The sequence below is a fragment of the Fundulus heteroclitus genome, chromosome 7 (assembly GCF_011125445.2).
Source record: "Fundulus heteroclitus isolate FHET01 chromosome 7, MU-UCD_Fhet_4.1, whole genome shotgun sequence".
NCBI classification, from domain to species: Eukaryota; Metazoa; Chordata; class Actinopteri; order Cyprinodontiformes; family Fundulidae; genus Fundulus; species Fundulus heteroclitus.
This window is the reverse complement of record NC_046367.1, coordinates 22,050,180-22,194,358: the sequence shown is the minus strand read 5'-3', so window position 1 is coordinate 22,194,358 and position 144,179 is coordinate 22,050,180. Positions and strand designations below refer to the sequence as shown.

General features: G+C 39.5%; 5 protein-coding genes and 1 long non-coding RNA gene across 12 annotated transcripts; 3 read left to right on the top strand and 3 right to left on the bottom strand.

The window, feature by feature from the left end:
- Window positions 1–6,068: 6,068 nt before the first annotated feature.
- LOC118563716 lies at window positions 6,069–6,557 on the bottom strand. The gene is made up of 2 exons (XR_004931377.1): window positions 6,233–6,557; window positions 6,069–6,160 (listed from the first exon to the last, which is right to left on the bottom strand). It is a non-coding gene; the product is annotated as an uncharacterized LOC118563716 (long non-coding RNA).
- Window positions 6,558–26,335: 19,778 nt separating this feature from the next.
- On the top strand, window positions 26,336–31,059 carry si:ch211-214p13.8. The gene is made up of 6 exons (XM_036139750.1): window positions 26,336–26,569; window positions 26,679–26,717; window positions 26,791–26,916; window positions 27,004–27,035; window positions 29,022–29,267; window positions 30,973–31,059. Exons 1-6 carry the CDS (start codon window positions 26,413–26,415, stop codon window positions 31,057–31,059), a joined length of 687 nt encoding a protein of 228 aa, XP_035995643.1. The 5' UTR covers window positions 26,336–26,412.
- A 4,249-nt stretch (window positions 31,060–35,308) lies between these two features.
- On the bottom strand, window positions 35,309–52,663 carry zgc:113337 (Ig1_MRC-OX-2_like and Ig domain-containing protein). Of its 4 annotated transcripts, XM_036139189.1 has the most exons (8): window positions 52,494–52,663; window positions 50,027–50,154; window positions 49,369–49,449; window positions 48,965–49,285; window positions 47,195–47,524; window positions 40,640–40,924; window positions 39,386–39,487; window positions 35,309–37,417 (listed from the first exon to the last, which is right to left on the bottom strand). In XM_036139189.1, the coding sequence occupies exons 2-8, from the start codon at window positions 50,076–50,078 to the stop codon at window positions 37,410–37,412; spliced, it is 1,179 nt and encodes a 392-aa protein (XP_035995082.1). In that variant the 5' UTR covers window positions 50,079–50,154; window positions 52,494–52,663; the 3' UTR covers window positions 35,309–37,409. The 4 variants fall into 4 exon arrangements, with proteins under 4 accessions (XP_035995082.1, XP_012730538.2, XP_021178502.2 ...); XM_012875084.3 differs by lacking the exon at window positions 50,027–50,154; XM_021322827.2 differs by lacking the exon at window positions 50,027–50,154 and having other exon boundaries at window positions 52,534–52,663.
- A 2,044-nt stretch (window positions 52,664–54,707) lies between these two features.
- On the top strand, window positions 54,708–60,386 carry si:ch73-390b10.2 (Golgi pH regulator). The gene is made up of 14 exons (XM_012875081.3): window positions 54,708–54,956; window positions 55,455–55,514; window positions 55,702–55,805; window positions 55,904–56,010; window positions 56,107–56,208; window positions 57,211–57,331; window positions 57,412–57,492; window positions 57,602–57,711; window positions 57,808–57,896; window positions 58,523–58,615; window positions 58,741–58,836; window positions 59,266–59,355; window positions 59,631–59,696; window positions 59,780–60,386. Exons 1-14 carry the CDS (start codon window positions 54,915–54,917, stop codon window positions 59,984–59,986), a joined length of 1,368 nt encoding a protein of 455 aa, XP_012730535.2. The 5' UTR covers window positions 54,708–54,914; the 3' UTR covers window positions 59,987–60,386.
- On the bottom strand, window positions 60,304–67,418 carry pdzk1 (PDZ domain containing 1). Of its 3 annotated transcripts, XM_021322826.2 has the most exons (9): window positions 66,609–66,697; window positions 66,372–66,519; window positions 65,585–65,793; window positions 65,269–65,482; window positions 63,274–63,606; window positions 62,983–63,179; window positions 62,673–62,897; window positions 62,261–62,596; window positions 60,304–61,401 (listed from the first exon to the last, which is right to left on the bottom strand). In XM_021322826.2, exons 2-9 carry the CDS (start codon window positions 66,388–66,390, stop codon window positions 61,348–61,350), a joined length of 1,587 nt encoding a protein of 528 aa, XP_021178501.2. In that variant the 5' UTR covers window positions 66,391–66,519; window positions 66,609–66,697; the 3' UTR covers window positions 60,304–61,347. The 3 variants fall into 3 exon arrangements, with proteins under 3 accessions (XP_021178501.2, XP_012730534.2, XP_035995080.1); XM_012875080.3 differs by lacking the exons at window positions 66,372–66,519; window positions 66,609–66,697 and adding an exon at window positions 67,331–67,418; XM_036139187.1 differs by having other exon boundaries at window positions 66,372–66,697.
- Window positions 67,419–78,095: 10,677 nt separating this feature from the next.
- LOC105934904 (cholecystokinin receptor) lies at window positions 78,096–124,203 on the top strand. Of its 2 annotated transcripts, none has more exons than XM_012875083.3 (5): window positions 78,096–78,584; window positions 100,849–101,100; window positions 109,527–109,788; window positions 114,161–114,288; window positions 119,488–124,203. In XM_012875083.3, the coding sequence occupies exons 1-5, from the start codon at window positions 78,425–78,427 to the stop codon at window positions 120,030–120,032; spliced, it is 1,347 nt and encodes a 448-aa protein (XP_012730537.2). In that variant the 5' UTR covers window positions 78,096–78,424; the 3' UTR covers window positions 120,033–124,203. The 2 variants fall into 2 exon arrangements, with proteins under 2 accessions (XP_012730537.2, XP_035995079.1); XM_036139186.1 differs by having other exon boundaries at window positions 100,846–101,100.
- The last annotated feature ends 19,976 nt before the right edge of the window (window positions 124,204–144,179 follow it).

Below are 144,179 nucleotides of genomic sequence, written 5' to 3'. Positions count from 1 at the left end.
TTGTGGTTGCTTCTATATCGTATCTACATTTAAAGATCACCTTGTCTCTCATTTTTTTTTAAATACAGGTACATTTTTTATAGGGGCTGCATAGTAGCGCAGTGGGTAGCGCTGTTTCCTTGCAGCAAGAAGGTCCTGGGTTCAACTCCAAATTCCCAGTGTATACATGTTTGTAATGAATCATTCCTGATATCAGACTAAGAAAAGGAAACGGCCCTCTCGACTATTTTATGGTGAGATGACACAACAATTTGGTTACAAAGGCAACAAACATAATTAAGCTCACAATAATATGTTTTCTAATGATTTAGACCATTTTATTATTCAAACAAAAATTTAGTTTATTATAGGAAATAAGACAGCATCCTTTAAAATATTTGTCTGTTTCCTTTTACATTTTATTAATTGACATGTCTAAAATTGTTTACCCCCATCTAAATAACATATGGGAAATATTTAACCATTATGGCATGTAAGTCAGTTTCTTACCATTTAAGGAACATTATGTGAAAAATGAGATGAGGTTGTTTAACCATGAGGAGATAAATTGAATATTGCTGCAACACTCCCTCTGCAGGTAGCTGGGTGACTGTGGCTTGATGGGTTGAGTAGTTGTTTCGCAATTGGAAGGTTGTGAGTTTGATTCCAGCTTCCCCTTGTCACATGTTGATGTGCCCCTGGGCAAGGCACTTAACCCCGAGTTGCCTACCGAGCTGCGTCTCGGTGTATAAATGTGTGTGTGTTAGTGAGTACGATTGGGTGAATGTGGCTCTAGTGTACAGTGCTTTGACTGGTCAGTATGACTGGAAAAGCCCTATATGGTAAAGTTCAGTCCATTTAAATATTTGTATTTACAGTTATGCACAGTGACTTCCCAAGATTTAGTCTATTCCTCTAAACCACATGTGTCAAACTCAAAAAGGCGTTTTAACCGGCCCTCGAGAGCCATAAAAATGTAGAGGTATATATCTTTTTAAATTGTACAAAGTGGCTAAAGCTGTGCCTCCTGTAGCGAATGATTTTTTTAAAACTGCGTAGTAACATCATCCTGCCACTAGCTGTCAGCTTTTCCCACAACACATTAAAACAACCCAGAAATGTCCAAAAAGAGAAAAACTGATGCAGGATGATGAGAGTTTAAAGTGTAATTCACCCCAATATCAAAATGTTTATTTACTTATTTTGGCAGAAAAACTGTTTAAATTGGACCTAAGGGTGCTAATTTTATGCTACTGTGATTTTTTTTTATGTGAACTGTTCAGAGCCCCTAAAGGGAAATTGAAGGGGGATTTTTTAGTACTTTCTCGTGCGCACTAGAAGATAATCATTAGTTACAAAATTATAATAAAATCATGAAATCAAAAGTATCAAAATCTATACAGGTTCTACCGGCCCTTTGAATGACTTAATGATGCCAAAGTGGCCCAAAACAAATATGAGTTTGACACGCCTGCTCTAAACAGAACAGCTCCAGTTTTGGATAGTAGATGATTTCATCTTACCAAAAGGGTCTTTTTTGGATAAATAATATAATGAACTTATATTTCCAACCTGCTCTTTCACAATCCTATGAAGAATTTTTGACTGGTTAGAATTATATAGACTTTTCCATTTACCCCTTGTTTGCAGTGAAGTTACTCAAGACAAGAAACAAACCTTCTATGATCCTTCTTTTGCTTGCCAAAAGAAAAGTGAATTGGCTGTTAGTCTTTCTTGGCCAAATGACCATCAAATATTGTACATTTCTTATAAAAGCCATATGTTAGAACATGCGTGTTACATAATTTTTCTATGGCTACTAAAATCTTTAGACACAATATTTGCACAGATTTAAATGCAAAGGAATTAAAACATTTTCTGTCATTCTTGCACACATTAATGAATTCTCACAATGTATATTTCACATGCTCCCCATGCACTTTAGCCAACCTGTTACTGAAAAAATAAAAAAACAATAAACTGTCAAACTGTTGGTGTGTGCAAAACTATCATTAGTTTAGATTTTGATCTCTTGTCTGCTCTTTTGCTGCTGGCTGGTTTCACTAACAGCCTCATTTGACCTAATTTGTGCTCTGATCACAGTTGCAGTTTCTAAGACCTTTCAAAAACATCCATCTTGGCCTTCCTTTAGTTAGGTCAGAATGAAGGTCCTAAATGTATAGAATTTGAAAAACAAAATGAATAAATGTACCTAAGCATCTCTAAGTTCAGCTTCACTGATAAATAGCTGACAAGTGGCATACATCGTTCTCTATTTGTTTCTGTGAAAAAACAGGACTGGAATGTGGAATTCCACTGGAGATAAAGGTTGATAATGTATAATCAGGGCATTGCTGCCATTGTCTCTTCTGGAAGAAAGATACCTCAGTTCAAAAAAGCATCATAAAGACATAACCATAAAGAAACTGTTTGTGGATTGGTAAACTTAGTGCCACGGTTGTCATAGTTCTTGGTTTTGTTTTTTAGTTTGATTCCAGGTATCCTGTTTTCCTCAGTTACATTTAGATTGTCTTTCTGGTTCCTTTGTTGCTCTCCGTCACCCCCTGTTGCCACTAGCTCTCACTCTCCTCAATATCAATGCACTGGTTGACTTAATATCAAGTCAGCTATAAATATATATGTAGGTATATTACACAAAGGTAAGATCACATTATTGTTTTTATGCCATGTGGAAATTTAATTTTACCAACTGAAAAATGTTTTGTGGCTGTGTGAGAAAGCTAAATGTTAGTTTGATCTACACTGTTGTCTGTAGGTGTGTGTGTGAGAGAGAGAGAGGAATATGTCTTTTTTTTTTTTTTGCCAAAGGTAGACTTAAAACTTTAATTTTTTATTAACTGGTGTTTTAGTCCAGTTGCTGAAAAGAAATTCTGATCTGGTAACCCTGAGTGATTGTAGTCGTAGCAGTTAGCTTCCAGTAATTTCTCTGTGTAGTGGTTTAGCATTTGTGAAGCTTATATTTTTGTCTATAGAAAAATAGGTTATACGGATGGGTTGACTTATCAGCAGTATGATCTCCTCACCACATACAGCAAGTATGGTATGCTGACATCTAATGCCTTTCCTGAGGGATAGGCTTTGACATTTGGTGGGTTTGACCTTCATCCTTGTCCACCTTACAAGCTCATCATTCCTCTTTAAGTCTTGTTGTACATGCTGCTCTCTGGAGAACGGTGGTAATGTCATCCATAGAGCCTCTCTCTGGTGGTTAGCTTCACTCCTACCACATTTCATGCTCCTATCATAACAATGTCAAATGCAATCACAAACAGAATGGGGAAGACAGAAAAACCCATGGTAATACCTACTCTCAGCTTTTGCCAGCCAGTTTTGCAAGCATGAGTACTGCACATTTGATGCTGTTTGACGTTTTTGCTTTTTCTGCGCTTATTTTGTCTCATTTCTCTTATTGTACGTCATGCTGGTATCAGGAAAAAAAACATAAAATATCTTGAATCTTTGTAAAATCAAGCTTTTTTCCCCCCTTCCTGCTTCTATATGTCCAACGTGACCACAGCCAACCAATCACATAAGAGCTGATATCCAGTTACTGAAAGAGATGTTGCTTCTCTTTTTATGTTGTTTGCACTTATCGGTCCATTGCTCTCTCAGGAGAGCAAGTTGTCACCAGGCGCTGGTTTGGTGAAAAGAAATTATGAGAGGGAAAAAAAGTCACTTTTACATTTTACACACCCACTGGCACATCAGAACAAAATCTAACATTCATCCACATATACACCTTTTGAAAGAATGTTTATTTATCATCGGCCACTTCATTCACCGTTAAAGCTTTTACAGTCCATGATCTTTTAGGAGATAGTGGACTTTAACAAACATCAGAGCCTTTATAAACCAATTCTTCCTAATGAGTCATCTTGGCTTTAATTTTCATACTAACCAAAGAAATTATTTCAATAACTGAACAGAACTGTGTTAGTAGTGAACAGTAATCATCAGCAAAAGCTATTTATGGCATAGAGCTTTTTTCATGCTGTTTTGTAGTTCTTACTGTCTATATATAACCCTAAGGTATCTGTGTGCCCACTTGCACTAGTGGGCTTCTGGTAAAAGCAAGCATGAAAGTTTGCAGTGATGACTTTGCAACGTTGCTAAGAAGGGGCTATCTGAAGTTTATTATAGCAAAAAGCAAAGACCAAAATGCAGGTGTGTATCTGGGCGGATCTTGGGAAATTACTTTTGCATGTTTAAAAAAAATATTTCTCCTCATTCTGACTTTGCAAGCAGTGATTTTGTAACCTGTGCATACTGAAATTCACATACTGGATGGTCGAAGAAAACATGTGAGTCAGGAAGTGGTTAACTTGTCACAACTAAGATGAGCCTGCAGGCGTTTATTTGAAAGTTGAGCCGATGAGCATACAATGCACGATGGACGGAATGCAGCTGCTGACAATTTGGTGGGCTGCATTTATTTGCATCTCTGGAAATGATGAAGGTAAAACATTATTATTCTATTTGACTTCTTTAGCTGTACTTTACTATAGAGGTGTTTGTCAATTTGAGCATGGCTGTGACTGATGATAATGACTGAGTATTTCTTCTGAGAACTAGGCAGTAAGACAGTAGGTTTAGGAGAGAAATTTGCCATTAATACATAATTAGTATATTAAATACTTTTTTTCCAATTTGAGAGGCACAAATCAGTTTTCAGAAAGCAGAAAGTTAAAAGGACAAACACATTTCAGAAAAATTCTTCATTAATAGAAGTTTTTAGTTTTCACATACAAAAAGCTCTAAACATTTTAAAGCTATTTATCTGCTGTATTCTAATGACTAAACTCCAATCATATAAATAACCGTTTAATGGCTCTAAACAGGAACAAAAGTAATATAAATATTGTAATTTAATATTATTAGATAAACATCTCTAAAAAACGCAGTAACACTTTTATTTTGTGTGATTTATAGTACAAAAAAAATGTCAGGGTTGTTTTTGTTTTTGTTGTGACACATTATGTGGTAGTTGAAATGTTGTCTCACAGCAAATAGTTCACCAATTTTCCTTTTGTCTAATTGGGCAAGCTGTGATATTATTTATCATTGCTAATTTAGACTTTTTGTCTTGTGTGTTTTGGTGCTTTCTATGACCCATTAATGATTGTGAACACAACAATGTCACAAAATCAAAGAAAATATTGTAGAAAAAGTTAATGCAGAATGTTATATTTAGTATTTCATCCCTAAATTATTGGAGAATTTTTTTCCAGAGGCATCCAAATCACACATTGTAAAAATTTGCTTGTGTGAAATTGAAAAACTTTCTTTGTAAAACATGTTTTCAGTACTTACGCTCCCTAACCAAAAAACAAAAAAACAAAAAACAACTAAAGCAAAAGCAATTTGAAGAAAAGGAGACATCAAAATGAGTAGTCAGTCGAGAAATGTTTGTTTCTTGTTTATTTGAATATTTCACCATCTCTTGAGGTGTTTATCACCTTTTGTCAAAAAAGCATGATAACAAATATTGAGCATGACGATACTTAGGACATTGTGTCATTAAAATCGGATTCATCTTTTAAAATTACAGTTTCTTCATGTGAAGTGATGATCACGGTGCAAGTGGCACATATTGTGTTTTATGTGTTTTATGTGTTTTCCGTTTCTGCTTTCTTTTCTTACTCAAAGACCTAAACAAAGGGGTAGAAAATTCTGATGATGATGCTGGTAAGAAGCTATAGTTATTTGTTACATTTTATATATTTAATCTTACAGATATTAACATTATTATTTAATGCAGTTGGTTCAAACACTGTTGATGTTGATGATGATGACCACTGGCTGCCATACATCATAATCTGCTTCAGCGTTGTGCTTCTGGTCTCTGCATTGATAATTTTGACCCTTTTGTGCTTATATGGTTGGAAACGTAAGAATATTCTTTTGACTCTAGTTTTCTTATTATTGTTACATTTTCATCTTTGATCTACTTAAATGTCATTTTTTTTTCGCTAAAGGAACATGGATCTTCAACAACAAAAAGCAAGAGGTAATGTGTCATGGTTTTCAGATGACGAGCCCACATGCAGATACGAACGGGAGGCAAAACACAGTTTTAAGTTCTTTTATTAAAGGAAAAATAAGCAGGTTTATGGACGGACTACTGGTACACGGCTGGGTCAGAACGTCAAGGCTGGAGAGACTGTAAGAGAGAGAGCACGTGAGTTCTTCATAATGAAAGCCAGAAAAACCAACTAAGAGTTGCGCTGCTTACCATTAGGCAGGGCGGACCTAACCGGGAAGAAGTAGCGTCAGGAGATCTCTATGTGACTACTCTGATGGAGATAGGTGGCTAGTGGCTGAGGGCGGCAGATGTAGCTGGTGAGGAATCCGAGATGACCTTATCGGCAGCGGTTGACAGATGGATTGACCAGAGTGAGCACAGAACCAACAGAACCCGGGAAAGGGGGATCTCAGCCCTCGCTGGGTAATTTCCAGGAAGTATGAGGGGAGCGCCAGAGCAAAATCTGAGCCGACAGGTCTGCTGGTCTGTTTCTTCGGACGAGGCGTCAAGACAGGTGAGTGCATCCAAGCACCAAAATCTGGAGCACAGAGAGGTACAAAAATTACTCAAAAAGATGAGCAACAAAAAAACTCACAAGCTGGTTTCCGAGAGTTGGGACAGAGGCCACGTCGTACCACGACTGGTTAAGGCTCCGGCGTCTTCCATCTGCCAGTGCTCTGCTTAAGAAGCCAGAGGAAGCCGCCTGCAACGAGCTGCAGGTGTGGACCACGCCTCCTCAGCCAACTAGGCACACCTGCGGAGTAGAGTTAGCAGCCAACACAGAGAATCCTGACACTACCCCCCCCTCAACGGCCGCCTCCTGGCGGCCCAGACGAAGATGTGCTGGGTTGAGTAGACCAAAAGTCTCGGATCAATTCCTCATTGGCGATGGTGGCTGCAGATACCCATGAGCGATCCTCCGAGCTGCGACCCACCCAATCCACGAGGTATTGGTAACCCCTTCCACGTCGACGGACATCTACAATCCTGGAGACGCGAGAACTCTGACTGTCCTGGGAGGGTGGAGGGGGTCCGGAAGGAGGGTAAGAATCATTGTCCAAAACAGGCTTAATCTGGGATACGTGAAAAGTGGGATGAACACGAGAGTGAGGAGGAAGACGTAAGCGGACAGTGGTGGGGTTGATGACTGTTTCTATTTCATAGGGACCTGTAAACCGGGGAGCAAGTTTCTTGGCGGATGGATTAGTCAAAACATCTCTGGATGATAACCAAACCCTCTGACCGGGGCGATAATGGGGAGCTGGTCTGCGGTGCTGGTCGGCAAACCTCTTGCTCCGCTCTGCGGTGCGAGTGAGGGCTGTAACTGTCTCTTTCCATATTTTCTGGCAGCGAGCAATATAATCGTTAACGGAGGTGAAGGGAATCCTGAGTTCGTCTGAAGGTAGGAGTGGTGGTTGATATCCTAATGCAACTTCAAAAGGTGAACGTCCCGTGGCTGAGGTGATATGAGAGTTCAGAGCATACTCTACCCAAGGCAAAAACTTGTTCCAGTCGGAAGGAGTAGATGACGTGAGGCAACGGAGGGTGGTTTCTAATTGTTGATTCATTCGTTCAGTCTGACCGTTGGTTTGAGGATGGTATCCGGAGGTGAGCGTGTAACGGGCACCCAGAGCAGAGCAAAAGTGCCGCCAGACCTGAGAAACAAACTGGGGACCCCGGTCAGAGAGAATGTCAACAGGAATTCCATGGAGCTTGAAAACATGTTTAATGAGGAGTTGGGCAGTCTGGAGAGCGTTAGGTAGCTTACGGATGGGTATGAGATGACAGGACTTGGAAAAACGGTCAACCACAGTTAAGATAGTTGACATGCCTTGGGAAACAGGGAGTCCAGTAACGAAATCAACAGCTATGTGAGACCATGGACGTTTGGGAATCGGAAGCGGATTCAATAACCCAGAAGGCGGCTGGTTAGACGACTTGTTTTGGGCGCAGACAGGACAGGCTAAAACGTAGTCTCTGACGTCCTTGGTCCACGATGGCCACCAGAATCGCCGAGACACCTGAGACTGGGTTCTATAAATGCCCGGATGGGCGGAAAACTTGGCATCGTGAACCCACCGTAAAACCTCAGGACGAACAGATCGGGGAACATACTTTAATCCCGGTGGGCCCGTACCAGGATCCGGATCTAATAACAGGGCCTGATTAATCCTGTCCTCTAGGTCCCAATGCAAAGCTCCAACTGTGCATGATGGAGGAAGAATTAAATCCGGTTGTTTCTCTTGTTCCACTTGAGCAAACTGACGAGAAAGCGCATCGGGTTTAATGTTTCGAGAGCCTGGTCTGTAGGTTATGGTGAGGTTGAATCGTGAGAAGAATAATGACCAACGGGCTTGCCTAGAGTTGAGTCTGCGGGCTGTCTGCAGATAGGAGAGGTTTTTGTGATCTGTCCAAATTATGATGGGCTGCTCGGATCCCTCTAGCCAGTGCCGCCACTCCTCCAAGGCTAACTTAATAGCTAATAATTCCCGATCGCCTACATCATAATTCTGTTCAGCAGGGGACAAACGACGGGAGAAAAATGCACAAGGGTGAAGTTTATTATCTGTCTCAGACTGTTGGGAGAGGACCGCTCCTACACCGGTGTTGGAAGCATCTATTTCAAGTGTGAATTGTCTGGAAGGATCAGGGTGAACTAGTATAGGAGCCTGGGAAAAACGGGATTTAAGGGTCTTAAACGCCTCATCGGCTTCAGGACTCCAGAAAAAAGGAACCTTGGTGGAGGTAAGAGCATGTAACGGGGAAGCTACTTGACTATAGTTCCTGATAAATCGCCTATAGAAATTAGCGAACCCTAGGAACCGTTGAAGCTGTTTACGTGACTCAGGAACTGGCCACTCTGTTACCGCTCTAATCTTTTCTGGGTCTGATCTTACTTGCCCCCCCTCCAAAATAAGACCGAGAAAAGAAACTGAAGTCTGGTGAAAATCGCATTTTTCGGCTTTTACAAACAGGCGATTCTCTAGCAACCGCTGGAGAACAAGCCTAACATGTTGTTTGTGTTGATCTAGGTCACGAGAGTAAATCAGGATATCGTCTAAATAGACGAACACAAAAACATTCAAAAAATCCCGCAGGACATCGTTCACTAATGCCTGAAACACTGCTGGGGCATTACACAAGCCAAAAGGCATTACTAGGTACTCAAAGTGACCTAACGGAGTCTTAAAAGCTGTCTTCCACTCATCCCCCTGTCTCACCCGAACCAAATGATAAGCGTTGCGCAAATCGAGCTTAGTGAAAACTTTGGCATTCTGGACTGGCTCAAGGGCTGATGATAATAGAGGAAGTGGGTATTTATTCTTGACCGTTATCTGGTTAAGCCCTCGATAATCAATACAGGGTCGAAGGGTTCCGTCCTTCTTTCCCACAAAAAAGAACCCAGCCCCTAATGGGGAAGAAGAAGGACGAATTAACCCCGTAGCCAAAGACTCACCAATGTACTTCTCCAACGATTGACGTTCTGACCTGGAGATGTTATAGAGTCGACTCGCCGGTAAAGGGGCCCCAGGTAACAGGTCAATCGCACAATCGTATGGGCGATGTGGGGGCAGAGAACACGCCTGAGTCTTACTAAAGACCTGCTGCAAGTCGTGGTAATCCTCAGGAACGCGAGACAGATCAATAACGTCTCCGGAATTAGTTAGGGAAGAGGAGACCACTACGGGTCGAGCAGACTGCAAGCAACGGGAATGACAAGAAGGTGACCATGACTCTAATCGGGACTCAGCCCAATTGAACTGCGGATTATGGACCCTTAACCAAGCTATACCCAAAACCACAGGTGAACGCTTAACCGGGAAGACAAAAAAAGAAAGTTGTTCTCGATGGTTGCCGGAAACTATCACCTCCAAAGGTCGTGTGCGATGAGTAATAAGGGTCAAATTTTGCCCATCCAATGATGAGACCTGGAGTGGTTCGGGTAAATGATCCACAGGTACACGAAGCTGGTCCACAACCGCTTGATCAATAAGATTAAAATCAGAACCTGAATCTACTAGAGCCGAAACATCAAAACTCTCCTGGTCAAATATTAAAGTAAGAGGTAGACAACAACGAGAACCAGATGAAACTTTAACAGTCTCCCGGGGAATAGATCCCAACTTGTCCACCGATCCCCCCGTTAAGAGCGGCGGACTCGATCTTTTGGCCGAACAGGACAATCTCTGAGGAAATGACCATCACCTCCACAATAAAGACATAAGTTCTCTGAGAATCGCTGCTGACGTTCCTTCTTGGAGAGACCCACCTGCCCCAACTGCATGGGTTCGGGAGGAGGTGTAAAGGAACGGGGTTCCCTCCTGATAGGAAAAGAAGCTGTGGAGGTGGATGGTTGCAAGGCAAGGTTGGACTTAACCCGATTTCGGCTGCGTAACCGAGAGTCCAAGCGAATAGCTAGCGCGACCAACTCCTCAAAGTCCTCTGGTTCCTCTACCCGAGCTAATTCGTCCTTTAATGACTCGTCTAGAGCCTGAAAGAAAGCTGCCTTTAACGGTCTCGGCTGCCAACCTGCAACCGCAGCAAATGTACGAAACTCCACAGAAAAATCCGAAACTCGACGACCGCGCTGTTTCAAGGTGAGGAGATGTCGAGACTGTTGTGCCGAATCCAACTCCGGTGCAAAAATTGTCTTAAATTCAGTAATGAAATCCTGAAAAGTTGTCCCAAATGACTGACAATCAGGGAATCTAGCCTCAGCCCACCTAAGAGCCCTACCCGTTAACAGGCGTAAAACGTAAGATATCCTTACCTCATCAGAGGCGAAAGTCTGGGGTGAACGGTTGAACACCAGGTTGCACTGGAAAAGAAAACCTCCGCAACTTCCGTCGTCACCGGAGAATTTCTCCGGAGAAGGTGACGCGCCCTCAAGTGGTGGAGTCCAAGCCTGATTCTCCATGCTCGGAGCGTCAGAAGGCGGGGTTGCGAGACCTTGAGTGACAAGTGACGTCTTCGCGGAAGTAACTGTGTCCACTAGTAGGCTAACCTGCGCGGCTAACCTCTGAAGTTGTTCCTGAGTGGAATTCACAGCAAAACCTAACGTCTGCATCTGTTCTTGATGTGCGGCTAACTGCCGCCCGAACGTATCCGCTGGACTTTGGTGGCCGGAGCCTTCTTCTGTCATGGTTTTCAGATGACGAGCCCACATGCAGATACGAACGGGAGGCAAAACACAGTTTTAAGTTCTTTTATTAAAGGAAAAATAAGCAGGTTTATGGACGGACTACTGGTACACGGCTGGGTCAGAACGTCAAGGCTGGAGAGACTGTAAGAGAGAGAGCACGTGAGTTCTTCATAATGAAAGCCAGAAAAACCAACTAAGAGTTGCGCTGCTTACCATTAGGCAGGGCGGACCTAACCGGGAAGAAGTAGCGTCAGGAGATCTCTATGTGACTACTCTGATGGAGATAGGTGGCTAGTGGCTGAGGGCGGCAGATGTAGCTGGTGAGGAATCCGAGATGACCTTATCGGCAGCGGTTGACAGATGGATTGACCAGAGTGAGCACAGAACCAACAGAACCCGGGAAAGGGGGATCTCAGCCCTCGCTGGGTAATTTCCAGGAAGTATGAGGGGAGCGCCAGAGCAAAATCTGAGCCGACAGGTCTGCTGGTCTGTTTCTTCGGACGAGGCGTCAAGACAGGTGAGTGCATCCAAGCACCAAAATCTGGAGCACAGAGAGGTACAAAAATTACTCAAAAAGATGAGCAACAAAAAAACTCACAAGCTGGTTTCCGAGAGTTGTGACAGAGGCCACGTCGTACCACGACTGGTTAAGGCTCCGGCGTCTTCCATCTGCCAGTGCTCTGCTTAAGAAGCCAGAGGAAGCCGCCTGCAACGAGCTGCAGGTGTGGACCACGCCTCCTCAGCCAACTAGGCACACCTGCGGAGTAGAGTTAGCAGCCAACACAGAGAATCCTGACATAATGTAAAGCCATTTCACATGATGGATTTTTTTATTTAATCATTTTGAAAAGGTTCACCCTCTTTAGAACAATAACAAGAACCAAACGATGGTATCAGTTTCAGAAAAATTGGCAAGCATAGTTTATAGTGCTGGGATCCCATCAAACAAGATGCAGTCTTAAATTCCTGTTACGCCAGACTAAAATCAGATTACGACATTTACAGTCAGCCAGACCATGGATTGTCTTTGCAGGTCCATGTCTTTTGCAGGTAGCATTGTGATTATTTGAAAGAAGCAGAGAAAAATATTTTCTGGGGAGAATGCAGGGATATCTTGACTTCCTTCACATTGAATTAATTAAATTTAATTAAGATTTTACAATTCTGCAAAGTTTGAAGAGTTGAAATGACACTAAAGACCATTGGACAATCTTAATCTGACATGGATGGGTGTTTAGCTCTTTGAGTTTGCTTCATGTTCTAAAAATAATTACATTCATTTAAAGAAAAGTATTTCTAAATTGCTTTTTGCTGTAGCAGGAAATATCTACTCATATGGTACCTGAACTTCCCAAGACGAGCGTCCCTTCTTCTCCCATCCTGCGAGATCAATTGCCAGGTCTGAAGGACATCAACTCTTCAAGCAAAGCAGAAAGAACAACATCGACATGGCCTGGTCTCGCTCACATTGGGTCAAAAAGTGCAATTTATTCTGTCATCATCTACCGACAATGTTGGACACCAGCCAGAAAGTACATGTGTAAACAGAGTGAAAAACACACAGTAGCTTATGCTGTCAACAAAGTGCCTTGAAAGTTTAGGATTTTTCACATAGTTGATATAACTGAGAAACATCCAGACTTGTGCAGAGGTGTTGTGGAACAGGTGTGACAATGCAGAAAGAGGGTTGTGGTCATAAGGCTTTTACATTTGAAGTAGACATGAGAAGCAAAGGTCTGTTTGCCCCATTTTCTTCCCATGTCATGTATTATTTTGTTATACAATTTTGTGATTTGAAACTTTCCAACTGTTGTTTTATTTAAACATTTGTATGTTTTGCAATGCCTCTGCTTGAGAGCATTCGATTTAGGCAATGTTATGTGAGTTCAAAGAGCAACATCAAGAGAAAAGACCATAAGTCCATTCTATCACACATTTCCTGTACCATATACTGTATGCAGAATGTCAGTGTGGCTGGAGGGAAACAAGTTACCTGACTAGTAAACCACAGACGAGTGGTTTTGCTCAGAATTACAGGAAATTAATAGTCACATGACTTTTTTGTGTGTGGTGAAAAAAAGCTCAACTGCTCAACCATTTTTTCTTAACCTAGTGACTGCTAAGACAACTACTTGATTCCTAAGGTGCTACAAAATGCAAAAGGAGTTGGTCAAATTAATATTTAATGATATAAAAAATCCAAGGACAGTGGGTATTATATTTGTATAATACCCACCGAATAAAAATGTTGCAGTTAAAGTAAAAGTCATAGTTGAGGAGTTTTTGTTTGATAAAAGTGCACAGAAGTTTACAACCAAATTGATCTAAATGTAGCACTGATCACTTTGACTGGTTAAATGTCACCACATTATTACGGTCACATCCCCTGACAGTTTTAGGTTTGAAGTAATTTTGAATTTCACCACCATGTCTCTTTTGAATAGAAGTAACATTCACATCTTGAAGTGGCCCAGATAGAGTCCTGACTTAAATTTGATAGAGAATCTGTGGTGGGAGCTAAAAATTAAGTTGATGGGATGGAGGCCTTCCAACATAAAAGACTCAGAGCTCATCACCAGTTGTAGTGCCAATAATAGATTTTCCATTGGTTATTGAAAAGGGTGTAAATATTATTTTTACTGACATTTTCTATTAATATGTAGATAAAACAAATATGTCTTTTCTCCAAAGTGTCACAGTTGATGCTGATTTGATGGCTCTCTTTTGACTGTCTCGTTTTTTTAAGTTAAATAAAAATAATTTAAAACCCAAATTTGCCTAGATTATTTGATATTTTGGACTCATTTGTAGAATTTTGATTCTAAGGCACTGGAATATAAATAGCATGTTACTGGGATATCCGTGAAGAGACTTAGTTTAACCTGCAATTTGATGAGAAGGGATATAGAAAAATCGATCATGTCAAAAGAATAAAGGAAAAACATTTCCATTGTAGAAGTTAGTTTTTGTATTTCTTACCTTATTTTGATAACAAAAAATAAACATTCTGAGATGAATTTCTGTGTAAAATGTTTAGAAGTGAAAAAAAAAAAAACACCAATAGTTTCCTCATAATGTTTTAGAGATGATCTATTGTTGTAAGGACACCTGTGGAACAGCAAAGATACACATCTGCTTCTTCAAGAAGTGTCTGTACAATTTACACCACATCCTTGATCAGTATTTGGTATAACTTGATTTACACTACACATTTGGATTTAATACACATATTGTCTAATTACTAATTAGACATTGTGGCTGTGCATGATGAATCTAGTGGGAGTGAATCTGAAGATTGATTCCATTTCTATAAAAACTGTATAGATAGTAAATTATTAAAATGTGTTTGTCATGGTTTTTAAGTGTTTGGCCCACATGCAGATACAGACGGAAGCAGAAACAATTTTAAGATGTTTACTAAAGGCTCAGACAACGAAGAAACTGAGGACTGAACCAGGGAAAAATACCAGAAGCTGCGCCACTTACCATTCAGTCGTGAAGACCTATCCAGGAGGAGTAAGTGACGCGGGGACTCTGTGACCGTAACTCGCTGATGGTGGCAGGTGGCTGAGTGACTGGAGGGCTGACTGATGTAAACTGGCGAGGGATCCAGAGCGCACCACAGTTGACGGCAGACAGGAGGAGCAGATGGAAGAACCGGAGAGTTGTGAGTGAACCAGCTGAATCCAGGAAGGGGAAATCTCATGCCCGGCTTGGTACCACCAAGTGAGTATTAGGGGAGATGCCAGAGCAAAATCTAAGCGGCGGGGATTCTTAGGAGCTGGTTTCTTGAGCACGACGCCAAGACAGGTGAGTAAATCCAAACACGACAAACTGGAGAACAACAGAAGACAAGGTTAGTCCACAAACAAGGTTTCCAGGAACTCACAGATATGAGGCTCAAAGGACAGGTCGGAGGTCTAGGCATACCACAACTGGGTTAACACTCTGGTGTCTTCCATCTGTCTGAGCACTCCTTAAGAAGCCCATGCTGATGACTCCAGACGCGCCGCAGGTGTGGGCCACGCCCCCCAGTCAACTAGAGCCACCTGTGAAGCAGAGTTAGAGCACAGAACACACAGAGAACCCTGACAATGTTGTTTATACGTTGGGTAGCTCACAAGCCCATTGGGCTGCATTCAACAGCCCTGGGCTACCAGGGGAGAAAAGCTAGCTCCGAGTCAAACTGCAGCTGCTTCTGCTCTTCAAATGCTTTCCACCTTGGAAACAAGAGGCAAATGCTAATCTTCGTTTTGTCTCCTTTCCTATCAAACAACATATTTGCCAAATACTTGTTTTTTGTGATAATAACGGGTCCTGATCCACACAGCGGTGGCATTTTAAGGAGAGAGATGGGCTAAGCCCTGAGTGGCAGCTGTTCACATGTACGTACATGTATGCGGGGCTGGCCCGACTATGTAAACAAGAGACTGGAAAACAACACAGAGAGAGGGTGTGTGATGTCATACTATAGTCCAGGGGCCCGTTCTTCATAAGTTGCTAACTCAGTTAGCTGGATTTGATTGTTGACGATTTGGCATGATCTTGGATCGTTTGGTTCTTCGAAATTCATCCTGGACTTGCTGTCATAGCAACATGTGTGCAAACTAAAACCTGCTTGTGAGTCTGTCCAGCCAGTGCACTTGGACCACCTAGTGGCAGAGGACGGGAGAGAATTGTCGAACACCGTTTTTTAATGTTTAATAAAAGACGAAACAAATAATGCTTAGTTCCTGTCGTTTTATTTAAACAATTCTTTATAAAGTAAAAACAGCAAGTCATCTTTTGCCTGCAATAAGAGATAGTTATATAAGATAAGAGATAGTCAGCAATACTACTGTCAAATTGTGTATTAGAACTTACTCTGAACGTCCTTTTGAATCAACTCGATCTCTAGTGCAATTTTTCTCTCTTTCAAGTTGTAGAGTTCAGTTTCTCCTCTTAATTTGTGTTTTTTCAGGTCAAAAAACTATTTTTATTTGTTGAAGATACCGTTTATATAGGGAACGGATGGCACCCTGTGTCATTTTGTGAAAGAAAAAGAAAGGGTGAAACATGCCTCATGCAACAAAAGTAAAAAGAACCTGTTTTTTTTCCAGCCTTTTTCTTGGTGGCTGTTATAAACAGACAAACACATCATTCAACAGTGGCTTTTAAAAAAGAGCAACGTACAAAGAACGGACCCCAGGGGTCACAAATATGATGCCTGCAGGCACCAACTGGCACCTGAGGACCACATGTGGTGCACAAAAAGCACAATCCACCAGTGAGCTGCATCTAAAACCTTATTTTATTGTGTGTTACTCTTCCTGTTTATTTACACTTGCATTTATATAGATTTAAAAAACTACAATATCTATAAGAACGCATGAAAAATGTTTTTATTTTACATAAAGTTAAGGTGAACTCTAAATCCTTTTAGTTCAAAGGTCAGTACCGGCAGCCTTTCATATGACTCTGTACCAAATGAAGTAGCTCTCCGTTTCCCCTGCTATAGTCAATTTCAAAAGATAACTTTAGTTCTTCCCAAAACAATTTTTTCTTCTTTCTTTCTAAAATAATGACATTTTTCCTATTGCTCCTTTAAATACTTTGGCATTTGACATTGCAACATGTTGTCTCAGCATGCCATTTCAATTCTGATTTATGTTGGCTACTCTTGTTTCAACTATTGGCATTCAGGAGATATTCTATAACATGGCAAGCCTGATTGATAATGTGAAACACTCTCCATTCTTCACATCATCAATCTGGGACTACTTCTATCACATTAGTTTGGGTAAAGGATGGACATTCAGCAGAACTTTCCGAGCTTACGAAGCAACACATAGTGCCCACCTTCCAAAGTGTGGTTTTAGCCAATCACAGTATCAAATGAAAATTATGGAAGCAAGTGTCATGAGAAACCATAACAAGGTAAGCTAGTCAAGACACTTCTTGCTGTTCCTCTTTCAGCGATGTCATCATGGATTCTGACTAAACAAATGTTATAGCAGCAGCTACGCGTGCGTCCTCCCTCGCCACCATGTTTATGTTGGTTCAGCTGTGGGCTCTGCAGCTATTCCTTTCATCACAGGTGTATGTTCCATCCTAAAGCACAATACTGCAACTTGATTGGCACGATGGGTTCAGTCACAGACGATTGTAGCTGGAACGGTACAAGATGGATTCTCCTGTGTTTGTGAATGCACAAATAACTCCATAATTCAACTATTCACGGTGAAACTGGCCTAAAAACAGCTGCATGTCTAGCATTTGATATCACTCCATTAGTTCAAGAACTACTCTGGTCCTGTGACGATCATGATGTGTGTTTTGGGAGTCTGGGTGTGAGTGCTACTTACCTCCTGGTAGAGAATATTCTGGTCATGGGGCGTGGTTCCAGACACTTGATGGCACACCTGCTGGGAGTTCCTTCATCAGGATGTGGGAGATATAAGTGGCAGTAAGACGATCCATCTTTGCCTGGTTCTTAACCTACCTAGTAGAGAAAGGCAAGCCTCTGGAAGATGCTCATTTGGGCCACTTGTATTCGGAATTTTGTTCTTTCAGCCAGAACAATCTATTATGTGATTAAATCTTCTTAAGATGCATTTTTACTTGGATAAATGTTTATGTATGTTATGATTGAACTAGTGTGCATGTTTTGTAATATTGGAATAGATAACATTGTATTATATCCATATAGCCTTAATTTAACTTTTACCTTATTCCCATATTAACAATTTATCTCTCTTGATTTTCCTTTTCCTTCTTACCTGCCACCAAGACTGCAAATGGAAATTAGCCGAGAAAGTAGAATCAGTGCATTCTGTATCAGAGTTTAATGTATTTCTGTACATTGTCCATGATTAAATAAATGCATTTCGAATTTCAAGAGAAAATGTCAAAAGGTAAGGTGGTAAGAAATTGAAAAAGAATAGATGTTAGATCTGTTCTATACCTACCATTTCAATGCTAAAAAAATAACAAAATAAGGGTATTTTGCTGACTATCATGTTCTTGACAAAACAAAAATAAGCATCAACACACATACTGTATCACCTGATCTTCTACACAAGATGGCACAGTTGAGAAACATTTGGGTTTGACTCGCATACCACTGAGGACAGACTATATGAAGTCTGCTCACACCAGAAGCTGCTTTCATCAGAGTGAAACAGTAAAGGGAAGAAAAATCATGTCTGCTTTCTTCTACATTTCTGACAAGATTACAAACAAAGGGATTAACCCTTTTTCTTTTCAAAGGAGACATGCTTTTCAGTTCTTTTTCACATTTAAATTGTTCAATTGTGGTCCATATAAAGTTCAACAGCAATGCTTTGGTCTGAATTCCTCGTTTTCCCCACAGTCCCTCTTTTGCCCCTGTTTTGAGGTGTGTCTGTGAACAACTCATTTTAATGTGGCCTCTTTAAATCTAAAGGAGAAACTTCACACCCCACCACCTCCAGGTCACAGAGCGTTCCACTCCGCACCTTCAGGCCATTTTTGTAGTATGCTGGTGGACAATGTAAAGAACAACCAATGACTTATCCACTTATATCTTTGGCATCCTTCAGCTTTGGCTACAAAATCGCTCCGAGAAATAAAAGGGGAGGATATGTTAGCCAGAAGTCCATGACCTTGTTTAGCAGTGTAATAAAACACAGAGAAGACTAAAGGGATTGGAAAATATGACCCGAAAATAACCTAAATATATCTACCCAGAATCTGGACAGATTATATTCAAAATTTCTGCTTTCCTAGAGACTCCAAGTACAAAACAAAATTAATGTAAGGGCCAAAAAAAAGTGGATTTTACATGAAATTTCCCCTTTAAATTTGTTTTAACATGCTTTTAAAAAAAAGGGTGTCTTTGTCCTAAATTATTTATATAATTGTGTTACAAGTACTTCCACTACAATTGGTGGGCCTCTGGGAAAAATGTCAGATCAGGGAAGGAGTGCCCAGCAGTCATTGGGAAAGATGACAGTCCATCACAGGGCGGCACAGAGAGTTACAGACCCACAGTCATGGCCAGGTCAAATTAGCGCTACCCCCAGGAACGCCACTTCGCAGGTCTGCCGCACCTTTGCGGCTGATCGCTGCAACTTAAATCAGTCAGAGTGGTTCCACCAAGTGTGCCACTGCGCATTTCTGAAGTGTCCCGGAAGCGCAGCTGTCGTGCCAAACGAGTTATCCCAGCCAGATTTTTTATTCCCTGTGTTGGGAGCGCACACTCAACAGGAAGAACGAATCCAGTCAACTCTGCCTTGTTTCCAACCAACTAGACGTGGAACTAGAGATGTTTTAGTTTTGTTAGCGAAGTAACATAAGTGTTGTTACATTATCGTTCAGTTAGTGGGTTAGCACTTCTTATAATGAAGAAATACTCCAAAAAATGTAGTTCTATAAATGTAAAAGTTACAGGGGGTACAAGAAATATCAGGTTCAGCCTGCCAGAATATGTATCCCGTTTTGACAGGTCAGACTATTGGAAATTCAAGGATGGTTGTTTTGATGTAGTACAGTTGTACAGATGGCACAGCTGCTTTTACATGATGTATTATCACTCAGGCAATTATCCTGCTGTAACCCTTTGCAGCAGAAAGGGCCAAGGACCTACGTCACCAGTGAAAGGTAATAACAGGTCCTGAGGATTTCATCCTGACTCTTAATGGCAGACTGGGTGCCATTGTTTATCTTGGACAGATCTGAGCGTCCCTAAATGGACAGACCACCACCAGAGAAGGCCTTTGTTTGTCCGGCTTGTGTTTCAAATTGGCAGCCCCTCCCTGGGCTGCCACCGTACCGTGGTGGAGGGGTTTGAGTGTCCCAATGATCCTAGGAGCTATGCTGTCAGGGGCTTTAAGCCTCTAGTAGGGTCACCCAAGACAGACAGGTCCTAGGTGAGGGACCAGACAAAGCGCAGCCCAAAATGCCCCTTAGGATGAGTACAATTATTGGATCTCGTATTCCCTCGCCCGGACGCGGGTCACCGGGGCCCCACTCTGGAGCCAGGCCCGGAGGTGGGACACGTTGGCGAGCGTCTGGTGGCCAGGCTTTTGCCCATGGAGCCCGGCCGGGCTCAGCCCAAAGAGGCAACATGGGTCCCCCTTCCCATGGGCTCACCACCTGTCGGAGGGGCCAAAGGGGTCTGGTGCATTGTGCAACGGGTAGCAGTAGAGGGCGGGGACCTTGGCGTTCCGATCCTCGGCTGCAGAAGCTGGCTCTTGGGATGTGGAATGTCACCTCTCTGTTGGGGAAGGAGCCTGAGCTAGTGTGCGAGGTTGAGAGGGTCCGACTAGAGATAGTTGGACTCACCTCGACGCACCGCTCTGGCTCTGGAACCAGTCTCCTTGAGAGGGGCTGGACATTCTTCCACTCTGGAGTTGCCCATGGTGAGAGGCGCCGAGCCTGGGTGGGCATACTTGTTGCCCCCCATCTCGGTGCCTGCACGTTGGGGTTTTCCCCGGTGAACGAGAGGGTGGCCTCCCTCCGCATTCGTGTGGGGGGGACGGGTTCTGACTGTTGTTTGCGCTTTTGCGCCAAACAGCAGTTCAGATTACCCACCCTTTTTGGAGTCCTTGGAAGGGGTACTGGAGAGTGCCCCTCCTGGGGACTCGTTTGCTGGGGGACTTCAACGCTCACGTGGGCAATGACAGTGGGACCTGGAGGGGCGTAGTTGGGAGGAATTGCCCACCTGATCTGAATTCGATTGGTGTTTTGTTGTTGGACTTCTGTGCTCATCATGGATTGTCCATCACAAACACCATGTTCAAGCATAAGGGGGTCCATATGTGCTCTTGGCACGGGGACACCCTAGGTCGCAGTTCAATGGTCGACTTTGTTGTCGTTTCATCTGATCTGTGGCCGTATGTCTTGGACACTCGGGTGAAGAGAGGGGTGGAGCTCTCCACCGAGCACTACCTGGTGGTGAGTTGGCTCCGATGGCGGGGGAGGAAGCCGGTCCGACCGGGCAGGCCCAAACGTACTGTGAGGGTTTGCTGGGAACGTCTGGCAGAGTCCCCTGTGAGACGGAGCTTTAATTCCCACCTCTGGGAGAACTTTAAACATGTCCCGAGGGAGGCAGGGGACATTGAGTCTGAATGGACCATGTTCCGCGCCTCTATCGTTGAGGCGGCTAGTCGGAGCTGTGGCCACAAAGTTGTCAGTGCATGCCGAGAGACATAGTCCCTCCAGCGTGTCCTGGGTCTTCCTCTGGGTCTCCTCCCGGTGGGACGTGTCCAGAACACCTCACCAGGGAGGCGTCCAGGAGGCATCCTGACCAGATGCCTCCTGCCAACTGGCTCCTCGTGACGTGGAGCAGTGGAGCAGAGCTCTACTCTGAGTCCTCCCCGGATGACTGAGCTCCTCACCCTATCTCTAAGGGAGAGCCCAGACACACTACGGAGAAAACTCTTTTTGGGAAAATAAAATATTTCTATTGTGGTGACTTTTGTTAGGAATGTGTAATGTGATGTCAAACTTTACCATTTAGTAGAAAAGTTAATAGATAGTGGTTCAGCTCTCCCAACAACTGTTCCATTTCCTGGTTGCCCATGTTCAGCCACTTTTCTATTTAACTTAAAGTCTGTATAAAGGGAAACACTCCTTGGGGAAAAATTTTGACTTTTGAGGTTATAAAATCCACATTGTTTAATTGCTGAACCCAAACAGATTTACATAAATACGTTAAGAATTGTGGACTGATGCATACTCTTTGTGAAATATTGTTTTTTAATGCATTTGTAGCTAGCTCTGTGTGTCCTTACTGAATAGAAGTAGGACATGTAAAGACTTTTTTCAATATGCTTTTATTTCTTATACTTTTGATGATTATGGCTTACAGGTAAAGAAAACCCAAAATTTAGTGTCTCGGAAAATTAGGATGTCACATTAGACCAAAGGATGTTTTCAACACATGTCAGGTTTCTGAAACATTTGTCCAATTCTATGCACTCAATACTTGGTTGGGCCTCCTCTTACATGAATTATTAGATCAATGAGCCATATCGGGGCATGTCAGAAGGTAAGATTAGGGCAAAAATTGGGATAATTATCCTGCCACGTAAACCCCTTAGCCCGGTTAAGACGCTTTTGATATGTTCTCTGGTTCAAGAGTGGCTTGACATGAGGATTGTGACATTTAGCCCATGTGTAGGATTTGTCTGTGTGTTGTGACTCCTCAGAGCCACTCCTTGTGAAGCACCTCCAAATTCTTGAATGGATTTCCCATGACAATCCTCTCAAGGCTGTGGTTCTCCCTGTTGCTGGTGCGTCTTTTCCTACTACATGTCGTCCTTCAACTCAATTTTCTCTAAATATGTTTGGAGACTTGTTTGTCCTGTTTGTCTCTGTGTTGCCCTGCTATCGACTGGCGACCTGTCCAGGGTGTACCCAGCCTCTCGCACGATGACAGCCGGAGATAGGCACCAGCATCCCTCGTGACCCCACAAGGGATTGGCATGTTAGAAAATGGATGGCTGGATATTTGGATACAGAACTCTGAGTCACACTCTCAGGTCTGGGTGCAGGTTTGGGTTTCTCTCTCTCCTCCTCTGCAGGGCGTGACGGGCAGGTGCTCCACATCACCACTAATTGGAGCCCTTCATAAGGAGCTGATGTCATGATTCAGCCTGTCTGCTGCACCATGCACAGACTCAGACACTTTCCACCTTTCATACAGCTTCAGTCTCCGGTTCAGTAATCCTCCACACCTGTCAGCTACTAATTAGTCAGTATTCAGCACACCTGTCAGCCTCACTATTTAAGTTCACTGCATTCTGTCATTCCTCGACAGTTCATTCTGTTTCCCTGTTTACCTTTGTTTCTGCAGCTCACCTCCTCCAGTCTCGTCCAGTCCAAGTTCCTCCATTCTCTGCCAGCCTGCTGTAGCCTGATTCTAAGTCTCCATTCTGCTGTGCTTCTGGTTCTGCTGCCTCTGTGCCCTGGCTCCGTCCCGCTTGCCAGTTCCTGCCTTCACCATCCTCCTGCTTCAGCTCAGCACAGACTCTTGGTTCCTTCCTCCACTATCCACAAACTTCAATAAACTGTTAAATTATACTCTGCTGTGGTTGTGTTCGGGTTCAGTCTACAAAACGTGACAGCTGAATCCAGCAGGAGGGCGTCAGTTCCCGCTTCCAGCATGGTACTTGACCAACCCAGATATCTTGTTCTTGTTAACTTCTTCTAGCCTGGACCTAACTCCATGTTCCTGCCCCCCCCCCCTCCCCCCTCCCCCCTCCCCCCTAGAAACCTGGACTCCAGCCTTAGAAACACCAAGCTGGATTCCAAGAATCAGAGAAAACCTTCATATCTCTGTAACGTTTCTGGCACTGGAGCTGCTGATTGCAATCAGCACACCTGTGTCTGTCTCCGCCCTGGCTGCTTAAAAGCTCTGCTCCTCGCAGCCTCCAGTGCCAGAACGTCTCTAGCCATACGGTGAGCGCTTCCAGCCTTTTTTGAATTCCTGTCTGCCTGTCTGCCTCTCGACCTGTTTTGCCTCTGTTTTTGGAAACCAGTCTGCCCCTTTTGGATTTGTCTGCCTGCCTGGGTCCTGCCTGTCAGCCTCAGAGAACTGGACTGCCTCTCCGTGTTTCTGACCCCAGCCTGTCCGTGAGTAATAACGAGTTCGCCTGCCCCCTGTCTGTCTGTGCTTTCTGGATTGTGACCTGGACCTGGACCTGGACGCCCTGTTGGATTCTCCCTTGGAAACCGCTGCCTGAGATAAACGGATTTCCCCCCCCCTGACAAAGACCCGGACCGGACCTGGACAAAGAGCCCTGGATAACCCCCTCTCGGACGCCTTCGACATAAGGAGTCAGAGTTCTGCCCTCAGCACGTCCAGGTTAGTGACCCTACTTCTCTCTCATCAACCTGTCAATATCTGCTGGTCACTAACCTGCGACTCTGCCTTCAGGAGCGGCCAGTCGCAGAGTGCGAGTCGAGCCATGGGACCGCGCCGCCAGCGTCAAAATAAAGACTGTTAAAGTTTTGTACTCACTTGTTTTCGTGTATTTCTTGGGTCCTCCTAAATTCATCACAATCTCTTTTCTGATTTAGTCCTCCTGCCTCTGCTCACCTGCCTGTCCACCCTCCTACACCACCATACTCGAGAGAACTCACCGGACCTACACCTACAGCCTTAACTTTTTATGGTATTATAATTTTCTGAGACACAAAACTTTGGGTTTTCATTATCTGTAAGCCATAATCATCAAAATTACAAGACACAAAGGTTTAAAATATATCACTCTATGCGTAATGATTCTACAATATATATATGAGTTTTACTTTTTGAGATAACTGGCAAAAATAGTGCACTTTTATGCAATATTCTAATGTTTCAAGATGTAACTGTAATCATCTGCATCTACACCTTTATAAATAGTTTACTAATAGTCTGTCTTTTTACTGACCATTAAAGCTTTTACCTGACCATTTAAGGAGATAATGAACTTTAATCAACATCAGAGCCACAACCATCCCATTCTTCCCAATGAGCTATCTTTGCTTTAAATCTGATAATAACCAAATTACTTATTTAAATAACTGAACAGAGCCGTGTCAGTAGTGAACAGTAACCATCAGCAAAAGCTATTTATAGCATGGAGCTTTTTTCTTACTGTTCTTACTTTCATTATATAACTCTCAGGTATCAGTGTGCCCACTTGCACTAGTGGGCTTCTGGTAAACGCAAGCATGAAAGGTTTGCAGTGATGACTTTGCATATTGCTCGGAAGGGGCTATTTGAAGTTTATTATAGCAGAAAGTAACGACTAAATGTGGGTGTGTATCTGGGCGGATCGTGGGAAATTACTTTTGCATGTTTAAAAAAAATATTTCTCATTCTGACTATTTACGCAGTGATTTTGTAACCTGCACATACTGAAATTCACATACAGGATGGTCGAAGAAAACATGTGGGCCAGGAAGTGGTTAACTTGTCACTACTAAGATGAGCCTGCAGACGTTTATTTGAAGGTTTGCCGATGAGCATACAATGCACGATGGCCGGAATGCAGCTGCTGACAATTTGGTGGGCTGCATTTATTTGCATCTCTGGAAATGATGAAGGTAAAACATTTTGATTCTATTTAATTACTTTAGCTTTATTTTCCTATAGAGGTGTTTGTCAATTGGAGCATGGCTGTGACTGATGATGATAATGACTGAGTATTTCTTCTGAGAACTAGGCAGCATGACAGTAGGTTTAGGAGATACATTTGTCATTAATAAATAAATTAATCTGGGAATGAAAAAAATTAATAAGAGTAAAAAGAATAAACACATTTGAGATATATTCTTCCCTAATGGAAATTTATAGATTTTGCATGCAAGACGCTCTAACAAATTTTAAACTATTTATCTGCTGTAATCTAATAAGTATACTCCAGTCATATAAATAACTATTTAATGATTCTAAAGAGGAACAAAATTAAAATATAGATTGTAATTTCATATCATTCAAAAGAGATCTTTTGAATAATAGCATTACTTTTATTTTGTTTGATTTGTATTAAAAAAAAAGATGTCAGGGTTGATTTGTGTTTTGGTCGTGACATATTATGTGGTAATTGGTAATTTTCAACCAATTTTGATTTTGTCTAATTGGCCAAGAGAAAAGTTGTGATATTAATTATCATCGCTAAATTAGACTTTAGGAGTACTTAACTCCTTGTTTGTCCTGTGTGCTTTGTTGCTTTCTATGACCCATTAATGATTGTGAACACAAACAATGTCACAAATTCAAAGAAAATATTGTAGAAAAAGTCAACGCACAATCTTATATTTAGTATTTCATCCCTAACTCAAAAGAAAAAATATGTCTTCAAAGGGTCATCCAATGCACTGTTTGTAAAAATGTCTTTGGGTGATTTTTTTCTCGTTGCTGAACAAAAAAAAACCCAAAAACTAAATCAAAAGGAAGAAAATGAGACAGTTAACAGTCGAGAAATGTCTGTTGCTTGTTTATTTGAATATTTCACCATCTCTTGAGGTGTTTAACACATTTTGTCAAAAAAGCATGATAACAAATATTGAGCTTGACGATACTTTGGACATTGTGTCATTAAAATCAGATTAATCTTTTGAAATTACAGTTTCTTCATGTGAAGTGACGATCACAGTGCGAAGAGGTACAACAATGCGTGTTATCCCTGGACAAAGTCTGACAGTCAAGTGTCCCGTCAAACTCTGTGGAAAGTCATTCAATATCACATGGTGTAAATTCTCCAATACAACCATCTGTGAGATCATTCCAAATATGAAAAACAAAAGCATCAGACAAGAATATCACGGAGATGATCTGATCTCATATTTGAAATTTAACTGGGTTTCCATTAATGATGACGGGCTTTATCGATGTGATTTAGGAAACAGTCATGAAAGTGTCAGCCATACCATCAACATCTCAGTTTCAGGTATTGTTATTTTCTTTAGTACTACTTCTTTCCTGTCATATGCATACATATTATTGTGTTTTATGTGTCTTATAAATTTTCCCTATCTGCTTTCTTTTCTTACTTAAAGACCTAAACAAAGGGGTAGAAAATTCTGATGATGATGCTGGTAAGAAGCTTTAGTTATTTGTTATATTTTACATATTTAATCTCACAGATAGTAACTTTATTCTTTCATGCAGTTGGTTCAAACATTGTTGATGATGATGATGACCCCTGGCTGCCATACTTCATGATCTGCATCAGCGTTGTGTTTCTCGTCATCACAGTGATAATATTGACCCTTGTGTGCTTTCATGGCTGGAAACGTAAGAATATTCATTTGACTCTAGTTTTTCTATTACTGTTACAATATTTCTTTTTTTATCTACTTAAACATGTCTTTTTGGATAAAGGAACATGGATCTTCAACACGAAAAGGCAAGAGGTAATGTAAAGCCATTTCTTTTTTTTTTTTTTTTTTTTTTTTTTTTTTTTTTCACATTTCCATAATGTGAAATGTAAAGCCATTTCACATTATGGAATGTATTTTTATCGTTTTGAAAATGCTCACTTTCATTAGAACAACAACAGGAACTGTGCGATAAATTTTCATAAACGGTTAAAAAACGCTGCCACAAAAAACGTGCAAAAAACAGTAGAAAACTCATGTGAAGTAAACACAACATGACGAGGAACAGACACAAACATCTACGCATGTTCAAAACGGTCTTCATTTGGGTTGGCAGGGGTGACGCCGTGTAGAATGGGCTTGTTGGAAAGGAAGAGTCAGATTACGCTACTAACAGCCATAACAAAGTCAATATTTGCCTGGACGGCACTATCTTTTTTGTTATTTGTAAGAGTAAGGCACATGCAGGTTAGGCAGAGAGGCGAAGTTACCGCATCATCATTTTAGAATAGATGCAGCTTGCATGTAACCAGCACTTTCAAATGTATCCACTCTGGGACCAGTTTCCAAAAATGATCATTTATGGTCTCTAAAAACGTCGGATCGATGTGAATACACAGCCACACGGATCCACAGGGGTATGAATAATTTGTGGATTAACTGTGTCCGCTTCCTAAGTGTGGCATGTAGGAGCTTGCTAGAAGCAATTGAAATTCATCCATGCTGTCTTGCCCATGGGAAATGCCCAGGTAACAATCTCATCATGGCTATGCTGGGCTTGTATAGATCAAAATTATTTATTATAACACTATTCTCAGCATAGCTTATATATACAATGAATCCTACCAAGAAAGATTGTGTTATTCAATAATGGGTGACAGTCGTGCAGGAGTTAGGGAGTTTGTCCTGCTAGTGGTGGGTTGCCGTTTCAATTCCCCGCTCCAACCATCTCAGTCGTTGTGTCTATTGTGTCCACCCAAATTTCCTGCTGGTGGTGGTCAGAGTGCACTGATGTATGGTAGCCTCACTTTTGTCAGTCTGCTCCAGGGTAGCTTTGGGTACTAACATAGCTCACCACCATCAGGGTGTGAATGCATGAATGACTGACTGTGTAAGGCGCTTTGGGGTCGTTGGACATGAAGTACAAGCCATTTCACCATATTATTGCAAAGTTCTTCCGGATATTACATTACTATGGATTAATTACTCAGTAATGTTTTCAAGCCTTCAGTTTTGCTGATTATGATCGCTTACAGCTAATGAGATCACAACATTTAAGGTTTAGCACCAAATTAGTCCGATAGAAACATTACGGTCATGTGGGCTTGGTGAAAGGTATCTATACTACCTGCTTAACGATTACGTTATCAAAAGCTGTTGTGGTCTGAAAAATTAGCCTCATCGCATACTCTAATTTATTGAACTTGACCGTAGATCATTGTGCACTGGTGCACTGGGGTATGTGTCTGAAGTTACAAGGTCAAAATAAGTTGTGAATTTCTCAAGCTGCAATTGAAATCCGTAATGTTTTTGTTAAGCTGCCGCCTCAGCATGTAAAGGACAAAGATGAGTAGTGCAAAGTGGAATTAAGGGTTTTGGATAAAAATCTGCAGGTTGCAGCAAGATATGATAAAGAAAACAACTTCAGGCTTTAGAGTCTGAGTCTAATTAGTGGTAATGTAAAAAACACAGATTTTTAAATTTTGTGTGCATAACTCTTTTTGACTCCACACTGCTTGACAACTCTTTACTTATTCACATGCTTCAGCTAACAAAAATATGGATGTTTCCTTTTCAACCCCTAGGCTGCAACTATGAACAGAGACACAGCAATCATCCATATCTAAACACATTTCTAGTAGAAAGACTTTTTCCAGCAACGTTTGAACAGTTTGAAGGTGCTAAAGACCATTGGGCAATCTTAATCAGGTGTTGACGGGTGCCTAGCACACTGAGTTTGCTTCGTGCTCTAAAGGAATTCACATAAAGAAAATTATTTGAAAATGTTTTTTGCTGTAGCAGGAAATATCTACACATATGATACCTGAACTTCCCAAGACGAGCGCCCCTTCTTCTCCCATCCTACGAACTCAAATCCCAGTTCTGAACGGCATCGAGTCTTCAAGAAAAGCAGAAAGAACGACATCAACATCACCTGCTCTCGCTCACATTGGGAACAGGCCAGCTGTTACAAACAGAGCAGCTAAAATTCAGGCATCAAACAGTGAAATGTATGCTGTCATCAACTACCAACAAGGAGGGACACCAGTCAGAAAGTTCATATGTACACAAGATGAAGAAACACAGTATGCTGTTATCAAAGTCACTTAAAAGTTTAGTATTTTTCACATAGTTGAAATAACTGAGAAACATCCAGACGTGTGTGGAGGCGTCGTGGAACAGGTGTGGTTAAGTGACAAAGCAGAAAGAGGGTTGTGGTCTTAAGGCTGTTACATCTGAAGTAGACATGAGAAGCAAAGGTTAGTTTGCCCCATTTAACTTCCTATATATTTTATTATTTTGTTATATTTTAAATAATTGTGCAATTAAAGGTTTTTAAAATGTTGTTTTATTTAAACATCTACATGTTTTGCAATACTTTCAGATCGTTAAATTTTTGGAAATGCTATGTGAGCTCAAAGAGCAACATCACGAAAAAACATATAAGACCATTCTATCACACATTTCCTGTACATATGCAGTTTGTCCGTGTCACTGCAGGGAAACAACTTTCCTGGCTTGTAAACCACAGTTGAGTGCTTTGGCTTAAATACACAGGAAGTTAAAGGTCGAATGATTTTTTTTTTCTTTATGTGTGGTGAGAAAAACATTACTGCTCAACCATTTCTTAACCCAGTGTCTGTTAAGTTGCTACAGGGCTAACAAAATCCAAAAGGAGTTGGTCAAATTTATATTTAATGATATAACATCCAAGACGAATATTTTATGACAGAAACATAAGCGTGCATACATACAGTATATTATATTTAAGTATAATACCCACAGAATAAAAATGTTTTAGTTAAAGCAAATGTCCTACTTGAGTAGTTCTTCTTTGGTAAAAGTGCTCAAAAGCTCCCAACAAAATGGACCTGAGAGTACCATGGGAGCCTTTCACCGGTTTAATATCACCCCATTAATGCTGTTACCCCAGGCAGTTTTAGGTTTGAAATAATCTTTGAATTTGACCAACATGTCTCCTCTGACTGGAAGTAACATTAACATCTTGAAGTCTGTGCTGGGAGCTAAAGATTAAGTTGATGGGATGGAGGCCTTCCAACATAAAACAGTTGCAGCTCATAAACAGAGGTAAATCTTTAAAATACTATTGGAAGAACAGATGTAGCACCAATAAAGGTTTTTCCAATGATTATTGAGAAGGGTATAAATAATGTTTATCCAGACATTTCCTATTAAAATGTAAATTAAATAGATGATTTTCTCCAATGTTGCCACAATTGATGCTCATTTGACAGCTATATTTTTGATAGACTGTCTCTTTTTTATGTTAGAAACAAACTTCTAAGTTGGATAAAAATAATTGAAAACCTAAATCGGCCAAGGATATTTGCAATTTTGGCCTTAACTGTAGCTTTATGGTGCTAAGGCACTGTTATATAAAGTGTCTGTTTTTTGGATATCTGTATGCATGCTCACTTTAACCTACTTTATTTGCAGTTTGATGAAATGGGACATATAAAACTATGTCAAGGTTATTGTTGAAATAATAAGGAAAGACATTTCCAGTGTAGAAAAAAACAAGCATTCTGAGATGAACTGTTTGTGTAAGATGTTAAAGGTTGAAAATAAAAATGAATACATAAAAAACAAGCACAGACGTAGAGTCTTCATAATGTTTTAGATTTTTAAACTTGTTGTATTAGCTATTGTTGTAAGAAAACCTGTGGAACTGCTTCTTTAAGGGGTACCTCCTGGCTATGCCCTGCATGGGACCCCTGTCTTTCTAATTTAGACCACATCCTTGATCAGCCCCGGCGGCATGGTGGGTATTGGGGGGCCTTGCCCACCCATGCAGTCACCCGAGCCCACCCTAGACTAGGAGCTGTTTTTTTGGGGTTTTTTGCACTAAACTTTTTATACTCCATCATGATACACTGAAATTGGGGATATTTCCGGGGACAGGTCAGCCAAAGCGGGGACTGTCTCCGTAAGTCAGAGACGTCTGGTCACCCTGCGAAAAACCTGCCCAACTTAAAAAAAATAGCCTGGATCTCAACCTCTTTTGAGCTCATGTGAAATGCATCACAGTATTACACACATAATAAAGAACACACCATTAGTGCATAACTGCACTAAAGTAGAGAGAAAATGTCAGATATACAGGCTCTCCACAACATGTGCAATCAGGCAACCAAATAACCTACACACAGGATCGCGTTCCCATTGATGGAGTAGCAGCCGGAAAAGGTTTTACCAATAGCCTCCCAACATGAGTTGTAACTTACAGTAAAACAAACTTAATATAAAATTTATTTCTCACAGAGTAAAGATCAATCTAACTCTCTCACATACAGCCATTAAAAAAATTAAGTTGATCATTAACTCAACCCCATTTGGGGCATTTACAGTTGTTATGGACCATTTCTATTAATTCTTTCTAAAAACTCACCTTGTGAAACGGTAAACGGACTGAATTGATATAGCACTTTACTTGTGATACTGACCACTGAAAGCACTTTACACTATAGCCACATTCATCCAATTGCTGTCACTAACATACACCGATATGCAGATCAGTAGGCAACTTGGGTTAAGTGACAGAGGGAAGCTGGAACGGAACCCACAACTGTCCAGTTAGAAGAAGTGCCTCAGTGGTTCCACTCACTGAGCATTAGTTGCCCCAATTAGCCCCAATTTCAACACTGCAGCATTAATCGCAAATAAAATGTCTGCTGAAAAAAGTGACCCCCCCAGAAAAAATGCAATGCCCTATTTAATTTGCATCTGCAGCCAGGTCTGTCCTTGATCAAAGTAATTTATCAAGGATGTGGTGTAAATTGATCCTTGATTAAAACTTCATGTTTTCTTGGGTATTTGATATACAGATGATACTTACATGTACTCGACTAGCTCGATTAGTTTAACACATCTCGGTTTCTTTCTCTGACATATCCACATAAATATAGGAACATTGCCTTCTGCTTCCTCTCTGCCAGCTAACTTTCTCCCCAGTGCTATGTTTAAAAAGAATACTGGCTCATTATCCATCTCCACAGCCGAGACAGAGCAGAAAAACATTCAGTAGCAACGTCTGAGTCCCTCAAGGGTCACACTTAAAACAAAGTCAATGCCAGCGTATGTTATGCTAACATGAGGTATTCAAAACTCACCATGAAACTTCAGTGGAATGAGAAATATGAAACGCTGACAAGGTCAGCCCCTCCTGCATTACCCCACTGACCTCATTTGGATTTAATGCACATATTTTCATTAGAAATGGTGGCTGTGGAGGGTGACTGTAACGGGATAGTGAATCTGAAAATGGATTAAATTCCTGTAAAAAATTATAGCTATTAAAATTATGAAAAAGGTCTTGTTTGTAACTATTTGTCATCGGTAAAGATTCCTGAATTGATATTGCTTCGTGTTGTCGCAGCAGCCATTTTAATTCTCGTTTTGGTTGGGTACTCTTGTTTTGACTCTTGCCATGCAGAAGCTCTTCTACTGTTCAAAGTGAAACTGACCTAAAAAACAGCAGCTAGTCTGGTGTTTCACATCAGTCCTTTAGTTCCAGAACTTCTCTGGCCCCTCAATTCATTTAAGAGATTACTGTGTTTAAATCCATAGTAAATGTTGCTTTAACAGTTTGTCTTTAACCCACCTGTGTGGTAGACACATAAACAGATGATTGGTGTTGCAAAGCTCCTGCCCTGACCATCTTAATGCATCACATTTGTACATAGTGTGGTGTTTTTAATTTTGGGTTTCGTCTACTAACACATATGTTGTCCTAGACATGCATCCCGTACGCGTGAAGGAGAGGGGAATGGTGCATCATTAAGATTGTATGTTGGAAAGAAGATGAATGAGTTTAAGTACCTGGGGTCAGTGAAACGGGCAATGCCCAAGAGATGGAAGAAGGAAGAGACAATTCAGGCAAGTCAGCAAAGATATAGTAGAGTAATTTGTAATAGAGAGCTGTAGTAATGAAAGTGAAGGTTTGCAGCAATATAGTCATAAGACTTGCTTTAATCTATGGTTTAAATGCAGAGACACTATGTAAAATTGGATGAGGAGTTGAGGTGGTACAACTAAAGGTGTAAGGTTGTTATCCAGAGTGTGCAAAACTTTGCACATTACAGGGATGAGTCTGTATATCAGAGACAAAGTCACAGAGGCAACAAAGAGGTGGTTTAAACATATGCAGAGGGATAAAATTAAGGTAAATTATCCGGTGTAAATGCCACTTAAGGAAGAAACTAAACTAGAGAAAGATAAACAATTATTTGACAGGCTCGAAAGAAATTTATTTTTTTTGCTAATTTAATGCCATTTTTACTACAGTAAGCAAACAAAAAAATAAATAAACTGCAGTTGTTTCATATCAAATAAATTGTTCAAGTAAGGCTGTGACCAGACTGCAGATATTATAAAGATTGCTGCTCACATGAGGGATGTGCAAACCTTATACAACCTTTAGACCATAAATCATTGCTTGTGAGATTGCAGACATGATTTTTATTTGATCATATATTACAAGATGTTCCTTGATAACTCTGTCCCAAAGGTTCTTCTGAATGTGGTGCTCCCAACAAATCTTGGTGATGAAAATAATGTTTAACTTGGCCTTACATTATGCCCAGTGGAAACTGATGTAGGTAAAAGTTTTAAATACAGCTGCATGTAAATACCCTGATGGCTGGATACATTTTCGTCTTGCTTTGTAGAAATCTTTTCTTTCAGCAATGATGTATGCAGTTGTGGTCCACACAACAACCTCTGCAATATTAAGCCCAGTTCAACTGGCTTGGTTTGGAGTGTTTCTGGAGTGTTTTTTTTTCAGGGCCTGCCCAGGTTTCTGCAGCCCTCCTGAAGAGCAGGGTCAAAACAACTGGACTGAAGTTTCAGCGTTTTGAGTGAACACGCTGCTTTTCAGTGATTAGCTGAGGTTTTTCTCAGAAGTCCAGAAAAACTGAAGAGTGACATGATTAATATTAAGGACCACTATGAATGGAGTGGGTCAAACCAAATTATAATTGTACCATTTACAAACCATGAACCACACCTGAAGGAAGACACTTCAGCTTTCTACAAGCAGATGTACTGTATCAGATCTTTGGATTTAATGAGGCTTTCTCTTATTTTCTATCACTGAAAGTTGTTAAGTTTTGTCAGTGAAGTGTCAGAGAACAGAGAACAGCTGGGAACAGCTGGGGGGAGGGTGGGGTTAGTGGTCTGCTTTTGCAGAGGTGCCCACTGAAAGCAGCTCGTACTCAGGGAACGCCTGGAAGCTCTCCCCGCTGACACAGCAGCCTGCAGCTGGGGAATCAAACCTATAAAAATAATTTCACTGCAGTTAAATTTTTTTGCACTATTAATGTGTTCTCATCACTCCCGCCACTGTTGTGGAAAAAAAACAAAACCCTTTGAAATCTGTAAATTTCAACACCATGAGGCAAACTTTGGAGCAAGTTTAGAGTTCTTGTTTTCCTTCTCTGCTTCTCTCTCTCTCTCACACACACACACATACACACTGTTTTACCATTGCAGATAGAAACAGAGGTGTTGGTTTTATTAGTGTAAGCTAAAGTGTGATCCAGTTATTTATCCCGGTGGGTTACTTAAATCCACACTGTCACTGTATATATGTATATATATTGTGTGTGTGTGTGTTTCCTGACTGGTTTGACAATGTACATCCTTTCTGAAAGGGTTGGAAAAATGTTGAAGACATGGTGGCGTAGCACAAATTGGTAAGTAGCCTGGCTTATGTCATCAAAAACCTACTTTATTTTCAATGCTGATTGTTTCCACATTTCCACGCAGACTGTTTCCAGGTGTTGAATTAAACACCTCACCCACATTTTCTGTAGGAAAACAAACATCATTATTGATTAAATATATTACTTGTGAATGTCATGATGTAAGTTCTCTGAATGCATATTGGGTGCACCTTTTTTGTTATTTACCAAGAACCCCCCTTACGTCTCTTGCTTGGAGGAAAAAAAGTGTCTCCAAAAAATGAGCATCTGGCAGGCAGCTTTGGTACAACGGGGTGGAGTTTGCTCTTCCCCTGATTTAAGACATAGAGCAAGAGCCGAAGACTCAGTGACAAAGACATTCCAAGGTAACTTTTTTAAGTCCTTTAATTATTCAATTAAATTTTCTTTACCTGTGTTGGTTTTCATAAGGTGTCGTCAATGAAATACAGCTGCAACATTGTATTTCTGTGTGATCAGGAGCCTTCAGTGGTCAGGAATAGAATACTCCTAACAGAACTTTCATGAATTTTATGTCTTACACATGTCAACAAAGTAGGAAAAATGCTAATTATATGTTTCAATAAACATTGTGTTTCAAGTTGTAGCTTGAATGAAAAGGTCAGAGTATAAATGCAAAAAAAAAAAAATTCAACTAGAAGCTTTATTACGTTTTTTTCTGCTTTGATGTTTGTGTCTCTTTGATCCAGAGTGAGACAAATCTTAAAGAACAGAGTAGCCCTTTGAGGCATTTAACCTGTAGTCCTCAAGTAATCTTTTTACGGCGATGAGACAGAAGGTGCCCGTCTGCACAGTGAGCGGCAAGACACACATTCCTTTCAGGGGCAACTGAAAGGTTCTAGGAATTGATTCAAGCCATCTGACAGTGGAATTTCACCTTGAACAAAAACATATGTGCGAACAGAAAAGAAAAGGAAAACAAGTTTTGCAAAAACATTTGGAGTACAGTGCCTTGCTAGAGTATCCATGGCCCTTGTACGTTTTCTCATTTTGTCATGTTGCAATCACTGAAATGGGTGAAACTGAAATGTTTGTTCATTTATCTTGGCAAAAACAGCACAAGGACAGTCGATTGCGTGAAGAGCGTCTGTGGAAAAAAATGTCGAGCCTTTCCACAGATTCTCAGTGGGATTTAGGTCTGGACTTTGGATGGATTCTGAATCTTCTCCCCAGTTAAAGTCTGAACAGCTGTCCCGTCCCTGCTGAAGAAAAGCCTTCTCAAAACATGCTGCTACCAACAGGTTTCATTGTGGGGAAGGTGTTTTGTGGACAATGTGCAGTGTTACGTTTCTGTCACACTTGCTTTACAAGCTAAGAAGTCATTTTGGTTTTCATCTAAACCGTGTTGCCCATCTAACCAAAAGCACATCCTCCACATGTTTGTTATGATAACAACTTTGAGACAAATATGTTTCAAGAGGTGATTTCTTTTTGCAACTCTTCCAATCTGGCCAGATTTGTAGAGTACAACTGTCCTGTCAGGTCGATATTATCCTACCTGAGTTGTGGCTCACTGCAGCTCATCCAGCGTAACATGGAGCTCTTGGTTGTTACTCGAATTACTTTCCGTCAGTTTAAGTTGATGGCCATGTCCTGGTAAGTTTGCAGTTTAATTAATTACCCCCTAGATTGGCTCAGTTTGCTAATTATAGACAGGTTATGAAGGCAATTTGTTGTACTGGTTTTTATTTCAGGGTATCAGGGTAAAGGGAGTAGAATGTAAATCCACTAAGGTTTTCATCTGTAAAAGAAAAAGAAGAAATGTTGCAACCCCTTTCACCTTTCACTTCACCAATATGCATTACTTTGTGTTGGTCGGTCACATTACATCCCAAGAAAACGCATTGAAGTTAATTGTTCAAATAGCACAAATACTTTTGGGAGGCACTTAATGTTTTATCTGAATAATTTAAAGACAAATAATTACCAGTCTATCAAACAGACCTTATAACTCCATCCAGATCTCCCCAAACATCCATGTGCACATTCAGTGGTCCTCTATTTTTTCTTCAGGAGTTTTTAATACATTTTAGCAAGTAAGAACTATATAAAACATTAGGACACATCTTTAAGGTTCATTGAAAGACAGAGGCATCCGGAGAAAGGTTTTCTGAGGACATGTAATGTTCTGCAAAAATCACTCCACTCAGCTGCACACAGAGACCCTGCTGTTGTGGAATCCGTAGCAATCGACTCAATCAATTACAGATCTGAGATTAAAAGAAGAACAGAAAACTGAAACCAAATGGAAGAGTCAAGCGCAGCTGAATGTCATCCAGTTGTTGATGATAAACAGGATTGTGCTGGACAGCCCGTAAAGATTTTGACGGCATCTTCTCTTTCCACCCACAGAAGATGGAGATGGTGATAATGATACGGCATGGAGGACGGTCTCATTGGGACGGTCCTGCAAAACATGGCCTCTTCATCTCAGCTCTAGTGTGTAAGATTAATCATCTGGAAAGAAATGAGTGCACAGAGAGTTCACAAAAAAAAATGGATTTTCAAAAATGTACATTTTTCTTGAGAAACCTGCAACTTTGGATCAGATGTACTGGAACTGTCTCACTTATTCAGACTCTTAGTTCAGCTCTGAATCTCCTTAACTTTGGAGAACAACGTTTTAACACGGTCTCACAGGACAACTTTGCGAAACTGGGTGAGCCATTTTCACACATGAATTCTTGGAATGTTTATTATCTGTGCTTGATCACATATTTTCTCCAAAAGCAGAAGGATTATCTATGGGAGAGGCACTTTAACAGCAGCAAAACGTACGGGAAAGTAATATCTAGAAAAGGAGTAAAACACAAAGAAGAGCCCTGATTAGAACTAGCATACTTTAGCAAAAGAAATGCTCTGGAGCTTATGCTGCCACCTCTGAACATTGTTTTATTTCCTAATCATTCCAGCATCTTCATAGAATTTTGTTATCTTAAAGATTTGTTCTTAGTTTACTTCTTTCAACCTGCCAGCTCAGATCTTCTCCACAACATTTCAGGCTTGTTGTGAATGTTTAAACGTAGCATTAAACAGCGCTATTTTAGGAGGCCACTGATGAGACTCTTTTTGGCACACAGGCCAAAATCGGCAAGTTGAAAGTACTCACTATCCACAACAAATTTATTTTAAAAAAAGAAACTACACAAACTATTTTTTTGTCAAAAAGGGATCAGTAACTCACTGCAGAAACTTAAAAAGAGGGTCATGATCATTTGCATTGTTAAATTAGAGGAACATGTTCCTCCACATGTTCAGCTGCTACAAGAAAGAGTCAAAGGAAATATGTAATGATTTATTTCCGCATATACCTGCCTGTCCATCCTTTGACTTCAGCCCTCCACTAACTGTAACCCTAACTTCAACCACTCACCTCAAACCACAATAAACCAAGTAAGACAAAAAAACCAAAAAAACCAAAACCAGATACATTAAAAATCCACATTATCTACTGTTTTCCTCTTGCCCAAGCTCCTTTAAAATTTTCTCTCTCTTCCAGACTAGCGCCCTCCATTACAACTTGAATAAATACCAAGAAATTGTGTCTGCTTTTAAAACCATTAAACCTTTTTTTTATTGCTCTTTATTTTTCCATGTGTTAGAATCCCTTTCTGAACAAATGACACATTTAAGGGCTTTGACATCTTTACTGGGAGCATCAGTACTTGTCAAGGATGTTATTTAACATTCAATATAATAAAATTTACAAATATATCTTTAGTCATTTAGGACCTACAAGGTAAAAGAAAAAAAGTGAACATTTGTGATTTCTGTAGAGCAAAGTCAACACTACATTTTAAACCTATGATGTAATGCTCTCCTGAAAGTCATACCATCACAGTGTACAAGTCCTGGTTTGAGTAAATCTGTGACTTTACATAGTACCTTGTCACAATGAAAAGTTAACTAATATCGACACATCAGTTTAGACAAAAAATTTCTTTGTTGGAAATAACCGCGGGACATTACAGAGACTTGCCTTTCTGCTCAATAGTAATATATTATACAGTTACTGAAGTGAATCTGAATGGGGATTTGCTTTGTTTTGGTTTCTGAGGTAGTTTGCCAAAAAAAACACACCAGCGTGTGAGCTCAGACATTAAAATTCTGTTGATTTTAAAACAAGAGCTCAAGCTTGAGGGAATATTTGCAGAGTGAGCCAGCTGGAAGCATTGAGATAATTTATTAGCTTTCTTTTCTCTCACTGAAAATTATTAGAATATTATAGAGCTATAAGTTATGCTATCAGTTTTTAGGCAACTTGCTTCACAATTCTCCCATTACATCTGAGGATTACCTACATGATCAAAAATAGCAAAGATACAGTCTGTATAAAGATACATATTTGATACAAGCTAAATGCTAGAGAAATGTAAACTCGGTGCTAAATCATGCAACAGAAATCAAGTAAAAATATGTGCTTACCTTCTTTACGCAAAAAACACTTCCAAAGGCAGAAGCACAAGGACATGACCAGCAGAGCCGCGACCGTGGTGACTGAGATCAGGATGGTGAGAGCTGTGCCAACTAAAAAGGAAACAGACCGAGATCTGACCAGAAGTTTCATCACTTGTCACGAACTGCAAAACATAATTCTTTAATGTAATTTTGTACTGATTTGTGTGCAGCCTGTTTTGTACTAATCTGAACCCTGCTTCTTGGTTTCGGGCCATCCGTAATTCAGTTACAGGTTTAATTTACAGTGTTACTGTTTAATTTATCTCCTTTTGCACTCTTGAACCAGTGAACTGAGGTAAATCTAAGGGTGTAACAAACTAAAGGCTCAACAGCGATGCATAAGCTAGCCCTGAAAACCAGTTTTGACTCTCCTATTAACAGTGTGGTGAAAAGGATTGTGTTCCCTGCAGGGTAGATATTGGCTGTACATAATTGTAAGTTACCAAGTGGTACAGTTTAGTTTGGCAAAACACCTAAATAAGTAAGTTAGCTGGAATATCTAAATCTCTTTTAATGGGTAGCTAAAATATTTAAACTAACACCTTTTATGTTGTTTTATTTTTATTGCCTGATTGTTAGATTATTAATCATGTAACAACAATGGTGCAATTTAGCTCTGTTTATTCATTTGACATTTGAAGTGTGGTTTATGTTTTTGACAGGATAGGCAACGTTTAATGCTTCTTTTCCCCCCCTTTTTTTTGACACATTATGTAACAAAATACAATAAAACAATTGATATTATCAGACATGAATCTGCTTTGATACCGTTAGTTTTAAAGAGTACTTGACTACTGCCATGTTCAATTCGCAAAGATTCCTCGGAGTTCACCAGCTCGTAGTAGAAAAGTCCAACTTCAAAGCCTTTTTAACTTAGATCCCAAGTTAGTTTTTGGACTGATGGGATATTTGCTGTTTATGTGATTTAAAATGTCTTACTACAACACTTGATGTTGTTTGTTCAACCCAAATATAATGAACCAACCCCTGATGCTATTCTAGCCTCTAATGTATAAACTTAACAAATCCTTATCTTAGGCAGCATTGGTGACAAAGGAAGTAGAAAGGCAGCCAAGAAGTGACAACTGCTAATTTTCTAGAGTTGTGAGCCCAAAACCAAGATGATGCAATCGTATGTATTCATGGCCGGTGTAACAAAAAAATAAATAAATAAATAAATAGAAAGGGCATCAACGATATCTATGTCAGCTGATAACTCACTCTTAGTGTTCATGGATACAGCAATGGGTGACTCGAGCCCCTTGTGATGCACCAAGCATTTGACGGACACATCTTTCAGGAGCCCTGATTGGACGGTCAGCGTGCTGATGACAAGAGTGGTCCCGTCTTCCTGATGGAGCTGCACGGTCACAGGGGGGGCCATGGTGCGGTTGTCTGTCTCCACGTTCCACACGATCTCGGCAGGGGGCCGTGATACACAAGAGCAGTTGGCTTCGATCACACCTGGAGAAGAGGTCTTGTAGCTCACCTGAGGTTTTGGTAGAACTGAGAAAAAGACATAAGAGGCAAAGTAGGCAGAGTTACAAGACAACAACAAAAAATACGAGGTTTTTACTGCATTTTAACATCTTTGTCTTCACAGCAGGATAAATACTTTTCTCAATTTTAAGAAATATATTATCAAACAAAATAAATAGAGAGCAAGTTGTTGCAGTAAGTTCTTCTGACAATATATTATTTTACTAAATTAACTGTTCAAACCCATAGGTTAAAATGGTTTCTGAGCATATATCAAGCAGATGATACCTGGGATAAAACCTCGGATCAACAGAGACATGCAAGTTCCCGTGTTCATAAGATCCATAAATAATTCTCAGACTGTTTTCCATTCCATGGTTTCGGGGATGAGTGAGGAATGTGGTCCAATGGAATGGAGAGCATTTTGACATATTTGTTGGCAAAAACACATTCAGCCACAGATATTTGGCTCTCATGGTTTTAGATTCCTTTCAGTGTTGTGACTGAAGATCCTCACCCACCTTTGGGCTGGATAACACTAGATTATTAAGGGTGGGTTGGAGCACAATAGGAACAAAAATTCAGAACATAAAACAAACCATAAGAACATCCTATGGATAAGTAAAAAAAAAGGCTTTTAGGTTTGTAGCAGTAGGTTGTCAACACATCTGTTATTAATGCTACATTTGACATATTTCACATCTTATGGGTTTTCTTGTATGAAATTTGTCTTCCAATTTAAATAAAAATAAATAAATAAATTACCCTAATACTCACATGCAACCATGAATACTATTGAAATATAGTTTCACGTTACAATGTTGCAGGTTAATAGTTTATTTAAATATGCTCACATACAGTACATATGGTTTAGTTCACAACATTTCACTTTTTAAACAAATGTTTAAGTGTTAATCCCAAATGGATTAAATTCCCTTTTCCCACAAAATTCAACACAGACTACGCCATCGTGGCAAAATAAAACAATAATCTTAGAATATTTTTGTAAATTTATATTAAAAAACATAATTCCACGTGTATTCAAAGCCTTTACCATGTTACTCAGAAATGAGCTCAGGTTCATTCTGTTGTCGCTGATGATCTTTCTGATATTTCTACAAAATGACTGACTTCCACCTGTGGTAAATTTAGTTTATCAGACATGAGTTGGAATGAAACAGACATCTTTATATAATATGTCTGTTAAGGTCTTACAGTTGCCAGCGTATTTCGGAGCAGACGGCAAGTAATGAGTTCAAAGGAATCAACTGAAGACCTCCGTGACTGGATTGTGTAAAACAATAAATAAAAATCAAAAACTGGGGAAGGATACTAATTGATTTGGTAACATTAAACAACCTGAAAAGCATTCTGGTCTCCATTGTTCAGAGATGGAAGAAGGCTGGAAGCAACTGAACCTTTCCTAGATTTTTCCATATAGGCAAACTGAGAAATCAGGGTAGAGGGGCCTTGGTCAGAGATGTGATCATAGTGAGTCAGAGTTCCAGTTTTTTGCTTGTGGAGGTAGAGGAGCCATGCAGAAGTTCACAGTTCAGATAATGTACTCCACTGGCCTTCATACATCAAACAGATGATCATGGCAGCCTGCTTGAACTTTGGATAAACACATCTTAGAGATTGTCAGACCACAAGAAGGAGAGAAAAAAAATATTGTTATGAAATAAAAACCAAAAAAAAAAAAAAATTGGGTCTGAACTTCAAAAATCCTGATTATTACTTGGCTTACCCCATCTCTACTGTGAAACTTGGACATCAGACTAGGGTGTCGATTCATCTTCCAACATGACAACTACCCAAAGCACACAGCCAAGAAAAAAAAAGGAGCGATTTCAGGAGCAGTAAGTGAATATCCTTAAGTCAACAAACCAGAACCCAAATTTACATACCTGGAAAGATCCCAAAATGTAGCAACACTGACCACACAACCCAGACACGTTCTTACTGTTTTAAATTATTCCCTGATTTGGTCAGGACCTGAAGTTGTTTGTGACAGAGCTTTAATCTTATTTTTAGAAGCGAGGACAGCTGTGACTGTGCAGAAATGGGTGAAAATTACTCCCCCATCCTAAACTTCATGTTAGTTTTGGGAATCACAGCTTTATTTTTCTGAGTTCTGTATTATTTAGCAAAATTCACCCTAAAAACAGTGTCCCTTTAAAGGGAATACATATTGCAAAATCCACTTTTTTACCACTTAAATGCATTTTGTTGTGTTCTTGGAGTCTCTAGTTATGCAGAAAATTTTATTGAAGCTATCCAGGTGCAACGTATGTAACCTTATATTATTTTTGGATCATATTTTTAAGCCATTCAGTTTTTTCTGTTTTCCATTACGTTCTTTGAACAATTATGTCACAGTATTTACTGTCATGTAACTGCTAAACAAGGCAATGGACTTTAGGCTGACACATTTTGCAAATCAGCTATTTTTATTTCTCGGAGCGATTTTATAGTCCAAGGTTAAGGATGCCGAAGCTATAGATATGTCAAAATGTTTGTTCATTGCGCTGTCCCCCAGCATACTACACTACTATACTACTACCTCTTTTAGATTTAAAGAAACAGCATCAAAAAGAGTTGCTCTCAGATGCGAAACTGGCCTAATAAACTGTGAGTAAAACCCAGGGTGAATTTGTGCTTTCATATTGTTTACACCAATTTAATATGTTGATTGATACGGTTTAAAAAGTCAAACCAAACTTTGGTTTATACCAATGGTCTTATCATATTTACTGACCTGGGCAAGACCAACAAAACATAAAAGTGAAGACAAACAAGTAATGGATGATTGTTCAGAAAGTTAAACAAATTTAACTGCAAAGTTTTAAGTGAAAGATTTAAAATTATACTATTTATTGATTCTACTGTTCAACAGTACAACTCAGAGTTTAGAAACTTTTTTATAGGCTGTCCATGAAAAATATTTGCACTTTGGGTCCAAAAAATCCCGCTGTGTCCGTAACAGTATTTTGAAATCTGGTTGTAATTTCCACGCGTTGTGGGTTCAGGTTCATGCTGTCACCTCAGGATGATTAATGTCAGACTTGTGTTTGTACTGGTGATCTCCGCTCATAGACTGTCAGAAAAAAGCAGCTGGCATTACGTGATCTAAAGTGTAGTGAATCCAAGAAGAATATTGGCAGAAATGGGCAGCAGGAAAAAAAATAATGTTAATCATGTCTCAGCAGAAGTATAAAAAAAAAAAAAACAGTGTACAGCTTAATTTCAAACAAAAGCTCATCTGTTCCTTGAAACAACTGGAAGAGAAAGGGAACGGGAGTGAAGTGGAAAAGCAAATGAGCACAAAGGGGAGGCAGACAAAGCACAGAGGGAATCACTGTGTGCCGTGAACACTGACACAGTCATGCATCAGGACGTCACTCCCTGCCTCCATCATTCTTTCGAATGCTCCATTCTGCACATGGACATTATTGTTCAGTGTTTGTATGGAAGCGGGTCGGGCGGACTCTGACCAATTAAAGAATTCAGCATCGAAGAGGAAGAAAAGATTAATATTAATAATGCCCAAATCCCAGCAGTACCTTCTTTTCCAGCCAGCAAGATTTAAATCTGACACTCAGTCCTCCTGGCTATGGTTCACTCAAAGCTTCTCCATTTAAAAAATGTCTCTTTTCCACATTACATGACAGTTTAATGGAGCTGGAAACAACAATTAAGCAGGGGTGTTTGCACCGGGCCTCATGGTGTAGATGTGTGAGCTGAACTGAGTCATTTTATGAAGAAAATGACCTTACCGGTGCCATGAAGGTCATATTCGACTCAATCAACAAAACCTCCAAATTTCCCTTTATCTAGCAACTAATTAAAAAAGTGAACAAAAGAAAACTCAGTATAAAGAGTAAGTCAAGTTACCCAATGTATTTGACTCGGTTTGGCTGAGCTTTCTAAAGTCTTAAGCTCCAGGAAATCCGAGGATAAAATAATTATTTTTCATTTTGTGCTATTCAATACTGTGAAAGAATTTAAAGTATGTGAGATTGGTATGAAGTGTGTGATCAGGGGAAGCGTCTCCACTTAAGCAGCTCTGAGTGAAAGGTCTCACTGTGAAGTCTGAAGATGAGCTCGTTCAGTTACTGTGTCAAAGGTAATTATGACTGAGACTGAAGGAGCTGCCAGTAGCTGGATATAATAACACACGTTTTTCAAACAATACTATCAGAAACTGTGACATATTAAAGATGTCCTGCTTTAATGCAGGGATGTAACAGCAATAAACTATTTGACTCCAATGACCCAAACGTATGACTTATGCTTAAGACGTTTTCAATTTTTCCTCATATTTTTTCTTGAGAACAAATGGGATTTCTAAAGCTATAATCTGCTTCATACAATTAGGGATGCCCGTCAAAATTTTATTTATGTAAGCAATTAGATGACAATCTAATAAACACTAGCGTTAGCTTTTGCAACAACATTTGACAGTAAATGATAAATCTCCAACTGCTCCCTATAAATTGAATTACTTAGCTTGTTGGCTTACAAGTGCATCTCAATGGATTTGGAGACATTTTCTTTCTTTATTTTAGTCCCTTCAAAAAAATAAAACTTGTGTATTATACATGGTTCACAAAATAGGTTTTTACACTTGTGGTAGATTTAGATTAAAGCTTTTTTTTCACAATGAGGCTTGTTTCTAAAAGGAGAGACAAGCTACTCTCAAAAGCTAACATAGTAAATATTGTGAAAAAAAATATTTATTTTCATTTACTTATTATTTTTTCAAATGGCATGTTAAAAATGTATTCTTTTTTCAAAAATAGATAGAAAAATCTTTAATGGCATAACAGCAATTTATGCAATTGCTGACCATATTTGTCTATACTTCTGCTGGTATTTTGACAAAATACCTTTGCTGATGAGCTCCAAATTCGAGTTTGGAAGGCCTCGTTTGCATTGACCTAATTTTTAGCTCCCTTCACTAATTCTACATCAGATTCAAGTTGAGACTCTGGTTGGCCTAATCCAAAGCGCTATTATTTCTTCCACTATTATTCCTTCCACTTTAAAGACAAAATACAAAAACATGTTTCAATTAAAAGATTACTCTAAACCTAAAACTAATAGTAGTATGAAATATTTTAGGCTTAACTGTAGATTCTTTACGTACAGAAGGATTTATTTCAAGTGTCGGATAATTTCAATGATAGGGGCTTACAACTAATGGCATCGCAAAAGTCGGTTTCTCAAAAAATGTGGGCATTATATAATCCCTTAAAATGATTTTCTGGGCCAAAATGTTGGCATTCTAAAACGTATGTCCAATTGTCCATGCAGCTTAGTATTGAGTCTATCAGCCTACAGCACTGCTGAGGTGTTAAGGAAGCAAATATTGCTTTAATGGCGAATAGCAATGGAGGAGCATCTTCTCCCACACAAAAATCCCCACTGGCACCACCTAAGGGTCTGTTTTCTCCCTACTCATCTTCTCTTTGAAAACAAATGACTGCACCTCTGCTGATCCATCTGTAAAACTCCTGTAGTTTGCAGATGACGCCACTGTGATTGGTCAGATCTAGGACAATGATGAGTCTGCTTACAGACAGGAGGTGGGTCGGCTGGTCCACTGGAGCAGTCAGAACCACCTGGACCTTAACAAACTTAAGGCAACTGCTGATCACCTGCTACACTGCCATTATTCAGGCCTCTTTGTGCACATCCATCCCTGTTGGTTTATCACATCCATAAAACAGGACCAAACCATAACGAATAAATAGGTCTGCAAAGAAGAACACCAAAGCTGACCATCCCTCCATCAGGGAGCTGTACAGTTCTAGGATCCGTAAAAAGGAGCTAATATCTCTGCAGACCCCACACACCCTGGACACAAACTGTTCAGACTTTTACATTCAACTCACTATTTGCAAAATCCAGTCCCCACAGAGACAGTTTCTTCCCCCAGGCTGTCACTCTGATGAACACTCAATAGTAGGAGCGGCCATATTGTTACCATATGTCGTATGTTTTGCGCTGCTGTCTTGGCCGGATCACACTTAGAAAAGAGGTTTGAATCTCAATTATTATTTTTCTGTCTGGTTAAATGAAGGATACTACTTCTGCGGTGAAATTTGCATCAATCCAACCATGTCTTCCTCTTTTGTAAAAACACTGTAAATATGAATATCTTTGTTTTCCTTTTCATTTATTTACGCCTAAAATATATTTGTCTTCACTGACAGCATAGTGGAACCAAAGTCAAATTCCTTGTTTGCGTGCACAATCTTGGCGATTAAAACTGATTCTGAATCAGGTATTTACCATAAGTGGAGAGACAGACCACAGAGCTCTTTGTTCCCTCAGAATATGTCTCGTAGGCGCAGGTGTAGCAACCCTCATCCTGAATGGCAACAGGCTGGATCGTGAGCTGACTGTCCGACAGGGATGCAGAGAGCCAGACTCTCCCCTGATAAGCTGGCTCGATCATGGGGTCGCTCCGTTTTGCAAAAGAGGCCACCTCTGTGGATCCAGCTCGAGCGGAAGTGTGTTTCCACAGTACCTGTTGCACCTTTTCAGGCAGACCGAAGGAGCATGACAGTGAGGCTTTCTTGCCGCTCACAGCTGTTTTGTTCTTCTCAGATTTGACTTCAGCTGGGAATGAAAAAAAACAAAGGATGAATTATGAGCAAAAAACCCAAAAAACATAACTGAGTGACTGTGTGCATAAAGGAGAAAGTTAATATTGAGAATATGAGGTACCCAAACAGAAACCGCTCAGTGGAATCTGCCCCAGCTGTTTTTGCTTAGGAGGATAAGCCCTCCTTCTCCCACTGCTGCACAGCTCTTTATTAACATGACTGGCTGAGTCTCAGCACACTCATCAGGTTCTGGTCAGAGGTGAACAGTGGTTAGGAACACATGTATGCGCATATTTTCAGTATCAAGCCTTGAGTGCAAAAGGGAAAGAATCCAAAATTCATCAAGCCATGTAACACTGACAGGAGCGGCAACCATGGAGCCTGAATACAGACCGCTGCATTTTATGATACTCTTGTGACATCTCTGTCATAAGCCAAGTTATCCTTCATTTCTATTGGCTACAATGTTAAAAGAAAAGCTTCCCTAACAAATCTATCACTTTAAAACCCATGTGAATTCTTTCTTTGCCAAACAGAGGACAACTTGTCTCATAAAACAATAGCTTGCAATTTCAGAAATATGAGCTTGTCATCTTTTCTCCAAGGTATCTCTATTCCTAGTATCACTGAGATTGTTACTCTTTCAGGTCTCAAGCTTTACACACCCAGTTCATAACTCTATCTGCAGAATCTTATTTTTTTTAACAAAATTACAAAAGCACACACGTTTTTAAAATGCATCGCTGCATAACCCATAATCGCTTATCAGCTGTGACTGATAAATCAGATACAAGTCCTAATTTAGTATGGAGCTCCATAAGGTTAAATTCTTGGATATTTCCCATTAATTTATATCTGCTTCCAGTTGACTCTAAAATCCAACAACAGAGCACATCTTACCACTCCTACCCCAATAATACTTAGTTAAAAATACACATTTCTGACATTTACCTTGACTTGGTGAATATTTTGTCATGTGCAACACGGTAGAAAAGTAATATTTTCTTTTCATTAAGGGCATTGAAAATGTGGCAGCAGAAATAACATTGGACAGTTATGAGACACGGGCTACAATATTGACACAAATTTATACAAGACTTCTCTTTCATACTAAATATATGTTCAGATTTTGTCGACTATAAGTAAACTGATACGTCCCCAGCCACATCAGCCTCTGGTTTGTGAAATATATTTTTACACTCCTCAGTTAAGCTTCCAGATGGCATGCACTTGTTAACATGCACTATGTTTATATCAGCTACATCAACCAGTACTCCTCCACTAAGTCAAACTTACTTTGTCCATCTCCCCCCATGTCATCTCCTCCTAGCATCTGACACATGTTAATAATATGCCTATTCAAATGTAGACCTGAATATATTTTACTCTAACTGGACACTTTTTGACAGTGCAACTTTGTTAGGATCAAAATAATCATGAATATTTCACCTACCGTCAACAGTGAGACACGTCTGTCCCTGCTTTGAACCTGAGGGGTTTAGTTCAAAGATGCAGGTGTAGCAGCCTTCGTCGCGGAAACCCACCCTGCGGATGATGATCGCAGAGGTATCCTTGGGCGAGACCGCGAGCTCCACGTGCTGTTGTCCGCTCACGCTGTCTCTGTTTCCTGGCTGGTAGCTCAGCAGGGTCTGGTTCTGGACGTCCAGCCAATGGACCTGCCTCAATGTGTCGCCACGTTCCCTCAAAACAGTACAGGTAAGTGTAAAGGGCTTGTCAAGCGCTGCTTTTAAACGTGCTGGTGCCGTCACTCTGCCTGAAACATATATTTCACAAAACAGTGAGCTAGAGTCATTTTTTGTGTATCTTATTAGTTTGCCTTATGATGCTCCTACTCACCATGTGTTTGTCCCACTAACAGCAGGAGAAAACACACCTGCAGACCTGATCTACATGTGACAGGGACCATCATCGTCTCCACTGAGAAAAAGAAAGAGGAGTTGTTTTTTTCTTGATATTCCAAATAAATTACCCCCATCCCAGTTGTGATTGCAACTTTAAAGACACCCATCATGAATTGAATAGATTTTGCCAAAATTGAGGCAGAATATTTGACTGCTTTTGTTACCAAATGTATTCTACCAACTGGTAGAATACATTTAAATGGGCCCCTGGACCCAGATTTTAAGCATAGCCCACACATGTTTCACAGGGTTCCTATTAAGACTTTTGAAAGACAATTCCAGATACTTAACCCTAGCCTGCTTTATCCCTCCACACAACCAGTTATGATGTTTTTGTTGGGGACCAGGGTTGCACTGGAGCACCTACTGTCCAAGTTTAATCCATCTAGCTGTTGATTTGTTTTGAGTTGAAGTTGATGATTTTGAAGGTAGTCTTTCTTATCCATTAAATTCACTTAATGCCATGCACCAATACCACAGTTCTACAGGAAGATGCTACCACCATCTTGCTTGATAGTTAGTAAACAGGTATTAAAGCCTTACCCTAGTCTCTCAAAAGTATCTTCTTGGTCACTGTGACAAAACAGCTCTACCTTTGACAGTAAATCTGTTCTTCCAAAAAAAACCATCTGGCTTATTGTCCATGTGAAGAGATGTCAGTCAAGCTTCTCAGTTTCTCATTTGGTCGAGGGGTTTCTGTCTTGGTTGGCTCCCTTATTGTCTGTGGTGATGAAAAATGTACATTACTCTAGTGACACTGATGCTCCTGCAGTTCATGGCAGGCTTGAGTCGTTAGTTTCATGGGCATCATATATCAGTTGTGCCCAGCTCAAATTGCTAAGAGCTTCTATCCTTCAGCTTTTAGATGCAGCTCGCTTAAAACACATCTGATTCAAATGGCCGAATTCCCTCACCAGCACAGCAATCAGCCCGGCAGAGACCTGGTCATGAGCCATTCATTTGATTCTGGTGTGTTGGAGCATCTAAAATAGATGCATCTAAATGTAAGGAGGGATGTGGCTGTCAAGGCCTTGGTTTGGGCAACTCTGACTTACACCATTTCCATCCATCCGTCTACAGTTTTAAAGAAAGGGTTGAAACTTGAACACAACAGGGTGTTCCGACAGGACATTGACCCAAAACATGCAACCTCACTGATGTTTGTGCTTAAAAGCTGGTTCTGTGTCTTGAGTTTCCTTCCATTCATATATATTATATTATATAATATCATTAAACTTCACTTTCATGTTCATCAAACCAATCTTTCACCAGTCTTGCTGTGTGTATTGGTGCATTGTCATCCTGATACACAACACCTTCTTCAGGATACAATGTTTGAACCACTGGATGCACATGGTCCTCCAGAATGGTTCGGTAGTCCTTGGCAGTGACGCAACCATCTAGCACAAGTATGGGAGCAAGGGAATGCCATGATATGGCAGCCCAAACCATCACTGATCCACCCCCATGCTTCACTCTGGGCATGCAACAGTCTGAGTGGTACGCTTCTTTGGGGCTTCTCCACACCGTAACTCTCCCGGATGTGGGGAAAACAGTAAAGGTGGACTAATGAGAGAACAATACACGTTTCACATTGTCCACAGTCCAAGATTTGCGCTCCTTGCACCATTGAAACCGACGTTTGGCATTGGCACGAGTGACCAAAGGTTTGGCTATAGCAGCCCGGCCGTGGATATTGACCCTGTGGAGCTCCCGACGGACAGTTTTGGTGGAAACAGGAGAGTTGAGGCGCACATTTAATTCTGCCGTGATTTGGGGAGCCGTGGTTTTATGTTTTTTAGATACAATCCGGGTTAGCACCTGAACATCCCTTTCAGACAGCTTCCTCTTGCGTCCACAGTTAATCCTGTTGGATGTGGTTTGTCCTTCTTGGTGGTATGCTGACATTACCCTGGATACCGTGGCTCTTGATACATTGCAAAGACTTGCTGTCTTGGTCACAGATGCGCCAGCAAGACGTGCACCAACAATTTGTCCTCTTTTGAACTCTGGTATGTCACCCATAATGTTGTGTGCATTGCAATATTTTGAGCAAAACTGTGCTCTTACCCTGCTAATTGGACCTTCACATTCTGCTCTTATTGGTTCAATGTGCAATTAATGAAGATTGGCCACCAGGCTGGTCCAATTTAGCCATGAAACCTCCCACACTAAAATGAGAGGTGTTTCAGTTTCATTGTCCAACCCCTATAAGTGGACAATACATGTAGAAACAACCATGAAACCACCCAGACTTATTGAAAATTTAGTAAGGGCCAATAACCATATCATGCATGTTTGAGGACAGGTAACATCTCAAGGGAACCCACACATTCACAGGGAGAACATGCAAACTCCATGCAGATAAGCACCTGGCTGGGATTCAAACCCTGCACCTTCTTGCTGGAAGGCAACAATGCTGACAACAGCACTGCTGTATACAGCTCTTGACAATAATTTATTTCATTCAAATGAACCCAAGCAGTTTTGTTAAGAAAAGTGTGTTCAATTAAAACATTAAAAGCCCCAGATTTCTGAGACATGTACGTCATACAATGAATGTTTTACTCCTCTTAGTAGACCTGCATTACAACTGCAAATAAAATGCATCTGTAACTTTTGCATGCAAAGATTCATCAATATTACCATCAACCGTATTTTGCCCCACTTCGAGGATGAATTAAATTCTTGCAATTAGCAGTGGCCATCATCATTTCACACATTCAAAAGGCCAGAATACTGGTTTCTCAAATGTTGCATTTGTCAAGTTAAAGCATTCAAATGTTCATCAGCTCAGTCGATTAAAATATTTGACATTCTTTATGATTACTTCTGCTTTATTTAATATGCATGTCCAAACTGTAGAGACATGTTAGTGTCACATTTCTAAATATATTTAAAAAAGTTATACCATGTTATAGACAAGACTTATACAACTTACTAAACTAAAAAGTCATAGTCCTTAATTTATCTATTAAGGGGGGGGGGGGGCAAAATCAGAGCTCAGTCTGAGATATTTTTTCTACATGTTACATCATGTGAGCTAAAAGAAACACTCACCTTCATAAATGTAAAAGGCCAAAATTTTAAGATGGTCTACCTCTGCAACGTCTCCTGCATCCTTATTATCCAGCAGTCTTTGGGCGCATCGAAATGCAACAAACTACTTTCTGCTCCTCCAAATGTCTTTCTGTTGCGCTCCCCTCGGACTCTCAACACCAACTGGTGGCAGCACTGAACTCTAGAGGCAGCCTAAGTGCACAAATTAGATGCAGTCTATGGTGAAGGCTGAAGCAAAACATGTATTTTGTGGTTCCACGGCGCCCTCTAGTTTCATGGTACATACTTCACACAAATTCGGAAAATATTATCATTACCATATGTCCAAACATATAGGCTTATTCTATATACAAAATATACATAGGGGGCGAGAAAAGAAAATATTAAACATTATCAAAACAGTGCATTACCTATTCGTTTTGTTTTAGCCTTGAAATGTGTAGGGTGATTAAAAGAAAATTTAAATGAGGGAGACTATTTTTTTATTTTTTATTTTGGCGAGTAAAAGTTAGAAAAAGAAAACAACACAAATCTTTGCTGTCATAGCTGCTTCTTTTGTTGATTTATATTTGAGATAAACTTTCGAAGACATAGGTGCGACTGCCATATAGTGAGTGGCAACTTTAAAAAAAACAATGAATTTGGCTTTTCCGAATAATGCAAAGGTAGAATTTTCCTTTAAATTAATTGTGATTAATGATTTTAAATATGTAGTTTGCAGTGGCGGCTGGTGAAAAAAAATCTTGGTGGGGCTGGCCAATAGATTTCCCTGCCTAACCCAGTACATGCATTTAAATTAAAAGTTGGAAAATTACTACGATTCCACAATAAGCATTTAATTAATAAAAAAAACATTGTTCACAAAGGATTATTTTGGTGTTTTTGTCTTACTAATCCTTTTCACAGACTCATGCCAGAGGGTTTGCATACATTGTACATGTACGTATATTATTACAAAATGAACGTTTATGTCTTGACTTAAATATGTATCCTATTTTTTTATTTATATAATTATTTAAGTAGAACAATGACTAGTGCAAAATTAAGTTGTATTTACCGGAGATGAAGTGTAGACTGCAAATTCTGTCATGGTATAGGGCTGCCACAGTCGATTGGCATCCTGCATCCTGTTCATTGAAATTATCCATGTCTTTCTTCATCCTTCGGTAAACGAAAGAAACGTACATCCGACGATTTGGAATGCCTCTGTGTGCAACCGGGAGCACAACAAGTCGTAGGCATTGTTTAGATTCCAAAAATAAACTAAAAGTCCGCTCTAATTCACCCGTTTTGTCACGCTGGTAAGCGAAAACAGTGCTGTGTTTGCCGACCACCGTAACCCGGATGTAGCGCGGATGTAGCTCGTGACGTCACGCGTGAAGTGCACCTATCACTGTGCAGCTAGGGCTACTTCTCCAGGAGCCCCAAACCCATTCATTTTGGCGGTGCTGATTGGCCAAATATTTATAAATCTTCCCTAGCAACAGTATACGATTGGTTATTTCGCTATACTTGTAGGGCTCCTTGAGTCACAGCCCCAAAAGTGTAGAAGAAGAGAAATGATACGTCTGTTGGTGGAAATACACTGTTAAATGATAGAGTCAATCAGTAGAAGTGTTTTAATAATTCTTATTACATGTAGCCACGTACTATTAAGTAAAAACCGACATTAATAATACTTTTAAAATCTATATACATTTTGACTTTTCCCCTCCACATCTAGGGAGGGCAGCGCCCGAGCGCCCCCTATGGGCCAGCCGCCACTGGTAGTTTGTCTCTGTACTGATTATGTTGATACTGAGGGCAAAAATGAGTCTGCAAACTAAAATAAGGACAAAATGTGCTTAAATTGGCACTAAACTAAACAAAGAAAACTAAATCAAAACTATTAATTTGAAGAAAAAAATCAATAGGGGTGTCAAACCGGTGTATGCACTACGTCTTTTTTTCCCTTCTCCAGTATATCAAAATACGCGCAAAAAGTCACTCACAATATGGCGACAACTTTTACGTACGGTCGATGACGATATGGCGTCTTTTCTTCTATGACCCTGCTATTATCGCATTAGTTACAAATAATTACAAGTGATTATTATTATTATATGTTTTATTGATGTGTATTTTACTACTTTGCTTTTACATTTTAACGTATTTCAAGCCTTCGTTTTATACCCCTTTTTTACACTGTTCGTGACGTCATATCGCTGCGACGGAAGTTTGTCGGTGACGCATTGCCTGTTGTAGCTTGACAGCTAAACAAGTCCTGCCAAAATGTTAGGGACGTAACTAACAGTTCACTTTAAAGAAAGATTGTGCTTTTTTGTTTTCTTTGGAGGGCTAAAATGAACTAAAGCAATTTGCGGCACACTCAGAGTCAATCTTCAGAGAGTTTCAGGTGGTTTAACAGACATCATCATCATCATGTCGTTTCTTGTGGACTCAGTCATCATGTTCACCTCTCAGGTAATCGGTTAGATAAAAAGTCTACTTCTCTGTAGTTCATTTTAGATGTTTTGGACACGGACCACTGCGTCTCAGATAGTGTGAAAATAAAATATTGTAAATATTACCCACAATAACCGTATGGTTCACATAAGCATTATTGTTCCTGACCAGTTTGTCAACGTTTTATAACATCTTATCTGTGTTAAATGGATGATTTAACAGCTCACGTACAAACATATTGTAGAATTGTGTTTATAAATGACTTCTTTATATAGTGGTTATAGATGTGTGCAAGCTGACAAACAAGTTAGTTACACCTTATTATTTGCGAAATTAGACCTTGAACCTAAAAGTTCAAACCAAATCTAGTGGGTTATTCTGCTCGACTTTAAACCCATACAGTGATCTGTCAATAAGAATGTAAGATTAAAAAAACAACAACAACTATTTTATATATTAGGTCACTCTGCGTCTTGCTGCTTTTTCACCAAGTAATTTCTGCATATTTCAACACAGGTGCTGTTTTTTGGGTTTGGCTGGTTGTTCTTTATGCGGCAGCTGTTCAAAGATTATGAGGTATGACGGTATTGTGACTTTTATTAGAATTAGGCACAACTTAATAATTGTCAAAGTGAGGCACACATGCCTCTGGTATTTCCTAAATACATAATACATAGATTCTAATAAAAACCCACAACATTTGACCTTGTCTTAGTTGACAGATCCGAAAAGTTTCACTGTAAGTCTGTATTTTTGTTTTCAGGTTCGACAGTATGTTGTCCAGGTGGTTTTCTCTGTCACCTTTGCATTTTCTTGCACAATGTTTGAACTCATCATTTTTGAGATTCTTGGGGCCTTAAGCAGCACGTAAGTGGTGTTTTTTTTTATAAATTTTTTTGTGTGGGGGTAACTTATTCCATTGGGAAAAACTATTCAAAGTTGTTAACCATAATATATTCTCCTAGTTCCAGGTATTTCCACTGGAAGCTGAATCTGTATGTGATTCTGCTGGTTCTAATCTTTGTGGTGCCTTTCTATATCGGTTACTTTGTTGTCAGCAACATACGACTATGTAAGTTCAAACAATTACAAAAAGAGCAAGCCCTCTTTAAACGTACTGATCATCAGATGATCTCATGGTTGAACGTTTTGCTTGTTGTCTAAACAGTACACAGGCAAAGACTCCTTTTTGCCTGTATGGTTTGGTTCACCTTTATGTATTTCTTCTGGAAGTTGGGAGACCCATTCCCTATCTTGAGTCCAAAACACGGTGAGTGTATGAGGCTTTTATCAATGTCTTGTGTCTAATACCACAGTATTGTAATACTAAAAATTTTAATATCCTTTGAACATTTTCACATCTTTCCAGAAGGTTCAGTGTAGTTTATGTAATAGATAAGCACAAAGTAGTGCATACATTTGAAGTGGGAGGAAAAGGAAACACTGCTTTACTTTTTATTTTCAAAAACAAAAAGCTAAGTCTAATATTTATTTAACCATCTTTATTCTTATTCTCCTAAATACAATCCAACCAACTGTCTTTAGAGGTCAGCTAATTAGTAAATAGGGCAAACCTTATATCATGTAATGTAATATAAGTATATATACAACAGTTCTATAAATGCCTTGGGGATTTGTAGGAGAACATTACTGAATGAACAGCATCTCTATAGAAAAGTGACACGAAGAAAGCCATGGGAAGTCCTGTTTGCAGCCTGCCACCAGTAATGTAAGGGACATTGCATGCATGTGAAAGAAGGTGCTCTGCTCTGCTCTGCTCTGACCTAAATGTAACTTTTTGGCCTAGATACAGAATTCTTTATCTGGTGGGAAGCTAACACGGCACAGGTTGACCTTCCAACAGGACGACTGCTCTATTCATACAACCAGAGCAACAGCAGATCTGGTTTACATAAAAGCATTTGTTAGAATGACCCAGTCAAAGTACAGACCTAAATCCTATTTAGAATCTATTGCAATACTTGAAATGTTATGTTCACAGACATTCTTCATTCCTTCTGACTCAAGCTGAGCTATCTTTTAAAGATGAATTAGAAGAAAATTCAATCATATCTGGTAGAGATGTACCCAAAAGACTTGTTTTAGTAGGGGACATAAATATGTGCTACTTATGTCAGTTTAACAGTTTGCAGTTGTAATGTGGCAAATTGTTAAATTGTGGACCTTTGCAAAGCTACTGTGCAAGCATTCACCTCTCAAGTTTAAGAGCTGGTTGTTGTTTAATATCTGCTGCTGATGGATCTTTGTCCAGGGATTCTGTCCATTGAGCAGCTGATCAGTCGTGTCGGTGTGATCGGAGTCACTCTCATGGCACTGCTCTCAGGGTTTGGTGCTGTCAACTGTCCATACACTTATATGTCCTATTTTCTCAGGTGAGACTCCTCAGCTGTATTTTGCAACACTCATGTAGAAGGTGGTGCCACTGTGTCTTCACAGCTTGTTGTTTTCACAGAAATGTAACAGAAAGTGACATTCTTGCTCTGGAGAGGCGGCTACTCCAAACCATGGATATGATTGTCAGCAAAAAGAAAAGGTGCGATTAATTAGTTTTTACCTTTCTAAAAGTTTTTTATCCCTCTTAATCTTTAAACAATAAATTTATTTTTGCAAAATGTAAAAATGATTTATTTTTGTCTGTGAAGAATCGCCATGACAAGGAGGCAGATGTACCAACGAGGGGAGGACCAAAACAAACAGACTGGTTTCTGGGGCATGATCAAGAGCGTCACTTCGACACAAACGGGCAGTGAAAGTATCCTTCTTGCTTGGATGCTTGTCTACTTTTTAGACGCCTATTAGCTGTCCAGAAAAATCTTAGCTGGTTTAATCCCTGACTTCCTCGCTACAGATCTGTCTTTGATCCAGCAGGAAGTTGATGCTTTGGAGGAGTTGAGTCGACAGCTCTTCCTGGAGACTGTAGATCTTCAAGCCACCAAGGTAACAAGTTTGCAGGGTGTAGCACACAAGGGTTGTCTGAAGCATTTTACACTGGAGACAAAAGTAACCAAACAAAGCTGAGACTGAAAGATTCTAAAAGAATTTGGGAATATTTTATTGACTGACTGGAAAGCTGGGATTTAGTAAATATGCAGATTTCCTATTTTTTTTTATGCCGTCCTGCTGTCCGGTTCTTAAATCATTTCCCCCTGTTTTGTTTAGCTGGCCTCAGATTATAGAAGCTTGCCCGTTACTCAAATGTTTTTTTCACCTGCCACTTGTGATGCTTAATTATACATCTCCAAATTAAGACATATCACAATGTATGAGACATGTTTTTACTTTATTTTAATGTAAATAGAGGCATTTCTTGCTATTGCCTACACTATTAAGTTACAAGTAATTCAGTGCTGTGATAGTTCGTCCTTAAGAAATAGTTTAGAGTTCATTTCAAACAGGTTAAAACTAAATAGATCAATGTTTTTAAAACATTGTGAATAGACTCAAAGCTTGAAACTTATTTCTCATTCATTAATTTGATGCACCAGTTCTAAAAATATGTACATATTATATGTGGTAAGTTATTTGCCAGTGTTGTTTTTCATGCCATTCTTCCTGATCTTCAGGAGCGAATTGAGTACTCAAAGACATTCCAGGGAAAATACTTCAACTTTCTGGGGTACTTCTTTTCCATCTACTGTGTTTGGAAAATCTTCATGGTAGGAATACGCCATTGATATTTTCTATCTCGCATAAACATTCTCTGCACATTCTGCTGATTACATAGTCATATATGTTTCCTCTGAAAGATACGGTGCAATTTAAACCTTTCTTTTAATAACAGGCCACGATAAACATAGTTTTTGATCGAGTTGGAAAGACGGACCCAGTGACGAGGGGCATCGAAATAACAGTGAACTACTTGGGCATCCAGTTTGATGTAAGAGACACACTCGCTTGCACAACTAAGGGATTATGAAAGCTTTTCCATAATGGTCAATGCCATTACATGGATTTATATGAATCCTCTCTGCAGCCACTGCTTCTTCAATCTTAATACCAACCCTGAAATTAAGTTTTCAAATTAATTTAATTACTTTACAGGGAATAGCTTTATGTCTCCAAAAAGGCACAACCTGGAGTGACCCTTTGTAAAGATATTTTGCTGACCATCACTGACCATCACTTGTCCTTTCTGTAGTTAACCTTGTGCTGCTTATGTTAAATGTGTTCACATAAAGAAACAGTTGTTAAACTTAATCATAAAGATTGACCCTGTAAAAATCTAAAATCTTCTCTTTACTTCCTCAAACCGTATTGGCTTTCATTTTATGATTTCTGTTTTTTTTTTTTTTTCTTCATCTTCCAGGTAAAATTTTGGTCCCAGCATATTTCTTTCATCCTGGTTGGAATAATAATTGTCACTTCCATACGAGGTTTGCTCATCACTCTTACAAAGGTAAGGTTGGCCCGGAGGGAGGGGGGGAGGGGGGGGCACTCTTAAATTCAGATTAGCAACATTAATCTGCAGTCCATCTGGCTTTCACGCCAGATTTGAGGCATTTGTAACAAAAACGTATTAGGTTGGGCCTATGAACAGATGTTTTTCATCTTAACTGTGTGTTGCAGGTAGTTGACTAAATTAAAACATTTAGCACAATCTCTTCTTGAAAATTATGATCTCTGTTTCCATAATCTGCATGTTGTCTTCTTCTATTTTTTTTTTTTTTGTAGTTCTTCTACGCAATATCGAGCAGCAAATCTTCTAACGTCATCGTGCTTGTCCTCGCTCAGATCATGGTGAGTGTGTGCTCCTTCGTAACCGTTCTTTGCATCCCTGAGTTAAATGTGAATATACTTTTATTTGTATTCCAATCTTTCAGGGGATGTATTTTGTTTCATCTGTGCTGCTGATGCGCATGAGCATGCCCCTAGAGTATCGCTCCATCGTGACAGAGGTTCTGGGGGAGCTCCAGTTCAACTTCTACCACCGCTGGTTCGACGTCATCTTTCTCGTCAGTGCCCTGTCCAGCATCCTCTTCCTTTATCTCGCCCACAAGCAGGCACCAGAAAAACACATGACCCTCTGAGCACCTGCTGTTTTGCCTGCAACAACGCTTTTACCCCTGAATCAGGAACAGTTTCTGGGGTGCCTATTGGAGCATAAGTTGAAGGAACTTGGCAACTGGACTTTATTGAACAGACAATTGTTCAAACTAAACATTAAAACATTCTCTATTTGGTTTAATTTTACATTCTTTTAGTTGTTGCTTTTTGTTTCAACACACTGGCTTGAGCAAAACACATTTCTTGCTTCACTGCAGGTTGTTTCACTGTGATTGATTTTTCAAAATGTTCAGATACGGAATTGAAATGGGAAAGAAAACAGGCAACCTCAACTCGGATGGAAGCGTGTTGACTTGAATTTTTATTTTCTGTAAGAAATGTGAACTTTTTTCAACATTAAATAAAGACAACAGAATGTGTAAAGGAAGGAAAATGCTTGAAAGTCAACTATTTACTCCATAAGTAGAAGATTTAACATTATCTCAGGTTTGTAAAAGAGGCTACTCATTAATACACGAGTTGATAAAATAAATTTACAGAGCCCTCCACATTTATTGGCACCTCTGGTAAAAAGTGTTAAGATAAGGTGCTCTTTTACCTCAGTAGTTGGCCTCCCTTATGCTCCTACTTATTGTGTGCAGTAGCGAGATAATGTTTGGTTTTATCCAGCTTTGTTTTTTTCACGGCCCTTTTTGTTTGGAACTTATTAAATATTGTTTTGACTATATGTGGACTTATTTAGGTGAGTAACTGTCTTGTAGCCGTTGTCTGTGTTGTGAAGATGGAAATACAGTTAATCTGTGTTAAATTTCCTGTTTTCTTACCTTTTCATATTGAAGAGTGGCTAAGAAAGACAGGTCTCGTTGCTGCATTGTTGTTTTATATGTTAAACAAACAGGAAGTCATGGATTACTAATTTAAAATTCCCATCTGATCATATAAAACAGTAAAGCCTTTATAAATATGCAACAGATGCCTGTTTTTTTTGGGGGATTTGTTCCGCTGGCAAATTTATCTGAAGCACTCCATCACCCGCCTGAAGGAATACATGTATGCAAATTAAAGGTTGATATTATGCTACTGAAAGAAAAGTAAAAGTTTACAATCCTTTTCAGCTGCTCTTAGGCGTTCCAGTAAATGTTGAGGGCACTGCAGATGTTTCTTAAAGGAACAACACGTTTTTTTCTATCAGTTCGATAAACAGCTGTTCTGCTATGGATCAGATTTTTGGGGGGAACGTTTTAACTCCCCGTGCTGTGATTTTTTTTCATTTCCATCTCTTACGGTGTTTCCTTCTGAATCAATGAAGCTCATGGAGTGCATTGTCAAAAAAGAAAATCATCAGATTTGGCCACATCAGGGATGTTTTCCTTCGGGAGCCTTCTCAGAATTTCTCATCGACGCTGTCTTCAGATGAAGAGGATGATGTAGAGGGTGTCTAAAAGTAAAAAGGGAAAAATAATTAAAACATATGTTATCTGAAGCAGGATGACTGCCCTCTGTAAGTCATTGGACCAAATGAAACTTGAAATGGTTTTATCATACTCAATGTCAACCTAATTAAGCATTTCTTGGTTTTATCTTCCCCAGATACACTTGGAGAACAGAGATTTTGTTTGTTGCTGATGTTTAAATATCCAACACAATTTACCCACAGCTGTCTTGTGCTTACACCAGCCAACTAAGAGCTGATCAGAGGTTTGCATTTTGCTAGTGCTATTTGATGACAACAACAAGTTGCATTCATGACAGTGAAGGATAATAGACTTAGACTTAGACAACTTTATTTGTCATTTTGTATGCACAAAGTGCGTACAGAATGAAATTTCATTTGTATACAGCTTGTAAAATCACAGTAAATTGCAGTAAACTTCAGGATAAAGATGCAGCAGCGATTTATGTAAACAATTGAATGTAAACAATGCAAGGGGGCATTATCACCATTTATTTCAATGGCCCAATTCTGTGCCTGGCAAAAGTATTCATAAACCTTTTGCCACATTAGAATCACAAACCTCAATGTGTACTATTTTAAGTGATAAACCCAACACAACGTAGCATAAATTTATAACTCTATCCTTTAAAAGATTTCTTTAAAATTTTGTATATTGTTTGAAATGACTCTAATGGTGCTGTATTTGTAGTTAAGCGTTAACCGACTTGGTACATTAAAGATTCGCACAAAATACACCAGAATGTTCTGTTCCACTCATGAGCTTAATAATTGATCAGAGCTGTCATTTTTAAAACCGTGCTGGTTAGAAATATTACTGGTGATAGCAAAGGGCAACACTCACCCTCTGTCTCTCCCGCTGAGGTGGCGTCTCAGGCCGGACCTCCTCCTCCTTCTTTGTCTCCTGTCCCCCCTTTCTGTTGGGTTCAGGGGTCTCCGCTATGCGAGCCTCATCCCTGGACGTTTCCCCAAGGAGAGCGGGTGTGATTGTCACACCTTTGGCTTTGAGCTGCTTGTAGACATTCCTGCTAGCCACCAACATCTCCAGAGAGTTGCCACTTTTGCGGATCATTTCCACCGCCTCAGCATGGGTGCTCTGCTCCACGTTCTCCCCGTTCACCTCTATCACAATGTCTTCATTCTCCAGACCGGCCACATCTGCTGCGCCGCCCTTCACCACCTGAAATGACGCGGGTCTCAGCAGTTTCACGTGGAGTAGTCGTTCTCACGCATGGGGTCATTCCTGCTGGTCTTACCTCTGCGATATATTGGCCATGCACCCCTTCGACGCCGTTTAGGTGAAAGCCATAGCCGGCAGGGGTCTTCTCCATCCTGCACAGTTTGGGTTTCAGCTCCTCCTCCCTGTCTTTCACAGACGGGGATGGTTGGACAGGGCCAGGTAAGCTCAAAGCTTCAGTGTAACTGGGTGGGGAGTTGGAATCTTTCATCTCCTCCCAGAAGAGCATTGGAGACACTTTACCCTGAGGGGCGTGAACATTATTATATCAGTACGTTGCCAACATTTTAAACAGAACCAGAAAGACTAAGAGCGGGCGTGTGGCTCACCTGCTTGTACATTTGGTCCGTGTCTTTGTCCACCACAAGTAAGCAGCATTTGTTGCTACATTGCCTGATCCTGTCCACCACCTGATCATGGCTGCAACTGTCCACCTCCTTCCCATTCACAGCGACAACTCTGTCCATTTCCCTCAGACCGGCTTTTTCTGCTGGGCTGCCTTTCTCTATGTCCTTTACAAAGTGTCCTGCATTAGATCACGGAGTATGTTGTTAAACCCGGACCACCTCTCTGCAGTGAAAGTTACAGTGTATTACTTTTTTTTTTTTTTTTGGCCTTGCCTGATTGGTTAGGTTCCTCTCTGAGCAGGAAACCATATCCATCTGGTCCTTTGGTCATGTTGATGAAGTGCGGTTGCTGGGGGAGAAATTTAACTGTTGGAGACCACGCCCCTATCTTGGCTTTTTTGTTGCGATAGAGCCTGTCTGTTTCCTTGTCGACAAGCAGAAACATGACGTTTTTTCCTCCCAGTTTGATCTTTTCTACCACTTCATCATGTGTGGAGTTTTCTATGTTCTCCCCGTTGACCTCGAGCAGACGGTCTTCGTTTCTCACTCCGGCGTTGTCTGCTACTCCGCCTGGCAACACCTCAGTCATGAACAGTCCCTGCTCGCCTGATACAACAGAGCAAAAGGGATGCAGAGATGAAATCAGACAGAAAACATCTTTTATTTGAGTGGAGGCCTTGACAAACGCCTGCTCCAGATATCTATTGCTGATTTGAGTAACTAGTAAAGATTATTGGCTTCTCATTGCAAAAATCACAAGGGACATCTAAAAGGCACTGCTATATTTTTTTTACACATCTTTGCACAATTTATAGACCTACAAACATTAGGAAAAGCCATACAGTAGATATAGATGCAGTCAAATTAAATCAAAGATTTATTTTAAACAGATCAAATAATAAATACATTGTTGTACCTATAGCCAAGCTAAAAGCGTAAACAATTTTCTAAAGAAAAAGAAAATTAAATAAAGCTAATAACTTTATGGTTTTATTGGAATTTCCAGTTTAAACTTTTAGACAACGGGTTGCTGTCAACACTGTTAGATGTGTTGTCCTTCTGTAAAACCTTAAACAGCCCTTGAAATACTAATTCATTGACACATCTGTTACAAATTATGATTACATTTACCAAATCTATCCTTCCCTTCATTAACTAGGCTTTGTATTCATAAAGGTTATGTTAAATTCTACTTCATATATGGACCTACAATCGCAGCTTAGTCTGCATGGTTTTCATCTTGTGGGTAAACATTGTTCTCATGGGAGTCAAGAGCCTTGGTAGCGACCGTGTCTCTAGCTACATTAAGGACGATGTTGTAGTTGATCAGGTTTCTCTGTCATTCTAAAAAAATAACTAGAAATGCATTTTATTGCTAAAAGACATCAAAGAATAGAAAATGGTGCAGGAAAAAAATAGGCTTTTGACAGGCTTTTGGCTTTTCTACATGGTACGATTGTTGGCATCTCTGGAAAAGGCGTGAAATAACCGTAAAATAAATTAATTTATCGTTGCAGCAATATAGACCTAAACAGAACATTTTAAAAAGCACACCCTTAATTCAATAACATTCACTAAGTAGGTAAAACACAATGGTAAAAATTTGTTTAATTAAAAATCTCCTTTATTTCAGAGCATTCATGATATTTTCAAGACCTTACAAAGTTTATAATGGCCTTTCGCTTAGAAACTGGTTGTCATAGAAACTTGGCGAGCCTAACATGTCACTATTTGCTGCTGCTCTCTAACTTCTGAGTTTCGGAGATTTCTTTTATCATTTTTTACCGCCCTTACCATCCGGTGCGTTGTGGGTGGGATTCTCATACAGAATCACATTATATTTCCTCCCCACGGAAACAGGAAATCATTAAGCTCCCAAAAGCTCGAACAACTCCAAAATTAATGAATAGGCTACAGTAAAACAAAAAAATTGCTTCAATGAGGCTTGCACTATTTTATGGATATTGTTATGAGCATAAACAAATTTTGCACCTCTTTTTAAAGAACATTAATGTGTTAAACCTAGGATTTGTTTAACCCCCAGTGAATAACTGTATACTTACATTACATCAGATTAAAGGTTTTATTTAATACATTTTTTTATTTGCTGTAAATGTTCATGCTGAGAAAACTATGCTGCAGCAGTAAATGATAAATATATTGTAAGGCTTTTTACACATTAGTTCCAGGGATGCCAATTACTCTGAAGGGTGCTATAAGTTTTTTTTTTTTTTTTTTTTTGTCCCAGACAGCAGCATCATAGCTTACCTCTTACTGAGCGAAGAGAAAAGCCAAATCCTGAGCTAGATTTGACCAGGTAGCAGAGTTTTGGTTTTGGAGTCTCCTTGGCAGCACCATTGGCAACCGGTGTGGATTGGGGGTCAGAAAGATTAACCCCCAAAGATTTTGCTTGCTTGTAAGATGATTCATCCAGGATGTGAAATGTGACAGACGCTCCGCCATTCCTCACCAGCTCAACCACCTGTCCAAGGAAAACGGAAAAGTCAGGAAAAAAAAGCTAATAATTTAAAGAGTAATTATTGATTTCGGTAATGCACTGCAGTGTCTTTGAAGGCCTGCTCACCTCTGAGTGGGGCAGCCCATCAACAAATGTTCCATTGACCCGGAGGATGCGGTCTCCGTCTCTCATACCAGCCAGTTCAGCTGGGCCTCCCATTTCCAGGCAGCGGATCAGGTGACCTTCCTCATTCTTCTCCACTCTCAGATAGAAGCCAAACGTCTGGCCAGGACTCTTGGTCAGCGAAATCACCCTTGGCTTGTAGGTGGGCATGTCTTCGGAGCAAAGGAAACTATCTAATTATTGTTCATATCAAATAACTGGCATCCAGGAGAGAGATGATCAGAATGGTTGCTCCTCTTGGACTGGGTTACATGATTGATGAGACTTTCTTTAAAGTGCAGAGCTTCATGAAATGAACATAGAAATAAATCCTAACTGTGTTTTCTCACTTAGTTTTTTTTCCCACACCAAAACAAAACTAAATGAGTAAAACATATAAAATAAACTCATTAAAACATTCAATAAGTTTGGATAAATGTTAAAAATGTGTAAATATTCAGTCAGCCAGATATTGAAAGTGACATCACACATATATTTTGCTAGTGCTAAATATATATATTTTTTTAAATCTTTAAAAATGTTCCCCAGAGATGTAAAACATTTCTAGGTTCTTCCGTGGTTCTAGGTTCTACCAAAACTATGGGGGTTTTCGCTGCTGTTGTTTGATTTATCCAACTGAAGCAGGTGCATATGTAGAGATTGGGACTTTAAATATGACAAAAAAGCAAAAAGACTTTTGAAATAGCGCTATATTAAATGACTATCAGCCGTTCATAAGTTAAATAAATACCTTCAAAATTCTTCCTCATCTGATTCCCCTCTTCTCCTGACCACTGTTACACATTATGCATAAAGCCTTTAATCCACCACATAACGCAGCCACAGCATTGCTGATGACTTCAGATGAGAAGTTAATCTTCTATGATCATTCTGCAGAGCTGGGTAATGATTAACAGAAGGCACAGCTGACTGTAGACAATAAAAGATTGCATGGACTTTGAATGCTTAATAAGGGTCGTCCCTTTACTTTGCCTGTTTGCTTGTTGTTAAAGCTGGGCCATTAAGGGATATGCACATGCATTGATGATGACTCATCTCATAGACACAGCCCACTAACTTCAGAGAAAAAAAAACACAAAAGGTTTTTATTTAAGAGAACAGTACATTTATTTAGCTTTACCTGCATCTGGTACTATATATTAATGAAGGGAATGGACTGAATTTAGATGCTCCTGATGATAACAACAACAACTTTCTACTGATAATGTAACATTCTTTATCATTTAACAATAAACCCATTCACCACAAACCTATAATGAAAATGGTCTTTATTAAAGTTTATTTTTTTATACATTTACATTTAAAACATTTTCCCTACATCACTTGATAGCTCTGTAGTGATGTGGTCACCCAAAACGTGAAGCTTGTTCACATTTAAGAGGCCAAAAGAGGTTGATAATCCACTTGCTCATTAAAAATGCCCAAATGTAATCAAGACGTCTGAAGCGAGAAGTGATGTTATTTTTTTTTTCTTGTTGCTGTACTGTTAATAGCACATTTACAGCAACTCGGACTTTCTGCTTCACAGGTTTGTTTAATCTTACCGGCATCTTGTTTCGGTTTTGTTTGGGTGTTTTTTTTGCTACAAAATATTTACCAGTCCAAAAGGATACTTCATTTTTTTGTTGTACAGTTTTAAAACTCAAAAATGAAAGAAGGACATGCAAATATATTTGCACATTTACTCACCAGCTCGTCTCTGCTTGCCGTCCGGTTCTAAAGGGGCAGCTCACCTGTCACTGATTAGCTGTTATTGCATCTTGAAGCTGCCTCCCACCCTCCTCTCCATCTCTCTGCACGGACTTTGACAGGTTAAAGGTGAGCCTAAAGGCTGAGTTATTTAACAGTGTCTCGTGTTACGACTCTCTGTAGAGGCGGTAGCTATGTGCAGCCTTTCATCAGAGGGTGATCAGTCATCCGTCCAGTGGTCAAAACTACACGCAGCAGGTGGCAATTTGGCAATTAGAATAAAGAGATCACGGTCAAAATGAAGCGGAAAGCATCCTGATGGTGGTTGTATATAACCGATTAATGGTTTCACTTTGTTGTGTAACATATTAGCAGAGGAAGCCGTATTTGTTGTTGAACTTTTATGGTCAGAGCCAGATTTAGAAGGATGGGGGGCCCCTGGGATGGAACCAGTCTTGATGCCCTATCAACACAAGTTTTCCTGCTAAAATTGGTTCATATTGAAATAGTCTTTTTCAAAAAGGTAAACAAAAAAAAGCCTCAAAACCTAACAGTAACTCTGCCCAGCCTGTGTGCGATGATACACAGTAGCAATGTATCAACAATAAAGAAAGTGGTACAGAGCTTAAGCTCAAACCATGATGCTCCTACATCTGACCTGCTTCAGACCGAGAATTCAGTTTTTGTCTGAGACATCATAATTTTTAAATAATTTTAAACACACCATCCATCCATTTGACAAATCTAGAGATTTCTGGGTGTCAAAACTTAGATTTGACACAAGCTTTTTTCATTTGTCATAAGATGATATTTCACAATGATATGTTTTAGTGCCGGACTCTTATTAAGATGCAAGGTGAAGAAAATTGCTTTTAAGATGGAACCTGAACAAAAAAATGAAGTACCCAAACCTTTTTCCTTTCTTTTTTTTTTTTACAAGCTGCCTAAAATGTTATCCATTTAATCTATTGTTTACATACTGACTTTATTTCTCAGCCCTGCTCTCTTCACCCTCTTCACTCCGGACTGTTCTGCTGTCCACCCCACAAACACAGTGGTGGAGTTTGTGGACAACACCTCTGTGGTGGGTCTCATCTTCAACAATGATATGTCCCACTATAGGGATGAGGTCAGCAATCTCACACAGTGGTGCTCCAGAAACAATCTGATTCTGAACACCAGTAAGACCAAGGAGGTAATAATAGACTACAGGAGGTCCAGGAGGATCTACAGGATTTGGAGTCAATTTATGCAGAATGAGTCCAAAGAAGGTCCAGACGCATTGCACTAAAGTACCTTATTGCCTCATTATATGTTATTTGTGGCTAATCCATGTAATATGGCTCATTTTGCTAGCAAATGGACTGATATCAAAGCCATCGGACTCTGGCACAAACCTTTCAATCTTTTGCACGCTATATTGTAAAAAAAAAAAAAAACAGCACTGTTCATTGCCTGTTTGTCATGTGTACCCTTAGCCGGATTGTCCAAAAGGAAATTTCACCACAGTAACACACAGTGAAAATTAAGAATCTTTGTATCTTATTGGTTTGTCAGCATATTTAGATTGTATGCATTTTGGCTTGGGGCGGTGCAGTGGGTAGTGCTGTTGCCATGCAGCAAGAAGGTCCTGGGTTCAAGTCCAACCCTTGCCCTGGGTCTTTCTGCATGGAGTTTGCATGTTCTCCCTGTGCATGCGTGGGGTTCTCTCTGGGTACTCCAGCTTCCTCCCACAGTCCAAAAGCATGACTGTTAGGTTAATTGATCGCTCTAAATCGTCCTTAGGTGTGTGTGAATGGTTGTTTGTCCTGTCTGTCTCTGTGATGCCCTGCAATGGACTGGCGACCTGTCCAGGGTGTACACCCGCCTCTCACCCATTGAATGCTGGCAATAGGCACCAGCGCCCCTTATGACCCCAGCAGGGATAGATGTGTTGGAAAATGGATGTATTTTGTTTTCCATCTGACTGCACCGGATTAAACTAAATTGGCTTTTTCTGTAAACTGACCCAGCAAAATATTTTTCCTTAAATGATAGAAATATACAGCATCGAGCCATATCCATTCCTCAAATTCAGCAGGTCTGTAACGCCTTCGTCAGGAAAAAGTTTAGAGTTCTGTATTTTCAGTGAATCATTGACACAGTAGATCATGTTTCTTGTAGTTGCTGTTGAATGCTGAACGTTTGTGTGAAAGGTTGAAAAAGTCCACTGTAAGCTTGGGTGTTGTCCCCCAGGTTTATGGCTACAGTAGACTCTAACATCAGGAAAGTTATCGAGACATCGGCGTGCTCAGGACTGGACAAAGGTATAAAGCAAAACCAAGAAAAACTAAATGTGCAAACCTTAAAGTCACTGTGCTGCTTTTTGTTCATATGGAGAAATGTGAATAACTTGTGGGCCGTAATATACAAGAACATGGACCATCAGTATTGCTGCCAGTTTTTTACAGTTCTTTAATAATGTGCAGATAACAAGCTGTGTTTTTTGACATAGGTATTTATACATGTCACACTTCAATGACACAACATTCTTTTGTAATCTGGAAACAGAAATACTTCCCAGCTTAGCGTGAACGCTCACTTGCATACCCAGCTTGGTCAAATCACAGAAACGTCTTTAAAAATGTCCCATTTGTTTTCTAAATTCAAACTGCCTTGACTATAAATGGGAGATGGACTTCAAATAAACCTTCCTCTACAACAAGGAAAGGCATGATTCACACGCCAGGCAATGCGGTGTGCTTTACAGAAAAATGTAAGATTAGGAAAGAGGGACGGACAACCGGTTGTGCTTATATGCAGCCTATTCCTCAACAGTCACGGAAAACAGCAAAATCATCGAAGAAGATTGGAGATTCACACAGGTAAAAATGTCAAGACAGTGGAAGAGCTTTGCATGACTACTTCATCCATTTAACAAAAAACATTCTAAAATCAAAATGACCAAAGACCCCACATGGGAAGCTAATATGTTAACTCAGTTTCTGGAACAGGGCAACGCCTCAACTACTCCTCTGTTTACACAGCGGCCTACTTATACCCAGCTCACTCATCCTTCTCAGTCTGTTACGTTCTTTCAACCCCACCCTCCCTTCATCCTCATCCCCTTTCCTTCTTTTCATCTCTTCATCCTCATCCCTACTTTCTCATTCTTCATTTTTATTGGTTGCTGGTCCCCCTTGGGGTGGTTCTAAGTGGGCGCGGGAAACCTTATCCAGAAGACTGCACTCCATACTAAGTGTCATTCTCCCAAGCCCTCTGAACCATCTCTTCAGTATACCTCACTTCCAGGATCATCCACACCTTCAACCCTCTTCTTTCAATAAATCTTTGTGCCGTGGTCCTTGCTAGTGAAAACTCCATTTAAATAAAATGACAAACCTTTGACTTCACCACCAATTTTCACTTAGACATAACTAAAGTATATTTATGTTGCTCAGTATCTAAAATGTGTTTAGATTTTATTGTACAGACACTCTTTTTTTTAACACACCAGTAACCATATTTTAAAATGTATTCATATGCTAAATAAACAGATACTTCACACATTTTCCAATGATGTTTTTGAAAAGGCAGGAGAAGAGTCAAAGAACTCCAGGAACATCTTCAGTATAAGATTATGTTACTGCAATAGAACATTAATTTATCTTAAGGTTATTTTTGGTGTTTTACTCAACCTTTCCAGAAGTAGCAACGATTTTACACGGTGCTGCCCATACAAAAACATTTACACTTGCAAAGCCATTTCAGTCATTTGAGCTTGCATAAATTGCGTGCGGTTTTGTTGTCTCTGTTTTGGCTCACTTGTACCTTTTATAGCCTATTACCACGGAGAGCAGTAATGCATGCTGAGAGACAATCCTAACTGTAGGTGGAAAGATGTATAAAATCCATTACCTACCGGACATCAGTTTTCCTTTTGCAGCCTGTAATAATATGTATCACATTACCCCTGCTCTTATTGCATATACACTGCAGAAATAGTGATATAAACAAAACCATCTCAGCAGATCGCTCAGCAGTACTTACCTCATGAAAACAATTATTTGTTAAAAGTCATCACATCTGATCTCTTGTACAATATGCAGTAACAGTAACTCCTAATGTTTTTAATGTATATTTTTAAGTCCGTGCTTCACTGTTAAAATAAGGTATCAAGGAAAAAGTACAATGAATGAGATTTAGCATGGAACAAAATAGTAAGTAAAATACAAGTAAGTAAATAAACTTTATTTTTATAGCACCTTTCATATGATAAAAATCACAAAGTGCTTCACAATAAAAACAGCCATAAAGCAATGAGATGACATGTTTCATGAATTGGCGCTATACATATATAAGACTGAACTGAATTGAACAACACAACATAAAAAGATAAAAGAGAAATAAAACAGCATACATGCAACATCAGAGCATAAATCTAGTTGAGAACTAGTTAAAAGCCAATCTGAACAAATGGGTCTTCATCTGCTTCTTAAAAGAATGAACAGAGTCAAGACGGTGTAAAGATGGTGTTAGGGTCCCCAGGGGGTGTGATTACTTATGGTAGCTCCCTGGGGATCCTGGAGTCTGTGTATGTGTGCTGTTGTTTCGTTCACCCCTAGATCCTCTTTTTGTTTTGGCGCAGAGATCCTGCAATTGATGGGTTCCATCCCCTGTTCTGTGTCCTGGGGCAAGACACTTTACCCACATTTGCTGCTGGCGGTGGTCAGAGCGCCCTGTACCGCTGGTGCATGACAGCCTTGCCTCTGTCAGTCTGCCCCAGGGCAGCTGTAGGTACTAACATAGCTCACTACCGTCAGTGTGTGAATGACTAAATTGAAGTGAAGTGCTTTGGAGGTTGCCAGACTGGTTAAAGTGCTATACAAGTACAAACCATTTGTCACCTGTTTTGCATTAGCATTTATTATTTCAGTAGGTCTGTTGGCTCTTTCTCTGCAATTTTGTTGTGTTCATCCCGAGATCTTAGTGTTATCTGTTTAGTTTTCTGTTAATCATTTCTGTTAATTATATATTCGAGTATTGGTTGGATTAGTTCCTGTCTGGCTAGCTATATTCTTTATTATTCTATAGTATTTTAGCTCTGTCCCTTTTTAGTATTAGTTTAGTCAGAGATCCTCATTTGTGTTACCGGTATAGTTTCTGTTAGTTTATGTTTTTATCATTTTACTAGTCCTGTTAGATCCTTATTTTATGGTTGCCCTCCTTTAGTTCAGTTCTTGTTCAGCATTTTGTTTGAAACATTCTTATAATTAGATTCAGTTCCTGTCTTAGTTTACTTCTGTTATTAGTCTTTTATCTGTTAAATCTGTTCCTTATTAGTTAAGTTTCCCCTTATGGCCATTCTCTTTAACCTGTCGGGTTCTTTTAATGCCCAGCACCTGCCAGTTCATTTCCCCTCCTTTACTTCAGCCTGATTGTATCCCTCAGTTCACCTGCGCCTAATTACCACCCACTTGTTTCCTTCCGTCTCTTTCCTGTTAAATTCATAGTGCGTTCCTTTTTCCTCACGAGTCACAGATTACGTCATCTCTGCCTTTTTTGCCTTCCAGTTTCCCCTCTATTGGACAGTAGGAAAAAACATGGATGCCCGCAATGTTGTTAAAACAATGACAATAATGCTGTTCTAGGTGGTATTTTTTTTTTCAAATAATCAGAGCTGAAACATACTGTCTGATGAACACTGAAAGGTAGCACCTGTACAACTGGCTAAATGTCACATAAATATTAGAGAGCTGCTACAAACAGCCAAAGTATCAGATTTTTCTCAATGTTGCTGCAAGTAGCTGCCATTATGAATGCCGATGTCGAGTACCATCCTGCTGCACCGCCTTTCCGATTCGTAATGCTGACTTTAGAAACTGTTCCAGTAAAATTTTCTGACCCGGAGGTTGAGAATGCCAACAATCGAGGACAAATGGATCACACTATCAGCCTACGCTATCAGACACATCGTCAGGTCCTCTGTCTTTATTCACGATTCTACCCTGCTCTGGTTTCATCCGTGCCGTATTCCTGGTTCCTGGTTCCCTGCATCTTGTAAGCCTGATTTTACTCATTAAATCATCTTCTCATCGACATGCGACTCCTGAGCTCTTGTCTGTGCTTTGGTCCGGCTCCTAAAACCCTGACAGATGGAGGCAATGCAATCCATGACCGACAGTCTGGGGGCCACAGCTCCAAAAGGCCGCTCCCCTCTGGTCCTGAAATTAGTCTGTCGAACCATTAACCGGCTTTTGCCTGGAGGATCTCAAACTGTGAGAAGGGGAATATGGCTGAAAAAAGTTGGTAATATAAGCTGGAGCTTGACCACACAGGGCTCTGAGAGTAAAGTAAAAAATGTTGAAATTAACTCTAAAATGTACCTGCAGCCAATGTAAAGAGATTAAAACTGGGGTAGGATGTTGTCTCTTTCTTGTGTTGGGCAAAATACTTTCCTACACTAACTACAGATGGTCAAGATCTTTCTTTTTTAAACACTTAAAAAGGCTGTTACAACAGTGAAGACAAGAGCAAATAAAAGCATGAAAAATCATCTATAATTCAGCTTTTGACACCAAAGTTTGAAGCTTAGAGATATTTGACTCAAAGAAACAGTTTTTGATTAATCCACGAAAATACAATTACCCCTTATTTTTGCAATATTTAAAGGGAGGCTATATGATCATGAAGCATTAAATGGGTGGGTTTCCAGGATTTTAAGGAAAGTCCATACATTTTCTGCAGGGTACATATGAGTTCCACAAGTTTAATACTAGCCATCTTTAAGATATTTATCCCACCGTAAATTTCTTTGAAAAGGTGCATAGTGCAAGTTTTGAAGTTAAATATTATTTATTTTCTTTCCAATATATGCAATTACAATTGCCCGTCATATAAAATGAGTTATCATCTGTATACCGCAGTTGCCTCTATAGGCAGGATTTATCTCTTCATGAGAGTTATTTGGGCTGAATGCTCTGGGCCTGCGTGGGTGTGACATGACGTGCGCTCTCGTTCACCTGGCTACTTTGTTGAGTCTCTGCTGTAATTGATGCATTAGCGAGAGAACATTAATTAACTTCAATATTTATAGCTTTCTTACCTCAGACGACATTAAACATCTAAACAAAAGACCTGTGCAGTCGCAGCGGCAGATGCTTTTCCTCTTCTCCCATGCACTTGCACAACATTTCATCTTGTCACAGGGGCAGACGTCTGCAGAAATTGTGGCACTTATGCTCCTATAAAAAATAATGTAACAATTCACCAGGGAAACATAATTTCATAGTCCAGGATTGTTCTGACTCGGTAGGCTCAATTCTGCTTTGTTTTATGGAAAGGTCAATGGTGTTCCAGTTGCTAGGGAACAAAAGGTACAGTCATATTCAATAGTTTACAATATTAATGAAGTTAATTTTGTTACAGTAACTTGAGAACTCATTAACGTTTGGTTAACTGGGCTTTGACTGCTTTTTATTCTGACTGCTCAGTGGCGACCCGATCAGACTGTTCTCCGCTGATAACCTGGTGACAGTGACGTTAAGCCATCGCTGTTCAACAATCAAAGGGACAAAAGCAGAGCTGAAAGTCACAAAATGTGAAAAAGCAGTTTTGAAACTGTTAATCTACGTTTTTTTTAAATAAATCTCTTGAGAACAATGTTTACAACCAACTGTGGAGGTCCCTGAAACATCAGACTTACTCAGTGTGCACCCGGATACTATACAACTGTGTTTGCCTGCCTGGGCTGGGCTGGTGGTCTGAGCAACACATGACTCCCACCCTCCAGCCTCCTGCTCCCTACAGGCCTGGAACTGTGTTTTAGTAATCAATTCCTGCAGTCTGCAAGCCAAGCTGCAGAGGATGAGAGGGCTGACAGGAGACAGAAATCTGTTTTAGCTCGGTTTAGCACTGATGCATTCCCCATCCATCGCCTGCCATCACCACCTTGTGTTTAACGTCTTCCCCAGATGATGACTGCCAGTATTGATGAGCCTTCCAGGGTTGCAGTTGTTCATTTGATCTGTAACATAATCGGAGGGTGTTTACAGAAGCTGGGAACAAAGTATGGACATATTGACACATCAGAAGATGCAGACCCGGGTTGTGAAGTACCACCCCGGCAGTGATTATATTCAACTAGTCCTCATCAGCGCTGGAACATCCATAATCAATGCTCCACGCCATGCCAGCGATTACCTCACTCAGAAGGAAGCACTAGTCTCTCTCTTCTTGTCTTGATTGGAAACCACACAGGCTTGTTTATCTGGGGTAAGAGGCTCTGCACATGACGTGCTGGAGCCACTCAAAACTGGAGAGAGATTACAGAGGCCATGCTTGAAATAAGGGTCCTATTTTTTTCTCTTCTCCTCTGGGAGTCCCTTGAGTGTTTAGAGGCCAAGTAGATGATGCCTGTTTCCTACAGCGACATCAAACCTTAGAGAGCGATGACATTTTAACCTTCTGAATAAAGTTACACCCAGAACAAAGACGACACAGTCCGCCCTTAATCAAAAGAAAAACAAGCATTTAACTTGTTGAAAGTATCGATGCCCCTTTAACTTTTTAAAATATTAGATTTTTTTTACCAACTACAAATCTGACAAAAGTGACTGTTTATATTCCTCCTCCGTTTAGTTTGGTACCCTTCAATAAAATCCAGTCCAACTTATTACCTTCAAATGTTTTATTCAGTTGTACTGCAACAAATATTACATTTTTGCAAAAAGAAAAAAACTTAAATAAAGTGGTTAATAATAAGAATAAGTAGGTAATGGTATGTTGGGGGAGGAAATTAGAAAAAATAATACTCAACCACCAACAGACTGCTTAAAATCTCTGCTTCGAGATTTTACACAATTAATTGAACAATTAATTGTTCAATCAAACTAAGACCTAAATACGTTGATATAGAAAAATAATAATTACAGCCATCTAAACCGTATCACTTGTTATAAACCTTTTCTAAAGCTGAAGGGCAGCAAAATGTGTTGTACATAATTGGAGAGCAATAAAAACTATGTGAATGCCTGAAAGAAACAACCTTGGCTGAATTTGCTTGAAAAAAAAAGATACATAAATATAGAAAAGACAAGTGCATAGTACCTTTGATGAAAATCACAAGACTCTAACATGTTGTGAATATGCTTGATTACAAATAAATTATCAAATATTTTGTATAAATAATTTCCTAATGTAGTTGTTCCTTCTTTCATGCCTCTTTCTGCTGATTAAAAGAAGCATAATAAAACTCAAACAGTGCTGCTGACGTCTTGGATAATTTTCTCAGATGAGGCAGGGAGGTTTGAATTATCAGCTGTAATACCAGGACTGAATATTACGTCATGTTTGTGACTCGTACCACTCTCTAAAAAGGCCACTTCACTTCAAACCTCAAAATAGATCATGTCACTTTAAAAAAAACTTTCTTTTTTTCATTAATGGAATTTATGCTGATCTAGACCACAAAATACAGCTTGAAAATATTATTCATCTGCAAGACGATGTTTCAGAAAAAAAAATAGGAAAAAATAACTTAGTGAAATGTTCAGGTGTGTAGATGTGCAGATTTGCCCAAGCCAAATGATTCTTGTAATTATTAATCTGCACTTTTCCACTTAACTAGCTGCCGGAAAACTATATTCCAAACCGTGTCAACAATAGTAAAAAAATATTCCTGAATCCCCAAATTCCCTCTTTACATAGTAAACAAGGTCACTAAATTTCCTGTCGGTCCTTTTTCCCCCCTGAAGTCAGGAAAGCTTCATACAAGTTATATTCTCTCTTGAGAATTTATCTAGAAATTAAATGCTAAAATAGTGACTAAGAGTCATAAAGGATACATGACAACTTGTCCAAATTATTTGACATATAATATGAAGTGTGCAATATCATGTTAACCAAAAACATACAACCAATTAAATTCATTGTGTCTTACTAGGTTACTGTTAAAGAAATTGCGCCCCACAAAAACAAACCACAACAACAACAACAAAATAAGCAAGACAAAAACAGAATAAAACATGAAAAACCCATACAAGTAATCAAGCATAGAATTAGAACAGGAGGTACAAGGTGCTGTGGTGGGTGATAGGCCAATAAACTAATAATCTGCTTAGGGCCTCAGTCAACCTTATTTCGTCGCTGGATAACGTAAAGAGTCACACTGCGTGTTAAGCCTCAAAAAAACGCCTCGTCAGACTTTTCTTTAGGAAGAGCTCATAGTCGGGTCTCGTAAAGAAAGTATCTTTACTCGTCACATGGGGGCACCCGCGAGCTGGTAAAACTGACCCGTCCGCTTTTAAAAAGCAGCACATGATATCAACCTATTGGATGGAAACCTTTCAGATGTCAATTAAAATCTGAAAACATCACTATCTGGTTACACACCCTGTCTTTGGACACTAAAATCACCCATAAATATAGATGTGAAGTCCAACCAATTTCAGTAGCCTGATGTTACAACTTTGTGATGACAATGACGCGGCTACCAATGCTCATTAGAATGAACTTAAATCAATATTTTTCATTGAATAAACTAGTCAGTATTTGCAATTGCATACAAATCTTCAATATGGCTCAGAAGAATCTGTAATTAGCGCGCGTGAATAGCCCATTTATCCTATAAACAGGGTAAACCAACAGATTCACCTTTTCTGATCGCATTCTCTCTGCCCCCTCCCTCTCATACACACCCCCAGCACACACGCACACATTAAAACACTTTATGATATTATAGGCCCACTCTCCTTTGCGCTGCCCACTCGCTCTCCGTGCAGGTTTGTAGCAGAGGCGCAGCGCTCCTTCCCCTCAGTGCACTCAGATCCTTGATTTAGGAATGTCGCCAAACAGGACGCGTCTTTAGTGGCACATGAGCATACGGGGACATTCAGAGAAGCAAAATCATCTGTGTTTCTTATTTGCTTTACTTATTTTCCTCCCCTCCTTATTTTACTCGCAACTTGGGTTAGGTGCGTCGGAGCATGGCAGAAGAGTCCACTTGTTTTACCCCTTTAGACGCGTCACAGAATACAGAAAGAAGCTAGATGTGAACGTTGTCATTTGACAACTTTAAAACAGTTCAGGTTATATTGAAACCGCCAAGTTAGAGGCATGGATCTTGATTTGCGGAATGAGACGTCTATGGACCCAGAGTGCGCCCAGGCGCTTCAGGACTTGCTGCAGAGCGGAGCGGTCAATGGAAGCTTGGAGGCATCGAACATCTCTTGTGGCAACGCTTCTACGCAGCCCATACCACAGCGTGCCAGGCAAGGTGAGATACACACAAAGATAAAAGCCACATAGAAACGCCTAATGCCATGACACTAAATCCGTTTCGCAAAAAAATATTAAGGTACGCCTATGCAAATGTATTTGTGTTGTGTTGCCGTTTATTATAACGGAGAGGCATTTATTTGCTATATTGCATCGTTTTATTTTTAAGGAAGGGAGTTGATGCTGAAAAGGCATCTTAGACCTTTGGACAAACAAAAGCAAACAAACATTGCAAAATTTACTCTTTTAAAATGTCATCAAAATGTGCACTTTAAATCTATACTTTAATCAATGACTTATCAGTGGAGGGGTTTCATATTGTGGCAAAGTGATAATATTGTTTATTTTGAGGTATAATCGGTAGTCTTCTACTCAAAAACGGACAAACTAGGACACAGAAAAAATTCATATGGTCAAATAGACAATTAATTTCAGTCACATTCAACAGTCACATTTGGGCTGTGCCTCATGGTCATGGTCCCCTCAAACGGTTTATGGATTTTAAATGTCTTTTAGTGGTTAAGAAAGAATACTTATTAATTTAAGGAGTGATCTTTGGTGTTCCAGTGAATTGGGGATCTAGCAGAACATAGTGAGTCACCAACAGGGGAGTTGCTTGAAAGTCGTACCTGCCCCAAGATAATCCAGCCAGTAATAATAAAAATGCATCTTGCTTTTCCTTTTTGGACATGATGCTTATCAATATGCAAACTTCAATTCAGTTGCATAGGTTTAAAATAAAATATCCTTCAGTTTAATCAAATATAATAACAAAAAAAAAAAAAAAAAGAAAGAAAAAAAGACACTGACTAATGTATGGCTTCCAAGTATGGACATATGTAATATTTTTAATGTTTTGAAATTTAGGAATAGCTAATTTTTTAAAATATAACTAGCTCCACATTACAATTTACCTGGACAAAATAACTGCATAGTGTTTGTCTTTCCTTTGAGTTTTCCTTATGTTCTAAAGTTAGACACTTTGATCTTTAAAGGTTGCAACTTTTCTTTTAAATTTGATCAGGAAACGTTTCTGGGGCACAAAAGATATAAGGAAAACAGGAGCATTTCCAGATTTTGACTCAAAGTACCCATCACAAAACTATTATGACAGCAATATTTAGTGAACTTGTTTTGGATGCATTCAAAATGAATATGATTCACCTCACTGCTTTTGACATTCAGATGTGCTTTATTTTTAAGAAGTGGAGTTGAGAAGCTGAAAAGGCATCTAATTCTTGCAGAAAAAATAACAGTATTTACCCTTTCATAAACTCAGCAGTTTGTATGTGTATTGGTTCTGATGATGTGACGTTTTCCATTTTGCTGGAATGGTAGTATCTATGGTGTTCCAGTTAAACTGGGTGCTAACAGAACACAGTCATAGCTAATCTTGCCCAAAGAGAGAATCTATTTAGAGTATAATCCAAGTTGTGTCTTCTGATTATGGTTCCCCAACTAGCTGTTTACAGATTTTTTTAAACGTGTGCTGCTGGTGAACCAAACACAGAGTTACGTTAAAAAGGGTTTATTGAAAATGCTCTATGCTGACAGACCAGGAGTTGCTGGCAGCACCAGACTTGAACTAATGCAAGTAGAACCAGAATTGATCAGATGCAGACTGGACACAGAAGGACTGAAAGTATTGTGGCAGCAGAGCACAAGTGAAGTGATGAGATGATCTGGCAGTGAGTGAGGCGGGTATATGAAGGCTGGAGAACAGGTGAGCAGAGTAAGAACCGATCAGTGGCAGCAGGTGGAACTGGTCTGGGCTGATGACTGGTGACTGAGCTAATTGGCGGGTCTCTTGCGGCTGAGAGGTGACAGAACTGATTATAGACAAGTTTGGAAAAGTCCAAAACCAACAAATAAAAAAACTAAATCATGACAAATTTTCTATGGTTTTAAAGACTATGTATTTCTAAATTTGAGAAAGCACCTTACATACTACATAAATTCATTTATCCTACTCTTTTTATGCTCATGCTCATTCCTATTTATACTTCCAAAAATTAAAGGCTTAACAGTGGGGTGTCGCTGTTTCTACATCTTGATCACCTCTGATTCCATATGTGCATCGAATAGAATCTCCATTAGTGCATGAGTTTCTAAAGATGTAAAGGGTCAAGGGTCTCTTCTTTGGGTAAGCAGCTATAGTTAGCGTACCATATGGGTCCATCTGAATGGGAGAGATGCTTATTCATAAACTCCATGGATTAATTCATGCGGGGGGAGATGTTCATTACTGGGTCAGGGCCAAATCTGGATCATAAACCCATGCGAAGCACAACTTGTAACCAGACCAAGATTCTTTCTTGAAGGAGACCTGCAGAATCAGTTTTTAACAATACAGTGAGTAATCTGCAGTGATGTTAAAAATGTAGAAAAAAATGCATTTAGTTTTACCTTTGGGGGTTAGGGTTATTACATTATTTTAGACATAAAATATTATAATATAAGAAATTCCTTTATTATCCCACAATGGGGAAATTTGGGCGTGGCAACAGCAAAGACACAGAGAGTTACACACAATTTATACTAATGACAGGAAAACAAGCTAATCTAATCTAAAGTTAGTTCTAAAGGAAAACAGAATGAGTTTATCAGGAAAAGGGCAAAATAAAAGCCAGAAAATAAATGCCAAATAAATAAGGTGTACTTTAGTAAAAATTTACACAATTGAATTTTAGACAATCAAATTATTTATTTTGTAAACAATAAAATGTATTACTACATAACTATATGTTAGAACAATTCACATAAACCTTTTAATGAAATCTCATGTGACCCTACCGTTGCTTTCTTCTCTTTGTCGAACAGTCTGAATGAAAATAAATCCCTTTTCACTCACGGATACTTTCGTTCAGAACCTTTTTCACAGTTGTTGTAACCACATGTACATTTCAGTGGGAGATTTTCTACTAAAGAGGCTCTCACAGCATGAAAGACAAAGATGGGGTTGCAGGGACCCAGGAGTATTGAAGAAGTGCAGAAAGTACAGTGTGAAGGATATTGCTTTGCAGAGTAAAACACATTTAGAATGGAACATAAGACTCCCATGTTGATAATAACATCTTAAGCATTGTTAAATGCTCAAAAAAAATCTTCTGATGTTCTAGATGCTATAATTGGAGACGAGATGGAAAATCTCAGCAAAAATGCAGTAAACATTTTCGCTCACTCATGTAGGCTCCTGCAACATCTCTAAAGCATAGCAGAAGTGTGGGGCATATTTAAAAGTTCATAAAGAGACAAAATGTGAGTGTAAGAGATTATTTATTAGATTATTTAAGAATGCAGCCCGTCAAAATTTTCTTTTAATAAATAAAGCACATTCCCAAGTAAAATCAGCAGGAAATATTGTTAAAAATATACCACATCTAATTTGATTTTAAATGTAACTAATACAGAATTCTCTAATGGAATGTATATACATTACACCATTTTTTTTATTCTCCTTAAGCAAGCTCTTCCTTCCAATGTTTAGTGAAAATTAGAAGAAAATCTATTATTTTGATATATTTAATGGTTGTTAAAGCAGTTAACATCTTTAACGTTTGCAGATACAACTCTGATATTTTGTCTGGCAACCCATTTTGGATCCTATATCAGGGAGAGGTCATGAATTCATCCAAATGGAGTAGTTTGAACCAATAATCGCATGCCTCTTGTATCCATCAGCAAAATGAAAGAGATTCATCGTTCCGTGTTTATCCCACTGATCCCCCAAAACAGCCCGTTCTGTGGAAGTGATCCTAATTCACCATCTAAACAAAACAAATACCATTGTCTACCCATATTTGGTCAGTGTCATCATCATTACTGATGGCACTCAGCTCAAAGTTGAGTGTCACTCGTTTTTTTTGGTCTTTGCCCATCGCTTGGATTGTGTCACGGCCAGCCCAGTTAGGATACCCATTTTCAGCATGCCTTAGGACATGGAACCATCTGCAGACTCCTTACTGATACATTCAGCTTTAAAAGGAAATTGTTAGGAAATATATATATATATAAACAGCAGGAGCAAATGGGTGTACCTGTGGAAAACATGCACGTTTCAGACAGAAAGGCCCCTGCTGATCAAGTTGATGTAGTTAGATCACACACCTTGTGTGCATTCAGAACATGCAGTTGGGATCATATACCAAGGCTTGGTAACTTGCAATATTCACCTGAGCAGTATGTGTAAGAAATGTGTGGGGGGTTTCCCCTTTATTTGGCTGAGCCCTGTGGTGCACTCCGCCTCCTGCATGGTTTCCGAAAGGTTTCAGAGCTTTATATACAAGAATAGATGTTTCGTTCAAATCAGTTTTATTTATATAGCACCAATTCACAACACGTCATCTTGAAGCACTTGACTTTATAAAGTCAAATTCAGTCAAATCAAACAGACAAATTGGTCACAAAGTTTCCTATCTAAGGAAACCTAGCAGATTGTAGCGAGTCTTGACAAGCAGCATTCACTCCTCCTGAAAGAGCGTAGAGCCATGTTGTGCACTGTTGTTAGCATGTTATTATGTGCTCCGCATTCTGCTCAATTCATGTGTGTCTCAGATCAGATGGACACTGTAGTGTCCAGTATCTCTGGTTGCCTTTCACCCACAAACTATGCTTAAAAAACACTCTGTTCTTCGTCTTTGCTCTTAAAACTCCACACCTCTGCCACACATGATTCTCTTCCTCTACCCCTCACGGCGTCCCTTGTTATGCCTCCTCTAAAGACAAAAGCTACCAGCGTGTTGTTTTGTACACTGACCGCTCTGACTACAGTCCCTGTGGACTGTGTGTTACAGTCTGTCAGTCAATAGAAAATTGTTTTGTTCCTTGCATCAGTCAACTTTTCTGGGCCTCTGATGGCTGGGTGACAAGGCGTAGATGGCATTTACCAAGCTGGATTAGCTCCTGACGGTGACATTTACCAACACCTAGGAAGTAACTGAGCACTGCCAGGTTTTCTCTGACAGATACTAGGACACAAAGGCAGGTGCATCAGAAAGGGAAATATTATGTCCATGTCTAAAAGGATACAATGCTGTGGCTTGCAAAAGTATTCAAACCCTTGAATTTTTCCACATTACAACAGCAAACTTAAATATATATATTTTGGTATTTTATTTGATATATTATTTGGTATTTTACAAATAAAAAACTGAAATGGGCATTGTGCAAAAGTATTTACACCCCCTTGAGTCAATACTTTGAGGAACCACCTTTCACTGCAATTACAGCTGCAAGTCTTTTAGGGTATGTCTCTACTACATCTACATCTAGTGACTGAAACCTTTGCCCACTCTTCTTTGCAAAACAGCTCAAGCTCAGTCAGATTTGATGGAGAGTGTTTGTGAAGAGCAGTTTTACGATTTTGCCACATATTCTCAATTGGGTTTAGGTCTGGACTTTGACTGGGATATACTAACACACAAATATGTTTTGTTTGAAACCATTCCATCGTGGCCCTGGAAGGTGAACCTCCACCCCCAGTCTGAAGTCTTTTGCAGACTCCAACAGGTTTTCTTATTTGGCTCCAACCATCTTCCCATCATCTCTGACTATCTTCCTTGTCCCTGCTGACAAGAAGCATCCCCAGAGCATGATGCTGCCACCACCATATTTGACAGTGGGGATGGTGTGTTCAGAGAGATGTGCAGTCTTAGTTCTCTGCCACACAGAGTTTTGCATTTTGGCCAAAAAATTCAAATATGGTCTCGTCTGACCAAACACCTTCTTCCACATGTTTGCTGTGTCCCTAATATGGCTTCTGGCAAACTGCAAACGAGACTTCTTATGGTTTTCTTTTAACAATGGCTTTCTTTTTACAACTCTTCGATAAAAAACCCTTTTGTGCAGTGCATGACTAATTGTTGTCCTGTGGACAGATTCCCCCACCTGAGCCGTGGATCTCTGCAGTTGGTCCAGAGTCACCATGGGCCTCTTGCCTGCATCTTTGATCAAGTTTAGGTGGACAACCTTGTCTTGCAAGGTTTACGATTGTGCCATACTCTTTCTATTTCTGGGTGATGGATTGAACTGTGCTCCGTTAAATGTTTGGAAGATCTTATTATAGCCTAATCCTGCTTCAAAATTTTCTACAACTTTATCCCTGACCAGTCTGGTGTGTTCCTTGGGCTCACAATGCTGTTTGCTCCCCAGTATTCCCTTAACCAGCATTTGAGGCCGTCACAGAGCAGCTGCATTTGTACTGAGATCATATCACACACAGGTGGACTCATTATGATCGTAAATCATTGTTAGGGATTTCAGGCTCCTCCACACTGAAGAAGTGTTGTATGTGGAGAAACAGTTTTTTTTATTTTCTCACTGAAATGTCTTTTGCTAGCTTGATCTCCTTTGTCAGCGTCTTTCAGGTCTGCTTATGCAGGGCCAGGGGTTGGAGTTCAGTCAGAAGACATATAAAATCAGCGGTATCTGATAGCCATAATATGAGACTGCAGGAGACCGGACAATACATGGCAGACCGAAAGATATTTGATAAACATTAAATAACTTCAAAACATGTGTAATTGCACAACACAGGTCTCCACTGTGGAAAGCTTCTTCTTTGTTGCAATGCAATTGCCTCAGATGTGAGAAAACCCATGGTTTATTGTTGTTAAAAATGTGGCTGGACTTAGTCATCATGCACATTTCCTCACAGAAGCTGATAAAGAATCAATAATCTTTATTGTCACTATATATTACCACAGTAAGCTTTTTGATTAGACACACACCGGCTCAGGATGCACACAGAATAACATGCAGACACAACAAAAAATCCACAGACTTTAAGCTTCCCGAGAAGCTTTAAGCGTCCCGGGAAGCTTAAAGCATACAATTAGTCTTTAAGGTCTAATAACAACCATATCTGAGTCCAAAAGGTCCAATAGCAGTCCCTTTACGAATGATATAAATCACTGTTTTGTTCTATCACCCGAATGCTCCATCGTTGAAACACTCTTGACCGCAGTAAATGCAGAGCAATAATTTAGACCTTTAACTTACAGAATAGTGCAATCCGCATAGCTGTGTTTAGCCAGACATTCCCTGAGAAACTAGAGAGTGCAAATAGGCACTACCAGTAGTATGAAGCTGATGTATGACGTCAGTACATCAGTGAGTTGATTTAGGTCAGAAGCTGAAGCTTCAAAGACTCACCTGTCCATTTCTTAATGGTACAAACCACAGGCTTTGAGATTTTCAATTTCAACATGTAGGTTGGAATGAGGTGAAGTAGACAATGGTTGGAAGTAAGCATCCTTTGAAACAGTGTAACAGTGGTCCAGTGTGTTTTGTCTTCTGGGCAATTAACATGCTGTCTGTATCTGGTTAGGCCATTGGAGTGCTTTGCGGTGATAAATCACACAGAACGATCATGAGATACTCAGATATGCAGGGTGGGGGAATATAAGCACTGACCAGCATAAAAACGAAGTCCCTCAGTCAAAAAAAGTGTTTAAGAGTGACTGTGAGCATGATTTCTGTAACAGTGTAACATCTGAGTATCTTCTTTAATATTGAAGCAAATCCCACATTCTATATTTTTTCCACGAGAGTGCTGCACTGTGCTCTACAAACTCCCACCAGCGGAGTTTGACTATTTTCCCTGCCTGTTTACCAATGACAAAGACCAAAGTGGAGCCATCAGGTTACATGGAGCAGAGATAAAGAAGGTGGATGATTTTAAGTACTTACGGTCAACAGGCAAGAGCAACAGTGAGTGTGGAAAAGAGGTGAAGAAACATGTCCAAACAGATTGGAATAGGTTTAGAAAAGTGTCAGGTGGGTTGTGTGACAAAAAGAGTATCAGTGAAAATGAAAGGTAAGTTAAAAAAGATTGTGGTGAGACCAGCCATGTTGGATGGTTTAGAGACAGTGGAACTTAGGAAGAGGTAGGAGGCAGAGCTGGAGGCAGCAGAGAGAGAAGTTCTCTTTGGGAGAGATGAGGATGGATAGGGTCAGGAGTGACACATCAGAGGAACGACTCATGTTAGATTGTTAGGGATTTTTACTAGATAAAGTCAGAAAGGCCAGACTTAGATGGTTTGGACATGTATAGCAAAGGGATACTGAGACTGGATCTGCCTGGTAGGAGACCTAGAGGAAGACCAAGGAGGACATGAAGGTACTTGGTGTAAGAGAAAAAGATGCAGAAGATAGGGTTAGATAAAAACAACTGACTTGCTGTTAAGTAACATGTATGGTTTGATTGAACTGACTTTGTGAAGTGCCTTGAGATGACGTGTTGTGAATTGGCACTATATAAATAAAATGTAATTGAAATTTAATCTTATCAGAAAAGAGATTTTGTTTCATGAAATTCAACTGTATTGGCTGAAATGTTTTCAGTAAATGAATCATTCTTAAACTAATAGCGCGTCTGTTATTCAGCTGTAGTCGCACGTCATATTTGGAATAAATTTAATAATCCTATTTACACAAGAACATGGAATATATCTAGTTATACTTATTCCCCTCAGCATAAGTAATTGAAATGCCCTTGCAATAACCTGACAAGAAACGTAATTTATCATGGAGAACCACAATATTGAGCTTTAATATTTTCACACATCTTGTCAGAGTAATATTAAGAAATCTCGTAGCCTTTAAATGTCTACCCCTTTGGCTCTTCACATAAACGATGTGTCTGCCAGTTGTCTGCCACAGGTGATGATAAATTGCTCAAATCTATTGTTATGCATTTATAAACAAGTCATTTTTCTAATACTTCATAATACTGTATATTTTTCTATATTTTTTCATACATGTCAGAGCTATTGACTCTTTTCAGATTTTCTTTGTCCCTGAGCCATTTTTCTGCTACAACTCAAGTCTTTGTCTTCCCTATTGTTTGTGTTACCCACTCCATTCGGCTTGCCAAGAAGAGTACAATGAGTTTGTAAGAAATTTTGGCTGAAAGCTGCATTCTGACACATCTCAAGGACAATTATGAGCAATTTGACAGTGAATCAAAACACTGAGCTGTAGAAACATGGTCAAAACTGAAAGGCGGTGCATTTAGCAACTGAGGTGACTGGTTTCATATTAGAAATGATAATAATTTTTCAAAGAATAAGTGAAAAAGTTGCTAATAATACCTGTAATTTCTAACTGGATCAGGCCAATGACAGTGGTGTCTTCTACCACCATTTAGGGGTGACGGTGGCACAGAGGTTAGGGGGTTCGTCTTGCAATTGGTGGGTTGCTGGTTTGATCCCTTGCTCTGACTGTCTCTGTCATTGTGTCCTTGGGCACCTTCACCTGCATTGCCTGCTGGTGGTGGTCAGAGGGCCCAGTGGCACCACTGCATGGCAGCCTTGCCTCTGTCAGTCTACCCCAGGGCAGCTGTAGCTACTAACATAGCTCACCACCGTCAGGGTGTGAATGACTAAACTGTAGTGTGAAGTGCTTTGGAGGTCATCAAACTAGTTAAAGCACTATACAAGTACAAGCCATTTACATTTTACCATATACCACAAACTTCAGGAGTTTCAAATATGGGTTCGCTGAGGCACAGTCATTTATGTACAGAGTGAAGAGGAGTGGTGAGAAAACACATCCTTGAAGAGTTTTACTGCTGATGGTTCATGTGTGGGAGAGAATACTCCCCAGAACACCTGCAATAGTCTGTCTGTTGCTGCTATCTGGAGGAGCTTCTGGTAGGGGATATCTGGGTTGATGGTACTGAAGGCCAGGTTTAAGTCCCCAAACAAGATCCTGGCATACTTGTGTAGCCAAGGTGGCACAGGATAAAGTGTAGTCCCAGGCTGACAATGCCATCTGCTGAGTTGTTTTCCCAGTAAGCAAACTGCAGGGTGTCCAGTAGGGGGCCAATAATGTCCTACAAATGCTTAAACACCAGTCGCTCAAAATATTTTATGACCACAGACGTCAATGCTAAAGACCTGTAGTCATTCAACCCAGTGAATGTGCTTTTCTTGGGTACTGGGATGAAAGTGGAGAATTTGAAACAGAGGGTAACCTCACATATCTTCAGAGTTTTGTTGAAGATCTGAGAGAAGATGAGAGCCAATTGGTCATTGTCAGGTCCTGGAACTTCTCTGCTCTTTTGAGTCTGAAAGAGTCTATTAATATCTTCCTCAGGGATCTCAGATCTACGTAGGAGTCTGTGGGTGGTGGTTGCTGCATAGAGTTGGTCATTGGTGAGCTTTTAGTGTCACAGCTTTAGTGTCAGAGCAGAAGGAGGTGTGAAGGGCTGCTTTACAGACCTGCAGTAGAAGCTTTTAAGGTCATCTGCCAGATGAGGATTCTGCTCATGGTGGGGTGACGGTTTCCTGTAGGCCTTGATGTTTCTCAAAGCATTCCATGCTGTAGTATGGTAGTTAGATAAAAAGCCATGTTTTACCTTTTCGTTGTAGTTTCTCTTAGCTGCCTTTATCTCATTGGTGATCTTGTTCCTAGCCTGCTTCTGCAGGTCCTGGTCTCCACTGCTTTAAGCCTGTTCCTTATTCCTATGCAGGTTCCTCAGATTTGGAATTCACATGTTTTTTGTTGTTGTTGTTGTTGTTGTTGTATATGGGAAAGGTCTATCTCTGGACATGCATGACAAACTCGTATATGAAGTGAAAGTTTCAGCAAGCTCATTCAGGTCACTGGATGACCTTCCAAAACACTTCAATTTGTACAATCAAAGCAGACATGCAACATCTTCTATCATTCATCCCATCACTCCCCTTCTTAACAGTCTTACAGGCTTAGAGACTTTAAGTTTCTGCCTCTATAAGTTGGGATGAGATGAAGCAACTAAACTGGGAACTGCCAGGTATGCATCTTTTAAAGCTGTATAACAGTGTTTTATCCATGGTGGGACACATGATATGCTATCTTTATTAAGGGAGTTCATCAGAGAGGTTTGGACCTTTAAAATCACATGAACAATGACGAGAGAGTCAAGGTGTTTTTTCTCCACATCTGTGATCATCTCTGGATGTTGCTTGTGGCGGATTAAAAACACCAACCAGAACAAATGAACAGAACTTATTTGGTGAATAAAAAGTTCTACCGTCTATAAAAACGACCCCAGTTTTTGCAGAAGACTGCATGTCTTCTGCAGCACTTTGATATTTGCACACCAACTTTTGTTTATGTAAAAGCATATTCCACATACATTTTTACCCCAGAGAGCTCTGCCCTGTGGGCCACTCAAAGCCGAGGGAGATTTGGCATCTGGAGAGCGATGTATTTGTGTGCTTACTGAGCCAGGTTTCAATGAAACAAAGGGGCGGTAGGAAGTTAAAAGTTGAAAAGATACACTTTGTACATTTTTTAGCCAGGAAATGGACATTAGCAAGGTGGCTAATTTTGCTGTCTCTCCTGCCTATTTTTCTTGCCGACTTCTCTGATAATGTCCATAGAGCGCTGCTGCCCCACCAACCAAGATCTTTATGAAGTTGGGGTCGATGGTAGGGGTGTGCAAAATAATCGTCATGACGATGCATCGCGATTCTAATTTTCGCGATCTACTGCATCGATTCTTGACGGCAAGTATCGATTATTAATTTAAAAAAATTAATAAATACAATAGCGTACCGCGCACGTGACGTCACCGTCTCAAGAGCAACGCCCCTTTTGCCGCTTACGTAGGACATACAGGTAGAGATCGCCCGTAGCAACACGCGCAACAGAACCGGCGATATGACCGACTTTACAGCCGTTAAACTTTCCCAAGACGATGTCCCAGGCGCACGGATTACTGGTTGCACTGTCGAAGAACACACCAACCTTCAGCTCAAACGATGGCTTGAGTGTCGAGGGCTTAAAAAAACGGAAAACGGGCCGACTTGATCGAACGGTAAGCTTTGTTTTTTTTTTCCTGCGCGGCGGTCATGGCGTCCGTCCAGGGATCGGTATATGTTTAATGTTTGTCTTATTTGAAATGTTTTTGAGTAAGCTATCCTGGTAGCAGGGTATCATGTTAGCGCCTGCTACCATGATAGCCTATATGCTATCATGGTAGCAGGCGCTTCAATATTAACATGTCGGCCACCAAAATACTCTTACCTGTTCACTACTTGATGTCGCTGGAATTGGGTCAGGATGTTCTTCGGTTGGGCCCTTTCCTCCGACAAAATGCTTGCTACATATGTAGGTGAATTTGGTAACTTTTTCCGGGTTGAACTGTTGTGTAGGCTGACCGCACCGGTGAACCCAGCGCACACATTTCTCCTTGGCAGTCTTGAAGAAAACATCCTTCATATGCGGCCGATCAGCGTAACTCGAGTCGCTGTTGCACGTTCCATAGCAACAATGTTTAAAAACCATGGTTTTAGATTTGGAAAAAGCAGTCGTTTACCGAGTAAAACCAAGGGTAACGCACGTCTCATTTACAGCGAAACAGCGGCGGACTATGCAAGCTTGCCCTACTGCGTACCACGTGATGTGACGTTACGTTTCTAAAAATAGCTCACTCGCAGTACGCTATTGCATGAATGGTTGGCGAACATCTGGAAAAAACAAGTGGAATACAACTTCATTGGTTTAAAGGACCGCTGAGGCCATCTAAACGGCACTGATTAGCCTTATTTTGTTATTTTAAGTTTTATAAATCCTGAGCACTTTTTGTCAGTGTGTCCAGTCCAGTAATAGTAATATTTGTTTTCATGGCAATACCTCCAAAAGTCGTTTCAGTAAATGCAGCTATGTGTGAATTCAGTTGCTTTCAGTTATGTATCAATTGAAGACACTATCCAGATCATACACAGCCAGTCAGCCACTGGTAATGGCTGCATTTTTTTTTTTTATAACAGTGTTCAGTGAAAATATCGCAATGCATCACGATAATTCAAGTATCGTGATGCATCGTGATAGAATCGGATCGTGGCATGTGAATCGTGATACGAATCGAATCGTGACTTCTTTGGCAATACCCACCCCTAGTCGATGGAATGTGGAGAAAATATGCTTAGAGAGGTCTATCAGATGTTTGGGAGTTCCTCTCTGGTGAACAGGATTACCTACGGATAGCAGAGGGCAGAATAAATACACAATAAAATGCAAAAAAAACAGGAGGGATGAGGCTTCCATCAGTGGAGCCATCCCGCAAGAAGAAGACATCAGCAGACTTCCTCATGATTATGTGGCCCACTGACAAGGTGTTGGATATTAAAACATCTATGAATAGCTGAAGCAATGAGAGAGATCCGCTACAGGAGCAGGCTAGTAACCAGACAGTAATGGAAGATGACTTACTTTCTTCAGAGGTGACAGGCAGAATGGAAGAGGCTTAATCAGAGTCTAAATGGAACGCAACTGAACTGCACCGTGCCAGACACAACCGAACCGAACTAGTACTGGTTCAATAGTAAGGTTCGGCATGGTTCATCAGTGGCTCGGCTCTCTGATAGCAAAGAGCGCATGAGCAGACTGCGTCATCTCCTTACAGTCAGCTGACTACACAGTTCTGTAAGCACAACAAAAATAAGGGAGACTTAATTAAAACCGAAAAATATATAATAAAACGTGAACAACTGATGAGAGCAACAGTTGATAAGCCTCCTTAATCATGAAATTTCAGACAATCATAAAAATATTAGCTTCCCTACCGTGCCACACGATTTCCAGTGATGATTCTGCTTAGCAGTGTGATGAGCTCAACGTCTGTCGTTGTTTCCTGCATCTGTAAGCCCTGATTAGACTATCATATGTTTTATCCACTTCCCAAAAGCCGACTCTGTCAAGTAAATTTACCAAAGGTTGCCTTCTTCGCCTGACTATCCGCAAACAACAAAATATCACAATTACAATGAGACATAACTGCCTGAATGTTACGGGCCCCATTTTTATTTGCTTAATTACCTCCTTCAATCCACGTCAATAGGAGCCGCGGAACCGTGCTAGCATGATGTGTTAATGGTCGTAACAACCAAGCTCGGCATGGTTAACTGATTCAATCTTGGTCTGAACTCGGCATGGATTGGTTTAACAGGCTAAATGTAAATGGGGCCTATGAAACATGTACAAGGTCTTGATGTGATGATCAGTCAAACAGGACCACTGGTCATCTACTCAAAAAGCTTCTTCTGTCTAATCCTTTTACTTTCAAACTGATTCACTCTGTAGTCAGAGTGTGCAAGCTGTATTATTTTTTCCCAGTTTGAATATGTGGTTAAACATTAGGCAAGTTCTTCCCTATTTCCCTGCACTGTGATATTTGTCACTGAGCTCTTTGCACCTAAAGGTACATTTACAGTTCACAAAGTCTCTTTTTAGACAAGATGTCTTAAATTTTAACATACAGTTCATACTCTACCCAACAAACTAATCATACAGCTTTGCAGAGAACTGCATAAAATCCTGATAAAAATCTTAAGCCCCTGATATAATACCGACAATTTGCATTTGTGCTTGATGGATCAGAACCAGGCTGTAAGTACAGCTTCAAAATAAAAAAATATAAAAAAATAGTGTGGGTAAGTTACTGAAAATAGCATTAACATTCAAACAGGCTATTCTTTGGTTGGTCAAAAGTTTAAGAACTAAAAATTAAAAATCTTCTTATAATACTGGGTTTCATGGTATTTTTTTGTCAGGCATTGTCACTTTCATGAACCCATGACGGTAAATACAAAATTGTGTCTTAGCAGGATTATTAAGCTGTACAAGCAATCACTTCCACTATTGATCATTTGAGGAACATTCGAAATGTAAATTATATTTTAAATAATCCACTTAATCTATTTTTTTGTGTCATTTTCCATCTTCAAACTGTACTTTCACCTGGTTTACCTTCCAGACACATAAAACATGAATACTTTGTAATTTATTACCCGGTCTTAGGCTCTCTAGAAGCAGCCTATATCAGAGCATCAATAAATTAAGATATGGTACATTCATTTAAATAATTCAATGTTTAGAAAAATAAACTAACTTATTAGTTTTAGGTACATGGGTCTAAAACTTTGTATGTGTAAAAATGGAAGTAGGAAGGAACAAAATAGAAACCCAAGGGTACAAAATGGGCACAAGAATTTGCAAACTGACCTAAAGCAGAGATTGCCCCCATACATCTATACAGCAGATGGTTGTCATGAAGCCTGAACACATAGACATTGTTCACCAAGGTATGACTGCGATTGGTTCTGTAAGTCCTTCTGCTGTTGTGACTGCTGCTGCTCCCTTCCCAATTACTATTTGATCTCCATGTCTTAAACAAGTAATCCTACAGTGATATCCTCCAAATAGATACAATTTTGTTTTATTATGTTTATATATATATATATATATATATATATATATATATATATATATATATATGAACCTTCCTTCCTTCCTTCCTTCCTTCCTTCCTTCCTTCCTTCCTTCCTTCCTTCCTTCCTTCCTTTCTATAACATCTTCACAATGTGGAAACGAAACTCTGCACTGCATTAAACTATGTATCCAAGTAACAAGTAACCAGTTAATTTTCTTATGGTATGGATGAAATGTATTCCAGTGCTCTACTTAAAAAGCTAAATCATTTGATTACGCTATATGTATGCAAAATTGAATGTGTTGACTTTATCTCTGGGGTCCACCAAAGTAGCTTTTTGGTCAATTGTTGCTATCTAAATAAAATGAGCTGAACTGAATTATATTATCCAGTGTGATGATTAGCAAGCAAGGTAAACAATGATGCCTCCACTCTACACCAATGATTCCAGAAATAGCTTTGAGGAATTTTGGCCTGAAGGAACGGATAAAAGTGCTGAGGGAGTTGTCACAGAGCACTCAGGAAAAACTAATTGGCTTTGATTAATCAGAAGCCTGTATAACATATTTCATTAGGCTGGAGGAAGAGTGACACAACAGAAACAGACTGTTGCTCTCTTTCTTTTGCCAATCATGTGTATGTATGTTTTCATTAAACACACCCACAGATGTGTGCGCACAGCCCTGCACAGACACACAAAAATCAAATTAAACATTTAAATTTGCTGCCATTGCTGTGCCTGCTTCAGTGGAGTAACCTTGATGTTCTCTCAGCAGCACAGCCATCACATTAGTGCTTTATATTTGCAGAGGAGCTTGCGTGACAGATGGTGAAGCCACATGTCAGTAGATGTGTGTGTGTGTGTGTGTTGGTGTGTTGGGAGAGAGAGAGAGAGAGAGAGAGAGAGAGAGAGAGAGAGAGAGAGAGAGAGAGAGAGAGAGAGAGAGAGAGATGAAAGAGACAGCAAAAGACTGACTTGCTGACTTTTTTCTGACCGGTCCTCATCTGGCAGATCCTAAATCCCTCGCTAAGCCTGCAAGTGATACAAAAATATTTAGTCTCAATTTTTACAATTTATTTACTGAAACTACATTAATCAGTTAAATGTTTTGGTCAATTTATCTGTTTTTTCATGCCTGAACATAAAGCCACTAAAGGAGCTAGTACTGCCTTTACCCTTTTACTTTTCTGTCACATTGAAAGTATTCCTGGTGTGTTATTTTTGTGTGTTTGCCGTGTCTTCTCAAATCCTCAGCTGATCGTGACAGGTGGTAGGTCACACTGAGCCTGGGTTTGCTGGAAGTTGACCAGTTTCTGTTAAAAAGGTGTTTTCCTCTCCACTGTCGCTTACATGCATGCTGGATAAGAAGGATTGGTGCAACGTCTATGACACATTGCAAGCTACTGTCCACTGTTGCTTCACGCTCATCCAGGAGGAGTGAATACTGCAAGTTGATGCAATATGCTGGGTTTCTTTAGATAAAATTATTTTTAACTAATTTCAAACAGAAACTGACCATGACTAGATTGTTTATTAACAATGATCAATTGGTATATATTTAACTAACTTGGAATCTGCCTGTATAATTGAATTAAACTGGCTTTTTTTTGGTAAAGTTACAAGACCACACGTGCTGTAAATTGGTGCTAAATACACTTAACTAAATTGAAATTTAATTTACTAGTGGTATAACTTTTCACTTAACTGTATCTGAACATGAAACAGCTCTCTGACAATCAGGCAGATACGTGGAGTTCAGATGATGCTCCCCAGCCAGCTAAGCAAAAGACATGTACTATATGTATATCTCCGATGATTACTGCAAATCGATACTGGTTAGGTACAGGCTTAGTGTTGTTAGCACAAGCTATTGGAAAAATATTTAGGTTGTTTACTGTATGTTCTGTTATGAATTACATTTTAAAATAACAAAATGTTGGTCACAAATTACCATAAATCATACAGTGCCCTAATTTGATAGAAGCATTGTTTTATGATAGCCTAATTAGGGTAAACCTCTTTAAACTGCCACATTTAGACAGGCAAAAAGAAAATAAGGAGGGAAAAAAAGAAACATGAAATGACTAAATGCTTCATAGAATCTTGTTAATAAGTTGTAAAGTAACACTCAGACACACATACAGCTGCACAAGGGGTAATGACACATTAACAAAATGTGATATGACTTAATTTGTTCAAATTAACATTTAAAATCAATTGTAAATCAGCTTCTCAGCAATTACAAAAATAATACAAAATCAAAAGATGTAAGCAGAAACCTAAACACTTACTTTCCTTGACAAAAACAAAAAGAAGAAAAATAAAACTAACAAGAAACATCAAAACAGTTTTAATACTCAAAATTTGCATTAACTTAGGACAGATCTTTACAGACAATGACAATCTAACCTTACCTTGCAGTTCTCGGTACTCATCCAGTCTGATGAGGCACTGGCTTAAGAGTCTGCGTATGCATTGATTTTAATTTTTTTTTTATCTAATGATATTTTATATTTTTGTCTTTGTTATTTTTTATGTGACTAAGAACATAACGTCTGCTAATAAAGATTATTTATTAATCTATATTTTGTTACTTGGTTCAAAGTGACCTAAAAATTGTATAATTGTGCAGCTTTCTTTTAAAGCATTTAAACCAGTTTAGTGTTAATGTTGTATGATCCTGATTCTGATTCGGTACGCAGGGACGGCTGGTATAAGTGCGCTAGCAGGGCTAAACCCTCCATGTTGTTTACAATAAAAAATCTAAAATACCTAGTAAACACAAATGAAAAATATAGGCTATCACATTTTGTCAAATTTACAACAAAACTGGTGCCAAACAGTCTTAGGAAAATCCCAGGGTCTGTCCATAATTTCCATAATTATTCACAGCACTGCTCATGCAATGTCTTTCTTGGTTCAGAATGATTCACAGACGTCTCGCCACGCCCCCTCAGTTTGAAGCTCATTGGGACTAATTTTGTTCAGTCCAGGGTCAGCAGAAGGCCACAATTTAGCCAATAAAGGCGGACGTATAATAACATGCATCGAGCGGGAGTCTATGTGGATGTGGTTTGATGAAGACTGAGTAGGTACGATGGTGAGCAAGATTAACATAAACAAGGTGGAATATTTACAGTATTGTCTCACCTGCTTTCCTTAAAGTCTTCTGAGGAAATTCTGGAGGTGAATAGGTAGGGGTGCATAGACCAAAGCATATTCAAATCCAGCAAAAGGAAGACCAGCAAACCCGGAGTTTTTCTGTGACTTGGTTTCAGCAAAAGGAGTGGCTAACGGCAAGTGTAACTAAGAAATCTCTTTTCTGCCTGCCATGTTTGCTTTTGGAAGAGACACAGCTTGGACTCAACAAGAAATTGTCGAGCTAAAACATTTATCGCTGAAACCCCTAATGCAGGTGAATTAGAGGCTATGTGTAAGCTTGGTTTTTTTGGTAGGTTTTGGTGGCTTTTAACGGTTGTCTTTGAGCTAAAAAAGGACATGTTCACTTATACCAGATTTTCTTAATTTCAAGTTTATATATATATATATATATATATATATATATATATATATATATATATATATATATATATATATATATATATATATATATATATATATATATATATATAATGTCAAGCACATCATCAGACAAGATGAGATGCATTGTTCAAATAAAGTCCCTGCTCCTCCACTTCATCACCAGTTCAATTAAGCCTGTTCTGTCAGAATATTTGATGACGTCATGGATTGGCACTGTGGTTACAGAGTCATTAGTGAAAAGGCCAAGCAGTGGTGGAGAGCTAACACGTCTTTGTGCAGCACCACAAGTAGCTGCCATCACAGGGGAGTAGGTGTTATCATCGCTGACCAGCTGCTGCCTGTCAGCGAGGAAGGATTGCAAGCAGTGAATGAAATATGGATTAACCCCAACTGATGCCTTTTATAGAGCAAAGTCTGCCTCTATTGTATCAGATACAGTTGAAAAGTCCTTTACAATATCCAAGGCTTAGTGTTTAATACGGTGGAGATGGTAGGAACTGTTATTTATGCTATGTGCAAGCAGAAGTTTTGTGCAAATTATGCCTGTGCTTTGTAACACACAGCATAGTTTTTCTTTAATGACCAAACTAAACTATAGCAGTTGAATATAACTGCAGCCCTTAGGCAATGTTTTTGAATCAAATGTGAGGTCTTTCTCATTACATGAACACTTTTCATAAAAAAAGTAACAGAATAATGAAGGTTATAGCCTTAATTTTGGTTTGCCGTTTGAGAAGGGTGCAGATTTCTGCAAAGTTAGTTTACCTGCTGTCGTGGAAATGTTGTGGCCTTATTTCTGTGTGTTTGCACATGCCACTACTTGTCTGCCTGTGAAGATTACAGCTTATATGTGTGATGTGTTTGGTGTCCTGCGGATGTGGTGCACACGGGGACCTCTAATCCCCCTGGATAACCTTACCTGGTGGGTAACCTTTTGAAAGAGTGTCCAAGCAAGCTGCAATGTGAAGGCAAATAACATTGACTTTATAGGAAAAAACAAGAGGATATGATCCATAATGCTGCCTCTGCCTCAGACCTCAGATTGCCTTTTTTTTGTATTTTAAATTTTTTGTATTCAAAGGGAGAGGTCATCTTAGTGTCCAACTTTGAAAACAGCAAATAGACTAACTAAAAATAATGGCTTGATGATAAAATTGATTAAGTCAAATAAATAAATAAATAAATTGGAAAAGGTCAGGACAGTAAATGGTTGTTTTTAGTTATTGTTGCAGAGCTCCCACAGAACACAAATTGCAGTTATTAATCAGCTCTCAACAATTCTAAAACATGATTGGAAGAGTTTCTAAATGGCTTCAACATTAAGAGTCAAATGTTCTTCATCATCCTAAGTTGATTTATTACCTCATGACTTTATAAAAGCACATTACACTGATGTTCTGGTGAACTAAAGGGTCTTTTATTTTGGGGAATGGCACAGTAAATGTAGATTTAGACAATAGTAATGGTGGTGGTGGGTCTTTCTATTCTTCTGGATTTTAAAGTATTTTATTTTAGCCTGTATGTTCAATGCAGATACTCTCAAGAAATAAATTATGGGGATTTATTAGCCAGTTTCATTTAGTTGTTGGGCAACAGGGGATTAGTAAAACCTTTTTTTAACAAATCCACATCAACAATTTTACTTTCTAGGAAAATAAATTACTTTTTTGACTGCTGGAGATAGGCACCAGCCTTAGTAGTCAAAGCAAACCAAGGAAGCCTCAAAATGATTTATTACAAAAAAAAACATGCTTCGATCTCCAGTGATCTGAGTATTCATGAAGGCACACACACTAAAAGGTTTGCAACAGCTGTTTCACTCATTTTACACATGCAAATTGCTTTGCACCTGGTATGAAGATCAGTTTTGAACACGCTAATTAGTTTGCACCTGTTTCTATGCAATTCAATTTTATTTATATAGCAACAATTCACAACATATGTCATCTCAAGACACTTTACAAAGTCCCATTCAATCAAATCATCCAGACAGTTGGTCAAAAAAATTCCATCTAAGAAAACCCAGCAGATTGCATCAAGTCTTGACAAGCAGCATTCACTCCTCCTAAAAGAACAGGTAGCCTCAGTAGACAGCCATCTGCACTGTCGAATGCTTTGCAGCAATCCCTCATACTGAGCATACACGAAGCGACAGTGGAGAGGAAAACTCCCCTTTAACAGGGAGGAATCCTTTCTATGTTCTATGGTAATATCGGATGATCTATCTCCCCTGGATGGTGTCACAACTAACAAAATGCCAGACCAAGTGTACCTACTATGAAGAGAGAAAACACAGAGAGAACATAAAGTTAAACGTTGAGGTAACACCAAATGCAAATTTGAGAACAGTAGGAGAACTCAGCAGATCGAGTAAATAGACCCTGATGTCTTCCAGCAGCCTATGCCTATAGCAGCATAACTGCAGAGAAAGCTTAATATGACTTTAAAGACACTATAGTAAAGAGAGTTGCTCAGTACATTAAGGGGTAAATCACTCCCAAATTGCTTTTTTGCTAATAAACTGTATGAATTGATATATAGTGCTGTCTACATGTCCCAATCATTATTTTGACAATTTACTGCACATTTGTCAAAATCCTGTTTTAGTTTCTAAAGCTGTCTGTGTTTAACAAGTGTGCTTCATTAGCATTTCTAATCAGTATTGGTATTGGCTCAAAGGATATCGTGACCTCACCAAGAAAAACTGACGACAGCAGCTCTGCCGCTATGGGGTATAAAAGAGGCTAATTTTTCAAATATTAGGTGTGGGAGGAGAAAAGCTCCAGTTCAAGAGTAAGTTACACTTTAATGAACCAATAATAACCACAGAGACAAATCAGAGTCATTAGCACCATGTAATATTTGTCTTACTTGTCAACCTGGAGCTGTCCACCCTGAGTGGAGCCTGAATGCTGAAAGCTCTGTTCTTCATTTTAGTTTTTCAAAAGGCAGGAACCCACAAATAAACCCCAAGCCTTGGAACTAAGTGCTTGCTTGGGAAAATGTGAAACTACATGAAATCATCAAGATGTGATTGAGCACAGGGCTTAATGTTACAAGAAGGATTTTATATTATGGAGAAACCAATAAAAGCAAACTATTACTAGGGAAATGTGATCTGTCCTATAGTCCCTGTTAGAACTCTTGATCAAACATTTTGGAGACGTTTCCATGAGTTGTGTTTAAGATAAAATATTTGCAGCTGATGATTTGCATTCTCACAAGAATATATAGGGTATATTATTCCTATTAACGCCCAAGTAAATGCAAAGAGGACGAAATGGATATCTATAATCACACACACACACACACACAGACACACACACACACACACACACACACACACACACACACACACACACACACACACACACACACACACACACACACACACACACACCTTCCTTCACCAGGTCAATCCAAAAAGTTGTAGCTCAACATATACAACATAGGAGATTATTTCTTCATTAGGATAAAGACCTGCACTCTAATATCCTGTATTCTTTTTATAAGCAGGGGAAGACCACACGCTCCGCATCCTGCTCTACTCGCTCATCTTCTTCTCAAGTGTAATCGGCAACCTGCTGATTATCGTGGTGCTCACGTTCAATGACCGCATGCGCACCGTCACCAACGCCTTCCTGTTGTCACTCGCCATGAGCGACCTGATGATGGCCATATTCTGCATGCCTTTCAACCTGATCCCCAGCATTCTCAAGGACTTCATCTTTGGAGCATTGATGTGCAAGATAGTGACCTACCTCATGGGTGAGTAACAAGAGGGTTAAGAGAAAGGAAGTTGTTGGACTGCACCATTACCATTTGAAGGGTGGGTGGGGTTTCTCCCGAATACAGAAATGTTGGCTTAATGAATAGTTACTTAAACAATTACAATATTAGGACAAATTACAATATTTTTTGTAACTAATTTCAGAAAGTGAGACTCATAGATTTATAATACAAAGTGCAATATTTCAAGCTATTAGTCCTTGTAAGTTTGATAATTGTGGTTTACAGATAACCCCAAAATTAAACATTTCAGATGGGAAACTCTAAGTGTCCCACCTTATCAGCTGGTTAACTCAAAACCCACACAAAGGTTTTCTTAGCCTCTAAATGGTATTTTAGCCTGAATCAGAAGACTAGATGAACACAAGGAAGACTGCTGACTGGACAAATGTCCAGAAGACTCGAAATAAAAATCTTGACAAGGAAGGTAAGCCACAAAAGGTCAAAGCTAGAGAAACTTGTTGTTCACAGAGTGCTTCCTCCAAACATGTTCTATGTTCAGAAAACTGAGTGGAAAGGAAAAATGTGGTAGTAAAAGGTGCACCAGCAACAGGGATGACCACAGCCTCAAGGGAATTGTTTAGCGAAATATTTTCAAGAATTTGTGGTAGCATCCCAAAGAGTGAACTGAGGGTAGTGTCAGTTCATCCTGACCTACAATGCAAAGGTGTATCTTACCCATGGGGCTACAAATGTTGCAGTCCTCAATTCAAGCCACTCCTGAATGAGAGGCTACGTCAGAAGATCCTTACCTAGGCTAAGGAGAAAAAGAAGTGGACTGTTGCTAAGTAGTTCAAAGTCCTCTCTTCAGATGAAAGTAAAGGTTGCATTTAATTGGAAATCAATGTTCCAGAGCCTGGAAGAAGAGTGAAGAGGCTTAAAATCCATGTACCTTGTAGTCCAGAGTGAAGTTTCCACAGTTAGTGATGGTTTGAGCAAGGCAAGTTTAATTATATACGTTAGCACTTTTCAGTTGCAAAACGATTCAAAGTGCTGAATATGAACAGAAAAAAAAAACATTACAGAGGGAAATATTACATAGGACATTAACAAACGAGTTAGCTAAGTAAATCATTTACTAGACTTCTTTAGTTTCACTGGAATAAGCTTCAGCACTAACATTCAAAGCTTAACTGTTTCTATTCATATATTAACAAACATACAGAAAGCACAAAATCACAGTACTTAATTGTTTCTATTCATAATTATAAGTAAATTCAAGGGGGTTTCTGAAGTTATGTAGTCCAAGTTATCTAAGAGCTACAATTAACTAGACTAACTAGACTTTTTTTGTTTCATTGTAATAAAAATAAACTTAGTAAATCGTTAACGCTACAACTTAAGGTCTCTGATCTGACCTTTTTGACACTACAGCTAAGACAGAAATCAAGAGCAAAGAAAGCAGCATAGCGATGATGGTGTGTGTGCATGTGTGTCTTAGTGTAATTGTGTGCGTGTGTGTGTTGGTATAGGTCTGTTAACAATGTCCCAGATAGACCTGCAGCCATATTCATTGATAGTGATGGAACGTTATGAGGCAATTCAGTAGCACTCTGTTCTAGCTCACAGGTGTAAAAGAAAGTGGGAGCAGAGTATCTTGTTTACATAACATCCAGGAGAAATTAAGATTACTGGCCTTAAAAGGCCGGCACAGGGTCGCCAGTTCGGATGACAGCAGATAACGTGAGGTGCCACGTTATCTGCTAGTCTTGGTCCACTGGATTTTATAAAGTCCACAGTGAACACATCTATATACCAGGAAATTTTGGAGCACTTCTTGCTTCCTTATGCTGATGAGCTTAATGGATATGCTGATTTAATTTTCAAGCACAACTTGACACCTGTCCATACTGCCTAAGGTACCAAAAGCTGGTTTGATGACCATGGTGTCACTGTATTTGATTGGCCAGCAAACTTGCCTGACCTGAATCCTACAGAGAATCTATGAGGTATTGTCATTAGGACAAGAGAAGACACAAGACCCAACAATACAGATGACCTGAAGGCCGCTATGAGAGCAACCTGAGAGCTTCCTTTACATCTAAGCAGAGTCACAAGCTGATAAGCTATGTGCCACGCTGCATTGATGCAGTAATTCATGCAACGGGAGGCCAAACTAAGTACTGAGAGCATAGAAATGCTAACACATTTTGGAAGCCTGACATTTTTGATTAATAGTTTTTAATGAATCTTATGAAACATTCTTATTTGGTGATAGAATGAATTTGGCTTTTCATTGTCTATAAGACAATCTTCAAAATTACAAGAAACTTACAAGAGGCTTGAACATTTTAACTGTATTTCTAAGTAATCCATATATTTATGAGCTTCACTTTCTGAAATCATTGACAAAAATTTCTTAAAAATAGTATAACACTTACTTGCTATGCCACATTATTAAGTCAACAGAAAATATGGTCATCATATGCTAGATGGATTTGTTTTTAGAAGAAGTTATGATCCCGTTATGTTACTGAGCTATGCATGCGGTAAAGCCTGGATTCAAATCTCTTTTAAAAAAAAAGCACACCTATATGTGTCTTTTACTCAATGTGAGCCAGATATTCACCTTGTAACCTTCTCTTCATATCTGAATATTTTTTACTCAAATGTACTTTGAAAAGTAATTAATATCAGATCTAGCTGAATTTTAAGCAGTTTAGCTATGGCAAAATACCTTGGGATGAGAACTTGTAGAAGTAGGTTCAGTTGCCTCCAGCCAGGGGTTAAAAGTGACCCAGCCATAAGCAATTTCAATCATAATTATGTATGAATCGACATGTTTGGAATAACACTCAAAGAAATTCCAAGTTCCAGAACAAAATCAGCTGTAAGAAAAAAAAAATCAGCTGTGTGGTTAAATATTTCCAGCAATAAAGAGAGAACATTAGAATATAGCTCACGTTGACACATTATTATCAATATACTGTAAAAGAATAGTCCTGCTTCTTTAATTTATATATATACACATTTTTTTTAATGTTAAAACTATAAACCTCAATGTTTTTTTCATGTTTTATGTGGTACACAAACACTATATAGTGCTTAATTATAAAATGGAAAGTGAAATTAATGTTTTCAAAGTTTTTTTTATAAAAGTAAAAGTCTGATGCCCCTTTAGGCTGATTCTGCTAAATAAAATGCAACCAAAACCTTTCAGAAGTCTCCTATTTAGGGGGTTGAATACTTTTGCAAGACCCTTTATTTAATACATTATCTAGGTCATAAAATTCCAATAAAACCAATATAAATTTCAGGTTGTAATTTTAAGAAATAATGGAAATGTTTAAGGGGATGAATACTTTTACTAGGTGTTGCCATTCTTTTAAATCACACCACTTGGTTTAGAGGTCATAATGGCAACAGCTTTTCTAGTAAGCCAGTAAATATTGATCAATCCCCTTTTGTTATGTGAGTTCCCAGCCCTAACTGGGTATTTAACGAGACCTAATTGCCTGGTCACTGGTATATTTTTGTATTAAAATACAATAAGAAAAAAATAAATAAAGATATATATGAAACATGAGAGTTTTAGGTTTCTTTTCTGACCCTTAATTACATTTTGTTTCAGGCTTAATAAAGCTTATCAACATGTGATGCAGATTCACATAAGACAGTCAGTACTATTGCGGTCATAAGTGCTGAAGTAGAGGGCTACTGAACTTTTTTTTATATTTCTTGAAGATTTTCACCATTAATCCAAAAAGCCTCTTGATAAGAGGTAAAATGTCTTTAGGAAATAAGAGAAGTGGTCCAGCTGTCTTCTACTTATGCACTCAGGATTGTTTATGTCCTGGATGAAGGAAAATCTACACCATTAGTGCCAGTGTGGCATCCTAAAAACTTAAAAAAAGGAACCAGTCCTTCCCATTGTGATAGATTAGATTTGGCAGTTTGAACTCCCATATTGGCTTCTCCAAATTGTCCTTAGGTGTGAGTGTGTGCATGAATGGTTGTTTGTCCTGTTTGTCTCTCTGTGTTGCCCTGCGACAGACTGGCGACCTGTCCAGGGTGTACCCCGCCTCTCGCCCGGTGAACGCTGGAGATAGGCACCAGCAACCCCGCGACCCCATGAGGGATAAAGCGGTTTGGAAAATGGATGGATGGATGGAACTCCCATATTATATTTAAAAAGAAAAAAGAAATGGCTTCCCAAATCCCACTGACCACTGCTGGGAGAGCATGCAGTTACTGGGTTTGAAACCATGCCAGTTTTGGGTATTATGACCCAGGTTTTGATGTATCTGCTTGTAAATACGTGTAACACTGACCAAAGTCAACTACTTTATGCACACAGTGACTCTGTTCCCCCATCCTATGTGTTGGCATTAAATCTGTCATAGAGATGCTGCAAAATCTAATAATGCAGCAGCTGGTGATGTATCATCACCCCAGGAAAATGTGAATATCAACCATATTGAATTACTGCTTCACCCGCCATGGCGAAGCAGTTAAACTGCAGCGGTGATGGCAAATATCACATACATAGAAAATAAACAAAGAGTGCCATCAACCACAATGGACTGATATGGAAACTATGACACTGTCTTTCATATCAAAAAGTCAAAAATCTAATTTTTACCATATTTTTTAGGGCTAACTAAAAATAAGGACTGATCAGCTTGAAATAAAGCTATAAAAATGACCACGGATGTCCAGAATTTGGAGAGTAGGAATATCCATAATAAATGCCCTATTTTTTTCTGCAGAAGGTTTGGCATTATTCCCGTCAGTGGTAGTTTTGACATGTAGAATTATTTATATGTCTTATTATATGAGAAATACCGCTTATCTCATTGTTTGCGCAATACAAAATAAATATTATTTTTATCCAACTGCTTTAGAGTTCATTGAATCAACTTTGTACTAAAGAAAATTACATATCCCTTTGCTTTCCTAAGGAAATATTATTCGTTTAACCCTGCAATAGTCATTGTTTATAGGGAAATAGACATTCAACACCCCAACTAACCAGATACAAGACTGCCTTTAGCAATGACTGACTTGCTTCTAGCAGAAAATGAAAAGAGAACAAAGTCATCTTTGTTGTCCTGCTATAATAAAACTTCATATAGATGCAGTTCCTGTAATCAAGAAGGTAACGCATTTCCTGACGTCAATGAAATTGCAAAGGAGCTCAATCTCTATTGAGTAGCTGCACATCCACTGACTATTTTTATTCACTTTTCCAACTGTGGAAGCTTCATTGATATATACTTGCAGTACTATTCATTTAGAGTCACTAAGTGGTCATTTTCGTGTATATTCATATCGTTTTCAAGAAGTCTCTAATTATATTTTCTGATAGACTGGATTAGCGCACATTTGAACTGATGGAGTTTGTTTTATGTATTAATGAATATTTTTGAAGGCCCAAATTTAAAAAGCTACTTTGCAAGAAGAATTTGCTTAACGTATGAGAAATGTGGTGGAGTTATACATGTCTAGTAATTTTCTCGTTGCCAAGATTTGATTAGAGGAAACAACAGAGGATGCTCTGTTTGTCTTTTTATTTTCTTTGGTTGATTGATAATAGGCTGATAACCCTAACAATAAAACTGAGTTACAAAGATTCAATTTAAACACTTACTTTAGCAAAACTAAATGTAAAAAAAATCATAATCCTACTAAATTATTAAATACATTAACTTATGAATTTGACAATACATTTTTAAAATCCATCTTAATATGATAAATAGTTACGCATACAGTATTGTCTAAAAACAAATAAGATCAAACAAATAGAAAATAAAAAGATGCACTCATAAAGTACCAAAATCATCTCTGGTTGCCAAACACTGAGCAAACAAAGGGAGGCTAAGTAGATGCAAACAAATGTCTGGCTGACAATAATCAAACCTCTCTCTACCTGAAGGCAAGGTAACCACACCTATTGCTTCTCGCACCGTACTGCCCTCTTGTGTGCAAATAATCTAACTGACAAATAAAAACAAAAAACTTAACTAAAATTGCCGTTCTTTTTCCAGAGCAACATAATATATGCAAATGGGTGATGAGAACCACTTATGTCCTAATCTCAGTGCCTTGACTTCTGAAGACACTGTTGGAAACTGCTTAAGTTAACTATGCGTGAAGATGGAGATGAATCATGTTGTGCGAGTGCTATTCAAGCTGTTCTACTCTAAATACAAAGAATGCTTTCGTGGAAAGAAATGTAGAACTTAAACAAAATTAGTATCCTGCAAGCTATTGCTCATTATGTGATGTTACAACATCAGTGTTTACTGTATTTTATTGGTATTTTATAGGATGGGCCAGAGCCAGTAATGCAATACTTTGCAACTGGAAGAAAATCACTAAATGGATTTTCAGGAGTTTTTTTGTGTTGTTTTTTTTAAATCTGCAGTGAGAGAAAGTCCTCTTGACTGCTTCCTTATTCAGGGATCACCATAGTTATTTCAACTTGCAGACTTGGCAGAGTTTTTAGGCCAGATGCCATTGGGATCATGTCCTTACATATCCAGAGATAAATAAGTAAATTAAAAAAAAGAGCTCAGGGTCAATCGGATTGGATATAGCGCATCTCTGACCTCTAATTTTCTTTTACCCACCAAGTCTTGTCATATTTCTCAATTGGATTAAGGTCTAGCAGACGTTGACTTGGCCAGTCAAACATGGATATGTTTTGATTTAAACCATTTCCTTGTATCTCTGTCAGTATGCTCAAAGTTATTTTTGTACTGGAAGGTGATTTTCTGCCCCAGTCTCTGGTCTTTTGCAACTCTATAGCATGTTTTCTTTCAGCATTGGTCCGCATTTTGCACACTGAATCTCCCCATAAACACTTCTAAGTTTTCTGGTCCATGCTGAAGAAAAGCATCCCTCAGCATGAGGCTGCCACCGCATGTTTTACAATTAGGAAATGCTGTGTTCAAGGTGATGGCCAGTGTAGGTTTTGTGACACTCAGCATTTTTTGTGTATGTCTGTAAAGTCCAGTTTTGTTCTCGTCTGATTGGAGCACCTTCTGTGTCTTCCGCTTGAGCCATGGATCTCTGCAGCTTCTCCAGAGTTGCCATTGACTTCTTGGCTGTTTTTATATTGATGCTCTCCTTGCCCAGCTTGTTAGTTTAACTGCAAAGGCTTGTCTAAGAAGGTTGGCTATTGACCTCTGTGAGATGTTCAAAGCTTGGGATATTGTTTCAGAACCTGCTGTTATTGTCTAATTATGTGACTTCTGAATGCTAATGGTTGCGTTTTAGGCATATCAAAGAAAAGAAAGCTAAATATAAAATGTATTTTAAAATGATTGAAAAACATGTGTCCTTTTGTTTTTTTACACTTAATATGAATCTACTACTTTGTGATGTTCTGTCACATGAAACCCTAATAAAATGTATTAAGATTTGGGTTGGTGGGAATAATTTTGCAAAGCACTATGAAATAAGTAGATATGAAACAGAGGGGGAATAAAACAAAAAATTGGAGGTTTAAACAACAATATGTCATGGTTTGTGGATTAGGTGAAGGACCAAAGCACAGAAAGGTTTATGGGATGAGCATGTTGATGACTTATTCAACAAGGACAGAGAACTCAAAGGAGGCACAAGAAACACAAGACAAGAAACATGGCAGAGCACAGGGAAAGTAATGGGAAATATGGGTGCGCTTATGGGAAATCGAATGAGCCGATTAACGTGACGATCCAACAGAAGGCAGGAGGCAGAAAGAAAGAAGGGACTCTGAGGGACGGTAGACTAATTAACACAGATTTGCCGAACAGGGATACAATGAAACACTAAATCAAAGAAAATAGACAAATACCATCCTATTCACAGGGATTGGAACACAGGAATATACTAAGAGTCTAAGCACAAGGAGCATCTAACATGGCAAGAATACAGAATATAATGAACGACAGGAGAATAATGAAAACAAACACAAATGAGAAAACAAACATGACACCCAAAGTTCATAACACAAGAAGCACTTCTCGGTCTTCTTTTTGCCACCCAGACACAACAACCATCCCTCCACCTTCCCAGCCTATACATATAATGCTTATATTGTCACAGAGGACATGGATAAGGGTGGTACAGAGTAATTTCCTGTCTTGTCTTTTGAGTGGGTAGACGGAAGATCATATCACCGGCAGAGGCTCACATGATTTCCTTCACCATGACATTCTGATATCTGCCCCATTTCTGCACCTCAGTACTGTGTTTTTCTCCATATGTGACTGTGCAGCACCGAGCCTGGTTGTGGTTACAGATATTATTTTCACATTAGTCCATTTTTCCAACTCTTTATGAGTCCCAGCGCTGTTCTGAGTTCCGAGTAGTAATTTTGTTGTTTTCTTACAATCAAATGACAATATATGTTTTCATTTGGTTGAATGCCCATTTTCTCAGCTTTTTATGTAACCTGTTTTATTTTTCTCCTGCAGCCACATCAGTGAGCATTTCCACATTTAACCTGGTTGCCATAGCTATAGAGCGATACAGTGCCATTTGCAATCCTCTGAAGTCACGGGCGTGGCAGACCCGTTCCCATGCCTTCCGTGTGATTGCCGCTACATGGCTACTGGCGTTCATCATCATGATCCCCTACCCAGTCATCAGTCACCTCGAGCCATTGAAACGTCCTGACAACACCACAGCGCACCAGTGTCGCCACAAGTGGCCCATAGCAACTGCAGAGCAGACCTGGTAAGTACTTTGGCTCTAAATGGTATACAAATTAAGGCGCCTCTTAGTATTGAGATAGTAGTCAACTGGGAAAAAAAACTTTGGCAAGATTAAACACTTTCAATAACTCTTACATTTACATGACATGTTTCAGTTAATAGCTTGTGCAGTAACAGATGTAGTCTGTACAGATTATTCATGAATGAGGTCTTTAAAAAAAGTTATTTTATTTGCTTTGAGTTCAGTTATGCCAACACATACGATAAGAAATATTGATTACCTCTGTGGATTTGATTATGTTCCTAATCCATTCCAAGGGATAACTTCACCTAAGGTTACTATTACTGTATTTTGAATTCCTACAATTCACACAGTTTCTGCCTGTGGGACAAAGCGGCAGAACGAATGGTAAAATGTGTGATTAGCTAGCTGAGCATTTAGAGTATTTTGTTTTCCAGCATGCTCTCACCGCACACCTGTCAGTGAGAGGGACTATAATGCTGTGCGTCCCTGCGAAGGCCTGCTTGTAGCAGCTCAGTGTGACACATAAAACAGTTCAATGCAAAGTCTTCTCACCGCCGAGAAGTTTGTAGTGTGACACGTACCTGAATGCGCGGAGTCTGCGCAGAGTCCGCCTTGAGTACACCTCGAGTATGCGCAGACCTCTGCGGAGTGAAGCACGCCCGAGTATGTGGGGACCTTTACATGAATGCACTTCTAGTTTCGACATTACAGTCAGGCAGTCTTGTAGACAGCTTAGGGGGCCAATAAGGTAGTGACACATAGACAATATACATGAAGACGTCTCATTACGAGCCTGCTGCGCCGCCATACTGGATGGGTCTCCCTTACTCTAGGCTGGCATAGCAGCCAATAGGAGTAAACATAAAGGGAGCAACTTTGCCCATATTTTCTGCAGTTTATGGTTGCATTAAGCGGCTATAACGATTGAAAGTAGATCGTGTAATGCAGATGATCATTTTTTGCTGAGATTGGCTCTGAGGATGTGTTTTTACTTGGTGAGAACAATGCAGAAACCTTATTTATTAATTTGTTATCTCTATGTTTTACCAATTAAGGCTGAATGACGTTACCAGACTAAGTGCCCTGGAGTTATAGAGTACCAGCACATGCAGAAAATTGTGCAAAAGTGTACTTTTTCAAGGGTCTTAGGCTCCAGGTACAAGGAACTTTATCGAGGCATAAAATTCGGGAGCAGCCTAAAAAAAATTGTCTTAATGTAGTGGAAAGCATTATAGCTGTATAGGTTAAATAAAAAGGTCAAAAAATAAAATATATATCCCACTTCAAAAAAGTGAGATGGCATAAAGTGGAAATCTAACTAGAAAGTACTGCATTGTGCTTCACACACCATGTGTATCCATGATTAATATGTATTGTTTCTGAACATGATGGAGTTCACTAGTAGTAAAAATTAATTATTTTGTGAAATCAGATAAAATTTAAAATTACAGTTGTAGCCTTCACTACGCAAGTTAAAGCCATTTAGTATAATATAACTTATTCCATTTCCTTTAAAAAAAAAAATCTTCCATTTCAGTTACTGAAAGTTCTGAGTTAAAAAGAGCAACTTAAATATACAAACCTGTATTTATTAGCATAGGGGAAATTGAAAAAAAAAATGTTCTTAGAAAACTTCATAAATTATATATAGCTCTTTTTTATGTATTGTTTTATCATATTAAGTGCCCTGGAGTTATAGTGTACCAGAACATGCAAGAGATTGTGCAAAATTGTAATTTTTCAAGGATCTTAATCTCCAGCCCTATTTGCAAGAAGGGTAGTGTACAACACTTTAATGATCTGGAAATTTTAAACAACACTTTTCCAGGCCTAAAACAACTGTTGTATGCTTGTGTGCATGCATAACATGCAAAAACATGAAGAAACTATTGTTGTTATTTTGAGGCTGAGTATTTTACATGTGTGTGAGAGAGTGAAAAAAATTAAATTGTACAATCCAACTTGTTTCTTTATTAAAATATAAAATGTATTAATTAATAAAAGTATTCATTTGTAATACCACATGTCTCTTTGTTTAAGGGCATAAACAAAGCATTTCAGCATGAAAGCACATATTTATTTACATATTTAATATTATGCCCTACCACATGTCTGTCTATTAAATAGCATTAAACAAAACATTTCACTATGAAATCACGTATTTATATAATAATATGCCATATGTCTGCATTCATTTATGAAAAACGTTGTTTTTTTAGTGTGACAGCATAACCACATCTCTGCCGTTTGTAACAAATGTGTAAATGCGTTGAGGGCGCGTGAGAGGCCTATCCAAGATGGGCTGAGCTGAAAAGTCAGTCCATGCGGCGTCTATGTAGTTACACAGTACCGTAATGCTTCAAATATCCATTGAGCGGAGCGGCTTGGTTGCTACCCAAAGTCATACTTTCACATTATAACAGATTTTTCAGCGCATTGCGCCACATAAAATCGGTCAGCAAACACAACGGTAATCGTATTTAAGGCGCAACGGATTATAAGGTGCACCATCAATTTTTGAGAAAATGTAAGGATATTTAAATGAGTCTTATATTCCAAAAATACGGCAATTTGCTTTGTAATAAAGTTAAAGGGGCCCCAACAATTAACCTTTACTGACGTTTTGTTGAACTCATTTTAAGTTGTTCAGAGACATATCAATAAGAATGGAGGACATTAGTAAACAAAGACTAAATGAGAGCGTAATTATGACAGACAAGCATGCAGGTGCATGCAGATTGTGCTTTTGGCATTCTATTGGGTTTTACAATATTGGAGAAGTAATGAAATGTAATTAGAAATTATGAATGCCTTTGATCACTTCACTAAAAGCTACTAACTGCGTATTTACTTGTCTGGTTATATCCCCAGTAAGAAGGAGCAGCAGATAAGTTGGTTACAGTTTGAATTGATTTTATTATTTTATACTTTATGTATATCAATAAATCAATCATATTTCTATTTGTACAGTAATTTACAGCAGTTACCACCTAGCCAAAGTGCTTTCAAGTAGCGGAAGACATACAAACTAGAATAAAGGAAAAACAAAAGCAAAGCATATGCAGAAACATGCAGGACAGAAGTGATACAGTATCAGTATAAGGAGGTTATTAACCAAACGTAAGAGGAAATCTAAAAAAAAAAAAAATGCATAGGGTTATAAATAATTAATCTGTTTGTCAATTGACCTTCATTTAGAATATGAAAGTCTGACTTATGTCTGTTACATTTGTACTTTAAAAAAATGTAAGTATTAAAAGGGGGTCTTCCCCTTTTAATACTTTAATCCAGCAACTTTAATCCAGCAAAACCTGAAATGCTGAGGAACCAACTTTATTAACTCTGCGTCTATGCTTGTGGGCTTCATGAAGGCCACAACCAGAAAGGCATTGGTCTGTCAATAAAGTTTGTCAGTATTTAAATTCTTGCCAAAGTCTTTGAACCCCAGATCTTTGTCCCCCTATGTACCTTTGAAGTATAAAGTTGTGCCAGAAACTTTTGGATATCTGAATAAAAAGGAGGCTGAAAAAAATAAATTGAACTGGTGTAAGATAGATTCAAAATGCAAATAGGTTCAAAAATATGTGTTTGGAAGGAGCATATTCGTGTTCCGGCTGCTAGATACTCTGATAATCATTATTTTTCTTTGACTTTGCAGACATGGAAGAAATTCATCTGTACATATTTAGTCTTTTAGATATATCTAAGAAAAGAGGTACACGTCTTTCGTCTATTATAGCCGTCACATTTAAGGTTATTCATACCCCTTGGAGATTTAGATTTTGAATAATTTTCATTCAACCAAGAAGTTTGCTTCTCAAGGATAATGAGACCGGCATCTGTCAAAAGATAATAAACAGCATTAAAAGCACAGAGTATTTGCTGGTCTTGAAAGATTGCTTTATACTGAAATATTCAAGGGGCATTAATTTCTCTTTAGTATGACAGCAACAGATTTACTTTAGAGAACTGAGATTTCAAATTGTGTGACCTGTGTGCTTATATGATTCCTGATAGACTGCAAAAAGGTCTCTTGATAGAAAATGTGACAAAAAAGTAAAAGCTAAAAGATTAATATTAACCAACAAACTGGCTCGTCTACTTTGTAGCTCATATATACCTGATATCGGTTCCATGGTTACCTGCATCTCTGCTTGGTCTGAAGGATCCTCGCTGACAGATCTTTAGTTGTAGGCTCTATGAAAAATGCCTTGCTTGTCAGAGAGTGTGACCAAGTGGAACTATGAAGGCTATTTTTATTAAAGGGTGTAGATGACAGTTTTTATTGTTGTCTGATGCGAATAAGCATATTTCTCTCTTTGCCAATTGTTAGCTGTTTGTCTCAATTTCTCTAACGTGTCCGTTGTAGGTATGTTCTACTTCTGCTTGTGCTGTTCGCGATTCCAGGACTGGTGATGATTGTTGCCTATGGACTGATCTCCAGGGAACTTTATCGAGGCATAAAATTCGAGAGCAGCCTCAAAAAAGACTCCACCGGTAAAGCCACATACACAACACAGGTAGAAAATAATGTAAAGTTAAAGGTTAAAAAATAGACTTAATGTAGTGGAGAACATTATAGCTGTATAGGTTAAATAAAAAGGTCAAAAAATAAAATACATATCCCACTTCAAAAAAGTGAAATGCCATAAAGTGGAAATCTAACTAGAAAGCACTGCATTGTGCTTCACATGCCATGTGTATCCAGGATTAAAATATACTGTTTCTGAACATGACGGAGTTCACTAGTAGTAAAAAGGAATTAGGTATTTTGTGAAATCAGATACAATTCATTATATGACAGTTGTAGCTTTCCCTAAGCAATTTAAAGCCATTTAGTACAATATAACTTATTCCATTTCCTTAAATAAATCTTCCATTTCAATTACTGAAAGTTCTGAGTAAATATAAAAACTTAAATAGACAAACTTGTATTTATTAGCAAAGAGGAAATTGGAAAATAATTAAATGTTCTTAGAAAATAGCTAGTATATCTAGCTATTTTATGTATTGTTTGGTCATGCTAAGTGTATTTCTATCAAATTAGAAGAATACCACTTTTTTGTCAGCCTTCCCAGAGTCTGACTTAAAGTCAGGACTACTCATTGGGCTATAACGAAAGTATTTATAAACTCATCACAAAAAGTAAGGGCATTTATGTTTGGTTGATAACTTTTTTGAAGCTCTTTTTTCCCCATATAAAATGGCATTTTTATATGTTTTATTCTTTTTAAATATGTCCTGTCTGGCAGTGTAACTTTAAGAGATGTTGTCTTAATGCCAAAGAGAACCCAACAGATTACTGCACAATACTGCTTTTGCTATAGTGCTCCAATTGATATATATGCAAAAAGCTTCATTAGATATTATTTCATGTTCAATGGACACAAAAACAGAAAGGTAAAAGAGAAAGAAAAAGAAAGGAAAAATGGTGAAATGGGTAAAAGACAGTACGAGATAACATCCTCTGCTGCTACACCTGCAGAGAGATATAAAAAGAACAGCAAAACCATACAAAAAAGTACCACAGGTACAAACAACAAATGTCTTGATAACATTACTGGAAAATACATAGCATTATTTAATACAATATGTATTTAGAGACAGCCAAAGCTAATTATAGGGTTTATCTGTATACAGATTTACTATCATACAGATAAATAATTTATGACACAGTTTTAAGGGAAGTTGAGGGTGTCAGCCTGATGAAAAGCTTGCCTCTGCCAATGCCAAATGTGTTATTCTGCTATTGATTTTAGTTAGGTGTCATTTCCTGGATTGGAAGATTAAAGTTTGAAGAAAATCAAAGCTATTGGAAATTAGTGATTTATTAATTTAACAAACATGGGCCTAAGTAGAACGTGTGAGATCTGCAGACAATCACAACAGACCCGTACCTCCCCCACATTATAGGTACTGCAGGGTGACCATTCCAACCTCTCCATTGCCAGATACTGGAGGAAGTCTCTAATGAACATCTCATCCTGGAGGATAGTGTTCAACCTCTATTTAGCTACAGAACATAATTGTAAAAATAGAAATATCCTTTGTTGTCCTTTATTCTAGTAATTCAGGTGTATCAGCAGTAAAGTGACAGGCAAACAGAAGCACAGTGATACATATGAAGAAAAGCAAAAAAATAAAAAGAAGATAAACTGTAGAGCGAAGTCAAATCTACTAAGAAAGACCAACTGTACAGTTATGAAAAATAGCATAGAAATATTGTAAAAAAAATTATAATGGAGTAGGATAATTTAAACATTTATGCAAAAAACAAACAAAACCATTTTCCATGAAAACAAATGCAACACCAATAATGGTAATTATGTTTCGATAGAGTTCTTCTGTCTTCCACCACCATTATTGGACTGCCTATTGGATGCAGAATGTCATTTGGATTTTGTCCTGCATTGAAATTGCCTCAGATGACGACAAGCCTTATGTTTCAAATTAGGTTGAAGCTGCCCCACAACATTACATGCCCTCCACCCATAGCTATTTGGAATTGACAGAAAGGATTTGGCAATTTTTGATGTGTGCAACCCAGAAACTCAAATCTGCCGGTCAATTCTCAAATGTAGTATTTCCCTTACAAATGTGGCACTATTTCAGGAAAATAAACGACATACGAGTTATTGCCAAGAAGCAATGTTAAGCCAAAACAATTGACCAAACACATATTTTCCTACTTTGTTTTTGTTACAGTAATGTTTGACATATATGGTTTACAATATAACTTTTCCCCAATATGATAGGTGTTTTAAAAATATACATTGAATAGCTATTAGAAATGGTCAGAGAAGTCAAGACTTGTTTTAAACAAGTTTTGAAGAACAAGAAAATTTTTGTTAAAAAGCTGCTAGCTTGTTGTGGCATATGCCAAAACAACAACCCGTACATCATTACAAAAACAGCGACTATGTGTGGAAGCGATTTAAAAACTTGTTTTTTGCCTTCAAACAATGCCAAAGTCACAAGTAAACATCCATCTGATTTATTTTTTTTAATCTGATAATTTAGAAACTCAACATAAGTGGCAGATAATTGTTAGTTTTCCAAATAAAGCAGATTTGTGCAGCACGCAGACACAGACACAGACACAGGCAGCATACAGCAGTGGGGGCTGAACACAACAGGGCAGAAGAAGCCAGCTGGCTGAACACACAGGAACTGGTAGGCAGGGATGAGTTGGCTGAGGCAGGTATTAGTAGCCATGTGAGCGGCGTTGACAAATAATTGCAGCAGGTGGATCTGATCAGGTGCACAGTGGTGGCTGGAAGATGACTGTCACCTCTCAGCCAAAGAAAACACCTAATCAGCTCTGAGCTGAATCCAGAAAAGTCCAAAACAAACTAACAAAAACCTAAATCATGACCAAAGCTTTGGTCTTTGTTGATCAACACACTTGAGCTTTAGAATGCTGCCAATGCTCCATATCAGCCATTGTCTCAAGGAATGAGAATGTGGAAAAAGGTTAAGGAATCCTGGGTAAAAACTGCTAAAAGGGTTCTTCAGCCACTTGAAATTATTATGACAATCAGATGTTGAACCATTTGCACACAAAGGTTTCAAATAAAAGACCTCTTCATCAGCTATCCAAATTTGTTGGCTTGTATAATGGAGCTTAGTTTTTTCAAGTCACTTAAATTTACATTGTGCCTTTTTAAATATAAAGCTGTCACTTTCCCACTCATATATATATATATATATATATATATATATATATATATATATATATATATATATATATATATATATATATATATATATATATATATATAAACTTCCATTGTTTATGCTAGACATCAAAAACTATTTTTTAATCATTTCATTTTTCAAACACTTCAATCATTGTGAAAATGATGTACTTTAAATCAAACAACCTTTTGTAAAGACACAAGTATACACTAAATGGCAACCCAGTGGAAAGCCCTGGGCAGCACTGAGTTATGGTGTTCAATTTTCTGGAAACTTTGGGCTTGGACATTGCAATCTATTTGTATTCTGTTGCCTTCCACAAAATATATTGCACATGAAACGAGAAAACAGGAACAGTACTATGTAGTAATTTTGAAAGACCATTCATCCACCTTCCAGTCGAAATATCTTTTGTTTGGGAGTTTAATCCTTGTGGCCCTACAGATGTTCTTGTGGGACTTCTTCCTTTGTTGAAGGAAAACAGGATTATTAAATATCACTGATGAATTCCAATATGCTCTAATGGATGATTACTACTTTTCAGCAGGAAATGTGAGTCACCTCTCATGACACTGGGCGCAGCAGCTGCTTTTTAAAGAACGATGAGTCATTCAAAATAAACTCTACAAACAGGTGTCTGAGTTATCACATAGATTAACCCGCTGGTTACAGGAAAAAAGGAGGCAAATATAATAATGTCAAATTCAGGGCATTTATTTATTTTTTTATTTTTTTGCAGCTTCTAGTGGCTTGCTTTTATTAACAGTAGACTGACAGGAAGGGGGCGGAAGAAAGGGGAGAGACACGCGACAAAGGACCACGGGTCGGACCCGAACCCGGGTCGACCGCGCCGAGGACTAATGGTCGCGTCACCCGCTACGCCACGAGCGTGCCCCAAATTCAGGGCATTTTTTAACCAGTGGCAGAAAACATTTGTTAAACAGTGACAAGTTTTAACTGTCATCATAAAACGGTGTGACTAAAAAAAAAAAAAAATTACACATTTTTTTCCTTGAAGTAAGCTGTTTAGCTGCTACACTAAAGGGTAGTTTGGCCACTGGGGTCAAACTACTGCAGAAAATTAATGCACTCTAACTCTCCAAAGCTTTATATTTTTATAAGCTCAATTTTAACAAACTATAATAAACTCAACCGTCAGTTAAGGATGGAAAACAAGAACCAAACTAAACATGAAGAACAAAAGTGACTGGTCAAAACTAAATTCCAGAATGTGCAGTATTAATCCAAATTAATCTTTGGAGCTAGTCTGCCATTACTGTCGGCAACATAGAAAGTATTCCTAGGTCAGTGCTTCTGTGCTCTTTTGTATCAATGTTCTGTCTGCTCAAACCCCCAGTCGGTTGTGACAGATTGCTGTTTATGCGGAGCCTAGTTCTGCAGAAGGTTTCTTCCTGTTAAAGGGAGGTTTTCCACTCCGCTGTTGCTACATGCATGCACGGTATGAGGGATTGCTGTACAATCTGTGTCACAGTATAGGCGACGGTCCACTGTGGCTACACGCTCTTTCCAGAGAATGCTGCGTGTCAACGACTCGATACAAACTGCTGGATTTCTTTAGATAGAAAACTTTTTGACCGAACTTTCCGTATAAACTGACTTTGTAACGTGTTGTGAATTGGCGCTATATACTGTAAATAAAATTTTATTCAAACTAAATGCATGTGCAGTCAGGTCTTTATATGAACAAAGGTGTAGACCTCATGTTTTGCGATACGAGGCTGCAAACGGTATAGATAAGACTTTAGTTTGACTGTGATCTTACATAATGAAAATAACTCGCAAAAAGACAGTTCTGGTTAAATACTGCATAAAATAGGCAGCTGTTAAAATTATCTCCCTCATTTGGCAAAACAACAATGTTTTGTAAAATCAGAAACCTCCTATGAACGTTAGTCAATAAACTGTTAAGTGTTTGGTTTTTGTTACGTTTAAAAACCACACAAATACTAAAACTTTTTACAATGCTGTCACCTGTAGATGTGAAGAATGGACTGACTTCCTGTGTGTGTAATAACCTTGACGATGGAGACGGATGCTACATCAACGAGGTCAAGCGGCAGCGCACAATGGAAATGTCCACCATGCCCGCATCAACCCAGTCCATGAAGATAGACAGACCCCGCAGCAACTCATCAAATGAAAAGCTGGAGGCCAAGAAGAGAGTCATCCGTATGCTGGTGGTCATCGTCGTTATGTTCTTTATCTGCTGGATGCCTCTGTACTGTGTCAACACCTGGCGGGCTTTTGATAATGCCAAAGCTGAGCGTATGCTCTCTGGGACCCCCATTGCCTTCATCCACTTGCTGAGCTACACCTCTACTTGTGTCAACCCAATTATCTACTGCTTCATGAACTTGCGGTTCCGCAATGCCTTGCTAGGCACTTTCTTCTGCAGCTTTGCTCCTTGCTGTCAACGTTGCGGCCGCTGTGAGCCACGTGACAAGGAGGAGGATGCCTTGGCAACTGGGGCATCTATGTCCAGGTTCAGTTACACCATAGTCAGTACCATGGGAACCTGCTGAAGACAGTTACTACAGCAACACAATACCCACATCTTTTGTTTTCATGCCAGTCCTATGCTCATAGGGACAATCATACGTAGAAACAGCTCATATAATGTAGCGGTGTCAAAGCGTCACCTGCCTGTAAATAACAAATATAGAAATGATTACATGAAACCCAGTCGTACAGTGTAAATACCTCCATAGATTTATGAAAGAGCACAAAAAATGCAGTTTGTAGTTACTTATTGTAAATTGCCGACTTAAAATTTAACAGCGGTGCATGTGGATCTATATATGTGATTTAGATTCGAGGACAGGAATAATAGGATGCATTGTATATGAAAGGGGCCGCCGTTATCAGTTCCACATCATTATGTAGCTGCAAAAGAAGGAAAAGCATCTTACCGTAAACTGTGTTTTATAGTCTGCTGTTAGTGTGAATTTATATGTGTTAATGATGGTATTTTAATTGACTTGTGGCGTAAGTGCCTGCTTCTCAAATGCTCAACAATGCTGTTTTCGTATTGTGTAGATCTGCCTCATTCATTGCTAGCATTATAGTAACAGGCAAATAGAAATTGTAAAGGTTTAGATTTGGAGTTCAACTGAAAATGTAGCTTCAAATGTGCTGATGAGAGCTGATGGAGTAGGCTGAATGTTTCACAGGTGAAACAAATGCAGTTTGAGGCTGGCTACTTGGAGGATATATTATCTAAATGTTATATTGTACAGTTATTCTGTGAAAATCTTTTAAGCATAGAAACATTTTATCTCTTCTATAATTTTGTTGTTGGTACTATGTAAGAAAAACTACATAATCCAATATGTGCCACATAATCTGTTGCTATAGAATGTTTATTGAGGAGAAATATTAGTATTTCAATGAACACATTAAATGAAAAAGCATAGTATACTAAACCCGTTTTCACTTTGCATGTATTATATACTATAGTTACAAATGTTAAATACAATATTGGGCACAGTTTTTCAACTAGGACACAAAGAAGGAAAATTTGACTGAATCCTGCTAAAGATGGCGAAAAAAAGCTTTTAAAGAGATAGTTCTGATATTTTAACGTAAGGTTCCTTGGAGCTCTTATCCAGTTGCATAAATTTAGTTCTTAAGGAAAGAAAACCTCAGAGAAGTAAAAGGCCAATAGTTTGTCAGGTCGACATACCAGCAGGTTTTAGCAACTGATAACATTTCAAACTAAACATTGTTCAATTTGTGTAATACAACTCTATATTAGTGGATATGAACTCTTGTGGGTTTGCCTGTCTCTCTTATCAATAATCTATGTGTTATTATGATAAAGGTATGTTTTTGTTGTGACAAAACCAATTTATCAGCTTGCATGATCAGCTAGTCTGGCCAAAACCGTGGCCAACTAGTAGACAGTTTATATCTAAAATATAGAGTTGTATCCCACTGAAATACATTTTCAGTTTGAGTTGTTTTAAGCAGGAAAATTAACCAAAGTAAGCTAATAGTTAGCATTTCATATTTTTCACTTTTATACAAACACACTAAGACATCTTTCTACTATTGATAAAGTAAATTGATAACCTTAAGGATTGTCACTTTAAACAATTCAAATTATCCTTTTGAGTTTTTAGCCAATCAATATTCGTTTAAATGGTGAAGCAACCTTTTTGACTGGTGCGTGTGCTGTAAGCATAAGTTATTTAGGTTCAGTCACCAGAGTCTATTGTCTTATCTTATTATTCTGAAAAAAACAAAAAAAACAATGAAATTGCAGACATAAATAATCACTATACTTTTTATAGAGAATTTTTCAACCTATGGCAATTCATTGTAAGAAAAGTCCAAGGTTTAGAAAGGTTGTTAGTGTGACAATAATCTTTTCCTATCTTGCAATGATGCATACCAATGCTCAGTGTGAGCTGCCCTTCTCAAAAACTCGCTGATGTAACTTGAGAGGGTCGGAATTGTCGCTGAATTTGGTTATCTGCTCTAGATCACATGACCCATTCTAGTTTATGGCAGTCTGCCATAACAACAAAACAATACAGACATGACACTCACCGGATCAGAAATATCTTTGGTCCTCTGATGTACAATTTAATTTAGAGGTGTGAATATGGCCTTCAATCTGCTGGTCCAAAGTGGTCTGCTATCAGTTTCAAAATCAAGGAGAGAGACTGTTTCATTTTTGCGACAGTGCAGTGTTGCCAGTGGCCTTCAGGGGCACTAATCCTTTAAGTTAAAGGTCTGGCGCTCTTAGTGGCTAAAAGTTACACTGTGCTGCTTTAAGAAATTCAATTAGTTATAAAGCAATCTCAGCAACAGCCTTCCAAACGACAATTCTAGTAGGCAGAGTAGAAAATGTACCTCAAATCATTGATGGACAGGCCTGGGATGAAACATTTCCTTTTCTTATTTTTATAAACATTTCCAAAGAGGGTACAAATTAACACATGATCTATACGAAATATCATTTGGCAGTTATGCAAAAATCCCAAAACTGAGAGTTAGTGAAAGGCTGATATACCCATCTAAAGGCAGAAGTAAAGGTCTTCTATGATGCCCAACTTGTCTAAGAGGACCAACAAAAACAACAAAAACAACGAAAAAAACTTGCCATAAACATGTCATCCTAAATAAAGGGAGTGTAGAAACCTCTCTTTTTCAAATTGAGGGAAAGGGATTTTGAGTGCAAGACATGCATCTGAAAACAACAAAGAGTTCCTTGCAGGTCTTTGTGTGCAAGGATTGTTAAACCGGTGAGAGTTCTGCTCCTCTTTGAACTTAGTCCACATTATTATTTTTGTTGAATTTCATTCAACCTGTGTTTGTTTGTTTGTTTGTGAATGAACTACATATACGAGGGAGATTATGATCAGAAGTACCGTATGTACGGTTTTGAGAAAATGTCAAATATCAGAGTTTTCCTTTGATGAATGTATTTGTCTGGTGCAGCATTATAAATGAGCTCATGACTCTGTCATCATTGAGCTTATCTATGGGCTACAGACTGGATACCAGATTTTAGGGTTTTCTGTTTGTTTGCCTTGTTTGTCAGTGAATCTGGCATCCACAGTCCCTTTACACTAAAGGTGTTTCAGCATCGGTCCTGCCAGGCTAAACAGCTGAACATATTTCACAGAGTGCACAGAAGCACAGTGCTGTCAGTCTCAGAAACTAAAGACGAATGACCTGCCAAAGGTATGGACCTTTGTTGTGTAGCACTACATTTTTAGTGCAGCATTCTCTATATTGAACATGTGAATTGTGGACTTTATCTGACTCTCAGGCGCTAACAAAGATATTTTAATTCATTGTAGCAGAAAGTAAGTGCACTCACTGATGACTTTATGTGCACCTCTGCATTTGCTCTTTAATGGAAATAGTAACTCAGCCAATCACATGGCGACAAAAAGTACATTTTAGCATCTGGATGTGGTGAGGATTAGTTGATCCGTTGGCATGGTTGTTGGTGCCAGATGGACTTGTCTGAGTATTCAGAAACTGTTGATCTACTGGGATTTTCACACACAACAATCTTTTAGGTTTATAGAAAACGTTCCAAAGCAGAGAAAACATCAAAAGAGTAGCAGTTGTGTAAAGCTCAAAACAAAACAGGCAGAATGGTTTAAGAAAAAACATAGCCAATAGTATTTCTCTGAACACTGGTTTACCGAAATATCAGAAAGCATAAGACTACACCAGCCACTTCTGTCTGCTAAGGACAGAGGCTGAAATTTGCACAGCCTGACCAGAATTGAATGGACTGAAATTATATAACACTTTTCTAGTCATACTGACTGTTCAAAGGGCTTTACTCATTCACTAACACTTACACATTCAGCCACTGGCATGCAGTTTGGTAAGCAACATGGCCAGGGGAACATCAACATGTGAGAATTGGGAGTTGGAATTGAACTCACAACCTTCCAAATGCAAAATGACTTCTCTACCCAAAAAGTTGCATTCATCCAAATTGGACAGTAACAAACTGGAATAAATGTTTTTTTTTAATTATAATCAGCTTTACAGGCCAACATTGTGTGCATAAAGCATCCCACCTCTGTTTCAAGCACTTATAGCCTGCAGACATTCAGCATAAATGTCAACTTTGACTTAAACAAAATAGAGGTTATAAAGAACAGCACATGTATGTATATATACAGCCAATTTTCATATATATAAAGAAAAGAAAGAAAGAAAGAAAGAAAGGCGGGTCGTGCAAATTTGCTTATTTTGTTTCACTGCGGAGGAGCAGACTACCCAGGCTGTAAGGTGTTCATTGTGTTCACCAGAGTAACAGCCTGGGGGAAGAAACTGCCTCTGTGGCAGCTGTTGTTTTTTTGCATATAGTGTAGCACTGACCTGAAGGCAAAAGTTTAAAGTTTAAACAGTTTGTATCCAAGATGTTTGGGGCCCACAGAGATGTTTTCTGTCCTTCTGATGAACTTAGAGTTTTACAAGCCCTGGATTAAGGTGAGGTTAGCTTCAATGATCCTCTCTCCAGACCTTGCTTGTTGTAATCTGGACCTATTCTGTTTTGTGGATGAGCCAACCAGAAGATGACCGGCAGTTCCTTTGGATATTTGTACTTCTTAAGTAGCTATAGGAAGTACAGTCTGTGATGAGCCCTGTTCTGAACAGCGTCCACGTGTGAGGAAGGGCTCAGGTAGCAAAAAAGAGTGGGTCCTAGAAACCTGAAGCGACCCACAGTAGATACTGTGTTGTAGAGGATTGTGAGGGGGCAGCAGTGCAGGGATTGTTCTACAGAGGTCCACCACCATCTCCACAATCTTGAACAGGTTATGCTTGAGGTGTTTCAGACAGTTGACCACATGTTTGCATGCAAACTCGCCACTGTCATGTCCAAGACCATTGACAGTGGTTTCATTTATGAACTTCAGGAGTTTCACAAAGGGGTCTTCTGCATTGCAATCATTTCCATACAGGTCATTGTGCCAGCTTGCTGTGAAGCAGATGACAGCAGATCTGTGGAAGTCTGAGTTTCTTGTGCTAAATAGGGGCACCTGGTCCGATTTGTTTGCCAGGGAGCGGACATTCGCCAGGTGGGTAAATGGTAGTGGAGCACACAGTCCCTGCTGGCAGAACTTGTGAAGTGTACCTTCACGTAATCCCTGTATGTGTCTCTCGTAAATCCCATAGAGATCTACTTGGATCTCCAAAAACTCTTTGGAAGTATGAAAACTGGATAAAAACTTCTCAGATAGGACTGCCATATACCTAGGAGTTGCTCTCTGGTGAAAATGACTATAGACCATTGACAATGGTTTCATTTATGAAACCATGTTTCATAAATGATGAAACACCAGCAACACCATGTTGCTTGTGTTGTAAAGACTTTTTTAGATATTTTCCTTAGATATTTTCCTTTGAACTCCATAGGCCTCCACAGTCACCAGAACACAATCTAATACCTGACCTTTGGGATCTGGTGGAACAGGAGATTCCTGTTCCACCAGGAAATTTTGGCATAACCCTGTCATGCCAAAATTTACCAAAATCCCTGAGGAATGGATTAGCATGGATGAGGCTTCCTCCCAAAGAATTAAGGCAGTCCTGAAGGTCTAAGGGTGTTCAACCCAATGCCACTTTTTAAAGATTTACCTAACAAAGTAAATGCTAAATGGACTGCATTTATACAGAACTATTCTAGTCATGTTGACCACTCAAAGCTCAAAGGGGCCACATTGACATGTGGTTGGAGGAAGTGAACATCTGCTGGACTAAGCATTGAAATCCTCTGAGACACCCCTTCTCACAGAGCAGTACTGTCTGTCCCCCCAGTGACAAACAAAGCACATTATCTCGGAAACAAAAGAGGCACATGTTCATCTAGTTATTTGCCTTATTCAGGCTTGATGGGACTGCTTCACTTTCAACTAATGTACTGGCGAGGCCTTAGATTCACATGTAAATTCACCATGTGAATCTAAGCTCTAATGAGGCCTCGCCAGCAAGTTTATAAAGCTTGGAACTGCACACTACTCCAGATATTTTCAACTTTTATTTTTTAACCTTTTTTGGATTGATCTTGACATGTATGACTGAGAATCTTAGCCAACAGTCAAGTCTTTCTCCACCTGCGCTCATCTATTCAACATTACCTTTTTTCACTTGTAACTGCTGGAGCACTTCTCCATGGACATGTTTTCATCCCAGAAACAACCTCCACTTTAATTGGAGCGATGCACTTAATGATGTCCGAGACTTTAGACTGAAAGTTATCTGCTAGTTCATCTATTGAGTTAAAGCGCTAGGTAATTCGGTAATACAGGCTGTTTAACCACAGTGAACGGCAGTCAAGATGTAATAACGCATCTATCAGCAGCATTCCCCTCATTGAAGGTGGACTGTATTACAGCCGTCTGGCCTGTTTTTTTACGAGTTGCACTTGAAAAGTATTTATTTCCTGGAGAGCTGTAAGCGAGTGATTTCCCTGGGGTGTCACATAGGCTGTTATTTCTTGATACTGCCCCTCCCTACTTCCACTCCTTCACACACACATGCAGAGCTTTCCCTTTTAACTGCTTATTGTGCAAATATGTGTGTGTATGTTTGTGCGCCAACAAGCAATCTTAAATTAAAAATAGATGTGAATACTTGGTTATTTCTTTTTTTTAAGATAAAGAGCTGCTTTATATCTTGTTGACAATATTTAATTTCCATATGAATTAAATTCTGCGAACAGAAATGCTCAGAGTTAATGAAAGCCCTTCAGCTGAGAATGGCTCCTCGTGCTAAACGGGTTGAAAAAGAAACTAATTGTAAGCACTGATCAAAACCAACCGCAGTAGGGCCTACACACATAACCTGAGAGTCCACTGAAGGTAAAACAGACATTTTTGGCCAACTTGTAATAAGCCACATCTTTACATTTTATTGTATATTAACGTTGTGGAGCTTTTCAGAGGAGCACTGTGAAAGCCAACAGCAGTGCTTGCAGGTACTTATCACTTGCTTTTCTGTGACAAGTACAATCCATTGATCTTGAGATAATACGGTTATTTTTATCAAATTGGTTGTGTCCCAAAAAACACTTTAATAACTTTGCTCAACCAGCAGGTGGTGATGACATCACCATCAACTGCCTGAAAATTAAAAACAATCTCATATTTTCTTTCACATACTTGTTATTTATTGGAGTCAGGCCCTGTCATATTTGGATGACATGTAATCTCTTAATTTTATTAACGTTTCTATCTGATTTGGAGTAGATTTAATGTTTTAGAGCAGCCAGACTAGAATTCTGACGGGAATCTGATAAAGATTAGGGTGATGGCAAGGAGGCCTTGCAACCTCAAAGACTTAGAGCCCATCACCAAAGTTACAACTGGAAAATACTAGTGAAGACACGTAAAAAGATGGTTAACAATTATAAGAAGGGTTTAATTGATGTGATGCCAATGAAGATTGTTCATTGATTATTAGGGTTATTAAATAATACTCAACCTGTCGTTTTTTTTTTTAAATACCAATAAAAGACTGATCTTTTATTTGCTAAAAGGATACCCGGTGTACACTTTACATTATTATCATTAGAGATATGTCTGTGTCATTTCAAATGAGAGACAACCACCGCAGTTGAATTGAAATAAATGTTTTATCTGAAAGGTGTAACAATACTCTTGTGTTTGGATTAGATTAGATTAGATTCAACTTTATTGTCATTACACAGGTACAGGTACAAGGCAACAAAATGCAGTTTAGGTCTAACCAGAAGTGCAATAGCAGCAAGTGCAGGATTAGCAATGGTTCCATATGTACAGGACATGGGTTATTACTAAATAAATATAGAGATGGATACTATTATAAACAGAATTTTACTGATAGATTTGTCCAATGAATATAATATATAGCTAACTAGTATTGTGAACTACATTTACAGCTGGATATGTACCGAATATAATATACAGGTGGATATTACTATAAATAGAGTTTTTTTATATATGTACAATTAAAGTTTAATGAAAGATTAGTCAGAACAAAACTGATTTGGAAAAAAAAAAAAACCTTAGCCTTTGCAATTGTTGCACCGAAAATATGGCGGAGAATAGGAAAGTGTAAAGTGGGCTTATTAGATATTTTGTAACATATTCTTCAGGTATTCAGTCCACAAATATTGTATCCCACAAAGAGGGTTTAAAAAATACCTAATTTAAAAAGCATTTTAAAAAAATTTAATAGGTTCATTCTGTAACACGTATTGGCAGCACAAGACAGATGTTCAAAAAATACATCTGAGGGTAAAAAAGAGAAAACAAAATTTACTACAATTGTAAATGTGTGATGCGTTTTGTGAATTTGTTAGTTTTGTCAGAATGACATAAGACGTAATATATTAAGGCTTCTCTGTGAGAGCATGAGTAGTCTGAACATCAGGTAGGAATGCCAAAAAGTTTACAATTGCAGAAAATCTGTTTTTTTATATATATTATATTAGTGCTCAAATATTTTTTCTCATAATGAATTCTACAGAGAGTAAAATCACTGATAACTAAAGATGCCAAAATATAACGAAGGCGGCTGATCACTAGGGACTGTGCAGTCAAAAATCATGTTCAGAAAATTACCTATCCTTTCAGTGATGACAAGCTCTCAATTACTGTTATAGCTGTAATAATCACACTTCTAGTGATCTAATCCTAGTTTTCTAGGATTTGAAATTTCTTAAACACAACAATTAAGAGTTTCTATGTGTTAATTAAATCACATACTTGACTTTTGGAAATTATGGAAGTTAAGTGGAAATTATGGAAATTAAGTGGAAATTATTTCCTCTTAAATTGTACAAACAAAAATAAGAACCAACAACCAGGGAAAATGCAACAACAGAAAAATTAAGACACTATTTCAAGCTGTTGCAGAGGTTCTTTTGGACACTGAGGTTGACAGTGTGTGTGTGTGTGTGTTTACATTTAATAGTTGAGCAAATATTTAATTTACTGAGAACTTCAGATGATTGAGCAGCAATGCAAGTACATTGGTATTAAACTAATATTAAGTTGGTTGCCACTGTAAGTGGAAAACACATCTAATGTGATGCCATAGATTTTATAAATGTACTTTCAAAATGCCATTTTCCAAAACAGTTCAACTGTATTTATTTGGTGTCTGTTCATAAAGACGCCTTTTTTACATTCTACAAATAACAGAGTGGTAAGCTATTTGTCCATCCATCTATTCATCCATTTTCTATACCCACTTATCCTAACAGGGTCGAGGATATAGAAGTCAGCAGCCCAGAGAAGGACGGAACAACTTCTAATAATATTGAAATACAATGTATTTAAAATACAATAAACAACTTCATTCTTATTTATTAATTCATCATTAACATGAGTTTTGAGCCTTTATAAAAATGATTGGAAATCAGATTTTAACTATCAACAAGAATTAACAGAGATGCAATAGTTAAATAGACAAACTGTTTACTGGTTTAAACTAGATGTCCAGTGGGGCAAACTATCTTGGGGCTGTTTAACTTTCATCCTGCTACTGATCCTGTTTACTGTTTAAACTGAAGTTCTTCTAAATTCAGTGCCATCTTTTTACATGATGCTTCAGAAACATGTCTTTGATCTTTATTTCTATTTTCCCACTGAGCAATAGATGTGATTTTAATGTCAGGACAACACAGAGTTCTCATTTAAACATAACCCTAATTTAGATGGACATATTTAATCTTAAACAGCTTAGGCAGTTATGTGAGGTATGTTCATATTTATAAGGTCCACAAAAAGTCATGCCAAAATCACTGAAGCTCAAACCAAAACAGAGGACTAATTTGATCCCTTTTTCAGTTGCGATATTGCAGTATTTTAGTGTATATTTTCTTTCTATTTTCCTTTTTCTAGAGCTGATAATTGTAAAACTGAGAGAGTAGTAGATGTGATGACATATTTGTATTGTATTGGCAGATTGAAACAACACACATGAAGTTGAGGAGTCTGCCACAGGACGGGGAAACAACCAGCGTTTTTTCTTTTTCTTTTCTTATCAATGTGTTGCTACCTATTGGAACCGTACAAGCTGTGCACTGACAAGAAGAAGGTTTCTCAATACCACCAAAGACAAAGATCTGGTTGTTTACAAAAAAAAAAAAAAATTGTCTCGAACCAACAATTTTTGACCAAAAGTACAACATTCCTCTACTGCAGCAGCGTCCGTAATGACAGGATTGCTGGGAAAACTTGGATTATGCAATGCTGACAGAATATATCCAAGGCAGATGGCGAGTTAAATTTTTGTAAAACAAAAATTAAGTAAAAAATGCTGGACTTGTATTTTATTTGCATATTATTCAGTGTACCTTTCTGTAATTTATCCAAAAATAACAATGTGTCACTAATCAATAGCTCATGAGTTTCAGTATAGTTTGAGTAGAATAAGATTAAACTTGTAATTAGTATCTAAAAACTGAAATCAGACGTTGAAAATTATTTCTCTGTTGGACCAGATACACACTTTATCCTCAATGTCTATGGGCCATTTAGATATTCTCCTAATGTCAATTCAATAAAAAAAAGCTCATTCGGTATATGTTTAAAGAATTCCTTTTGTTGGTGATGAAATCCTTTTATTCTTTGGTTTATCCCTCCAGCAGTTCTGTTACAACAATATTTGCTGGTTGATTAAAATGTCTGTGTATTTGCACAAATATTTCTGCAGAGGCTAGATGGAAAGGCATATAGCCTGCTGTGAAATATATAGTTTCAGCTTTAATTGGCTAAACTGAAAGCAATGAGCACTTAGTGAACTAATTCACCAAGCTCTGTAGTTGCTATATATCTAAATATAAAGTTTAAACATGTATCAATGAAAACAACTGAGATATTGCTTTTTGTTTAGTGCACTCTCCCCCCATTGTTTTGCATTGATAATTAAAGTTACTGCCTAGATCAGTCTTTTGTAATGAATAAAATGTTCCACAAAAAGGGAATTGGTTGGGTTAGATGAAGCAAGGATATGTTGAGGCATCAAATTATTTGATTAAGTGAAATGAATTACTTTGATTAAGTAAACAGAATCAGCTTTAATTGGCAAGTTTATGAATATAAAAATAAATTCAACTTTACTTCCACTTTGCTCTCAAAAGAAGGCATTTTAAGTACAATTAGGTATATTTTAAGGCGTGTGCGGGGATCTTTAGTGTCGAGTTGATGGAAGCTGGGAATGGCTGCTTTTTAAACCTATAATTGAAGCTCTCATGGCTGTCTGTCAGACAAGGATTCTGCTCAAGGTGAGAGGATGGGCTCCTGTAGGTCATGGTGTTTCTCAAAGCATTCCAAACTGTTCCTGGGTCATTAGCTGAGAGGCTGTTGTTTTGTTTTCTCAATGTAGCTTCTTGTTCTGCCTTGTTCTCCTTCATTAGTTTCTTATTGGTCTGTTTATGCAGTGCCTGGTCCCCACTGCTGTTAGCCTTTTACTTGTTCCTATAGCTTTCACAGATGTGAGGTACATTATGGTTTATAGTTTTTCTATGTGCAAAAAGTCTTGGCCTGCATGGATGTCCTCACAAAAGTGATAGTTTCAAGAAGCATATTCAGGTCAAGTGATGAAGCTTCAAATATAATCAAATCTGAGCAGACCTGTAACATCTGCGTTGACTCACCAGGGCTAACTTCCCAACAGTCCTCCTAACCACAGGCTTGGAAGTTTCCAGTTGTTGCCTGTTGCGTTGCATGTATCATTTAAAGGTGTGTAATGGTGATCCAGTGTGTTATTATCCCTGAAGGAGCACTTTATCCTGTCCGTATTTTGGAAGTTCATTGGAGGGGTTTGTACTATTAAAATCCCCAAGAACATTGATGAGAGAGTCTAGGTGTTTTTCTTCCACATCTGTTGTCAGCTCTGTTTTTCAGCTCCTGTTGTACAATCTTGTGGTGGGATGTGAACACTGGTCAGAACAAACAAAGAAAACTTGCTCTGTGAATCAAAGGGTCTAGAGTCTATAACAAATGTCATCAAGATGAGGATTAGACTTTGACATCAGCACACCAACCTTTGTTTATTTAAAAGCACCACCTATTTTTTCCCTAAGAAAACTATGCTGCAGCCTGCTCAAAACTGCTGGAAGCTCGGGATTAGAAGTGCATAGTCCGGGGTGTGCTTTCTGAGCCTAAAATGCACACTTCCAAATGGAAATCTGAGTTTTTAGAGGTGAAAAACAGCACTTTGTAATTTTTTTTTTTAACTAGGGAGCCAGCATTAGCCAGGTGGATTGAACGTAAGGAGTCTCCATTGAAGAATCTTTACAAGCGTGCCTGCTCTATTACCTTGCTGCAGCGGGGGTAAATACCATTGATAAAAAAATAGAGAAGAAATTCCTAGAGATGACTGTTTGACGTTTAGGATTCTGGAGAAATTAATCCCTAAATGAGGGAAAACAATTGAGCAAAGTACCAGGGTTGCCATCAGCAGTGCCATCTTGTGACATACTATAAGGAAGTGAGATTGGTTTGGGGCAAAATAAAAATGCATATTTATCTAAAGTCAGAATCAATTATTTCAGAGGTAAACAGACAAGCTGTATAGTGAACCTTTGTAATGCTTATTGGACCTGAGTGCAAATTTGCTTGTAATTAAATTTGTGGGTTTGCATCCCTATCGAGGATGCAAAACAAACTCCACTGTATGTACTGTAAGAAAACAGGTGACCGTTTAGAAATGCAAGCATATTTTTCTTGAATCTCAAGATACAGAGCATTCTAGTAAGTGTAATGTTTAATACAGTATTCAGTGGATTAATTGCTGTGGATTAAAGCTGTAATAGTAATTTTCAGTGATTGAAGTAATTTAATTTTTTTCATGGGGTGAAGAAACCATTTTGGAGAATATGATTTGGCGGATTAAAGTCTTTGTCATCTGAAAGTCAATGGGGCTGTTTTTCATGAGTGTTGTTGTTTACTGTCTCCAAAGCCGATCTTGAATCAGTAGAGCCATCTTGCTGTTGTATTTGACCAAATATAAATAATTTCTGATTCATAATTCTCCACATGTCTGCTCATTTGTATACCATTAACATTTATTTGTACAAAATAAAATGTACAAAACTTTGATGTTTGTTATGAACTGAATTACTATCATATATATTTGCTGTGGTATTGATGTTTTGTGGGGAAAAAAAGCATTACTGTTGTGTTTTTGAGTATGTCATGTCTCTAAGCAGCCTGTTCAGGCCATGAAATGAACATGAAAGGTAAGAGAACCATTCAAGGGCACATTTAGATTTACTTGAATGGTCACAGTTGCCAGGCCACCATTGCCTTAAAGTGTTATTGAGTGTACAGTAGTGGTGTGTGTAATTAAATGTTTATGTAAAAGTTCTCTATAGATTCATCTATGTATGACACAAAATGACATTAAAGAGTGAAATCATTTGTCTGAGGTTTGGCTTTCTGGCTTGACTCCTTTACTGAAAACAATGTGCCTTGAAAACAGAAAATGCAGAAAGTAAGAAAGAAAGAAAGAAAGTTAGATAGATAGATAGTTGGACAAAAACAAGGGTCATGATTTCAGCACAAAAAGGCTTAAAGGATTTCTGACACTGTGTGGCTCAAATCAGTACAACAGCTTGCCAATCACAACAATCTAATATTTTTAAACATTGTATTGCTGTCGTGAATTATCTCTTACACACAATAAGTATATTATGATGTACTTTGTTCTATTTCTTGTCTGCTTCTCTTACTGGTTTCCATATTAGCAGGCTGCTGCTCTTTTGCCAAGATAAAATACCAGATGCTGCGCTCTGCAGCAAGGCCAATTCTTTAACAGTTGGGAACCCTGGGAAATCTCATAAGATTGGCTGAGGAACCAGGAAGTAAACACGGGCTACACTCTGAACCGAATTAGGTCTGGACCATCCCTCTAGATTTGAATAGAGAAAAACATTACAAAGATATTGTTGATGGAAAGGACAGATTGTTTAGAGGGATTGTTACTTCCTTCCCAGGTGACAAATGAAAATAATTTAGGTTGATTTTACAGTAAAGATCGTACTTATAGCTCCTTTAAGCAAAATGCGTGGTTATATTTAAAAGTAGGGCTATAACAGTACATAATCACAGCATTTAGGTTCCTGTTATGAAATTATGCTGCAGTACATTTTCAGCATGGTTACATTAACTTCAGCCCAGCATTTAACACCATGCTCCCAGACATGCTGGCTCTAAAGCTCCACAACATGGGATTATCCACTCCTCTCTGCTCCTGAATCAGCGACTTCCTCACCAACCGGCCCCAGGTGGTGAGGATAAGGAAACGCACATCTGCTCCACTGATCCTAAACACAGGAACACCGCAGGGTTGTGTCCTTGGCCCAGCCCTTAACACCCTTTTCACCTAGGACTGTTCTGCTGTCCACCCCGCAATCACAGTGGTGAGGTTTGCAGACGTCACCACTGTAGTTGGTCTCATCTCAAAGAATGATGAGACCCACTACAGGGATGAGATCAGCAATCTTACACAGTGGTGTTTCAGGAACAACCTGATCCGGAACACCAGTAAGACCAAGGATGTCATAGTGCACTACAGGAGGTCCAGGAGGACTAAGCACTGCTTACAGGGGGAGGTGGTGGAGCGTGTGGAAAGCATTATGTTCCTGCACATTCACATCTCCTCCAACCTCTCCTTGACTGTGAACACCTCCCACCTGGTGAAGAAGGCCCATGATATTCAAGCTATGCATGTAATAAATATCATACTACAAAGGCAGCTGACAGCTCTACGTGCTGGCGTTGCACAACATGCCCATTTTTCTCCACTTGAGCACCTGCTCCCCAAACTCTTCCTAGCATTAACATTGTTCCTGTTCGCCAGTTTGAAACAGTGCTACAGTCATTTGATTCACATCTTGTTATGATCGTGAATCAGGCAAACCCAGTATTCAAGCCAAACAAGTGAGGTTAAGGCAAAAAACAGGATTTTAATAATGAAAACAGGGACAGGCGGGCTCAATAGTCAAAAGGGCAGTCCAAAATCCGGTACACAAAAAGCAGTCCAAAATAGGCAGAGGTACAGACAGGGCAAAGCAAGCTCGGATAACCATGGGACAGAAACTAGTCGGTAAACCGGTAAATCAGTCAGACAGGGCAGGAAAAACAGATCAGGGAACAGGCTGGCTCAGAATCAAAAAAGGCTCTCGGGTTATCATCAACAGGTCAATCAGAATATAGAATGCTGGAACTAAACTCACCGTGGCTCGTTAATGATCTGGCGGAGAACTAAAGACCGAGGCAGAACTATATAGTGAAGTGCACAGGTGAAATGGAGTGAAAACTAATTACCGGGAAACAGCTGGAACTAATCAGAGGCAGGGAAGTGACTGACAGTGAACTGAACTGATAGGTTGGTGACTGCTGACAGGGGAGTGAGCTGGCAGGTGAACAGAACTGAGCTAAAAGCTTACAGAACCCTAACAGATAGTATAATACAAAGAACAAAATCAAACCACAACAAAACTCAAACTATTCCATGAATCAAAACTAAGACAGAACCTAAAATCATGACAGAACCCCCTCCTTAAGGCCGGATTCCAGACGGCCTAAAGCAAAAAAAAAAAAAAAAGACAGACTAGATCGGGTGGGTGGAGGGAGGTGCAGGACGGAGGGCTAGAATCAAACAAATGTCCAAATACAAACTAAAACAAAGCAAGACGAATCTAGTTCTCAGGCGGTCGTCTAGGAGGACGACCCCGGCGTGTCAGGTTCTCAGGCGGGCGTCCAGGAGGACGACCCCGGCGTGTCAGGTTCTCAGGCGGGCGTCCAGGAGGACGACCCCGGCGTGTCAGGTTCTCAGGCGGGCGTCCAGGAGGACGACCCAGCCGTGTCAGGTTCTCAGGCGGGCGTCCAGGAGGACGACCCAGCCGTGTCAGGTTCTCCGGCGGGCGTCCAGGAGGACGACCCAGGCGTGTCAGGTTCTCCGGCGGGCGTCCAGGAGGACGACCCAGGCGTGTCAGGTTGTCCGGCGGACGTCCCGAAGGACGGCCTCGGCGTGTCAGGTTGTCCGGCGGACGTCCTCGGCGTGTCAGGCTCTCCGGCGGACGTCCTCGGCGTGTCAGGCTCTCCGGCGGACGTCCTCGGCGTGTCAGGCTCTCCGGCGGACGTCCTCGGCGTGTCAGGCTCTCCGGCGGACGTCCTCGGCGTGTCAGGCTCTCCGGCGGACGTCCTCGGCGTGTCAGGCTCTCCGGCGGACGTCCTCGGCGTGTCAGGCTCTCCGGCGGACGTCCTAGGCGTGTCAGGTTCTCCGGCGGACGTCCCGGCGGACGACCCCTGTGAGACAGGTAATCCGGCGGGTGTCCTGTAGGACGGCCCCGGTTAGCAAAGATGTCCGGCGGCCGGTGGCGGAACAGGTCTCTCATAGACCGGCGGCGGAGCAGCAACCTCTGAGGCCGGCGGCAGAACAGGACCCTCAGGAACCGACGCCTGGAGAGAGAGAGAACAGAACCTGGCGCCGGACTAAGAGCTAGAAGAGACGCCTGGCTAAAGAGTTCAGGAGGCACCTGGCTCAAGAGTTCAGGAGGCGCCTGGCTACAGAGTTCAGGAGGCGCCTGGCTACAGAGTTCAGGAGGCGCCTGGCTACAGAGTTCAGGAGGCGCCTGGCTACAGAGTTCAGGAGGAGCCTGGCTACAGAGTTCAGGAGGAGTCTGGCTACAGGCTTCAGGTTCAGTCGGCCCCTGGCTACTGGCTTCAGGTTCAGTCGGCCCCTGGCTACTGGCTTCAGGTTCAGTCGGCCCCTGGCTACTGGCTTCAGGTTCAGTCGGCCCCTGGCTACTGGCTTCAGGTTCAGTCGGCCCCTGGCTACTGGCTTCAGGTTCAGTCGGCCCCTGGCTACTGGCTTCAGGTTCAGACGGCCCCTGGCTACAGGCTTCAGGTTCAGACGGGCCCTGGCTACAGGCTACAGGTTCAGACGGCCCCTGGCTACAGGCTACAGGTTCAGACGGCCCCTGGCTACAGGCTACAGGTTCAGACGGCCCCTGGCTACAGGCTACAGGTTCAGACGGGGCCTGGCTACAGGCTACAGGTTCAGACGGGACCTGGCTACAGGCTACAGGTTCAGACGCTCCCAGACCCTTTAACACCCAGAACCTCATCAATAACCCTTCCAGAACCTCCGACAAAGACAGTTTGGTCAGCCACTTGGGAAATTGGCTGTCAAGCCAAAGATGAGGGGGTAAGAGCTTCAGAAGAGGTCCAGGGGCCTCTAAGTCTCCATGGGGCTCTGGGTGCTTGTCTTCTCGGCGAGGCCCCCGACGGAGCTTGTCGTTCGGGCGAGGGCCACGACGCCGCTTGTCGTCTGGGCGAGGGCCACGGCGCCGCTTGTCGTCTGGGCGAGGGCCACGGCGCCGCTTGTCGTCTGGGCGAGGGCCACGGCGCCGCTTGTCGTCTGGGCGAGGGCCACGGCGCCGCTTGTCGTCTGGGCGAGGGCCACGGCGCCGCTTGTCGTCTGGGCGAGGGCCACGGCGCCGCTTGTCGTCTGGGCGAGGGCCACGGCGCCCAGTGTCCCGATGAGCCCCCGAGTTGCGGCCTGAAAGAGGGCTCGTCTGAACCCCCTCATCGTGGGCCAGTGGTAGACCCTCCTGGGTTCCCACGTCGCAGACTGGCGGCGGACCCTCCTGGGTTCCCACGTCGCAGACTGGCGGCGGACCCTCCTGGGTTCCCACGTCGCAGACTGGCGGCGGACCCTCCTGGGTTCCCGCGTCGCAGACTGGCGGCGGACCCTCCTGAGTTGCAGCGTCTCGGGCCGGCTGCGGACCCTCCTGGGTTGCAGCGTCTCGGGCCGGCTGCGGACCCTCCTGGGTTGCAGCGTCTCGGGCCGGCTGCGGACCCTCCTGGGTTGCAGCGTCTCGGGCCGGCTGCGGACCCTCCTGGGTTGCAGCGTCTCGGACCGGCTGCGGACCCTCCGGGGTTGCAGCATCTGGGGCCGGCGGCGGACCCTCCGGGGTTGCAGCGTCTCGGGCCGACTGTGGACCCTCCGGGGTTGCAGCGTCTTGGGCCGGCTGCGGAGCCTCCGGGGTTGCAACGTCTTGGGCCGGCTGCGGAGCCTCCGGGGTTGCAGCGTCTTGGGCCGGCTGTGGACCCTCCGGGGTTGCAGCGTCTTGGGCCGGCTGCGCAGACAGTGCTGCCTTATAGCTGCCGGAGGCCGGCACTGGAGCTGAGGTAGGAGGCGGGTCCTCTGGGACAGGTGCAGGTGCCGGGGCGTCGGCTGGACCCTTGGGGACAGGATTGAGTCCACTATAGAAACCCTGGAGAGCCGCTCTATAGTGCCCCTCGACCTCCTTTAATTTTGCCTCCAGCTCCTCTGAATACTGGCAGAAAAGAGCCTCCCTAAGGTCTTTAATAATAGGGGCAAAAGCTCTTAACTGGTCCTCCAGAGCCAGATCCTCAGCATCACGGGCGCCACCAGGAGGCGCTGTGGGCTGCTCAGCTCTGGGGAGCACCGGACTCCGATCCACTGGGCAGGAAGTGGCAACGGACGGGCGCGGTACTGACTCGCCTGTCGGCCGAACAGAACGGGTGAAGGAGCGACCCACAGGTTTCCGTCCCCTCCTCCGACGGCGGGACGGCAGGACTTGCTGGAGGTTTGATCCTGTCGGTAGAGCCGGGATCGGCGGAGCCCACAGCGTTCCCTGCATCTCCTCCTCTGGAGGGAGAGAGAGAAAAAGATCCGGGCGAAGATCCCGCACCACCTCCGCTTCGACCTCCATAAACAAAGTTGGGTCTGGATAAAACCCATGGGCAGAGCCGACAGCGGTGTCGCTGGGTGAGTGATCCCCTCTATTCTGAGCAGAACCTGAATTAGTGACAAAAAGCCCTCCCAATCGTAAGCTCGGAGCAGGCAGCGGGTTACTGCTGCTGCGGCTGCTGGAGAGATGGCGTCTGGGACCGATACCAGGGGGACAGAACGCCAATCTGGAACCCTCCCAAGCCATAGCGTGTGGAGGGGAAAAAAAAAAACCTCTAAAAACTTGTTGGGCGATAGGTTTTAGTGGGCCAGATCATTCTGTTATGATCGTGAATCAGGCAAACCCAGTATTCAAGCCAAACAAGTGAGGTTAAGGCAAAAAACAGGATTTTAATAATGAAAACAGGGACAGGCGGGCTCAATAGTCAAAAGGGCAGTCCAAAATCCGGTACACAAAAAGCAGTCCAAAATAGGCAGAGGTACAGACAGGGCAAAGCAAGCTCGGATAACCATGGGACAGAAACTAGTCGGTAAACCGGTAAATCAGTCAGACAGGGCAGGAAAAACAGATCAGGGAACAGGCTGGCTCAGAATCAAAAAAGGCTCTCGGGTTATCATCAACAGGTCAATCAGAATATAGAATGCTGGAACTAAACTCACCGTGGCTCGTTAATGATCTGGCGGAGAACTAAAGACCGAGGCAGAACTATATAGTGAAGTGCACAGGTGAAATGGAGTGAAAACTAATTACCGGGAAACAGCTGGAACTAATCAGAGGCAGGGAAGTGACTGACAGTGAACTGAACTGATAGGTTGGTGACTGCTGACAGGGGAGTGAGCTGGCAGGTGAACAGAACTGAGCTAAAAGCTTACAGAACCCTAACAGATAGTATAATACAAAGAACAAAATCAAACCACAACAAAACTCAAACTATTCCATGAATCAAAACTAAGACAGAACCTAAAATCATGACACATCTATAGCCAATCAAAAGGAAGGTGTTCAACATTGCCAGTAAGGCTCTTGCCCCATGCATGTACTTTTACATCCCTGGTCAAAGTGCTGTTTAAAATCTGTGTTTGTGTATCTAATCATTTATTTTAGATACAATAACTTATTGTATAGTTTTAGTTGAGGACTATTCCAAACTTTATTTTGTTCACTCAAAATTTTTTATATATGTGTTTCCCTCTCTTTTTTGGAGAAACCAATACAAGTAAATGATACATTTCTTCATTTTAGGCGGCATGGTAAAATGTTTTGCTCTATAGTAAATATTAGTTATATTAGCACATATATCTGGGATATGCTTTAATTTTTTTTTAATTCTAGCTAAATTAATATCTTTCCATGACTTCAGTTTTATTTACTCTCTTTTGTGTATCATTTTTTTTTATTGGCAGTGGGCATACATGAGTAGCTATTGCTAGATCCAAAATCACAGCTCAGAATGAAGCCACTTGGAAGTTTTATTTCTTTGTTTAGTGAAAAGAATGTAGATAATAGTGAGCATTAATGTTTTCAGGTGCACTTAATCTTATAATTATCTAGAAAAAGATTGTAAATTTTTAGTGAATGTACCCACTGTGGTGGCAACGGTTTGACAGATGTGCCTCTGTCATAATAGCATAAAATAGCATTATGAGAATCGGCATTGCCTTTTTACTGTAGGTAGGTATGAAAGATCAGTTATCTTTGAGTAGGAGGCTTGTCTCGTTTACATTTATATATTTTTAATCCAGATAATATCTACAGTAGCTCCTCTGTCTGTCAGAATTTTCCTATAAGGTGTGCGTGATTTCTACTAAGTACTCTTTATCCTTTATGTTTCTCTGTGAATCACACAGTGTTGAAATGTAAGTACATGTACAGCTACATGCACAGCAGAGCCTAAAGTATTTTTGCTTTAAATGTTTTGTCTCGTGTCATGCAATGTAATAAAGCAAGCTTTTTACTATTGCAAGCTCCTTTGTGTTTTCTTCATTTCATTTGACTAGTTTCTATAATTAAATGTAAATAACTGATATTTTTTAATTTTGAACCAACTCAAGACACCATTTTTACAGCATAAAAGTGACGAGCTGAGAGAGTGAGCCATTATCTGAGTCATTCTTGTCTCTCTATAAATTTACCTTGAAGTTTTAAGTACAAATCCCTGCTGAAACTTTAGATGGTAAAAATGTACAGGCATGAGTCATTCCCTTGCCAATTTGAGTGGACTTAATGGACTAAAAACACTTAATGGTTGCTTAGCTACTCTTTACATTTGCTGCCATTCAGCCTCTCAAACAACACAAAGAAGTCTTAGTCTATAAAAATATATAAAAATGACAGTAACTACCTGACCATAATGCAAAGGAAGACATGTACAAGCTGCCATTACATTTTTTTTAGATGTTTTAATTGAAGGTTTTGTGTGTGGGAAGTGAAGCAGATGTTTTTTTTTTCTTTTCTTAACTTTTATTGCAGCATTCTAGTAACAACCCCCTTCAAGCTTTTTTTTATACCTTTATAGCAGTTTACATACTGCTTTATGAGTGGGTGATGACTATTATTTGCAAAATAGTTTTAATGTAAACAGTCAGTTTTCAGTTGGCATAACCTCCTGCTGTGTACTTTCCAATCATCACCTTACTGCAGTCCAAGGAAAGAAGGTCAAGGACAGCTGGAACCCTCCCCTCTAAGGCCACTCGCATCGGGAGGTCTACGTCTTTGTCACTGCACATGACTATTATGCTTTGGTATATGCTTTATGAGGATTAAAGAAATCTAATAGAATGGGTGTACATGGAGTCTGCAACAAATGACTAGAAACTGTAAGATGTTGACTTTTTAGAGCCATAATTGCTGAATTTCTTTTGTGGTAATTGTAATGCTATGAACTTTAACATTTAACCCATAGAGGCCTGTGGAACATGAGAATTATCTGATGTTTTTGATTATTTATTTTTCTAATTTTTTTACAGTTGATCTGACTATTACACAACCTGATTTGGTGGTGAATTTGGTGTGACATCATTTTAGGGGATGATTGGGGACTATCTTGAATCTTTTCAACTTCTGCCAATCTTTCTCACTGTAGGTTATTGCTGATGTCTTTTTGTTCTGTGCAAGGCGTTTACACACTCATGCGGCAAATGTAAAAAAAAAAAAAAAAAAAAGTGGTTCAATCTTTTCATGATGAGTTAATTATCTTTAATATGTGTTAATTAGCTGCACCTGGCAGGCTACTGTCCCTGAATTCCATGGAGCTAGGCATATTATTTTCTTTTGTACACACAGCTACTGTTTTCTGTCTTCATTTTCTTTAATAAATAAAAATAATAAAACATCCTTGTATGCTTAATAATACAGCAAGCTTAATAAGCAGATAATTTTTTATGTTCCAATACATAAAACCATAGATATATAACCATGTCCTCTCTTTTTTTTTTTTTTTTTTTTTTTTTTTTCACCATAACTGCATATTGCATGTTTCCGGCTTACTGACTCAGTATCTGTGATAAAAAAAAAAAAAAAAAAAAAGATAAAGATAAAGTCCTAGAGACAAATGTACATTTGGGTTAAATATTTGTTTTAAAAATCAACTTTAACATTGTAAAGTTTTTAGGAAAGAAGGGATGTTTTATCTGACAGGTCAGTATTGTTACTGATGTATTGAGAAGGTTTAGAACCACGGGAAGCATTGCCCTCTAAAAGAAAAACTGAAAGAGAGTGAAAATATTGTCAAATGATAAACACCATTTGATGTCTGCCTTTGTGGACTGTTGGTCTCTGATGTCATTACAGGAACTTCAGGGCCAATAGCTGTACGTGGCTGCCTGGAGCCATTATGTTGGCGTAAATAACTCACAGTTGGATGTTGCTTCCTCCGATGCCCGGGCACATTTGTGTTGTATCTGAATTTATATTCATTTTTTGTGATTCACATATATATCTTTATTGTCTTCTGAAAATCTTTTTAGAGACAAAAATATTTACCCTTGCTGATAAGCTTAATCAGATTTTAGGACTTGAAATACGCTAAATCCCATGGTGTGTTTTATGGAATGATTTGATTGGGAATGAAAACTCTGAGTTTGTTTTTAAACATAAATGGTAAAATAAGGAAAATACCTAGCATGGCAACATTACAGTACCTTGAGATTTGAAAACAAGGTTATGAATAAAGTTTTTCTTCTTTTAAATGAATGAATCTTCTTCTGAATCCACCTTTACGCTTAAGCAGATTTTCGGAGCATAATTAAACACTTTAAATCATCTTCACCCACACTTGAAATATTTCTGTTCATCATAATGTTGCTGGTAATCCTGTATAGCAGGAGCAGAATGAAAACAAAGAGCGTACTTCATACATTTTTGCAAGTGAAAGCAGACAGAAAATGGAATGTTTTTATCTACAAGTATTATTTACAGGCAACTGAAAACAAGGAAACGGCTGTTCTACAGCATTCAGATTTTTGCCGATTCCTTTCTTACAGAAGAACGAAACCTTGATTTTTACGAAGCAGTGTCTCTAACCGTAGCAGTGTAAAACGTTTTTGCAGGAGCTGTCCTTGGTACCAGAAAGCTTTAGACATACAATTGGCCTTTTGCATTTTGCATTGTCATTGCATTGCATTGAAATGACTGTTGTCATTTCAGCTTTTAACTTTTTGCTCTCTCTCTCTTTTTCTTCATAGTAGGTACACCTGGTCTGACATTCTGTTAACTGTGACATCATCCAGGGAAGACTGATCACCCGCTGTTACCATCTAATGTAGAACAGATTACTGGATCAATGTGTGCTTCTGTGCTTTTTTGTCTCTCTTGTTGTGTCTCTGCTCTGTCTTCTCTAACCCCCAGTCGGTCGAGGCAGATGACTGTTCATACTGAGCCCGGTTCTGCTGGAGGTTTTCCCTTCCGGTTAATGGGGAGTTTTTTTTTCCACTGTCGCTTCATGCTTGCTCAGTATGAGGGATTGCTGCAAAGCCATGGACAATGCAGACGACTCTCCCTGTAGCTCTACGCTTCTTCAGGAGTGAAGGCTGCTTGTCGGGACTTTGAAGCAATCAACTGGTTCCCTTATATAGGACATTTTTGACCAATCTGTATAATATGATTGAATTTGACTTTGTAAAGTACCTCGAAATGACATGTTTCATGAATTGGCGTTATATAAATAAAATTGAATTGAATTGTAGTTTGCAGATAGATGCAGTTGATGGTCAATTGTTGCTAAAGTTTTGAACTTCTAGATTATGCCCCACAAAAGGGACTTTTAATTTGATGGACTTTGCTTATTTAGTAGGCAGAAGTAGGTCTTGCTGTTAGCTTTATTTTATGTAATTTCCTGTCTTTCAATATTTATTTAAACTAAAGGCATGTGCTTAGCTCTGTTGTTGTGCTATGCTGCATGTATGCACTACCATGCACATGTTGGTGAATTAATAAAAATTACTCACTGAAGACTTTGGTCTCTCACACTCCTAAT

What these genes read in the sequence shown, in the direction of transcription:
- si:ch211-214p13.8 (XM_036139750.1), top strand. Translation starts at nt 26,413, where the DNA reads ATGAAAAACAAAAGCATCAGACAAGAATATCACGGAGATGATCTGATC. An exon ending in CATCAACATCTCAGTTTCAG is followed by an intron (nt 26,570 to 26,678) that starts GTATTGTTATTT and finishes TCTTACTTAAAG; the next exon opens with ACCTAAACAAAGGGGTAGAA. An exon ending in GTGCTTTCATGGCTGGAAAC is followed by an intron (nt 26,917 to 27,003) that starts GTAAGAATATTC and finishes TTTTGGATAAAG; the next exon opens with GAACATGGATCTTCAACACG.
- zgc:113337 (XM_036139189.1), bottom strand. Translation starts at nt 50,078, where the DNA reads ATGGACAATAAGCCAGATGGTTTTTTTTGGAAGAACAGATTTACTGTC. An exon ending in GACGTGTCTCACTGTTGACG is followed by an intron (nt 47,525 to 48,964) that starts GTAGGTGAAATA and finishes TTTCATTCCCAG; the next exon opens with CTGAAGTCAAATCTGAGAAG. An exon ending in TGTATCCATGAACACTAAGA is followed by an intron (nt 39,488 to 40,639) that starts GTGAGTTATCAG and finishes TTTCCTTTTTAG; the next exon opens with TTGGCACAGCTCTCACCATC.
- si:ch73-390b10.2 (XM_012875081.3), top strand. Translation starts at nt 54,915, where the DNA reads ATGTCGTTTCTTGTGGACTCAGTCATCATGTTCACCTCTCAG. An exon ending in TCATCATGTTCACCTCTCAG is followed by an intron (nt 54,957 to 55,454) that starts GTAATCGGTTAG and finishes ATTTCAACACAG; the next exon opens with GTGCTGTTTTTTGGGTTTGG. An exon ending in GTGTTTGGAAAATCTTCATG is followed by an intron (nt 58,616 to 58,740) that starts GTAGGAATACGC and finishes TTTTAATAACAG; the next exon opens with GCCACGATAAACATAGTTTT.
- pdzk1 (XM_036139187.1), bottom strand. An exon ending in CGGACCAAATGTACAAGCAG is followed by an intron (nt 62,898 to 62,982) that starts GTGAGCCACACG and finishes CACGCCCCTCAG; the next exon opens with GGTAAAGTGTCTCCAATGCT. An exon ending in ATGGCCAATATATCGCAGAG is followed by an intron (nt 62,597 to 62,672) that starts GTAAGACCAGCA and finishes GCGTCATTTCAG; the next exon opens with GTGGTGAAGGGCGGCGCAGC.
- LOC105934904 (XM_036139186.1), top strand. Translation starts at nt 78,425, where the DNA reads ATGGATCTTGATTTGCGGAATGAGACGTCTATGGACCCAGAGTGCGCC. An exon ending in GCAACTGCAGAGCAGACCTG is followed by an intron (nt 109,789 to 114,160) that starts GTAAGTACTTTG and finishes TGTCCGTTGTAG; the next exon opens with GTATGTTCTACTTCTGCTTG. An exon ending in CCTCAAAAAAGACTCCACCG is followed by an intron (nt 114,289 to 119,487) that starts GTAAAGCCACAT and finishes TGTCACCTGTAG; the next exon opens with ATGTGAAGAATGGACTGACT.